The sequence below is a fragment of the Dipteris shenzhenensis genome, chromosome 1 (genome assembly GCF_047967505.1).
Source record: "Dipteris shenzhenensis isolate YYH24624 ecotype China chromosome 1, Dip_SZ_1.0, whole genome shotgun sequence".
In the NCBI taxonomy this organism is placed as follows: Eukaryota; Viridiplantae; Streptophyta; class Polypodiopsida; order Gleicheniales; family Dipteridaceae; genus Dipteris; species Dipteris shenzhenensis.
Window position 1 is genome coordinate 32,857,636 of NC_141596.1, and position 144,179 is coordinate 33,001,814.

Genomic DNA, 144,179 nt, shown 5'->3' on the forward strand with positions numbered 1-144,179 from the left:
AGTTTAGTACCCAGGCTTCACATTTAATGCGAATATAAGATCCTTTATTTTTTGTTCAGAATTTGATGATTATGACATTGTCGGCGTGTCCAGAGCAGGCCAAAACCTCAAATCGAGCCCGGAGACACCAAAAACCGACGCCCAGAGGCTCAAAAAAGGGTAAAAATGTATGGAATGGAAGATTTGCAATAAAATGCGATTTGGCCAGTTGGCACTGCGACCTCGAACACACTGAAAATCGATGCTCGAAGGCCTAAAAAAGGGTTAAAATGCTTGGAATGGAAGATTTGCAATAGAATGCGATTTGGCCAGTTGGTACTATTTCAAATCGTCCATTACGAGCCTTTTAACCCTTTTATGAGCCTCTGGGCATCGGTTTTTGGTGTCTTCAGGGTCAATTTGGGGGTTTTTGCCCGCTCCGAATGCATCGATGATGTCAAAATCATCAAATTCTACACAAAAAAACATCTCTGAAGGTCACGTATGTCAAACCTAATAAAAGAGAGAGATTTTGAATATGACTTCTTTTATCTTTTTACGTTATTTTTTATATTTTTCCAATGCTATGTTGGACCTCTACTGATTGGTTGAGAGCCTATTTTTATAAACCCTAAAAGGCCTTAAAATGAGCTCCCTTTTTTCCTAATGTATAATGAAGTATAAGTTGGTAGCTAAGGATAGACAAAGAGGATATCATGATGTTACATGCGGATGTTCACTTATTATCGGCTACGTGGGAGGTGGATAGTCATATAAATTGCCTGTTCACAAAAAGGTTGAGAAGTAAAACTTTATGGATGCAGCTTTATGCTACAAGAGAGAGCTTTGCACAGGGAAGCAATGTTAGGATAACACAGATTTCACACCCAAGCATAGAAGCAAACATGGGAAGCTTCTTTGAGTGCTCCATAGTTTAGACAAAGGTTAACCCTATTCAACAGACAACCACAACCATGCAATCTTAATCTAGAGTCTCGAATCGAACTAAAGAAAATATCTAAACACCTTCCTCAATATGAAACAAGAAAGAAGTATTGTACTACATTAGTTAATACAAAAATTAGGGAAAGCCTTTATCAAACATGCTTACTAGAAGACTGGAATAATAAGAGTCATGGTACTAATTGAAATGACAAAATACCTCACTAGTCGTGATACTAATTGAAATGACAAAATACATCATTAGAGTTGTGTATCCAACGAAGAAGAAGATTGAGTATATGTGAAGAAAATATTTATGGTACCAGAAGTGCTGGCATAGGACCAACACGTAAGGAGAATGCAAGCACATATGAGACAATACCTAGTACAACAAGAGTGCCTGAATAAGCAGAAAGTGCTCACCAAGAAAGGCCAAGAGAAAGCACTATCATTAAGAGAGCCATCCTGTGTAGTCAGCATTTCTTCCACCCCTTCTTACCACAAACATTTGTAGCTCCCATGAGAGTACCTTGCTACTGCAACATTTGGCATAATGCTAGCACTTTGAAAGACTTCTGTTGAATAATAGACAACCAAATTTGTGAAAAAAAATTGTTGAAAGAAGAAGACTGGAGCCCCAACACTCACCACTTTCAAATAGCAACTACTAAAAAGCTCCCCCATAGCTTCTTTACCACAAGTTTTGTTTCAACCACTTTCCCAACATGGACTCTCATTTGAAAATACCATACCTAATTCAAATAAAATGGCTAGAAGAAGAGCAAGAAAAAACATTGTATGCCATAAAGAAGGGTTACTAGCAAGGGTCAGCCTAGCTACCAATGCAATCAAGATGCCAAAACAGATAAAAAGTTGCCTTGAGCTTCTAGAGTCTTCTTTATATTTTTGCTTTTGCTAGGAGAGATAAGCCTGAAGGGTTGCCAAATTAGCATTTGTCTTTTTTTATCCTCTCCTTGTAGAATTCTTTGACGTGGTTATAGCTCATAGGTTATTTTTATCAATTTTCAAAACTTTTGGTATCACCCATCAACTTTTGCTCTCTTGGAGACACCTAATCTCATGATACTAGTGGGGTGGATGGTGCAAACACGGTTCAAAATCTTCGTTCAATGTTTTAGGTTCATATATTTCTAACATTTTCTCAAATCTTTGTTTAATCATGCACTCGCTCTGTCTCTCTCTCACACATACTTTTCTTGATGATAATTGGCACTATAGAATTTTAAATCTCTACTTAAAGCATAACACACACACACACACTCTCTCTCTCTCAGCACACTCCCACTCACTCCTACTCTCTCTCTCTCTCTCTCTCTCTCTCTCTCATGTAGACTCTTGCTTACTCATATGTTCTTGCACTCTCTCCCTTTCTCTCTCATTCAACTTGTCTCAGTGACTTTGTCAGTTAGTCATTCTCTCTCTCTCTCTCTCTCTCTCTATCTACCTACCTATCTATCTATCTCCCCTTGCTTGTGTTTTCTTTGTGTTCTATCCACTCCAGCTTTAGCATTTCTCACTTTGCCTCTCTCTGTCTCTCTCTATTCTTCCACTGGTTTGTATTGCAGGACATGGAGCTTTCATTGCCATTAGAAGGAAGAAACCAAGGATAGTGTATAGTTGCAATACAAGAATGCAACGATATTTGTACATGTTGTATGCTTGGCTACCCACATGAATCTAAGCTCTGTGCCAAGATTAGAAGTAATGTAATAAAGGATTATCATGTAGAGAGAAAGCGGAAGCAACGTTATAATGCTAGTGTCAAGGTGATAAAATCACACAATGAGAATTCACGTGAAGGAGCCAATGAAGAGAAGCGCAATGAGGTCGTTCATTTTTTTAGTGTGATGTATGTCATGTCTAGACATGGATACAAGGGCTTGTATATTTCATCAGATTGTCCAACATCCTATGATGAGGGAATTCCTTACTGGATTGCGACATAGATCCGAGGATGCTCATGGAGCTTTAGTAGAAAACCTACACAATACACTCACTACAGTGAAAGTGCCTAGAAGCTCTCAAGAGTTGTTTTTCAATAGAAATAGTATTATGATGCTAATCAATGGTATCACATCAAAAACATCTCAAACCAAAAAAAAATATGCATCGAGAATGTTAAACATACACAGGAGAAACTTTTATTTAGCTAAATCTCGTTTGGAACAGGCCAAATATGGTGTATTGCCATTGTCAACATGTGAATAATAACCTTGTCTAGTTGGGTCAATTAGTGATGAGGTTAAGGAGGTGGTATTCTTATTTTGGGCAGCTCATACGTGTGTGTCACCCAACAAAAAAGATGTTTGTCAAAAGCGATTTCGAAGAAAATCTTGGATCAAGCACTCTGTGCACCTCCTTGACCACCCTCAAGTGCTCACAATCATCATGATTCTTTCATTCTTTGGGAGGTTGCTATACCCCAACTATATATTACTTTGATACTAATATTATCATGGTGTGGATCACGTAGGTGGTAGCTTGCAATGTATCACATTTCTTTGAATCATTCATTATGAAGAAAATACTTACTTACCAATGTCGAGATGGTAGTACTAGAAAACTGGTATCATTGTATGACTATGTGGTAGTATGCACAAGTTTTACACTAGATATGATAGATATGATATCTTATGGAGGAAATTACTTTTCTGTCACTACTACACTACCAAGATACCTGTGTAGTAGAAAGCAATGTGACATATTGCTTGTAGGTGGTTGTAGTAAGTTCCTTGGAAGAAATCGGTTCCATAGTGAGGTGGCACTAGTAGTGCAACAATACCAGTAAAAGTAAGGATATGTGTACTCATAATAGTGGTAGCACAAGATACTATCGATTCATAGTAAGGTTTTGTGCTGTCATGGAAATGTACTTTACTTGAAACCAATGGTAGCACAACAATACCAGATTCATAGTAAGGTTCTGTGCTATCATAGTAAGTTGGTAACATACTTTACTTCCCATTATTGTACCAATATCATGCATTTTTCATACCAACACTTTCTTAAAGAAAGATTGGTTCCATACAAAAGTTACAATGGTTCCACAAGACTACCGGTATAATTTTACCAAGAATGTTGGTGTATACCAATTTTACCAATGGGAACGAAATACCATTTTATACTGGTATCATGTGAGTAATCTATCTATTTAATTGATGTTGCAGGTGGAGATTTATCTCTTGTTTAAAGAAATGCCCCTAGAGATCAAGATTCAACAATGGGCATTTGAGAACTTGAAGCCTTATTTCATGCGTAAGCTCAAGGATCGCTACACTTGTTGTTGTATTGCACATGTTCAGATGTCCTTTTTAAAGGATGCCTTGAATCACGTGAGGAGCCTTGCTTTTGGATTGCATGGATGTGCATGTCAATGTGTTTGTGATATTTGTATGGTGGATGGCCATTCAAAAGGATGCAAGTCTATGAATAAGTCCTACAAGGTTGTCACGTTAGTTTGGGAGTCTATTTTGTGTGCAAAACCAACAACTTCTGCATCCATGCTTTGAAGTGTGTCATGGGAGAATGCACTAATTGGGGACCTCGGAAGTTGCCAGTATGTCTAGTTAAGAAACCATTCAGTCGAACACCCTATAGCTATGAAGGCTTTTGAAGACAAAGAAGCAAGATTTACTACTACTGATTGGAAGAAGAAGAAAAGGAAGGTTCAAACACACAAGGACATGTCTACTAGGGAATTTATTGATCGGTTCAATGCTCACCTGGTGGATTTTATCAAACACAATTTTGTGTACAGATGGCAAGAAGAGCAATATAAAGAATGCTTGACAAGGTTCCCCGAAAATGTGGTTGTATCATGCATAGATTTCACTAAAAACTATAGCTTCGAGGAGAAAAATGAGATACAGTCCATGCACTGGTATTCCAGCTAAGTAACAATCTTTGTTCACATTTCCCATGTTTTTATTGCAGGTGACATCCAAAAACCCATCAATTCTACATATCTAATGATAAGAAGCGTGACACTCTTTTGTGCAGCATTGTTTCATGCTTCATCATGAATGGTTGAAGGGTTTTGGTGTACTGCTTAAATGACATTGGTTATGGTCTGATGGAGAAACCTCCCAATTCAAAGCTAAAATTCCTTTCTACTTTGTAGCTCGGTACACCTCGAGACTGGATTGCAAATGATGTGGAACTTCTTTGGCTTTGGTCACAAGAAGGGTGATCATGATGGTGTAGGAGCTATTGTTAAAAGATTGTTGACTCATGAGCAACTGAAGGTGGATGGTGTAACCCTACAAAGTGCTACTGATGTAGTGGGATTTTTGAAGGAAAACCTCTCTTGTGGAGCTGAATGCTCACATAATTCCCAGGATCATAAGGTGACCAGAGTGTTCTAGGAAATAAAAGCTGGTGATGTGAATAGAGAAGAAATGGGATTGCAAAGCTATACCACAGTCACAATCACTGCATTCAGTTTTGGGTTTTCAGATCGTGATGACACAGCTTTAAGAACTAGGAAATTATGATTTTCAATGCTTGTATGCAACAACTTTGGAGGAGATGCACCAACCAATCACATGTATCCAGTTGGAATTACATTAATATTGAACCATTGATAAATAATAGTCTTGAGAATGGTTTTGACATGAATGTCATTGATGATGTGACATATTCGAGGCATTATAACACACTCAGTGATGCCTTGCTGGTGGCTGAAGATAATTTTGCAGTTAGTGCAAAAAAGGACAACACAAAAAATGCTGACTTTTACATTATCAAGTGCACAAAAGAGAAGGAAATTGCCATGAGAGTTGTTAAAGAGGCATGGGGAAACAACATTGCATGAGGCTCCTTCAAGTGAAAGGACTCTTCAATGCAAGGAAGGATAGAAAACCTATGAATTGTTGCATATCAAGCCTCTAGTTTAGGCCATCAAGTTACCAATGGTCCATGAAAAAAGAAACAACAGCTTATTCAGCTTCTCACTTGAGGTACACAAATGTGTGTATAACAACATGCCTCATGAAGTTTAGAGCATTGTCTCCATCCTTTCCTGACTCAGGGATTCACAGCCACATTGACATGAAGTAAAGATTGTGAACCATATTGACATAATTAAAGTACCATGAGCTACTGTAGACTGCAAGCTATAGAATCATACTATATAATTGGAAAATGTCCATCAAATTATTAAGTCCAACTTGGTGAAGCAGTCATAAAACTATTGAGTGACACATTTTCAGATTATAAAGTCCAACTAAGTGAAGCAATCATAAGAAATGAGAACCTTTGAATCCAATTGAATGAAACATTTTCAAATTATAAAGTTCAATTGAGTGAAGTAGTCCGATATCCAAGGATGGGTAAATGCAAAGGCAAATTATTACTTTAAAATTGAAGTTGTATAGAAAAGCCAAATAATATATAATCATCCCCTAAAGTTAGCCAAATATATAGGTAGCCCCTAAAGTTATATAAAAAATACAAATATATAGTCAGCCCCTAAAGTTATATAGAAAAGCCAAATATATAGTCAGCCCCTAAAGTTATATACCTGGGTAGTATACAACCAACTTTTACTCTTCTCTGTTTTGACAAGAGACCACCATCGTATCTAAGGATAGATAAATGCAAAGACAATTTGCTACTTAAAACTCAAGTTCTATTGAAAAACCGACTGTATTAGAGTTGTGGTTAGCTTTTAAAAATGACTCGGGTAATATTTATCCAACATTTACTTTTATGCAAAAAAACAGCGTAGCTGAGGTTCCAAGAGATCAAGTTCAAGATCTCTAAAGAACTTGTGATGTGCGCAAGGCTTCCAGGACATGCACTCAACACAAAGCACAGTGGGAGCCTTGAGCAACATACTTTGCAAACTGTGGGTCCTCGTAATATCAAAGGCCTTCCCACAATTCCTCCTGCAATTGATCCATCTCCCAAATGGCAATCTCGGGTCAATGTTGTGGAACAATAAGTTCCTGTTCCAAGTGATCAATCCCATGTATGACAATCTCGGGTTGCCAAAGGACCCATTGCAAAATGGCTTCATCTTCGCACGACAACAAGTTGAAGAAATGTTGTTGCTTCTATGGCTTTCCATCTCTATTCCTTTGTTGTTCCTTCATTGGTTTGTATTGAAGAGCATGCACTTTTAGCGAGCTTTGTACAATGTCACTTTGATCACTTTGGAAATATTTACAATATTGGAATATATAGACATATATATATTCAAAATATTTCATCTGACATTACAGTGTCAAAGGACATTTGACACTCTCTAGACTCAGAGTATTCTCCTATCATACTAAGTCCTAGTTTAATCGAAATCTTTCGTCTCACATTATTGTCCTTGGCTTGTCAAAGAACACCATCTAGTCACATAGCTAACAAAACATCAATTCAATCACTTTGGAAATATTTTAATATTGGATACACACACACACACACACACACACACACACACACACACACACACATACACACACACACACACACACACACACACACATATATATGTATATATCTTAACAACTACAGTTACATTGAGAAATATAAAAAAAAAAAGAAGAAAAAGAAAGATACGTGGGGAAATGTAAAGAATGAATTTACATTGAGAAATGTTGTTCAATGACAATCCTCTCTAAAGAGATGGCCGGTGGAGACTAGTCAGGAAGTACGTATACCAAAATTTTCACCGAATTCCCTTTCGAAATTGAATGGGGTAGGGGGTGGTCTCCACACTCATGGAGGGGGTACCCAATCAGGAGGGACATCAACTAGGCGATATCATCAATGCAATATTCTTTTAATAGCTCCACATCCAGTTCAGAGTATCGTGGAAGCTACACAAAATGAAAACAAAAAGAAAGAGCTTATAGAATAAGAAATGAAAGTTATATACATCATTTAAAACACTTGATACATTAGATTTACTTGGGCAAATCAAAAATTGTGTGCAACAACAATTTGGCATTCAGGGCTATTCTCTAGGCAGTTGAAGCCATCTTGTTGAAGTGGACATTCAACTCTTATTGTTGTGATGTTCTCAAAAAAATTTGTCTCTTGGGGTGATGCACTCTAAAGCACTTACGAGTTTTCTTATCAATATGTATGCCAATTTATAGTCATCAATCTCTCTCTCTCTCTCTCTCTCTCTCTCTCTCTCTCTCTCTCTCTCTCTCTCTCTCTCTGTGTCTCTCTCTCTCATATCCCACAACACATTATTTGAACTTACAGTGATATGTTGCCATGATCACCTTGCACCAAGTTTTCTAGGTAACAACACCTACTTTTGATATCCAATGCAACCAAACTCCAGTGCCCACTACAAAAAAGAATCTTTGACATTGAGAATTGGAAAACACAGTATATGCATATAGTTGTGATCAGTCACAATACTTACTCCTCATGGTAGGCCAACAAAATTATTCGGAGGACTTCCAAGTCATAGTTAAATTGCTCAAGCCATGGAGCTACATCAAGGAATGTAGTATTATCTGGCCCAGGAAAACTAGGAAATAATAGTGTCCAAAACATAAACCCTCTCTTGAATCTCCACTGGAAGTCTTGACACTACTAGGCTACACAGGAAAATTACATCACATCATTTATTTTGATAATTTTGGAATGACAAAACAAACCTAAGAAAAGGGTTGATGACTGTACCTTGAATGTCTCTATGTACATTTGAGAGAACTTAAATGTCATCTTCAGTGAAAGGCATATAATATGGCTTGCCTCGCAACCTTATATGTACATGGAAAGAAGGACCAATTGAGGATAAGGTGGAATTATTTGATTTTTGCATTGCCCTTATGGTGTCTTTCTTGTGCATTATGCACAACCGCTCAAATCTTCTTGCTCGGAGACAGTTGTGGCATGCTTAATTGTGGCTTGTTCAATTGTGGCTTCCATCTCTCCTGCGGCTTCCCCATGTGACCTTTCAACCACTGTGGCTAACTCATGAACTGCCACCCTTGGTGCCTTAAACCATGTTTTGTGAGAATGCACAATGTTCGGAAGCAGTTTAGTGATTCTAACTTGGCTACGCCTCAAAGGACGCAATGCGAGCATACCTTGCATCTTCGGATCCAGTAAAGCCACAGGTCACAAGTTTTGTCAAATCTGTATCTAAGTACTTAGAGCAAGTGCATATCTCTATCCATGATTGTGACTATGTGTACATTTGCCGCAAGGATGAAGCTATCAGAGAAGAAAAGCATCATGTAATCTTCTGTGCTTTGGTGCAAAGCCCAAGGGATGATGCCTATGATTTGTACCCGAGTTGGTATCTCTCATAAATTAATCTCATGAGCCTCTGGAATGGGCGATTTGGAATAGCCAGTTGCATGTACTTCTCAACTTTAGTAAGTTCCCACAGAAAATATGCATGCTGAGAGTACCTCCTCTATCGGGAACTTTTCACTTGTGCTTTGGGGGGCTTTCTTCCTCTCTTTCGAGAGGATGCCTTGGAACTTACTTTCGAATGACCCTTTACTGGGGTAGTCTTTTGGGTACTTGCCATCTAATTAAAATTTTGATAAGAAACCGAGAAGATACAGTAAATGAAATAGGTATAGTGACATAATTTGGACTTCTAAATAGCAAATCATTACAATGCGATGTGGGTGGCCATGTGAGGTCATAAATTCTATGATCTCAAAATCCAATGAAGCAGATTGCACGCATAAGCTACGATTTTATGAGAAACCAAGAGAATACAATGAATGAAATAGATACGATGATAGAAATTGGACTTTCGAAGAGCAAATCATCACAACGCGATGTGGGTGGCCACGTGAGTTCACAATTTCCATATCACGTTGTAGTGATTTGAAAATGCTATGAAGCATATTGCACGCATAAGCTAGAATTTGATGAGGAACCAAGATGAAATAGTCAATGAAATAAATACAATGACATGAAATAGACTTATGAAGCACAAATCATCACAACGCGACATGGGTGGCCACATGAGGTGCCATATCGCATTGTAGTGATTTGCATGCATAAGCTACAATTTGATGAGAAACCAAGATGACACCAGTGAATGAAGTAGATACAATAATAGTAATTGTATTTTTGAAGAGCAAATCATTGATGTGGATAGCCTCTTTGAGAAGATTGCAAATGTTGGAGATGTTCATTGAAGATTTATTGCAAAGAAAGAGTGTTGGAGATGTCCATTTAAGATTCTCAAATGACAAATAGAACAACTTTACAGAAATAAATACAAGTTCTCAAACCAAATCATCGCAACGCGGTGTGGATAGCCACTTGGAAGTGCTATGAAGTAGAGGGAAGGCAAGATTACACAATTTGTAGAGAGACCAAGACAATACAGCAAATGAAGAAGATTGCACGAATAAGCTAGAAGATATTGTGAATGAGTTAGAAAGAATGATTGATACAACAAACCAAAATTAATGGAATAGATCTTACCGTAGCTATGTATTCTCAACCCTCGAGCCTAGGAAGCAAGAAAATGAGAGCCCAGGAGGAAGCGGGAGACAACTCGAAAGTGAGGAAGTGAGAGCCTAGGAGGAAGCGGGAGACAACTTGGAAGCTAGGAAGTGAGGGGACTAGAGCTGAGGAAGCAAGATAGTGGGAGACCACTCGAAAGCGAGAAAGCGAGAGGCCGAAGCCGAGTAAGCGAGATAAAGGTGCAAGGAAAACAATAGAAAAAGCCTAGCATATGTTGTAGTGATGTTCTTTGAATGTGCTTTAGAAAAGCGAGGGAAGCGGCCTTAAATTCCCCATAAATCGGCGGCCAGAATAAATGGTAGCATTGCAAACATTCCTTTGCAAATGAACACGCATGTACGAGAACTAAAGTTGCATGTACGAGAATTGATGTTGCATGACGAGAACTGATGTTGCATGTATGAGAGCACAGCTTTGGGAAGCAATGAGTACATCTTTAGAAATTGATCTCGAGTTCTCTCACATAGCTTTGGAAAGAGAGTGAACTGGTTTTCCCTCTTCGAGAAAGACAATCTTTGTAATAGCCATCTTCAGTTGCATGACTGCATCTCATCTCAAAACAAAGTACAAATTAACTGCTTCTTCAAAGTTGCATCATAAAATCTCGTTATTTTCATTGTCTTGCATTGTTCTAAAGGTTTTCTCACCTGAATCTCCATGCAAGTTGCTCTGATAGACCCTGATTTGAGTTGAAAACTAAAAACATTCTAAAACTACGTGAATAAACAATACCTGATTCTTGGAGCAAGGTTCTTTGAAAGAAAAATGTGATCAAAATTGTCCCTCCCAGTGGTCCCAAATGTGTTCCAGGATTAATGAAGTTGATGGTTCTTGATTCAAAACAAATTATATGCTCCCAAACATCTCGAAATCTCAAGCAATATTCTGTAGAAAACCATTGATAGTAAGAGTGAAAAATACTCATTTCTCATGGAATTTCTTACAAAACAAACAAAATTTTCAATGTTTTCAAACCATGAAATAAAACAAAACAATACAACTACACAAAATGTACTATGAACTAACTATTTCTTTAAAGTTACATCATTAACAAACAAATCTCATCATAATCACTGTGTTGTATTGTTCCAAAGATTATCTCACCTGAACCTCCATACAAGCTGTCTGGATGGACTCTAAACCTTCACAAATAGTTCAAAATCATGCACCCTTAGAGATTGCAGTAGGAAAAGTAACTAGTATTGAGAGATAGGCAAAAGAAAGATTGATTCTCATGCATCAGCAACTGCAATTCCTGAAAGTTAATCTTCTTTGATCTTTTCTTAAAGAATCTCATCTAGTAGCTCCTTCTAAGCTCCAAACACCTTGCATCATTCATGGCTCGCTCAAAACATTGATTGCCTTGTCTTCCTAAATGAAATGATTTCAGATCGTGGGAGAATCTCAGATGAGAGAGGAAGTGCCGAGAATTGAAGGAGAAGCACCCAAAATAGAGAAAGAAGAAGGTAGGTTAAATCTCATTCAAAAATCTTGAACGTTTTGAAAGAATGAGAGTGAAATGGGAGGGAAATGCAGGTAGAGAAGAGAAGTGACGAGATTTTGGTGTGAGAGTCCATCCCATGAGAGGGAGAATAGAGAAAAAAGCTTCCCACTCGAGAGCTAGTAGAAAATTTGAAAAGAGAGCTGGAACAAAGAAAATTTCAAAACAGTGCTCAGAAATGAGGGGGAAGCAAGAGGAATGAGAGAGAATGAAAGGAGTGTGGTAGTTGGATGGGAGGATTTGAAATGGTACAAGTTTGGTTGAGAAACTAGGTTTATCAGTTTGGTTACAGTTAAAAAACATGATGGGAGAGTTGAGGTAGCAAGTGGGTGCTCCACTCATTGTTTGGGCCATTGAATAAAGAAATAGAGAAGTCAAGCCACTTCCAATATTCTATTGCCCTCCACCAGCCAATATTTTATTGGGTTTTATCACCTTATTCTTCCATTTCACCAGCCCAAGGGCTCCCTTACAGGGCCCTTTTTGAGTCCAAATTTTTTGTAATGCAGGGGACATAACCAAAACAATCCATTTCTTCATATCAGATGACAGGTGCATTTCTCTGTTCTTTTTTTTAAAGATGACAGGTGTTGAGATATCGAGCTCCACTCGCGATATGCCAGGGTGACTGTTGTGCATTTATGTCACCGACTTGTTAGCTAGAGATGCGGTTGGTACACCGCCCACAAATAATAGCTGGATGACAGCTATCCTTATCTACTCTAGTTTGTGGCTCAGTTAGTATGCCACCTTAGTTAGTTGAGTTTGGTTTGAGACCCACATATAGGGTTCTTCTATTTCTTACAACTAAGAAGAGGAAAACTGTTTTCAGCCTCCACCTTTGTGTGTATTCCCCCATTGTGCATGTGAGAAAGCCGCAAGTGAGACTCCTTCCCTCTCTCCCACTATCTTCACATGGTATCAGAGCCTTGTTCGTGGTAAGGAGCTCAAGAAAGCAAGCCAAGTTCGTGGTGTCCTGGTAAGAGGACCAGTGTTGCTTTCCTATTTCGAGTTTGGGAGCAAATCTCTGCAGGTAGCACAGCCAGAAGCGTAGGAGTGCACTGTTTCAGATTGAGATGCCCTTCGCGGTGTGGCGAGAGTGCAGTATATGCTTTTCGGGCCCGTTTTGAAGGCGGAAGTTCTTCGCAGGCACTCAGAAAAAGGCCCTATTTTTTACTGTGCGACCACTGCGCGGCTAGTCGGTGGAAAGGTGCCGCAGAAATTGCATCGTATGCCTGTGTGCAGAGATATTGGGAGTTGCAGATTCATGCCTATTGCCTGTTGATGCAAAATCGTCACTAGGAAGTGACTGTGTGGTGAAATACTACTTTTGTCAGTTTTGCAGATCTGCCCGTGTGAGGCAAAAGTTGTGTTTTTTGCAGTGACAGAATATTTTGCAGTGTTCTGTAATGGCATCTGATTCTCTTTCACAGATTGTCACTGAAAAGCTTGACAAGAACAACTTCCAGGCATGGAAGTTTAGAATGACGAATTTCTTGATGGGAAAATGTTATTGGGAATTCATTACAGGAAATGAAGAAGGACCTGTTCTTCCTAATGTTCCCAGTCAACAGGAAATGCAGGCATTCAAAGGATGGCATGAGAGAGCCAGGAAAGTTATGTACTGGCTGTCTATCAGTATTTCGGACTCCATGATTGTGCATATTCAGGATGCAAATACGCCAAAGGAGGCATGGGATACTTTGGCAAAAATGTACAGCACAAATACGCAAGCCAGGAAAATGCAACTCAAACAGGAGTTGCACAATGTGCAGAGAGAAAATTTGAGCATAAATGACTACCACATGAAAGTGAAGAAAATTGCAGATGCACTTGCTTCCATTGGGTCGCCAGTGGATGATGATGATTTGGTTTCTCTGACCTTGAATGGTCTAGGAAAGGATTATGCACAGTTCCGGACATCCATTACCATCCGTGAAAAATTTCCTGATTTTGAGGAGCTGATTGCTCTTCTAATTTTTGAAGAGCAGAGAAATGGTGGTGCATCTTCTTCAGCAGGAACTTCAAAAGAAACTGTCTTCTACTCAAATGCTGGCAGAGGTAGAGGCAGAGGTAGAGGAGGCCGATCTGCAGCCGTGGTAGAAATCAAAATATGCAGCAAATGCAAGAAAACCAGTCCTATGCAAGAGGACGTGGTAACTCTAGAGGCAGGGGGAGCCAAAGAGGCCGTGGTGGATGGCAGAGAAGCCAAAATGCAAACAGCAATATTGAATGCTACTATTGTGGCAAAATGGGTCATATGGCTAAGGACTGCTACAAAAAGCAGAATGACATTATGAATGGAAAATTGCAGCAAGGCAATTATGCATCTTCTAGCAGGCAGGGTGATGACAGAAATGAGCATCTATTTATGGTGCAGCATATGACCAATTCTGTGACAAGTGCAGAAGAACAAAATGATGTGTGGTATGTTGACTCAGGTGCATCAAACCACATGACAGGTCACGTTGAATGGATGCAGGATGCAAGAAAAATGGAAAAACCAGGATTTGTGGAGACTGGTGATGATACTACACATCCTATTGTGCAGATTGGCGAAATTCCTTTGTCTATGCAGGATGGGAAAAAGAAATACTTGTCTGATGTATTTCATGTCCCGAACATCACCAAGAACCTGGTTTCTATTGGTCAAATGGTTGAGCAGGGCTTGTAGGTTAGATTTAATCCTCAGACAGGTCAAATGGTTGAGCAGGGCTTGTAGGGCTTGTAGGAAAGAAGAAGGGTAGGATGTTTACGTTGGATGCAGACATGCCTGAATTGAGTGCAGCAATGTTTGCACATGGGATCGGTGTAGTTGCAGATATTGATATCTGGCACAAACGCATTGGTCATGTTAATATACAGGGACTTAAATCAATGCAAGCCCAAAATATTGTTGCAGGATTGCCTAAATTCAAGGTTGCAGAAATGCACAAGGCTTGTGAAGCCTGTCAATTTGGGAAACAGGCAAGGAAACCTTTTCCTAGGCATGTTCAATAGAGTAAAAAGCCATTGGAATTAATCCACTCTGATGTGTGGACTACAAAAGCTGCATCTATTGGAGGCTGTCACTATTTTCTCACATTTATTGATGACTTCAGCAGAAAACTGTGGGTGTATTTTATGAAAAAGAAAAGTGAAGTGTTTGGGCACTTCAAAGCTTTCAAAGCTATGGTGGAAAAAGAAACAGGCCTGCAAATAAAATGCCTAAGGTCAGATGGAGGGGGAGAGTACCTCTCAAATGAGTTTGCAAGGTTCTTGCAGGAGCATGGTATAAAGCAGCAATATTCATGCAGTCATACCCCACAGCAAATTGGAATTGCAGAAAGAAAAAACAGGCATATTGGAGAGGTATCTCGGGCTATGCTAAATGAAAAAGATCTACCAGATTATTATTAGGCTGAAGCAGTTGCTACAGCAGTCTATATAATGAACAAGACTCCCACTGTAGCAATACATGGCATGACACCAGAGGAGATGTATACTGGTAGGAAACCAGATATTTCTCATTTGAAAATTTTTGGTTGCATTGCCTATGTCCATGTGCCAGATGAGTTGAGGTCCAAGTTGGATCCAAAAGCTGAGAAGTGCATCTTTATTGGTTATTCTCTGCAGCAGAAAGGGTATAGATGCTATAACCCTTCTACACGTAAGTTCACAGTGAGCAGAGATGTTGTTTTTGATGAGATGAGCAGCTGGTATAAACCAGTAAATGTGATGATTGATGTAGATGCACAAAATGGTAATGCTGCATAGAATGCACAGCAGCAATCAAAAAATATCACTGGACCTGGAGTGTCCTCTACCAGTAGTTCACATACGTCGCCATGGACAGGCAGATTGAGATCAGGAGAATCCCCTCAAAGCAATGCAGAGAGTGGTACGCAGGTATCACGAAAAGGAAAAGAGAAGGTAGATCAGCCCATGTTTGATGTGAATGCAGGTCACTCTTGTGTGGATGGTGAATCCAATGGCTCAGAACAGAGCATTGATGATGAGTTGGGTATTCCTTCTGTTGTTACACCTGGAGTAAGGAAGACCAGGGATGTTTTGAGAGCACCTGGAAGTGAGCCTATTTTGCGCAGGTCTACCAGGGTTAGGTATCTTGTGGATAGGCTGAAATATGATGGATTTACAGCCATTCACTATGCCTATATGGTCAAAGTGATACAGGAACCAGAACCCACTTCTTTTGAGCAAGCCATGGGAAATGAAAAATGGGAGAAAGCCATGGATGAAGAAATGGATGCCTTGGATGCTAATGCTACATGGGAATTGGTGCCTTTGCCTAAAGGCAAGAATGCAATTGGCTGTAAATGGGTTTATAAGATCAAGCACAATGCAAATGGTTCTGTGAATAGATACAAGGCAAGATTAGTTGTCAAGGGGTATGCACAGACATATGGCATTGATTATGAAGAAACTTTCAGCCCGGTTGCAAGGATGGCAACCGTAAGAGCAGCCATTGCTATGGCTGCATCAAAGGGATGGTCTTTACATCAGATGGATGTAAAGAATGCCTTCTTGCATGGTGATTTGCAAGAAGAGGTCTTTATGGAGCAGCCAGCAGGTTATGTTCATGCTATTCATCCTGAGTTTGTTTGCAGGTTGAAGAAAGCCTTGTATGGCTTGAAGCAAGCACCTAGAGCATGGTCTGACAAGATAGGACAGTATCTTGTCACTATTGGCTTTCAGATTTCCAAGGCAGATTTCTCACTCTATGTGAGAAAAACAGAGAAAGGGATTATGCTGCTGGTCATTTATGTTGATGATTTGATCATCACAGGTGATAGTGATGAAGATATCCTTCATGTGAAAATGCTATTGAGGCAAAAGTTTGAGATGAAGGATTTGGGAGAGCTGCGTTATTTCTTGGGCATTGAGGTGATTATATCACCAAGTGGGATACAGCTCTTGCAGAGGCAGTATGGATTGGACATGCTATCCAAATATGGGATGACAGGCTGTAAGCCTATTTCAGTTCCTTTGGAGCAGAATGTGAAGCTGAGCGCAGATGCAGGTGAGCTTCTGGAGGACCCTACTATGTACAGATGCATAGTAGGAAGTTTGATTTACATGACTATTACCAGGCCAAATTTGAGCTATGTTGTTGGGTTGGTAAGTCAGTTTATGCAGGCTCCAAGGAAACCGCATTTGGATGCGGCTAGACGCATACTCAGGTATGTGAAGTCCACATTGCAGTATGGACTATTTTATGAGGCTGGGGTTCAGATACAGTTGAGTTTATGCAGGCTCCAAGGAAACCGCATTTGGATGCGGCTAGACGCATACTCAGGTATGTGAAGTCCACATTGCAGTATGGACTATTTTATGAGGCTGGGGTTCAGATACAGTTGCATGGATACACTGATGCTGATTGGGCTGGTAGCATTTCAGATAGACGATCTACCAGTGGATATGTGTTCTCTTTTGGGAGTGCGGCAGTCAGGGGTGCTTTTATCGAAGCTATGCTTATATATTAGTATAAAATCTTGGCGAAAGTTTTCAAGATTGTTTTTTTAGTTTCATAATTTTATTAAAATGTAGTACATCTTTATATATGTTCTTTTGAATTTCGAAGGAAAAAATGTAAATCCTAGCGAAACTTTGAATTTTTTTGCATATAAGTGTCAAATCTTGGCGAATGTTTCAAACATTTATTTTTATTAGGGCATACAAACTTTCGATGCTAATATAAAAGTTTAGCTTCTTAATGAAACTAACTTGAAAAAATCATCCATGGCGGCAGTCACTTGGAGCAGCAAGAAATAGCCTACAGTTGCCTTGTCGAGCACAGAGGCTGAGTACAGGGGTGCAACAATGGCTGCATGTGAGGTAGCTTGGTTGCATAAGCTACTTTATGATATGCATCAGTCTACAGATGGGCCGGTTGTCATTTATTGTGACAACATGTGCAGTATACATTTGGCAAAGAACCCAGTCTTTCATGCTAGAACAAAGCACATTGAGGTGCATTATCACTATGTGTGGGAGAAGGTTTTACTAGGTCTCATTGATCTAGTTTATGTCAGCACAGAGGATCAGGTAGCTGATATATTCATGAAAGCATTGGGCGCAGAGAAGCTGCGCAAGTTCAGAGACCTGCTTGGTGTGCAGGATTTGGGATTGAGCTCGAGGGGGAGTGTTGAGATATCGAGCTCCACTCGCGATATGCCACGGTGACTGTTGTGCATTTATGTCACCAACTTGTTAGCTAGAGATGCGGTTGGTACACCACCCATGAATAATAGCTGGATGACAGCTATCCTTATCTACTCTAGTTTGTGGCTCAGTTAGTATGCCACCTTAGTTAGTTGAGTTTGGTTTGAGACCCACATATAGGGTTCTTCTATTTCTTTGTATTTGAGTTCTTTTGGCTTTTACAACTAAGAAGAGGAAAACTGTTTTCAGCCTCCACCTTTGTGTGTACACATTCCCCCATTGTGCATGTGAGAAAGCCGCAAGTGAGACTCCTTCCCTCTCTCCCACTATCTTCACAACAGGTGCATGATGCATTGTTTGTCTAGCATTGCTTTATGTTGCATTGTGATTGTCTACGAAAATAGGGTGTTGCTTCGAAAAGACATTGGGTTTGGTCAGATGGTGTAGCCTCATAGTTTAAGGCTTCCAAGCCATTCTATTTTGTTGCAAGATATGCCGGATTGACAGGAATGGAGAGGATTTGGTTCTTTGTTGGATCAGGACGTGGCAAGGAAGAGCATGATGGTGCTAGAGCCATGGTATCACCAAACTTAGGATGCCTATTTGAGTGCATTGTGGCACAAGATGTATGGTCACCTCAACTTCAAAAGCCTTGTAGCCCTCAAAAAGACAAACATGGTACAAGGGCTTCCACTGTTGTACTTTCAAAAAGATATATGTGAGGCTTGTTGCATGGGTAAGCAACAGAGACAGCCCTTTCCAACATCTTTAACTGGAAGTACTGATGTTATTAGATCATTCATTCACATCTATGGGGTCTAACTTCTAAACCATCTCTTGGCAAGGCTTTGTATTTCATGGCCTTCATCGATGATTACTCACAGAAGACTTGGATCTACTTCTTGAAACAGAATTCTGATGCATTTAACACTTTCAAAGACTTCAAAGCCTTGGTAGAAAAGTAGACCGGCAAGTACCTAAAGATCATCCATTGTGACAATGGAGGTGAATACAAATCCAAAGAGTTCCATGCCTTTTGTAGACAGCATAGCATCACACATCAATTCACATGCAGGTATACCCCTCAGCAAAATGGGGTTGGTGAACAAAAGAATAGGGTGATTGCAAAGTCATCTAGATGCATGTTTGATGAGAAGAATGTTCCAAGACAGTATTGGGCCAAGACATGTGACACAGTTGTGTACTTGATGAATAAGAGTCCCACTGCTTCATTGCAAGATATAACACCAGAAGAGGCATTCACAGGAACTAAGCCCTCTATTGGTCACTTGAGAGTATTTGGCTCTCTTTCTTATGCTCATGTTCCTCCCGCACTTAGGACTAAACTTGATGTCAAATCAATCAAGTGTGTTTTTCTTGGATATATTGCAGAGTCGAAGGGATACCAACTCTATGATTCGGTCAAGCAAAAGTTGATTATAACAAGGGATGTTATCATTGACGAGGCTTCATCATACTTTAACAGTCTGACTACAGTTTCTACTCCGCCTCAGCCAACAATGCCAGTGATACATCAGATTTCTTTGCATGCAGAGTCAGATAGTATGCAATCCACAGTGACCACTCAGAGTAAAGGCAAAGAAAAGGTTCTTGACATAATGGATACAACAACTACCATGGTCATCACTGAGATTCCTGAAAGTTCCACTTCCAATCTCAGAAGATCTGCTTGTGATCGAAAGACACGTGAGAGCTGGACCTACAAATGCATTCATGGCCAAAGAGATGGAGTTTGATGAACCAGCCTCCTTCAAAGATGCACTGCAAGTCCCTAAGTGGCAACATGCAATGGATGAAGAGTACAATGCTCTTCTCAAGAACCATATTTGAACCTTGACAGTAGAGAAGAAGCCCATAGGATGCAAATGGGTTTAAAAAGTCAAACTCAACTCAATTGGTGAGGTTGGCATATACAAGGCTAGGTTGGTAGCCAAGGGATATGTTCAAGAGTATGGCATAGATTATGAGGAAACCTTTGCACCAATTGCAAAGATGACTACCGTTAGGATAGCCATAGCTCTTGCAGCTCACTTTGATTGGCCCATCCACCAGATGGATGTGAATAATGCCTTGCTTAATGGTATTCTAGATGAGGAAATCTACATGATATAGCCTCCAAGATATGCTATTACTGGGATGGAACAAAAAGTCTGCAAGTTGCAGAAATCACTTTATGGTTTGAAACAGGCTCCTCGTGCATGGAATGCAAGGATTCGTCGTCACTTTCTGACATCCGGTTTTCAACCATCAATTCAGATCCATCTCTTTACATCAGAAAGACTACAAAAGACATCCTTCTTGTAATGCTCTATGTTGATGACTTGATCATTAGCGGCTCCCATGGACATCTCATCTTAGAAACAAAGAGTCGGCTCACCTCAGAGTTTGACATGAAATATGTGAGAACTCCAAGATTTTCTTGGTACAGAAATATGGAGAGATTACACAAGGATCACGCTTTCTCAAGGAAAGTACACTCAAAAGGTACTTGAGCAATTTCATCTACATGACTGCAAGCCACTCCCTACTCCTATGGAATGCAATATCAAGTTGTTACCACTTGACACTTCTCCAGCTTCAGATCCTCTACAATACAGACAACTCATTGGCAACTTGATCTATTTGACTATCACCAGCCAGACATATCCTCCTATGCAATTGGTGTGCTCAACTAGTTCATGCAGAATCCCAAGAAGACTACCTCCTTGTAGCAAAGAGAGTACTCAGATACCTTCACGGTACATGGGATCATGGACTACATTATACCAGGTCATCCGACTTACACTTCCATGGTTAAACAGATGTTGATTGGGCATGTTGATTGGGCAGGAAGTGTAAATGACAGAAGATCCACTAGTGGATACTACTTTAGTCTTGGCTCCACAGCTTTGTCATGGCAAAGCAACAAGCAACCAATAGTGGTATTGTCTTCCACCGAAGTAGAGTATAGAGGATCCACCAATGCAACGTGTGAAGCAATTTGGTCCAAAAGGCTTCTTTCAGAGATTGAGATACTTTTGGAGACCCTACTGTGCTCTATTCAGATAATATGAGTAGCATTCAACTGGCAAAGAACCCAGTATTTCATGCCAGAACAAAACACATTGAATTGCATTATCACTTCGTTCGTGAGAAAGTTCTTAATGAAGAGATCGACTTGCTACATTGTTCGACACAAGAACAAGTTGCAGACATCTTCACGAAGCCACTTTCCCTTAATAAGTTTGCACACTTTCGACATCAGCGTGGTCTTCACCAATTGCAACTTAAGAGGGGGAAGTGAAGGTTAAGTCATACACCTTTGTACATACTTTTTCCGTTGTGCTCTTTTTGCACTCTTGTGCATCTTTTCTGATCTTTATTTCTATTGTCGTTGTGCAACATTCAGAAAATCCAAAATTTATGGTTTGTAAAGCACCCTCTTCTTATGTAGTGCAATTTAAGAGGGGGTGTTGAGAATAGTGTGTGTAAATTGCACCATAAGGGTTATGGGACAAACCCTAACCCTAACCCTAAGGGGTCCATGTATATATTCCTATTTTGCTTAGAATATAGTTAGTGTGCAACTAGTATCTTGTGTGCACTCCTCTCTCTCCCTCTCCCATTTCCGTTAACAATCATATAGGATTCCCCAGTGCTTTCTCTTAAAGAAATGGTAACTACTACTCCTTAACATATAGGATTCACGAATGCTTTCTACATCATATAGGATTCACCAATGCTTTCTCCTAAGGAAATGGAAATTGCTACTCCCAAAAAATTGAATTCAATGCTCTCTTTAGAGCTTAGTCTCAAGGGCTATCCAAGGACTTTCCCCACTTGTTTGATAGTAGTTACCATCAACTGATGGAGCATGTGATTGAGCTAAAGGGTGGATGCCAAGATAGTAGTGCAAAAGCTAGCGTTGCTAATAGTGCAATGTTGGTTGTACAAAAAAAATCTTGCAAAGATCAAGTGATGATTTTGGTTGAAGCATGTTCTTTAATTCTAGTGCACAATTATGGTGCACAATGGCCATGGCCATTCAAGCGACTAATGGTAAGGTCATGATTTAGATCGAATATGCACTCATTTTAATGCTCCCATGGAGATTTTTCTATATTGAAATCATGGTTCCCATTTCCTTAATGTCAATGTTGTATAATTATTGAACATAGTGTATCAAGAATTGTACTTAAAGCATTTACTATTCTACCAGTAATGGACAAGTAAAGAGAACTAATGGAATCATATGCAAGTCCATTGAGAAGTGATAGGTCAATGCATTTGAAGGGGTCCAAGGTAGTATGGGCTTACAATATCACACATAAAATTACCATTACTCATACACCATTTGAACTTATGTATGCCATCGAGGTGGTCCTACAGATGGATATTGTGATCTCAACATTGAGGCTTGCATCAAGCATTGATTGATAGAACTATAGAAGATAGAGGCCAAGATTCCTATAGATAGAGAGGAAGTACAAGATTAAGAGGCCTAATGCTTCTTTGATAGAGTGTGTATCCATGTCATCCAACTAAATTCATCGATGAATGTAAGGAAGTACATAGATCTAACAAGGGATCTCAAACGTTGGCCCATAGATGCTTGAGTGAACCAGTTGGATTGGTTTCATGGCCTGAGTCATGGCCACTATTAAGAACAAACCCAATATTGCTTGCCTTCCATGCAAGCTTGACAAACTATGTGATTGATGATGAATGGTGAGAGCTCATCCACCATTTGAGATCTTTTCACTACATCCAAGAGTGAATGTCCGAGATGGCCAAAACTCTTACCACAACCTTAAGGCACCCTTGTTGGCTTGGACCAACATAGTACTAAACTTGTAGAGGTCTTCCTACTCTGCCCCTATGTGGCAGCCACCATTCCTATGCCTTTGGATTGAATGACCACAACCTCTTCATCAAAGTCCCGTTTCCTGCAACCTAGTTAACAAAAGACAGGTTATTGAACATAAACTCCTTGAGAACTTTCTCCTCTTCAGTGGTGGTCTTGAATGGCATGCTTTTGATTCCATGAATGGGACAACTATGATTTACCCCCATAGTGGCATTGGATCCAAAACCCAATTCAATGAGTGTCTTGAATTACTCTCAAGATGCACCACTATGTACATACCAATCTTCAACAATCGGGGTTACCAAGACTACGAATTATCTTTCCACTACCCAAGCAACAAATAGATCCTCCTTGATGATTTTTGCCAGCTCCATCTTTGTTGGATTCATTTTGGCACTTTTTAATCCCCTTCATTATGGATTCATTATCTTACTTTGGTTTTCTATGGCATGATGTCCCAGTTTGCCACAATTGAAGCACTTCTTCAACATCTTTCAGCTTCAATCTTTTTCAACTATAACTTCTCATGTAATTGGCTCATGTCAGGTTTGCCTTTGTCATTTCTTTTTACAAGAAAGGTCTTCATCAATACTAGCTATCCAAAAATAACCAATGTTGACCTCTGTCCTGCAATCATTGTCCTCATGAACCCTTTGCCCAAACCCTATTTTTCTTTAAAGGACAACACGCAATGAAATCCTCTCTCTGTACTATGTCACTTGCACTAAGCGGCAACAAAATGAAGCAAAACACACGATTATACTATGAAACATTCATGACCGAAGATCACACCAAATTCATTACCAAATACCATAACAGTTCGCTCCTTGGTTGCAATGCTGCAGCTTCCAAATTTCTAGTGACTTTAGGCTAAAGCAAGGAAATTTTGTGGTAAGTTTTAGTTTTACTTGGTTTACCTAATTCACTTATAAATTACTTCAAATCTATCTTATAAGCTCTAATATTGAAATAGTCTCCAAGTAAAATGAGTGACTTTTTTATGCACTTGCTTTTTTAAAGGCCTAATTGTCACTTAATTAAACAATAGTAATCAAAATCTTATTATTGCTTATTAAGGTCAACACCCCAAATTAATTGCTTCGCTAAGAAAAGTAATCATAAATCATGAGTTTATACCTTTAGTGATTCCTTTATAGCTTTTCTTTTTTCACAAATATTTGATATACTAGTCTTGAGCCAAGCCTTTTTTCTTGAAGATCCAGTTTCTTCCCCATGCACACTAAGAAGTGTCACGATTGTGCCATGGACAAAAACTTCTATGTAAATCGTCGTCGTTACATTCTACAGATGTGTCTATAGGATGTGAATTAAGGACTACATGCACAATGCTTTGATCTATTAGTTATACAGGTCACCTTAATCTCTCCTTGCAACCTTCAAAGTTAACACCAAACCACTAGCTACATGGGTCACCTTAATCTCCTCTTGAAACCATCATAGAGACCAAAACTTTGTAGCAAATTATTAAGATGAGTTGTGAATTTTAAAATCAGGGAAATTAAGCACTACATGCATTAATACTTTTCAAGGTATAAATACCCATTATATTAAATTTAGTGTCCTGGAAGTAAAAGTAGAACACTTCGCAAAATATCCTTGCCAAGAAATCATTTCAGAGTTTTCACAAAATAGTCGATCCCTGGATTCACAAAAACCCTTTTCAAGATATAAATACCCATTATGTTAAATTTAGTGTCGTGGAAGTAAAGGTAAAACACTTCACAAGATGTCATTGCCAAGCAACCATTCTAGAGCTTTCACAAATAAGTCGATCCCTTGATTCACAAAAACCATGTTGCATGACAAAGCAAATAATGAGTTATAATGAACACAATTAGGTTTCTAAAGACCCACGGAGTCTCTTGGGCAAACCCCCTGCTTACTAAAACACGTCAAATAGACAAAAAAGAGAAAGAAAAGAAGGAAGAAGGTAAATAAACAAATAAACCAAAAAACAGGAATAAAATCTCTCTCTCTCTCTCTCTCTCTCTCATGTAGGAATGAAAGAAAGAATTTACCCAATAAACTATTTAAAACATAAGAAACTAAATCAATGTCTTACAATTATGTACCGCTTCCTACAAAGATACAAAATTCGAAACACTCTTACCCAAAGGGATTCCTATAATTTGTTGAAAGAAAGAATCACCTATTGTGATGTAAAGATTATCTAAAAGAAAAACTTTCCAAGAGCAAACATCTTCAACACGACCTTTGTGTATCTTTTCTTTTTAGAATCAATTTCATGATATTAATTATTCAGCCACAAAAAGTCAACATAAAGCTGTTTCCTCAACTTTTAGCACTTTGCATCTATCCCAGAGCTACCTAAAAAATGTTAACCTGCATGTACCACTGCTTACAGGGAACATAGCAAACATGTACAGGGAACATTGCAAAAAAGTTAACCTGCATATACCACTGCTTGCAGGGAACGTAGCAAACATGTACAGCCTTCATGCTACATGTAGAGAGCATTTGAATTCTAGATTGAACAGACAACATGCCAGTGCTGATTGGCCATGCAACAATTATTTGATCCTTGCATGAGCCTACATGTAGACTACATTTGAATTGTGTATTTAACACAAAAAACCATATGCCTGCTGATTGGTCATGCAACAATTTGATGCCTGTCAACTTAAGACCTTGAAGACCCACGCTCAAGAGCTCATGCAAACTACAGAGAATAAAAATCTTGAAAGTGGCTAGAGAGCTTAAAATGCCAAGGAAAAGCCTGATCCAGCTCTAACTCAACATTGCAGCCTGCTGATATTTTGTTTAGCGTGTAGGAAACGCAATGAATTATGGCTCTTATCTCAATGGATCAGGTTTGTTTGAGCCAGCACACAAACAAAGATTATTTGAACATGGAACATTCCCTGCACTCATTTATTTCTCTTCACAGGAAAAAAGACCCTTCCATTTTTAAGATAACTACCCAAGACAATTCACGAACCTCATGTCAAAGAACTGGCCATGAATTGAACCTACATTAAAAAAACATTTCTGCTGATATCCAATTTAAGGAGTCAAGCCACAACCTTTTGCTGGTTGGTCCACTACAAATATATACCATCATAGGACTAGAGTATAACCAATCTTACAGATTAAAACAAGCAAAAGAACAAAGGAGAATGGAATTTGTATGCTGGTTTGTCCACTATAGGGATGAAACCAATGGCTTCTAAAGTATTAGCTCTTCCATGACTCAGGATTTGACAATTTTTGGTCTCCAAAGGTTTTGTCTGTACTTTTCAGTGAAGCGCAAGATCAGTTTCCTCTGCAAAAAAATGGGCAAGATCAGTCAGTAAGAGGAAAAACAGAGATGCCGTAATCAGCAGAAGTGACTGTCAAAACCCTTATATGGCAAACATCCAGAGACAGCTGATAATTATTTCCTTTCGAGGGAAAATTCATATTGAGTAAATAAGCAACAGTAGTGCACAAACATGGACCTTGAGACATTAGCAAACGTAGGGACTTTCTTCCCCCTAATAGCTTGCTTTGAATAAGGAAAGCAAACTACAACATCTTCACGTCCATTTTACTACAAGCTTTATTGGTTCTGTTTTAGACATTTTTCACATAAAATTGAAAGCCTTATATCAGACAACAGATATACATGACCTTGGCATTCGATCTTGGCCCACAAGGCTGGAGAGCTTCTGCAAGCCACGGCCTGCAGGCATCTTTTACCTTCTCACAGATCAAGGAATCCCCTGGTCGAATAGCCCTCCCTCCTGGCTGTTGGTGCCCACTTCCAGGATACCTTAGGCGATGAGTTGGGATTCTAAGAGGCAAGCCACACAAACCGCCAGCACTTTCTTTTGATCAGCACCTCACGGATAGATGATTTTTGTATTGGTTTTTAGGTTTCTAATAGATGGTCCTGTTCTCTGGAAAGCATAGGGAGACACTTGAGGCAGCCACATGATTAAAAGCAGACCCTTAGGGCTGCCACAAGACAGCAACAGCAACACTTGGGACTGTCATGCAGGGAGCCATTTGGCCAATAGTAGCAGGTGTAGGCACACAGAGCTGCCATGAGTCGGCCACACAGGCAAACCAGCAAGTCTGTCATGTGAAACAGCAACAGCAACAGCAAACAGCCAGCCATGTAGCACAGCAGCCATCGAGCACAAGGAGAAGGCAGGGCCCACAGTCAATGTCACCAAGTTATAAATATTCCAGGTCAAAGTTCCACTTGACCATTTATTTGATCACAATTGAAGGGTTCTTCATTTATTTAATTATGTTCAAAGAGTTATAACTAAGCCTAACTCCGATTACGGAGACTTGGCTTAGGCCAAGAGGGTTAACTACTGTTAACCAGAGCATTACAGAGCTGACTTCGGTCAAAGAGTGTTGGCTTCGGTCAACGAGATTTGGCTTACGCCAAGAGGTTTAACTCAGTTAACCAAGATGTGCCAACTTCAGTTGGAGAGATTTGGCCATAATTAAGGTGCCTCAACTGTCGGTGAAGCCCCTTAATTATTATCAAGAGTATTGACCGTGGTCAACCAGAGAAACTGTTCTCTATTATGTGCACATGTTTGGACACCCACAGTGACTAGGATTAGTCCACAAATTATTATTTGCATGCAAAGCGCTAACCATTAACGGGTGCCATGGTTGTGCACTTTAGATAATTGTTGCAAGTACCAAGAGGAGTTGAAAACCCAAGCAATATGGAGCTTAGCAAGCATTTAGGAGATCACGCGCGTGACCAAGTGCTACGAAGACTCCAGAGTTTTGCCCTTTGAGGCATGAAACTAAAATTTAGTCTAGGATTGCGACAAGTGGCAAGAAAGAGAGCTGAATGTTCTTTTGTAAAAATAATTCATGATGGATTTTTGTAAGCAGCCTGTGTGCTGAGCTGAATTTTGTATTCAGAATTTTCAGAAGCAATAAAAACCTTCGGGGGGGCCCAGCCCGACGATTGAGTTGCTCTGTGTGTGTGTGTGTGTGTGTGTGTGTGTGTGTGTGTGTGAGAGAGAGAGAGAGAGAGAGAGAGAGAGAGAATTATTCTGCAAATGATTGTATGTTTTGACGACACTGCTTAAAAGGTTTCAGTCAACCAGCATCAGGTATGTAGGGGCACACTCACAGGTCAGCCCTATAACCTGAAAGTTGGCCCAGGCAGCCAAGCCCCCTCTTTTACCATCCCCAGATAACAACAGTCAGCTCCTAGACCCAGCAGCATTCAGTCCCTATAGCAACAGCCTAGCATGCAGCACTGAGCCTTCCCCTTGGGCTCAATCTCCAAGGTGATGAGGGGAAGCACAGTGCATCTCAGAGATGTGGCAGCATAGTACTTTTCCATGAATCAGGGATATGGGATGGCTAGTCTCCACTCTGCTACCCTCTCCTACTCTAGCCCCCCCACTCTCCTACACTCTCCTATCCTCTCCACTCTCCTACTCTAGCCTCTCCACTCTCCTACCCTGGCCTCTCAATCCTCCTGCTCCTCATCATTCTCTTGCTGTCCCTCCTCTTTCTCCCCGTACTCGCCCTCATCCTCCCGAGTCCCCATACTCTTCCCCCCTCCTCCTCGTACTCTTCTTCCTCCCCCCCCTCCTCCTCCTCCTCCTCCTCCTCCTCTACATCCTCCTCCATGAGGAGTCCTCCTCATCATACTCTCCCTCCCCCTTCTCCTCATAAATTTATTATTACACATAAGTTGTACCATATTGCCGTTTCTCGTTTCGCCGTTTTGGCACGGTCCGGAAACTCTACTTCCGGCGTTTCTACCGTTTCCATTTCCCCCATTTCCGTTTCGGTGTGCAACTATGATTTGGATCTCAATTGCGTCTAGGGCATGTGGAGTGGGAGCATGTGTTGGGGTAAAGGCACTATGGCCACCCAAGTACAGTTAGTACACTTAAGTACAGTTAGTACTTTTATTTGTTAAGTACACTAAGTACGGTGTACTTAGTGTTGTAACCTTATCCTTTCTTATAAAAGGTTGACTGTGTGCTAGGGGAGGTACACACATGTTTTATCCCCACACTCTTGTGTTTATCCTGCTTGTGTGTCGGTGTGCTCCTTCTCTCCCTCGCCACAAGTGGTATCAGAGCCTGCCTACCTTCTTCTCCCATCTGTCCAGCAACAGTGCCAGCAGCAGCATCGATCTGCTGCTTTCAGCAGAGACTGGCAGCATTCAGCGCTGCCAGCGCCATCAGCCATCGAGGCTATTCGTCGCCAGCAGCAAAGCTACCAGCGACGCCAGCAGCCAAGCCACCGGCGACGCCAGCAGCCAAGCCGCCAGGCGACGCCAGCAGAAGTGGCGCTACCAGCGCCACAGGCGCCAGCAGAAGCGGCGCCAGCAGCGCCACAGGCGCCAGCAGCGGCGCTACCAGCACCACAGGCACCAGCGTCTCCACCGCAGTCTTGTTATGGGCGACTACTGGCGCTTGAACGAGGGCCAGCTTCGTCTCACTTCTTTCCCCGCCCCCGCCAAGCGTCCTCGCCCTGATTTCGGGACAAACTGTTGATTAATGCCTTTGGTATTCCTTAAAATCTTTGGAGAGCTTTGGCTTACAAAATGATGCAGACTACACTCCCGTGAGTACCTAGTCGGTGTTGAGAATTTCAAGTCACAAGGTACAAGTGCAATTTATGAGCTCATCGTGAGCATTGTTGGTCAAATGCACTCTCAGTACGTAGATCTACTGTTTATGCCTACTGTGTGAGAGAAAATCTCAACATTGAACTGCAGAATCAAGGGGCTTTTGTAGCCACAGCCAAGCATTGGCTTGTATACGCATGTGTTTGCATTTATCCTCCTGTTTGGAGTTGATTCTTGCAGGATTTGGATGCATTTTGTGACCTACGGGACAATGGAGGATGCATATAGTACACTAAGTACTACATTGTAGAATTGAGCACTGATTGTGCAAGATAAATTGGGGATTTTGCAATTGGAATGCATATCAGTGGTGGGGAAGCAACTGAATGCCTTACAGTGATCAGTGAAGCGGTACATGCACTAAATTCTCAGAAGTTTGCTTCCAGTCAAGGGGCTTTTGCCTAATTCTTGTTCTACACTGTGTTACACAGTTTTAGGGGCAACTAGAAGCTTGATGTTGACAGTTTTGAGCAGTTAAACAGTCAATTTCTGATTCTGTACTAAAAAGTACAGTCAGGTACTGTTTTGTGTCAACTACTGGACTGAAAACAGTCAATTTACTGAAGTACAGAGTGCACAAACTACTGCGGTTTTTTTTACTGTAATAGCAGGGCAGATGCTGTTGAAAATCAGGGTACTGCTGGATTGTACAACAGAGCATTTATTGATGCATACAGTTCTGCTGTTCTGAATCTGCAGCAAGCAGTAAACAGTCAGAATTCTCTGATTAAGTGGGAGAAAAGTTGCAGGTGCAGGTCCTGTTTTTTTTCCGTTGCAGGAATTTAATTTTTTTGAGCACAGTACAAGTGCCTGTGTGCACTTGGTTTGCAAGGAGTCAGGCACCCAAGTGTGGGTTATATTTCTTGCTGATTGTAATGGCTTCATCCTCGGAATCTTCTCTTCTCAATATTAAAAAGTTGCAGGGTGCTGCTAACTACCCAATGTGGAAAAAGATGCTCCTGAATGTGCTAATTCTCAGGCAGTTTCATGCTCCTATTATACACAAAGGTGTGAAGCCCACTGGCACAACTGATGATGCTTGGGCACTAGCTGATCTGTCAGCAAAGTCCATAATTGAATTGTCACTCCATGAGAGTGTTGTTTGGAATGTGGATGGTGAAAAAACAGCCTGGGGTGTGTGGAAAAAGCTACAGGACACATATGAGCAGCAAAGTGTAGCCACAAAGATATATTGGTTGCGCAAGTTCTTCAATCTGAAGATGAAGGAAGGGACCTCCATGGATGCACATCTCAATGAGTTTAATTCAATTGTCACTCAACTTGCAAATCAAAAGTATGTGGTGGATGAGGAAACCAAGGGTATGGCACTCTTGATCTCTCTTCCTGAAAGTTGGGATACATTCACCACAGCTGTAACAAATGCAAACACTTTCATAAGTTTTTCAGATATCACAGGGCTGATTTTGCAAGAAGAGCAGAAGCTGAAAGCTCAAGATGCAATAAAGCCTAACAATGCCTTGAATGCAAGGGGGAGAAGTCAGCAAAGAGGCAAATCTCAGGAAAGGGGAAAAGGGAGGAGCAAGTCCCGCTCCAACAAAGATGTTGAGTGCTACTACTGTGGCAAAAAGGGACATACCAAAAAGCAGTGCTTTAAACTGAAAAATGATGAGAGAGACAAAGCCAAAAACACTGATGCGTCAGATGCAAAAGCAATTGTACCAGTAAGCAATGGCAAGAGCAGTGTGAAGATTGAAGAGCTTCATTCTACACATGGTTATGACAGTGAGGGAGAGGTTCTATTTCTCTCTACTTTGGATGCTCATTCTCTCCATGCAGGAGATTTTGCAGACATGCACTCTTGGATCATTGACTTAGGTGCCTCATTCCATGTTACACCTTACAAAGAATTGTTTGTAAGGTATGCAGCAGGCAGTAATGGAGTCGTTTTTCTAGGGGATAATCATGCATGCAGTATTGTCGGTGTTGGAGATGTCAGGCTTGTATTTGCTGATGGTACTCAGCTTATGCTTCACATTGTTAGGCATGTACCCGAAGTCAAGAAAAATCTGATTTCTACTGGCATGTTGGATGACGAAGGTTTTGTGACCAGCTTTGGTCATGGTTTCTGGAAGGTCACCAAAGGTGCCTTGGTTGTTGCCAGAGGCTCTAAGGTTGACACAATGTATACTCTTCATGCTAAAGTATGTAATCATGCTGATATTCATGCCACCGAGCTGCCGAGTATTTCTATGTGGCATAGCCGGATGGGACATATGAGCATAAGTGGAATGGAGCAATTGGCTCGCCTTGGCTACTTACCGTCTCTTAAATTTTCTGATTTAAAGTTTTGTGAGCACTGCATATATGGTAGACAGTTACAGTGTCCTCATAAAAGGAGATTAGGACATAAAGATGCTCAACTTGAGCTTGTGTATACAGACGTGTGTGAGATGCCTAGTCCTTCACTTGGAGGTGCACGGTACTTTGTCACATTTATAAATGATTCCACAAGGAAGGTGTGGGTGTATCCTCTTTGATTGAAGAGTGATGTCTTTCCAGTGTTCCAAAAATGGCTTGCTATGGTTGAGAACCAAACAGGCAGAACACTGAAGGCTTTGCGGTCAGATAACGGTGGGGAGTATATGTCTAATGCATTCAATGCATTTTGTGATGCTAGAGGTATTAAAAGAGAACTCACTGCTCCTTACAGTCCAGCGCAAAATGGCACTGCAGAGCGTATGAATAGAACCATACAGGAAAAGTCCCGCTCTATGATGTCACATGCTGTTTTACCTCATGGATTTTGGGCTGAGGCTGTAAAAACAGCAGTACACCTCATCAATAGGTCACCAAATAAAAGACTAGATGGCAGGGTGCCAGAGGAGCTTTGGACAGGAAAACCTCCTTCCTATAAGCACTTGAGGGTCTTTGGCTGCACTGCGTACGTGCATATACGCAGAGAAGATCGCAGAAGCTTGATCCTAAGTCTCTTAAATGCATTTTTCTTGGATATGGTGACAGTGGTGAGATGGGTTACCGCCTATGGGATCCTGTGAATAAGAAGCTAATACGCAGCAATGATGTCTTATTTGATGAGTCATGTATGTTTAAGGCAGCAAATAAGCCTTCTGATGCTTCAGAGGTTGACATTGATGACTCGGGACATCCTGTACAATTCAGGCAGGCTGCGAATCAGCCACAACAGCAGCGTAATCAGCCAATGCATGATGCTGTAGCAGGTCCAAATGGACAGCCCGCAGCGGCGGAAGATGTACTACGGGACATGCCACCTTTGGAAGACCTCCCAGGCATAATTCTGCAGCCTGATCCACTGGAACAGCCACCTATTTTAGGTGAGCAGCAAGTTGGACAGCAAGACCAATGGGTCCAAAGGTCAACTCGACAAATGAAACCGCCAGACAGATTTGTTCCAGGAGCAGATTTTATTATGCTTACAGACTGTGGAGAACCTTCCTGTTACAAGCAAGCCGTGCAAATGCATGATAAAAGGTTATGGGAACTAGCCATGAAGTCTGAAATGGACAGTCTCCATAAAAATGGTACTTGGGAATTGGTGCAGTTGCCTAAGGGCATGAAATTACTGCCATGCAAGTGGGTGTATAGATTGAAAGTCACACTTGGAGCTAAGCCAAGGTATAAAGCCACGTTGGTTGCCAAGGGCTTTAAGCACGAGTATGGTGTTGATTTTGATGAGATCTTTTCTCCAGTGGTTAAGATGACCACACTCAGGATTGTACTTGCTTTGGTTGCATGTGAGAATTTGGAATTATGCCAAATGGATGTGAAGACAGCCTTTCTTCACGGTGATCTTCATGAGGAGATCTACATGCAGCAGCCAGAAGGATTTGCAGTCAAGGGCAAGGAGTCACTTGTATGCAAGCTTAAAAAGAGCCTTTACGGGCTGAAACAGGCACCAAGGGAATGGTATAAGAAATTTGATACCTTCATGAAGTCCCAAGGTTTCAGGAGAAGTGATGACGATCACTGCTTATATACCAAAAGGGCTACAAATGGCAGCTTAATCATTCTCATTTTATATGTGGATGACATGCTTATTGCTGGTAAAGCTCGTAAGGAGCTTGATGACCTTAAGAAAAGATTGCATGAGGCCTTTGATATGAAAGACCTTGGTGATGCAAATCACATACTGGGAATGCGGATACGGAGAGACAGGGGACAGCGTTTGTTGTATTTGTCTCAGACCGAATATATTGGCAAAGTATTGCACAGGTTTCATATGGAGGGGGGGAAGACCCTTAGTTCTCCATTGCCTCCATATGTGAAACTCAGTGCAATGGACAGCCCACACTCAAATGCTGATAGGGCTGAAATGGCCAAGATTCCTTATGCTTCAGCTTGTGGCAGTCTCATGTATGCCATGGTTGCTACCAGACCTGATATTGCGTTTGCAGTGGGAGTGGTTAGCAGGTATATGGCAAATCCAGGCAAGAAGCATTGGAATGCAGTGAAAGGTATCATGAGATACCTGAAGGGCACACAGGAGTTGTGCATATGCTTTGGCAAGCGAGATGCAAAGGTGCATGGTTATGTGGATTCAGATTTTGCTGGTCATCCCGATAACCGGAAGTCTACTACCGGTTATGTTTATACATTCATTGGAGGTGCAGTGTCATGGATGTCAAGGATGCAGCAGTGCATAGCCTTGTCTACCACGGAAGCTGAATATATTGCAGCCACAGAGGCATGCAAGGAGGCCTTATGGTTATCTCGGCTAGTGGGAGACTTGGGCATTACAGGTGATATTCCATTGTTGCATTGTGACAGTCAGAGTGCTATTCAGTTGGCACACAATCCTGTCTTTCATGCAAAGACAAAGCACATTGATGTGAAGTATCACTTCATCAGGGAGGTAATAGATGATAAGCTGATTCAGCTTGTCAAGATTCACACAGAGGATAATCCAGCAGATTTGTTGACAAAAGGCTTGCCTACAGAGCGGTTTGCACATTGCCGACAGTTGATGGGTATAGGTTGAGCCTCATTTATTTTTACTTGAGGGCATATTGCCTTTAAGTGGGAGGTTGTTGGGGTAAAGGCACTATGGCCACCCAAGTACAGTTAGTACACTTAAGTACAGTTAGTACTTTTATTTGTTAAGTACACTAAGTACGGTGTACTTAGTGTTGTAACCTTATCCTTTCTTATAAAAGGTTGACTGTGTGCTAGGGGAGGTACACACATATGTTTTATCCCCACACTCTTGTGTTTATCCTGCTTGTGTGTCGGTGTGCTCCTTCTCTCCCTCGCCACAGCATGTATGGTCCCGTTGGAAGAACTCCGTGATCATGCTCTAAGAAGTCTACTGGGCTATGCTCCTCCTACCTCTATGATCAAAGTGGGCGCTCATAATGTCTGACTGCCTCGTGGATGAACGCGGCCAAGCATCTCTAATCTAGAAAGGAGAGGAACTAGGATAACAATCCAGAGCTATCTCTGAATAGGCAGTAGAAGCACCCTCGGATCTCATAGAAAACTGGGTGTCTAAAAATGAGATGCTCCTCGGAGTCAATCTCCCGTAGACTACATAATGTGAATATATGTCTCTCCCTAGGTACACCCTCTGCTCGACCACTCTCCATACGGAGTCTATGTGAAGAGACCCAAAACTGCCCGATAGAGATCCTCAGCGAATGGGGTAAATGAATCCACGTATATCCTGGTGGGTCAATAAACCCCTCATCTGAGATATGTAGAAAATGATCTCTGTAAAAGATGAGCTTCACTAGAAGCTCACTCGGTTCCAACCAAGTCCGGAATATGTGTAGCTGCATCCTCACATATGACTTGGTTGACCTCCTGATACCGTAGTGGGGAGAACGGCGCATCGATGTGTATTGGAAGGGGAGACATATGTCCATGTGGAGCCCCAATGACTCAAACCACCTCACTGTGTGTGCAAACCAGCACCTCTGGTCACCTGCATCTGATAGAGCCATAGAAGAGGACTATGCTAGCGACAGTAGTTTGCTGTGTCCCGAGGTGTGATCCCCATGCATATGCCCAGGCTCGATATAGGTAGGTAATGACCTGAAATGCTGCGTTGAGCTGCAACAAAGATGAACCAAACTCAGCCTGGATGATCTGGTGAGGAACTGATGGCTTATTGCAAATCATCTATGATAACATGAGTATCTGTAGTTGCTCCACACGAGCCCACTTTGTATCTGAAAAAGCTCACCCCCAACAACGGCTGCCATACATCCCCGTTGGTCAGACCAAGGAGTCAGAAAGTAAGCACTTGGTCCGAGAGTCCTAAAAGTGTGAGTGGAAACACTGCCTCTCTAGTCTGGCCAACGAGGTGTGCCCTCTGCTCAAAGGATCCTACATCAATGGTCTCATGGTGAAAATAGGTCCGGAGAAGATAATCCCTAAATATGTGTATGGTGAGAGAATCTCAACCAGTGACCCATCAAAGGTAAACTGCTCCCGATTCATAGCGACCCAAGATGTATTGAAGGTCATGACCTTGGTTTTGCCAAGGTTGACCTTCAAATCATGCGTCTCACAAAAGACTGTAGCACATGTAAGTGCCTCTCGAGGCCCTCTGTTGAGAATGATCACAGTACCACATCATCTGCATATAGCAAGATCTAAATCAGAGTGCTAGCAAGAAAGCAACCAGCCCCCCCTAGTGTCTGCATAACTGTCTCAAGCTCATCAATGTAGAGGCCAAACAAGGTTGGTGATAGAGGACACCCTTGTTTGACCCCAATAGTACTCAAAATCTCGTCTGTCCATCCACTTTCATCAGTGCCATGACAGCCCAAATAATCTCTTGATCATAACAAAATCCTACAGAACCTGATGAGGCAGGCTCTCGAAATTGTATGAAAGGCTTTGCGAAAGTCCACAAAGCAACAATAAACCTGCAGCTTCCATGCCCTCGCCTCCTCAATAATACATCTGAGTGTGAGAATGGTCCCATGATCATGTCGCAATCCGGCATGTCCATATGCTGTAAGCCCCTACATCTTTGCAAAATCGATTGACCTCGGCATCAAGCACATGTATAAATCTTGGACATGACATGCCCGATCATGATGGTCTTGTAGTTCCCCGGGCTCATGGGATCCCCTGCCTTGTGGATAAGGTGTGTGGGAAGCCAAGACAAGCACCTTCATTGAAGAGCTTTGCTAGGATCGAGGCTAGGATATTGATCCCATATGCAATAAACTCAATGCATAGACACTCGTGATCTTTCACTCGGCCATTATGAAGCTTCATCACAGCATCTTAACACCCGCTTTAGTGAAGAATGTACAAGAAGTGAGACGAGGTGTATGTGAGAGGTCACGAGCTCGCTGATTTGGGATGTCGTATAGTGTGCCTGCATAATCATATCAGATTTTAGTGTCACTGAGACGCGAAGGGGACCGTCGCTCTAAAAATCTCCGCCAAAAGTCCTTGGAGTTGTTGCTAAACAGGGTGTTCCGTAATTCCTCCTCGTTTCGGTGGATAGATCATGTTTCTTCCTATGAACCAACCGACAATACTCACGGATCATTCCCAGTTTGTTAGGAAGGTTGTGTTTGGTTTCGAATCAAAGTTGACAGCGTAAAGCCTTACACTCATCATCATAACTATTACTAGGGACGGTCCCAAGTGGCGGTGGGCGAGTGGAGCGAGTAGTGTGAAGGCAGGCGTGAAGGAAAGCCTTGTAAAGTGAGCGGGTGATCAGAGCAACGAAATCAATATACGTGAGAAGTGTATCAAGGTTTGTTGCATACCTAGGTGAGAGACTATGATCTAAGTGTATGTCATGATAAGTGCTATGGGTGATCAATGAAGTGAAGGGTACTGCAAGGCGAGGTGTGGAGATACGAAAGAGGAGATATGTGTGGTCGGCTCCAAGGGAAAGTGGTGTGATAAAAAAGTCAGTAATCCCAGAGACAGAAGTAAGGGATTTCATGATGTAATCAACAACGTTGGAGCCTCCCTCCATGTGAGAAGCAAGTAAAGCCACCTAAGAAGGCTATCTATCAAAACCATTATAAATAATGAGATCATGCACCCTGCCCAAATCCAACAATGCATGCCTAAAAGATGTAATCAGGGCTCGCCTATCAGCTGAGACTCTCAGCAAACCTACATCCTCTAGGTCAATGTCTGGTAGCAAAATAGAATCATCCCTGAAGAAGTGGTACCTGACATGCCCCTGTCCTCGCGTCGAAGTCCCAAACCAAGAAGGCTTCCCCACAGCTCGAGAAATCAATGATGTCCTGATAGAGAGCTGCATATGGTGATGTCTTAGTCCCTCTCGAATCTCTCGAGCAAAGTGTGAAGTCTCCGAGGGATAGTATAAGAGGGAAGTAGCATATTTGCTATGAACAAATCCTGGTTGCCTGTGTGTCGAATCTGGATCCAGAGAAACTTAAGAGTGTGGGTCTCTCCTCTACTGAGATGGTCCCCAAAAGAGAAGACCTGTAGAGAACTGCTACTCCTCTGGACCCTCGTACTCCTCATGTGTCGAATCCGGATCCAGAGAAACTTAGAGTGTGAGTCTCTCCTCTACTGAGATGGTCCCCAAAAGAGAAGACCTATAGAGAACTGCTACTCCTCCGGACCCTCGTACTCCTCATGTGTCCCTCGTCTCATCTCTGTAAGCAGCCTCCCGAGTATAACCACTGATGATTGGTAGAGGACGCTCTGGACTGGACTCTTATGTCTCTCTATATAGAAGACTATGTTACGACTTGTTTATGATTCCAAGAAGTTCCCTGGTTCCGATCATAAGTTACCATTACATTTCCAAATACCGACAGGGTCTTGAATGTCTGAGACCCATAGACCCCGCCCCCCTATGTGGGGGAGAGGCCATGTCCCCAACAAGGGCATGTAAGGAGTCGCCCATCTCATAACGCTGTCCACTCCCCGTCCTTCCAGGCTTGATCCCGCTACTGCATGAGAGTGCATCTGTCCTCTACCTGCAGAGGGGTAAGATCCTCCTCTATGGAGATCAATGGATGGTCTCATAGAACTGATCTACGCAAGTCGCCCCTATGTATCATGAATTCGTATGATGAGGGGCTGTCTCGATTGGGATCTCTTCCCACCTGCTAGGCCCTCTCAATCCTGTGCTCTGCTACCCCTAGGGTAGTGGCCACAAATGTAGCCGCATCACTCATCGGTGTGCTCTCGGTGCGTGGGATGCCATGAACTCTGATGTTGAGAGCCTTACTGGCTCTCTACTGCTGCTCCATGAGAGTGGCCGAAACAGTTAGACAGCGCAGGTTCCTGTTTGGCCACATACACCCATCTAGATGTCTCCTCAATGACAGTTTGCATGCTTGCAATCTACGCCTCAACAACTAGTGTACTCCCTGGGAGTGTACACATGGTGGTGAAGTCCTCCCGGAGCTGCAAAACGTCTTGTCTGAACCCTTGGATGAGGCCAGTCTGCTCTTGAATAACGCAGGCCTGCTCCTGAGTGTAGTGGGATTGCTCCTATGCGAAACGAGTCAACTCCACCTCTCGTGCTCGTATACTGTGTACCTCTATGAGTAGGGCCTCCCATGTGTCTAGTGGGTCAGCTAGTCCACACCCTAGCTGAAACTAAAAAGGATGGGGTATAAAGTTAGGAGGGTGGGGTAGGATGGTAGGCAGTGACTGGGCGAGCTGGGTAAGATATGATTATGATTGAGGCATGGATGAGATGATCCCAGTACGGTGCGGGAGAGATGGCTAAGGATGAGATGATTCTAGTAGAATATGGGAGAGATGGTTGGCTGAGAGGGAGCGGTGAGAACAAGGTTGAGTAATGTGGACCTGTATGTGTGGCCTCTAGTGATGGTGGCATAATTGATGAATCGGATAGAGAATCTGTAGCAAAAGAGGAAGGAGAGATCGATGACAGGCTAGCTGTCGTGGGTGAAGCTGTAACTAACTGTGGATATAACTGTAGATGTAGCGGTGGTTGATGTCCATCCTATCAGCTGATGCTCAAGTAGATCCTGTCGATGTAGATGTAGATGTAGATGTAGATGTAGCTGTAGCTGTAGCTGTAGCTGAGGCTGGAGTAGATCCCGTCAATGTGGAGCTCTTATGGACCGCCCTACTATCCACTCCAAGACCGCCGCTCCGATTGAAGCGCTTATTGATGCAGCAGCAACCCCCTGCCTGCTGCAGCACTCTGTGCCATAGCACTTCCATCCACCACCCTCTCTACCTTGCAGGCCCTACTGCCACCATCCAGCCAGCTCTCCCTCCTAGGCCGTCATGGGAGGGGTATCTCATTTGGCTTGGCCACATGGGTTGAAGCAAACGACAAGGGATCAGTAGTCACAATGGCAAAAACGGAGAGAGAGAAAGACAATGACAAAGACAAAGATAAAATCAAGAAAGAAGTCAAACCTCAACATGTACAGTTAAAACGCGAGGGATGAAGGAGCAGCAAACACTGAGGGGGGCACGGACAGGCGGGGCAGCAAAGGACGGGCTAGACCGGCACAGCACAGACAGGCTAGGAGGGTGGGGCTGTTTCACACCAATCGTGCTCTCCACCCAGCCTAATAGGCCTCCTGGGGCACGAACATGTCCCTTGACGGACTCATATAGGCTCATCACCCCCCAAGTCTCCTGATCATGCGGGATCGTGGGACAGTATCGAAAGCCTTCCGAAAATCTACAAAGCAGGCATAGACTTTATGACGCCTCGACCTCGCCTCCTCAATAATAGCCCTCAGTGTGAAGATGTGGTCTAGGGTGGAATGCTGTCTCCGAAATCCTGCCTGTCCTAGAGCACGCTGCCCATGTGCCTCTGTGTGACATAGATCTTGGCCAGAGTGTGGCCAATCATGAGAGTGCGGTAGTTCCCAGTGTCCATGGGGTCACCTGCCTTGTGTATTGGGACGATGGTGGTAGTGCTCCAAGAGGGTGGAAAGCCGTGGCATATGGCATGGTTGAACATCTGTGCTAGGATCGGGGCCAAAACCTCGTGCCCGTGTGCGAAATGCTCCGTCCGTAGCCCCTCATGATCCTGTGCTCTCCGGTTATGTAGCCGACGGAGTGCCGCCCGCACATTCTGTGCAGTGAACAAGTGACAAGTGGCAGGTCGAGGCTCTGTCCCATTCGAGAGGGCTGTCAAAGCAGATTCCAAGGCTTGTTTTCCCCAAATGTCCTCCACACACCCTCATGTAGGCATAGTGCAAAGTAGATTTGAAGAAAAACCCTTGTAGAGAAATAGTGATCTTACATGCTTGCACAAGATCCCTCCCCTTTTCCCCTTGATTGTGGACCTTTCTTGATCTTGGTGTGTTTGCAGGTCGCCTGTAGCTGATGCGTAGCTGTGGAGTTAGGCCATGAGGGCCTGTTGGAGCCTCGAGTAGGGCCAATGGGCTGCGGGGGTACCCAGCACTAGCCCAAGGCTAGCAGCAGGCTTGAGGGCTGCTGAGCAGCAGGCGCAGCTGCTCGCCACTGCTGGGACAGCTGGTGCAGCTGCTCAAGGCCTAAGGCAGCAGCTCAGCTGCTGTATGGCCAAGCCTAGAGGCCTGCGACAGGCCTAGAGTCCCACCCACGTGAAGGCAGCAGGCGCAGCAGCAGCAACAGCAAAGATGACGGGCAGGGCAGTAGAGGATGGCGGACGGGGGGGGTTGGAGAGAGAGAGAGAGGAAAACAAAGGGGTTGGTGATGTGATGATGTGATAAAGAAAGAGGTAATTTTAGCATAAGTCTTCGAAAGACTGAAGGCTGTATGAGACTAAAAGAAGCCTGCTGCCTGATACAATGAGCTGAAAGGGTGGAGCCTCTAATCGGGCATCATCACCCACAATGAATACAACATAATCCATCATATCCAATCTAATACATGAGAGAAAACTGGATCCATGTCTAGGATGGAAGCTCAAGGCGGGCCTGATGATGAATGCAGCCATGATGATAGGAAATCTGTGATATTTGACAGTGGTCTTCGTGTGTGACCCAGTGTGGTCTCCTAGCAGCGGCCCTACGTTTGACAAGAGCCAATGTAACACCCGTCGGTCGTGTCCCCGATCTAGTGAACATGGAAGGAAGGTCCCCAAGCATGATCGGTCCGTCAACCCTGTCAAAAACCAGACTTTTCGAGAATGCAAATATGTGCAATGCATGCAGAATTTGAATGCCAATTGGCCCTCCAATGGGGAAGAGCACCCTCGTGAGAGTACTTGTTTCTATTTCGACCTACATGCAAGGTGGGAGAGAGATGGCGGATGAATGCAATGTGGTAGTGAGAATGCTACGTGAGATTCACAATGAAGGCGTGATGCCCCTTCATTAATGTCCCTTGAGATCACTCAAGTTCCATCTTCCCATTTACACCTACCCTTATCCTATGACCCATGCACCTACCATTCAATGCACTCTAACACACCCTTTCCCTTTCCTATTGCCCCTAGGACCTAGACACGTGTGTGCACATCTTTATTACTAATCATTGGCCAATGTTACATAGTTTTGGCGGTACTATTTACACCGCTTGATCGATTATAAATACAAACATATAACCGCACCATCAAATTGGTGCCTAACAATAATAAGGTTCTAATGACTATTAATTAACTAAATAATCATTTCTCTTGTCATGACACTACCTCCTGCTTGAATGAGCAGAAATCCTCTTCTGGATATTGCTTGTCTCTTCCTCTTACGTGCACTCTCTCTTGTTACTTCTGCAATTGCATCGCCTCTTTATAATCTGCGAGTATCTGTGGAAAATCTGTAAAGAACTCTTCTTCCATCCATTGTGCATCACTAGCTGGCTGGTTTTTAAACTTCAGTAAAGACATATATCTCTTCTTACCACGAGTACTCTTCTTTTTATGGTACACGATCTGTTCCGGAGTAAGAACTTCAGTCCCATCTTCAAGTCCAGGTTCTTCTTGATGCTGAGTATCAAAAAACGCAGAAGTATCGCCATGGTATCTCTTCAAATTGCTCACATGAAAGATATTCTTCATACGCTAGTGGGCTGGTAATTTCAGCTCATACGTTCTGGATCCTTCTTCTAGATATAAAGCTGCTGAAATCTGAAATGGACCATAAAACTTCGGTGCTAACTTGACATGTTTTGTAACTTCCTCTCACTGACTTGATTCTTCTTTTATCAATCTTCAATAAAACCCAATCATCCTCCTTGTAATAAAATTCTTTTCTTTTTTTATTGGCTGCCTTGGATTGTTGAACCTGGACCTTCTTAATATGTTCTTTTACCTGCTCCATCACCTGTGACATATCCTCAGCAAACTGGTCAGTCGCAAAAATTCGGTCCCCCAAGTGTGTTATTGGAGTGGGTAAACATTGCCCATAAATGATTTCAAATGGGGCTTTCTTGGTGGAAGTATGTACAGTGTTCTTATAAGCAAACTCTAACATGGGTGAGAACTCTAGCCACCTTCTAGGTTGGTCATGGACATAAGCTCGAAGTAAAGTAGTTATGGTTTGATTGGCATTCTCACTTCGTCCATCTCCTTGAGGATGGAAGGCTGTAGTAAATTTCAGTTTGGTTCCAAGATTCTCTAATAGGGCTGTCCAAAAGTTGCTAATGAAACGGCCATCATTATCGGATACAATAGATTTTGGTAACCCATGTAACCTAAATATTTCCCTAATGAATAACTTTGTTGTTTCAAGAGCAGACAACCCTTTTTTACAGGGAATAAAATGGGCTTGTTTACTCAGCCTATCTATAGCAGTGAAAATTTGCTCAAACTGACCAACCTTGACACAAAATCCATTGTAACGTGTTCCCACCTTTCCGAGGAAATAGGCAGAGGCTGCAAAAGACCAGCAGTCTTACTTGTGTCAGATTTAATGCGCTGACATATGTCACATTATTGAACAAAGGTCGAAACTTCTTTGCGAAGTTTAGGCCAATGGAAGTATCACTCAATATTTTTTGAGCTATACTTTGCCCATCAAGACAAGACCGAGCAAGAGAAGCTTGCTCTTGCCACATTGCATCTGCAGAAGGATGCTCTAATGTGGTGGTCTTTGTAACAAACAGAAAAAGAGCCTATTCATGAATGGGCTAAGTTCGTGGAGCAATTGAAAGCCACTTTCATGCCATCGAGGCATGAAGAGAACCTAACCTTTCGTTGGGAGAGATTTAGGCAGTTCGATAATGAGAGTAATGCAAATTTTAAAGCCAGATTTTGGAAACTCTCTCTAGAGTTACCCGAAAAGAGTGAGGAAGATAGGAGAAAGAAGTATTTAGCAGCCTTAAGCCCAAAAGTAAGGTATGAGGTTGAAATGTTTAACCCGACCATGCTTAAGGACCTCACTAAGCCGGCTGAAATAGCCGAGAGGAAATTGAATCCTCGTAAACCCTTCAATAAGGAGGATGGGTCATCATCTAAGACCAACAATATACCCACTTTTAGGAAACCAAACCGGTTTCAAAATAATAAAGGAAGGGTAAAGCTCTTGTAAGCAATGTGAACAGCCAATCACGTCCTGGATGGGTGCCATTTCCTTCTATGACGGACGAAGAGAAGAGAAAGTTGATTAAGGAAGGAAAATGTTTCGGGTGTAAGAAACATAAGCCAGGGCACATATGGCACAAGTGTCCCGTTCTATTGGCTAAGATTGCCAGGACGAATTCAGTAAAAGGGAAAGCCAAGGCATCCAAGCAGGACGGTGAGGCTTCTACCTTGTCACCCTCAAAATCTACCGTGACTATTGAGCCAATAGTGAATGCTGTCCATTCAGCCAATACCTTTGGGCCTCATGATCTTTTTAAGGTGTATGGATTCGTGATGGACAGAGAATAGTGGTTCTCCTAGACGATGGATGTAATTATGACTTAGTGAGTGATAGATTGGTAAAATTACTCCATCTTAAACCAGAACCTATAAAAAACATGTCGCTCTCAGGAGCTTTTAGGGGACACAATGAAGAAGACACATCCATAGTACGGAATATTCCTTTTCATATACAAAAATATAGAGATCGAAGGGATTTTCTTATAGCTCCTTTACAAGACGTTCACATGATTCTAAGTAAACCATGGCAGTATGATTTTAACCCTACTATTCATCCTCATACTCATCATTGTTGCTTTGTACATACGGATCGTAGGGGATCGAGACATGTATACGATGCCATTGATTACTCCTACCCGAGCGAAAAGATTGGTAAAAAGAGAGATAGATTGTAATCTTGTGTATATACGGGATTCACGAGATCTTCATATCTCAAAAGAAGATCGGAAGAGAAATGAGTTCCTTAGAGCTTATGAGGATCGATTTTCAAGATGACTCATTCGAATTGCCTATGGAGAGAGAAGATGATCATGCCATAGATCTAGAGCCAGGAGCTTCTCCTCCATGTAGAGCCCCATACAAGATGAGCAGGATAGAAATGGAGGAAATCATCCTCTCTTGGAATTAGACACCGGTTCTTAATTGTAAGTTTATTCAAAGCACGGTAATCTATACACATACGATATGATCCATCCTTCTTGACCAATAATATAGGTGCTCCAAATGGAGAACTGCTTGGTCGAATTAGGCCTTTTTGCATTAGATCTTCAATTTGTTTTTCTACCTATTGGATATGCTTAAAGGTGCTAAAGTTTTTACCAAATTGGATTTGAAATCTGGTTATCATCAACTTCGTATGAAAGCTGGGGATGAACATAAGACTGCTTTTCGCACTCTCACTGAACATTATGAGTTTTTGGTCATGCCTTTTGGCCTAACTAATGCTCCAGCCACTTTTAGGAGGCTGATGAGAAGGGTTTTGCAACCCTACTTGGGAAAATTTGTCATAGTCTTCTTTGACGACATTTTAGTTTTCAGCCAGAATGAGAAAGAGCATAAGCATCACCTTGCTAAGGTGATGGAGCTCCTAAGGAAGGATCGATTGTTCCTAAATACCAAGAAGAGTGAGTTCTTCAAGACAGAAATAGAGTATTTGGGACACATTGTGTCTACTGAGGGAATTGGGGTTGACCCTTAAAAGGTTAAGGCCATAATTGAATGGCCAATACCCAAAAATATACATGAGCTGAGATCCTTCCTAGGGATGTGTAGTTATTATCACAGATTCATTAAGAATTTTGCACGTCTTGCTTCTCCACTAACAGATTTGTTGAAGAAGCATTCCTTGTATGAGTGGGGAGAGGTTCACCAAGTAGCTTTTGAGGAGCTTAAGAGAACATTGGTCACTGCACCAGTGTTAACACTTCCGGACATGGACAAAGAGTTCTTTGTTGTATGTACGGATGCGAGTGGTACCTCGATTGGGGCAGTGTTATGCAAGGAGGGCATCCCATTGCTTATGAGAGTAGAAAACTTCAAGCAGCTGAATTGAAATATATCACGTATGAGAAGGAGTTACTCGCAAATCATTCATGCTTTAAAGTTATGGAAGCATTATTTATACGGTTTTGCTTTCAAGATTAAGACTGACCATCAAAGTATCAAGCACTTGTTTTCTCAACCTATTGTTTCTTCAAGGCAAAATCAAATGGGCTGAATATATTCAATCCTTTGGGCAACAAAATATTGAATATCAACCAGGAAAGGAGAATTTAGTAGCTGATGCTTTGAGTAGACGGCCCCAAGTTAATCACATTTCTGTGATTAAGGAGAAATCATTAGGAGCAATGGTTGAAGCTTACCCTTTAGATGAGGACTTCGCTCACATTTATGGGAAGATTCAACGTAATGAGGTCCGGGGTTTACAGGCTTATTCCATCGTGGATGGATACTTATTTTTGGAACGTGCCATATGTGTACCCAAAACATTTCGGTATCTAGTCATGAGTGAGTTACATGCGAGTCCATATTCTGGGCATAGAGGCATTAGAGGGACCATTGACAATATTGAGAGATACTTCCATTGGCCTAAACTTCGCAAAGAAGTTTCGACCTTTGTTCAACAATGTGACGTATGTCAGCGCATTAAATCTGACACAAGTAAGACTGCTGGTCTTTTGCAGCCTTTGCCTATTCCCTTGGAAAGGTGAGAACACATTACAATGGATTTTGTGTTAGGTTTCCCCAAGGTTGGTCAGTTTGAGCAAATTTTCACTATTATAGATAGACTGAGTCAACAAGCTTATTTTATTCCCTGTAAAAAGGAGTTGTCTGCTCCTGAAACAGCAAGGTTATTCATTAGGGAAATCTTTAGGTTACATGGGTTACCAAAATCTATTGTATCCGATAATGATGGCTGTTTCATTAGTAACTTTTGGACAGCCCTATTAGAGAATCTCGGAACCAAACTGAAATTTACTACAGCCTTCCATCCTCAAGGAGATGGACAAAGTGAGAATGCTTATCAAACCCTGATTACTTTACTTCAAGCTTATGTTCATGACCAACCTAGAAGGTGGCCAGAGTTCTTACCCATGTTAGAGTTTGCTTATAATAACACTGTACATAATTCCACCAAGAAAGCCCCATTTGATATCATCTATAGGCAATGTTTACCCACTCCAATAACACACTTGGGGGAGCGAATTTTTGCTGCTGACCAATTTGCTGAGGATATGTCACAGGTTATTAAGCAAGTAAAAGAACATATTAAGAAGGCCCAGGTTCAACAATCCAAGGCAACCAATAAAAAAAGAAAAAAAGTTTATTACAAGAAGGATGATTGGGTTTTACTGAAGATTGATAAAAGAAGAATCAAGTCAATGAGAGGAAGTACAAAACATGTCAAGTTAGCACCGAAGTTTTATGGTCCATTTCAAATTTCAGCAGCTTTGTGTGCACTTGTGTGAAATTTTCCCATTTGTAGTGCTTCATTGGTCTTCATTGGATCCTTTGACATGGAATTGTTGTTGGGAGAGCAATTTGAAGAGATACCATGGCGATACTTCTGCGTTTTTGGATACTCAGCATCAAGAAGAACCTGAACTTGAGATGGGACTGAAGTTCTTACTTTGAACAGATCGTGTACCATAAAGCGAAGAGTACTCGTGGAGAGAAGAGATATATGTATTTACTGAAGTGTAAAAACCAGCCAGCTGGTGATGCACAATAGATGGAAGAAGAGTTCTTTCCAAATTTTCCACAAATACTCGCAGATTATAAAGAGGCGATGCAGTTGCAGAAGTAACAAGAGAAAGCACACGTAAGAGGAAAAGACAAGCAATAATCCAGAAGAGAACTTCTGCTCATTCAAGCAGGAGGGAGTGTCATGCCAAGAGAAATGATTATTTAGTTAATTAATAGTCATTAGAACCTTATTACAGTTAGGCGCCAATTTGATGGTGCGGTTATATGTTTGTAATTATGATCGATCAAGCGACAAATTTTCCACAGATACTCGCAGATTATAAAGAGGCAATGCAATTGCAGAAGTAACAAGAGAAAGTGCCATAAGAGGAAGAGAAAAGCAATAATCCAGAAGAGGACTTCTGTTCATTCAAGCAGGAGGGAGTGTCATGACAAGAAAAATGATTATTTAGTTAATTAATAGTCATTAGAACCTTATTACTGTTAGGCACCAATTTGATGGTGCGGTTATATGTTTGTTATTATGATCGATCAAGTGGTGTAAATAGTACTGCCAAAACTATGTAACATTGGCCAATGATTAGTAATAAAGATGTGCACACATGTGTCTAGGTCCTAGGGGCAATAGGAAAGGGAAAGGGTGCATTAGAGTGCATTAAATGGTAGGTGCATGGGTCATAGGATAAGGGTAGGTGTAAATGGGAAGATGGAACTTGAGTGATCTCAAGGGACATTAATGAAGGGGTATCACCCTTTCATTGTGAATCTCACGTAGCATTCTCTCTACCACATTGCATTCATCCGCCATCTCTCTCCCACCTTGCATGTAGGTCGAAATAGAAACAAGTACTCTCACAACGGTGCTCTTCCCCATTGGAAGCCAATTGGCATTCAAATTATGCATGCATTGCACACATTTGCATTCTCGAAAAGTCTGTTTTTTGCCACCACTATGAGGACACAACAGAAGCTGAGAGGGTGAGAGGGAGCTTGAGAGACACAAGTTTTGGTGGGTGCAGAACACCCTAATCTTCTATTTCATCCATATATATATGGGTTTGAGTATTGTACATAACCGGGGTCAAGGTACAGTGGCCTTTAACCCCCAGAACCTCCCACTTAAAGGCCAATGTGCCTTTAAGGGAGAACAACCAATGAGCATACTATCCAATGCCCATCAATACATGACAATATCTGCAGGGTTATCATCTGTATGAACCTTGACAAGCTCTATGCGCTTGTCCTCAAGTACCTCCCTGATAAAATCGTACCTGACCTCAATGTGTTTGGTCTTTGCATGAAAGACCGGATTCCGTGCTAGTTGAATAGCAACTCATGGAATCACTATGCAATGTCGGTACATCTGTATCATAGTTACCAACCGAAACGGAAACGGAAGAAACGGAAACGGAAGAAACGGAAGAAACGGAGTTTCCGGGCCCCGCCGAAACGGAAACGGAAGAAACGGCAATATGATACAATTTATGTATAAAATTTTATTTTTTATACATAATATAATTATCAATAGAGTGCAATTTGCAAATCATACATAATACAATTATCTATACTTGAAGCTTCAGCCTTCAAGCATCAATGCATCATTCATACTTCTTGGAGCCACTGCCTCCTTTATAACTATCTAGGAGGGAGACATGGACCCAATAAGCATCTCTCGGCATTGAGGAGGATGGAGAGGTGAGAAGGAGGATGGAGAGGTCACAAGTGAGAAAGTATGGAGAGGTAGAAGGAGGATGGAGAGCTCAGAGGTAAAAGAGGATGGAGAGGTGGAAGGAGCCTGGAGGATCAGAGGTAGAAGTGAAGGAGGATGGAGAGGTTACATGTAAGATTAAAGAGAGGATGGAGAGAAGAAGGATGGAGGGATGGAGAGCAGGCTGCCAAGCTGCAGCTTTTGCAGGATGGAGAAGATGGAGCAAAGGATGAAGAGGATGGAGAGAGAAGGATGGAGGTCCGAGGAAAACGGGATGGAGAGTCTAAGAGCAAAGGATGGAGGGATGGAGAGAGCTTAGAGAAGGTGGAGAGAGCAGCAAGGATGCACAGGAGGAGTGCAATCGGCAGGAGGCGGCGAAAAATGGAGCCAGGCGGCGAAATCACGACTTTTGGGATTTAGGGCAAAAACAGGTTTTACGAAACGGCGTTTCTTCAAGAAACGCCGTTTCCGTTTCGCCGTTTCCGTTTCCAGCCACGAAACGGCCGTTTCGTGCAACTATGACCTGAATGAATCCCAACTGCACAAGCCGACTTCTCCAGCTGCTGTTCGAAATCTGCTCCATCTTCACGGAGATCTGCGCCATCTGTTCGACCTCCTGGACTGCGTCCTTTTTTTGCACCTCTACCTCTGCCTCGGATTAAGGTACTGTGCTTTGCCTCTTTCAGTTTGCTGAGCAGTCTCTCTTTTTTTGCTGGTTCCTCCTGCTTCAATGGGCTGTCATATGCTATGGCCTTGACAAAGTGGTGAGAGAACCGGCTTCTTGGATCTCTCCTCTCATCAATTTCTGCAATATTGTAAGGAAATAGACACTGCCCTTGCATCCTAGCAAGAGGTAAGACCTTCCCACATGGCATCTTCCTCTCATTCTCTCATATCTATCGACAAATTCAATGGGTCCAACTTTCATACTTGGCAAATCAAAATCAAGTGCCATCTTATGAAAGAAGGTCTTTGGGACATTGTTCACCGTGCTACTCCCGAAGGTCCCTCTGAGCAAGTTGTCACTGCCAAGAACGACAAAGCCTATGCTATCATATTGCTCGGCCTTGGAGATGATTACATTCATCACATCTCCGACATACAGTCTGCTCCTCAAGCATGGATCACTTTGGATACCCTTTTTGAAGCCCGATCTAAAAACTCTAAGATTGCACTTATGATCTCATTCTTTGATCTACATATGCAGGAAGGAGCTACTATAGCCTCTCATGTCAATTATCTTCGCAGTCTTATGGTTCAGCTTGCGTCAGTTAAGTCTCCCATCTCCGAAGATACTGCTATTGCTGTGCTTCTCAAAAGCTTACCTGACACCTATGCTACTCTTGTCACTACCTTCAAGTATCATAATAATCCTTCTCTTGAGGGTATCATCAATGCTCTCCAAGAGAAAGAAAGAACTCAACAACGAAAGGTAACTGATACTGCATTTTTAGCAAAGAAAGGAAGTTCTAAGGTAAGAAAGCCTTGCACCCATTGTGGCAAAACTAATCATATGGAGAAGGACTGTTTCAAGGCTCATCCATGCACCATTTGTGGCCATGATAATCAGCGGGAGAGGGACTGCTACTCCAAAACCTCTACATCAGCCCCTGCATCTACCTCAGCCCATGTTGCTGCAACATCTCCATCAGCTGATCTTGCTGTTCCTTCCTCACAAGATGAGAAGTGGGCTTTCTAATTACTTCTATGTCTTGTCTACCACCTTGACCACCGATGATGTAGGTCAAGGGGTTGTTGGGGTAAAGGCACATTGCCACCCTTTAAAAGTTATGACCCCTATGACTGTCTTAAGACAGTCATAGGGTGAATCCCTAATCCTAATAAAACCTATGAGTTTGTGGTGTGGCTCAACACATTTTTTTCACACACCCACACTTCTTGTGTCTCCCTCTCTCTGTCTCCATTGTTCCACTCCCTCTCTCTTTCCCTCACAAGTGGTATCAGAGCCTCTACCTCTCCCTCTCATTTCGGTCTACCCCTCCTCTCTACCCCTTCCTCTCCCCTCGGGCCTCATGCCCTCAGCAACGAGCGGGCGCGGCAGCAACAGAGCGCGCGCGCAGCACGCAGGAGCAGCCGCGCGCAGCAGGTCGCGCGCGCGCAGCGCGCAGGAGCAACCGCGCGCAGCAGGTCGCGCGCGAGCAGCTATAGCTACAGCAGCAGCTAGCTGCTGCTAGCTGCTACCCGCCTATCGACGGCTGCAGCCTACCAGGCGGGCGCAGCTAGCGCGCGCAGCACCATCCGCGCGCAACCAGGCTGCACAACAGCCGTGCCGGAGCGACCAGTACAACCAACCGTACCGACTGTACGAAAACCGTACGGCAACCGTACCGGCTGTACGGTCGCGTGACCAGCAACAGCCGGCTGCACACAGGCAGCCGACCTCCATCAGCGGGCGAGGACGTGTGCAAGACCTTCGACATTTTTTTTGGGGGATCCGTGCCCTTACAGGTACAGGGTACAGCAGGTACCCTGCGCAGGTACAGAAGGTACAACAGGCACAGATTTTTTTTTGGGGAAAGAAGGAAAAGAGAGAGCACTCTGCTCTGCATTCCCGGAATTTTTTTTTCAGTTCTAAAACTGTGTGTTTGAGGTACAGCAAGTACACTCGTGTCCCTCGTGCTTGAGGTGACTAGTGCCACAGTGTGTGGTGGTTGCACAGTTATTTTGTTTCGGGAAGGTCAGATGCCTTAATTTGCAGAGGGCTTTTATGCTTTTGCTGAGTGCAAATCTCAGTTTTCGGGTGACAATTTCAAAGGGCTTTTGCCTGGAAGTGTATGCCTTGAGGCAGTGTGGAGCCAGGGTGCCCACATTGGTCTTGTTTCCGCAGTATACTCAGTGACATTTCTTGCAGGTCACATTCTGTGTATGACACTTTGAAAATCTCAATTGAGCCACGCTTGGCCAGGGCGCATCGAGTTTACTCGGTCCCTAACTGTCCATCGTTGACAGTGCTCAAAAGATTTTCTTTTTCGGTGTTTGTACGTTGGGATCTGTGTTGTTACTGTGTACACAGGGCCGTTTATGCATTACTTTGTCAGGTGAAAGTGCCAGGAGAGCGCTGTATTTTGTATGCTACCTCAGTGTTGAGGTGTTTTTCACTTGGTATAGTTGTCAAATCAAGGGGCTTTTGCCCAGATTTTGCTTGTGAGCACTTGAGTTACTGTTTGAGACCTTCAGATGCCTTTTATCCCTTGGCAGAAGGGTGATTACTTGGGATTTGTCCCATACTTTGTTGCAGGTTTGTGACAGGCTGAGGTGTTTGGAGCCTTTTTCAGTGGACAAAACAGTGTATGACAAGCGGTTTATGCATATAAAATCAGTGCAATACCTCATCTGAGGTGGGAGAAGTGTCCAGGACAGCAGTGTTTTGTGCTTCGTCAGATGATGATGCACTGATAAAGCACTTGTGGAACAGCTGCAGCATTCTGAAGTTACTGTTTTATGCCTATTTGAGCACGGAACAGTGTGTCAGAAGGTACAGTGACTGGAGGGAAAATTTTCTGTTTTGCTGCAGATTTTTTGACAGTAAAAAACAGCACTATTGTGAGTGCTCCTGGCTCTTGATAGAGCAGTTTTTCTGAGAAATCAGAATTTTATTTAGTCATTTTTTACTTACAGGGAGTCAGGCACTTTCCTTATCTGATATGGCATCAGGGGGAAGTGAATCTTCAATACTGAACATAAAGAAATTGGAAGGGGCACACAATTATGCATTATGGGCAGAACAGTGTTTGAATGTACTTCTGCTAAAGAAGATTTCTAAGCCCATAAGGGTGAAGGGTGTCAAGCCATCTGGGATGGCAGATGATGAGTGGGAGGAGCTTGATTTGTCCGCAAGGGCTGCTATCATGCTTACTCTCACTGATTCTCTTGTGTTCAATGTTCAGGCTGAAAAGACCTCTTATGGCCTATGGCAAAGGCTAGAAGAGTTGTATGCCCAAACGAGCTCAGCCAGTAAGGTTTATTGGTTGAAGAAGCTTGTCGACCTTCGCATGAAGGAAGGTACAGCTATGACCTCACACTTGAGTGAGTTCAATGCCATCTTTACACAGCTTATTGCACAGGGATTGAACCTTGATGAGGAGTTCAAGGCTACTTTCTTGTTGTGTACCCTCCCTGAGAGTTGGGACACTTTCAAGACCACTCTGTCAAATTCAAATGTCACTCTTATGTATGCTGATGTGGAGAGCTCTCTCCTTATGGAGGAGATGAGCAGGAAGAATAATATGGGCAGCAAGTCTTCCAATGCTTTGCAGGTACAAGAAAGAGGTAGGACTCAGCAGAAGGGGAGATCTGCTGGCAAGTCCAAATCCCGCAGTCAGTCCCGTGGCAAAAAGGACATTGAATGCTTTTACTGTGGCAAGAAGGGACATGTGAAGTCTAAGTGCTTCAAGTTTATACGGGATCAAAAAGCCAAGAAGGTTGAGACAAAGGATGCAGGCAGTGGAAGCAAAGGCAAAGGCAAGGCCAAGGCAGATGACTTGGATGCAGTGAATGTTGCAGCAGAGGACAGTGACAGTGACAGACATGATGTATTATGTTCTTCTGCTGTAATTGCACATACATTGGTTATTGATGGCCATGACATGCACACCTGGCTCTTGGATTCAAGTGCTTCTTTTCATGTTACGCCTCATAGGGAGTGGTTTACTTCCTACACAGGTACTCATGGAGTTGTTCACCTTGGGAACAACTATGCATGTCAGATTGCAGGGATTGGCAGTATACAGATAGTATTCCCTGATGGACGCATATTTATGCTTGATGGTGTACGCCATGTGCCGCAAATCAAGAAAAATCTGATTAGCACTAGTTTGTTGGATGACAGTGGTTACCACACCACATTTGGGGATTCCAAATGGGTGATTACTGATGGCCAGGTTGTAGTGGCTGAGGGTTATAAGAGTGATACCTTGTACCCTCTTTATGTTTCCAGTGTAGGTAATCATGTTGTTGCCATAACCGAGCTGCCAAAGGTTTCATTGTGGCATAGCCGGTTGGGACACATGTCCGTTAAAGGAATGCAAGAACTGTCACGTTTGGGTTATCTGCCGTCTCTTTCATTTTCAGATTTGCCTACTTGTGATCATTGCATATTTGGCAAGCATTCTATGACTCCTCATAAGAGGAGAACTCCCCAGAATAGAGCACCGCTTGATCTAGTGCACACTGATTTGTGTGAGATGCCACAGCTATCACTAGGGGGTGCAAAGTATTTCATTACTTTTATTGATGATGCCACACGCAAAGTGTGGGTCTATTTCTTGAAGCATAAGAGCGATGCCTTAGATGCTTTCAAGAAGTTTGTCGCTCAGGTTGAGAATCGGATAGGACGCAGGCTGAAATGCCTCAGATCCGATAATGGGGGTGAGTATGTGTCACATGCTTTTGTACAGTTTTGCGAAGCTAAGGGCATTAAACAGGAACTCACAGCCCCTCATAATGCATCTCAAAATGGTGTGAGTGAGCGGATGAATCGAACTATTCAGGAGAAAGTTCGATGTATGTTGTCTTATGCTGCATTGCCCCATGGCTTTTGGGCAGAAGCCGTGCAGACAGCAGTTCACCTAATTAACAGGTCGCCAAACAAGGCTTTGGAGCTGAAAGTGCCAGAGGAGGTGTGGTCTGGCAAGCCACCTTCATACAAGCACTTACGTGTGTTTGGCTGCGAGTGCTTTGCTCATGTACGCAAAGAACTGCGCACCAAACTGGAACCAAAGTCTTTCAAATGCATCTTTATGGGTTACGGTGACGAAGGTGAAATGGGGTACAGGTTATGGGATCCCGTCAAACGGAAGATTATACGCAGCAATGACGTCATCTTTAAAGAGGATAGTGTACACAAAGAACCCGTGCAACCTGTGGAATACAGAAGGGTTGTTTATGATGATGTCGGACAGCAAAGAATGCCCATTAATATGCAGCAGCAGGCTGCTGTAAATAACCCTGTTCAAGAGGGTATACAGGCTGAAAATCAGCCAGACAATTTTGCCAATGATGCACCACTGGATATGCCAGCAAATGGTTCTGTAGAACAGCCAAATATGGTGGTACAGCCACCCGTCATGCATGACGAACAGGCTAGACAGCAGCCTAATATGGAACATTTTGTTAGTAGGAGCACCCGTGTACAACGGCCTCCTGACAGGTTTGTTCCAGGAGCCAATAATGTGGCTGATTTGATCATGCTGACAGATTGTGGTGAGCCTTCCAGCTTCAGGGAAGCTATGGGAAGAACAGAGAAAAGGAAGTGGGAGAAAGCCATGCAATCAGAAATGGACTCCCTACTTCAAAATGATACATGGGACTTGGTGCAGCTACTTGCAGGCAGAAAGGTTTTGCCGTGCAAGTGGGTTTACAAAGTCAAAGTGGATTCAAATGCTTTACCGAGGTATAAGGCCAGATTGGTTGCCAAGGGATTTAAGCAGGAGAAGGGCATTGACTTTGATGAAATCTTTTCCCCTGTAGTCAAGATGACTACTTTGAGAGCAGTGTTAGCTCTTGTTGCTCATGAAGACATGGATTTATATCAGATGGATGTGAAGATTGCTTTTCTTCACGGAGATCTCCATGATGAGATCTACATGAGTCAGCCAGAGGGATATGCTGTTAAAGGGAAAGAGCAGCTTGTGTGTAAGCTCAAGAGGAGCTTGTATGGACTCAAGCAGGCGCCAAGGGAATGGTACAAGAAGTTTGATGCCTTCATGCAGTCCCAAGGGTATCATAGGTGTGAGACCGATCACTGCTTGTACACCAAACGGGCAAAGGATGGCAGTTTGATGCTACTCATTCTATATGTGGATGACATGCTGATTGCCAGCAAATCTCAGCAGGAGATTAGTGCTTTGAAGAAACAACTGCATAAGTCTTTTGACATGAAAGACTTGGGTGATGCAAACCATATTCTTGGTATGCGGATTATTCGTGACAGGTCCAAGGGACTTTTGTTTCTGTCACAGAAGGAGTACATTGACAAAGTACTGCAGAGGTTTAAAATGGAGGGGGGGAAGTCTATTAGTACCCCGTTGCCTCCACATTTAAAACTCAGCAGTAAGGACAGCCCCAGATCAAATGATGATAAGGCTGAAATGGCCAAGGTTCCGTATGCATCTGCAGTTGGTTCTTTGATGTATGCCATGGTTGCCACTCGTCCGGATATTGCTTTTGCGGTGGGAGTCATCAGCAGGTATATGGCAAATCCAGGCAAGCGGCACTGGGAAGCAGTGAAAGGTGTCTTGAGGTATCTCAAGGGTACCAAAGACTTGTGCATATGCTATGGTAGGCAGGATGCATTGGTGCATGGTTTTACAGATTCAGACTATGCAGGGAATGCAGATAACCGGAAGTCTACTACCGGTTATATTTTCACATTTGCAGGAGGTGCTATATCATGGGTATCTCGGTTGCAGAAATGCATTGCACTGTCAACCACTGAAGCTGAATATGTTGCAGCCACTGAGGCTTGCAAGGAAGCAATATGGCTTACTCGGCTGGTGGGAGATTTGGGCATTACAGGAGATATGCCAGTTTTGCATTGTGATAGTCAGAGTGCTATCATGTTGGCAAAGAATCCGGTCTTTCATCAGAAGACCAAGCACATAGATGTGAAATACCATTTCATCAGGGAGGTACTGGAAGACAAGCGGCTTGAGCTTGTGAAGGTGCATACTGATGATAATCCTGCAGATTTGCTCACTAAGAGCTTGCCTACAGAGCGGTTTGCACATTGTCGCCACATCATGGGATTAGGATGAGACCATTCTTATTTTATGGTCTTGTATACAGTAACTGTATATTGCTGTAATTTTTATTCTTTTCTCCCCTTTAGGCACATTGGCCTTTAGGTGGGAGGTTGTTGGGGTAAAGGCACATTGCCACCCTTTAAAAGTTATGACCCCTATGACTGTCTTAAGACAGTCATAGGGTGAATCCCTAATCCTAATAAAACCTATGAGTTTGTGGTGTGGCTCAACACATTTTTTTCACACACCCACACTTCTTATGTCTCCCTCTCTCTGTCTCCATTGTTCCACTCCCTCTCTCTTTCCCTCACAGGGGTTCTAGTGTCTTGGTCTTTCTGTTAGTCTACAGTCAATCTTCTGTCTATCTAGTCTTGTCTGTCTGTCTATTTGTCTATCAATCTGATTGTGTTTTGTTTTAGATCCATCTTGTCCCTACCCTTGTGGACCCATATGAGGATATCACTTGAGGAGGGGTGTCTCACGATCTTTGTCTGTCATGACTTCTATCTTGTCTCTCAGTCTATCAGTCTTTATGTCTGTCTTCTAGTCTTGTCTTTCTGTCTTACTCCTAGTGTCCACTTAAGGAGGGTGTTGGAGATAAGTGCACACTAAGTGTACTATTTCCTAGTCTACATTTGTCTAAGTCTAGTCTAGTCTTTATGTCTTGAGTGTGTGTCATGTGGCACTTCTACAATTATCCCATAAGCACTCTTGCTTTATGTTTTGTACTTTGGCCCATATATTCATGGGTCACATCATTGTAATCTAACTGTCTAGCTTGTGTCTTGTCTACACTCTTCTCAAGGTATTTCTTGTCTTTCAATCTTGTTATTTCATTTCCAGTTTCTAGTTCTAGTTCTTGCTTCCATATTCCAACAAGTAGGACATGTCATCAGCATATAAGAGGATTTGATTCAAAGTGCCAATGAGAGAGCAACCAGTCCCCCCTATTGCCTCCTTGAAAGTCTCAAGCTCATCAATGTAAAGGACAAACAAGGTAGGTAACAACAAACAACCTTGTTTGACTCAAAACTGTGTCGGTACAGACCTTGTCTGAAACCCTCTCGTAGAGTGCCATAACGGCCCAAGCGATCTCCTAATCATAACCCGAATCCTGCAAGTGTCTAATAAGGGGGCTCTCTACATTGTATTAAAAGCTTTGCGAAAGTCTATAAAGCACCAATATACCACCTGTCTTCATGCCCTAGCCTCCTCAATGACACCCCTGAGTGTGGGTATGTGATCTAGAGTCCTATGATCACGCCGAAATCCAACCTATCCCTAAGCCTTGCATCTCTACAAATTAGATAACCTCTGTATTGGGACTGATGCATAAATCATGGACATGACATGCCCAATCATAGTGGTTCTGTAGTTTCCGAGCTCATGGGGTCCCTTGTCTTGTGAATGGGAGTGAGTAAAGAGTCTTAAGTGTGAGAAAAGCCTAAGCAAACCACTTCACTAAAAAGCTTTGCTGAGATCAGGTCCATTCTATATGCAATAAATTCAATGCATAAGTGCTCATGATCTTTCGCTAAACCATTAAGAAGCTTCAGGGTTGTGTGCTTGACACCACTAGCTATGAAAAGAGTGCAAGAGGTAGGACAAGGTAAGTGTGAGATGTAAAGGGATGGCTAGTGGGGAATGTCATACAATGTGCATACATAGGAGTACCATGTCTGGGTGTCTGTGAGAGGGGACAAAGCTCGCCGCTCGAGGAACTTTTACCAAAAGTCTTTGGAGTTGTTGCTAAACAAAATGTTTGTTGACTCTTCCTCATTCTGACAGACGAAAGCTTGCTTCTTCCTACAGACAAGACGCTGATATTCACACATGTCTCTGACTCACTTTGAAAGGTTATGCTTGGTCTCAAATATGCATTGGCAGTGAAGAGCCTTGCATTCATAATCATATCAGCTATTGCAAGGTACAAAGCCAAGAAGTGAAGGACGGTTGGAATGAGTGGTATATGTGAAGGCATGAAGGGTAGCCTCGTGAAGCGAGTGGGTGATTAGAGTAGCTCAATCCTCTAGGAGCAATATAAAGTCAATATAGGTAAGTAGTGTGTAAAGTCATGTAGAGTATTTGAAAGAGAGACTACACTCAAAGTGAATATTGTGATAAGTGGGGTGATTGGGTGGTGTGGTGGGCTGTGTTGTGAGACCAGGAATGGATATACTGCAAAAGAGGTAACAGTGATCTGCCCCCAGAGGGGTACTGAAATGGAGAAATCAGTGATATGAGAGGTGAGGGCAGGGGATCCCATGAGGTAGTCAACTACGCCGGAGAAAGCCTGATTGCAGACTTCACATCAATTTTTATGAAACGAATGGGGTTGTACTTATAAACGCTTCCATCAGCTCTCCTAATACAAGAAGACATGGGCACGCATCAGGTATAGTAGCAGGAAATCTAATGCATGTGGCATCATAAATGCCATACCATGCCTTCTCTACAAAAGGCAGCCATCTGCTGCAGTTCCATGTCTATATTTATGTGTTTTGCTTCTAGAATATCATCCTTACCAGTCAAATTTATATGTTTGATATTTCCTTGGATGCATATGTGAACTTCGACAATGATCATACAACAGCAGAGGAAGATGCAGACACGTACTTGCAAGAAGATGGAAAAGCATGGCATAGTAAATATGTCATCAATCTCCAATATGAAAGCACGACTGCCCATTTATGTCCACAGTTCTGCAACTGTGACAACTATCATGCAATAGCAAGCTTTTTAAATCAGTCAGATCTTGGAAATATAAAACTGTCATTTTATGGTGAACCATGCAACAGCTCAATGTGCCATCGGCATTCTCAAGAATGCCAATGAAATACAGAACAGTAACAAACTCGACACTGATCAAGACATTTGGAACTCAAGCAATAATGAGACAACTAATGATCGAATCAGGCAACATAGAGCAGAGATACAAAGGCAAATACAATGTAAAAGGCAAAAGGCCAACTAGATCAATTAGCATGCAGACAAAGACATGCATACATCCCCAAATCTTTCCAAAGACTATCCTAGGCAATCAGCATTCTCAAGAATGCCAATGAAATACAGATATTGACAGTAACAAACAACTGATCAAGACATATGGACTCAAGCAATACTGAGACGACTAATGATCAAATCAGGCTACATAGAGCAGAGATACAAATGCAAAGACAATGTAAAAGGCAAAAGGCCAACTATCAATTAGCAAAGTACTACTGCAGACGAAGACATGCATACATCCCCAAATCTTTCCAAAGACTATTCTAGGCTCTGCTTAACATAGTCATACGTGACTAATGAGCGAGAAAGCAAGAGAAAGAAAGAAAGAAAGAAAGAAAGAAAGATAGAGAGAGAGAGAGAGAGAGGGGGGGGGGGGGGGATGGACAATGATGATGTGAGAGAGAAGGGAGAAAGCCTGATTGCAGACTTCACACCAAATTTAATTAACCAATGGGGTTGAACGTATACATGCTCCCATCGTCTCTCCCAGTAGAAGAAGACATGGGCACGCATCAGGCATAGTAGCAGGAGATCTAATGCATGTCGCCTCATAAATGCCATACCATGCCTAGCCATCTGTTGCAGCTCCATGTCTATATTTATGTGTTTTGCTTCTAGAATATCATCATGATGGACAATGATGATATGGGAGAGACGGGAGAAAGCCTGATTGCAGACTTCGCATCAAATTTAATGAGCAAATGGGGTTGAAGTTATATGCTCTCCCACCCGCTCTCCTTTCAAGACCCAACAATCCCTAGTTTACTCCGCTGACTTGACTAATATAAGAAGTAGCTTTGGTGTAGTGCGACGCTGCTCTCAGGATATTTAAACAATCTAGTTCAGTTCAAATCAGTTCATAAAACGATCCCTGTGCGCATTCACAACCCGAACGCAAGTGGGGTCGACGCTTTTAAAGGCTTAAAGATAAAGGGCCAGGAAAAGTTTCGGTGTTGAGCATAGCAAACACAACGTCCAGTCCCTGAGTATGTTATTCTTCCAAATCAGCGACGGCCGCGGACTACAGAATCCCATGACCCGCCATTGTGAAGAACAATGAGAGCTTAAATTGTCCAGAAGAAAATAAACTGCTCTAAGCTTCAAAAAGATTACATGTTTGCATGGTACTCCGATCTTCTTGAGTTTCATTCTTCTGATGAGAAGCAGCTGATCCAACAAAGGCACTTCCTTTACAATTTTGTCAACGTGGGCCTCGACGCCCTCGCCGATGCTCTTAAGGAAATCAGCCACTCCGACTTCTGAGCAGTAAAAGAAGCGACCGGAGGCATGTGAGGAGGGAACAAATGCGAGAAAAAAGGGATTTTGGAATCTGTGAAAGAAGGCAGAGTTACCAGGAGGAGCATTGGGTGGTGCCATTTGTTGGGTAGATAAGGGAGAAGCTACGTCGGTGGAAGTGCAGAAACGAGCCGAGGGAGGGCGCAGAAGCCGAAGCCAAGAACGGGCAGCCATAGCCAAATGCTAAGGGCTACTCCTGCTACAGCTCACATTTCAAAATACAAAATTTCTCGCAAATTAAGAATGCTTCTCTCATATACTCCTCAACATCACCACAAGACCTTTCCCATCTCCCCTCTCCTACTCTTCCATCCCATGGACCAGTAATAAATAGAATTGGAGCATGGCCGTCCCTTGTCCCCTTTCACTCCACCCTCCCACCCATGGAGAAGGAAATAGAATTAGAGCATTACGGTCGGCGCATGTCGCTTTTATCGTGCTAATCTATGTCACCAATAGACGAGTTGGAGACGATGGAAAGGGCCAATCATGTAGCAGTTGAAAGAGTTGGCCATGGAGTTGGCGGGGCCGAGCACAAATCTTTTATGTGAGTGTCAAAGCCCCTCTCCTTCTATATTGGGCCAATTAGAACAAGTGAGTACAAGTACTTATGAGCACTGCCTTCAAATTGGTTCTCTCAAAGGAAAACAATTGTCAAGATGAATAAATGATTAATTTGCAACACTTGTGATGGAAGCCTGTGTATAGGAAAGTTTGAATGATTTGCAAACTCCGTGTGTGTGTGTGTGTGTGTGTGTGTGTGTGTGTGTGTGTGTGAGAGAGAGAGAGAGAGAGAGTTCTTAAAAAAAGAAAGTGTGTGTGTGAGTGTGTGAGAGAGAAAGAACCAAAATAGAAGGGGGGCCACGTGGCAACAAAGTGTGAGTGAGTGTGTGTGTGTGAGAGAGAAAGAACCAAAATAGAAAGTGTGTGTGAGTGAGTGTGTGAGAAAAAGAAAGTGTGTGTGAGTGAGTGTGTGAGAGAGAAAGAACCAGAATAGAAGGGGGGCCACGTGGCAACAAAGTGTGTGGGAAACTTTTTAACAAAAGTGTACCTAGAGCGCTGCGTGGAAGGAAGTGCTAACAACACCTTTCCCACCACCTTTTCCACGATGGTAGGCGGGTGGTGTGAACCCAGCTTTAGTAATCGTTTAGCTCAGAAAGAGAAAATTAGGGAATTTCTAAATCTTTGTTTTGTCAAAGCTTTGCATTCGGCCATGTGTACATATCTCCGCTGCTCCTGTTGGCCCTACACCTTCTGCATTCAATACCAATCCATGCGCAGTTTCAACCATGCACTTTCATAACGCCCACTTTTCCCTCTCCTCTAGATTCGCTATTCATCTTGCCCACCACATTCCAAAGTCACAATTCTAGCTATTTCGTTTGCCCTCCATAGCTTTTTTGTCTTCAACCTTTGGGCGGACCCTATGAATGTGTATTCATCTTGTTTCCTAATTTTGCAAACATAGGGTTCAAACAGTAGGGATTCGTAAGCATTGTGCTTTGATAGATTGTGGTTGTATGAGCTTGATGGGATTGTTTCCTTGCAAAGTTTGATGTTGTGTCTTATTAGATGAAAGGTTGTTTACCTTCTCATTAGGAAGTCATTGAATCTCTTATTTCTTACACGCACTTATTGCACCTCCACTTTGATGCTTATTTAGAATAGATTGGTTAAAGACTTTTGTGCTTTGAGCATTGTATTTTTGCAACATTTCTTGTAAGCTTACTTCTTGCAGTAGTTCTTGTAACCCTTCTTCTTATATTCTATAGCTGTAGTTCAAAATTTGCAAAATATGTATATTCATCTAGCCTTATTCTACATTTCTTAGTGAAAATTTATAAAGGGTGCCTGTGCATAGCTAAATATCATTTGTATGATATCCATTTAAATGAGATGAGCATGTTTGTCGGGGACTCCGTAAATTGTGGTGGCTTTTGAGTGCATTAACTTATAGTATAAATACAAGCCTGGGTATCTAAGAGGAGCGTGGTTTTGATTCAATTGTTATAACCTTTTTCTTACAGTAGTTCTTGTAACATTTCTCCTTTTCTTACATGTGTTGATAACGGGTGCCTCTCCACAGTTGAATATCATGTGTATAACAACCATTTAAATGAGATGAGCATGTTTGCTAGGGACTCGGTAAAATGGGGCAGCATTTGGTTGCATTAAGTTGCAATATAAATACTAAAGCTAGTATTTAGAAAGAGTGTGGTTTTAATGCTACTATATTAATAATCTTACCTGGATACATTATGAAAATATATGTATCTGGAAATTTTCAGCAGATGTATCTGGCAATTTTCAGCAGATTTATGTAGACTTACGAGATAGTTTCATAATTAAGTACTTGCTTGGATTTATTAGAATTATACTCAACAATTGTTTATAATATGAACAATACTTGTTGTGAATTTTTATATAGCACTTGTTTTATAATATGAAGAGTACTTGCTGGGATTTCTAAGGAACATAATATTGATTTTTTTTGTTTATGTTGCTTTTTTGGAGGAAGTAACCCCATCCTTTGCATTTGATGAAAGATTAGAGTAGATAAGAAGTGTATTCAGCTGATTGGATGTATTGACATCCTATTTTGCACATGCTCAAGTACTAGAATAATCTGAAATGAAAAAATTCATTAAAGTTTGTATTATTTATGTGCTCAATCAAACTCATTTTTATGTACGTTTTCTAATATAATTCCTATTTATATTTAATAGATTGAAATTTTGATGAGCATAAAGGCAAGATAGTTTTGTCAAAAGATTCGTCTCACAAGAGTATCCATAATAACAGTCCTAGACTTTAAAATGCAGTTGCTTCTCTTTTGAATACTATCTTCTCCTCCTAACTTCAAGGGTTCACATACAAATAGAGGGTCCATAAAAAGATGTTGACATGGTAGCTATATTTTAGGGGAGGATGTTGCTACTCCTCGTAAAATTTGCATTGAATCAAGACATTGACTTAGCTATAAAACATGGTGTTGGACGGGGGGGGGAGGGGGGCAAGGGGGTTATTGTGCTGTTTTGGAGCAAAGTAGTATGAATAAGATGTTCTAGTTGCTATTCTAGTGGTGTATTAGTTGTGTTCTAGTGTGAAATGGGTTTAAGTCTTATGTGAGCTTGAAGTGTCAAGTGAACTTTAGGATTAGATATGATTTGGTGTGATGTAAATCATCTGTGATCTTAGTGATCTTCTCTTCACTAACATCATCAATCATGTATAGTGTGTGAAAGATAAGGCACCCTCATCCCATGAAAGAGGTACCATATACTTGCAATGTATGAATCACATTAGCACTATTGCCTCATTCTTGTATCCTCACACACACTCTCTCCCTATATTGCTACATTTCTCTCTCACCTTGTGATTCTCAACAATTATTAAATTGAATATCACATTATATATATATATATATATATAATTCATTCCATGTGCCAACTTTGATGAGAAACTCAATGGTGAACATTTTGATGTGAGAACCTTTCTATTGCTTATTTTGCATGGGTTGAGTTCATATTAAAGTGATGAAAATAAAAAGATGTTAAAGTGGAGAATGGAGAGAAGAGTGCACAACCACAATGGGTTAAGTAAGCACTAGATTTCAAATTAAGGAAAATGAAAATATATACACCTTACCCGTTAGGGTTAAGGTCAAGGTTTTCCCATGTCCCCTTTTAGGCTCCTCTCTAGACCTTAGTATATGGTGTATTTTACTCTATTATCAACACTCCCTCTTAAGTTTCACTATATAAGTAGAAGGTGCATCACGAAAATTTTTTGGATTTTTTGTCAAAAGTCTAAAAACTTCTCAAGGGAAAGTGGATATCTAGGACTTGTTCTTGTGTTAGACAATGGAAAATTCTTATTGATGATTTTGTCTCTAATGAAGCAATAATGTACTTCACTATGCTTTGTTCTAGCATGAAAGATTGCATTCCTCTCAAGTTGAATGCTGCTCATATTGTTGGAATAGATCATGGTCGGTTCTTCAGAAGAATTTTAATTTCTAAAAGATGCATTTTGAACTAGATTTTTAATATTCCACTTTGATGATGAAAAGGCCACTATGGGTTGTTTCTTGTTTTGCCAAGGTAACTTTGCTAATCCAAGATTGATATTATATCCAATTGTACATCTTTTATCATCTATACTTCCTACCCAATTAGAATTATTATAACCTTGAAATTTTAGATTTGTTAACTTGTCATATTTTAAATCATTATCCCATGTACCTTTCAAGTATCTAAGGACTCATTTAGTTGTAAGAAAATGAATCTTTTTGGGATTTTGCATAAATTGATTAAGAACACCAAAGGAATAAGAGATGCTTTGCATATATTCTTTACAAGGTCATGTAATAGACTTCATCTATGTGAAGAGTTATGCTACCAAGACCTCTTTTATTTGCCAAGTATACCTTCAAACTCTTAGCATATGACACATTTTGCATCATAAATGTGCCATAGTTGTTGAAGAACAATCATTTTAGGGGGACTACCTGGGGGGGGGGGGGGGGATCATTCATTTTATGAAAAGCAAAAGCAAGGAATTGGTAGTTGGCCCCTACACATCCATTGCACATGTGTGCATGCTCTTGCTCTTCAATGTTGTTGGTGAAGCACTTGCCAAGAATGCCTCAAAACATAATGTCGATGTAGCCTAGTGGAGCAACTGTGTAGGCTATTCAACCCAAGACTCCCAAAACTATGGGTTTAGAGTCTTCAATGTCAACTTGAAAAAGTCAAATTGCAAAAAAGACCATAATTTGTGGGCTATACCAGCTTCAATTTGCTTTTGGAAGCTTCAATTATGGCCAATTTCACCCAAATTTGTAAATTTCCCAAACTAATAAATTTCCCTAATTTTTGGGTATGTAAGAGATTTGATGTGATAAATTTTTTGCAAAAATTCAAAAAAAAACACAATTTAAAGTTGAAAAGAATGGATACTCAAAAGAACCACCTCAACTACAAGCAAAAGCCATAAATAAAAGTTTTTGGGCTAGACCTTGAACTATAGGTAGTGAAAGTGTGTATTGCCATCTCCTCCTCCCAAAGTTAAAACAAGAGGTGTGACTAGATCAAAGAATGGAAAGTTCCTTGATCATGGCATTAGACTCATCTTTAGACAAAGACTACCAGCTAGAAAAGATGATCCATGCCTTGGTGCAGATCAGTGACAGAGGAGGAAATACAAACTCCCATGATGTACCAAAGGCATCTTGTTAGGGCAGCAAGCAACAATAGCAACCAATGTTGGATAGTAAACCCAACAAGCAATGGAGCTAGCAAATCTAATAATGGGAGTGCAACTGCATACAATCATCCAAGGTAGAAAGATGCAAGAAACAATGCCTTTGTTGAGGAAATAATCAAAGAGATACTCAAACCAAGCAGTGATTCAAAAATCAAAATGAATGGAACCTCTAAAATTGGTAAAAACAACCAATTAGTCATGGCTAAGGGCAAGACCAAGAACTTCCTTAAAAATGGTGATGGTAGGAGTTACAATAATATGGCATCCAAAATCATGTAGAATCAGGTGTTGGGTAGATATTGAATAGGCAACGGTGTATTGGAGCAAAATGTCACATGCTTTTTTAGCAATCCAAATTATGAGTTTGGCTGAGTAGGTCTAGAGCCGCAAGTGTTGGGCTGAGAGGAGTAGAACATGGGACCTAAGTGGTGTAGATCGATATGACTAGTAGCAAAACAATCATCCATGACAACACAAGAAGAATCGCCAATGGCTTGCACAACTCTCCTTCAAAATGGTGGTGCGGAGTCCACCTGGATCATCACCCATGCTCTGATAAAATGTTGAGAATCACATCATGAGAGAGAAATGCAGCAATGATAGGGAGAGAGTGTGTGAGGGAGTCAAAGTGATGTCAATAGAAATGAGGCAGCTATACTAATATGATTCATGCATGCAAGTACATGATACCTCTTTTATAGGAAGAGGGTGGCTTATCTTCCACACACTATGCATCATAGATGATGTCAGTGAAGAGAATCTCACTGACATCACACCAAATCATATCTAATCCCATAGGTCACTTGACCCTTCTAGCTCACAAGGCTGAAAACCCCTTTCACAATAAAATCTTATGTAGAACACCACTAGCCCACCAACTAGAACCCTATTCACACTACTTAGCTCCAAAATGACCCAACAATAATCTCATTAACTCTGACAAAGTGTATGATAGTTAAAGCTAGTGACTCACTATTGGGTACATCAAATATTTTTATACTACCTGGTTTTATTTCTTGAGAAATGTTTATTAGCCAACCTCTAGATTGTACATTGTACTTTCATGGTGACACACTCATATGTGTCAAGCTTTAGAAGTCCCATATGCTAACACTTTAGTCATGTTACTAGTACGGATGTAAAATCATGTCCAAGTCCTAGAGACATCCCAATTTCATGGATGTTACTAGCCATGGATGCAAAAATATTTTACTAGTTATGTTAATAGTCATGGATACAAAATCATGTCCAAGTCATAAAGACATTCCAATTTCAATTCAAAACAAATCAACCACTACTTCTCAATCGAATGCAAGTATTTTAAATCATCCACGAGGACAACAACAACAAAATCAACTTTCGATAGATTACCACCATGTTTCTTATGGTCTAGCATTAGTATTTGTTAATTAAGGCACATTCTACATGTTTCTTACTCCATTGAAGGTTCATACATAAAGAAGAAGGATAATCAATTACGAGCATCTCTACAAAACCACTTTCCTCGACTTTCTTTGACACCCTTTTCCTAATTTTGTGAACCCCCCCTCCCTGGGCCTCTCTCTCTCTCTTTGTGTATATGACTATGGTGGACATGTACGGTGATATCACTGAGTATGTCTACATAGTTTTCTCTAATGGGTTAGGATGCTCGTTTAGTAGCTCCATTCTTGTCTTCTATCAACCTCATAGACCCATAAGTCTTTAGCAGACTTTAATAAACTCTCTCTCTCTCTCTCTCTCTCTCACACACACACACACACACACACACGTGTGTGCATGCTCACGTGCACGTGCACACACACACACACACACACACATATGCATGCATGTCATACTGCTATTAAGACTATACTTTTGGACATGATTGTATGTCTTTTGATCAATATATGATATAAACACCTTTTTTACCCCAAAAAAAAAAAAATGACATTCACATCATTATTAATCTATCTCAAATCCAATGCTTACTTGGAATTTGCAGGGGCAACTGTCATTCTATGCCAATTCCCAATGTTTGATCCATATTTCCAGGATGTGAGGTTTCTAATACCTCCATAGTAGCCTATCTCCATCCCTTGGCCTCCTTGTAAACCTTGACGGAAGGTAGGGGCATGCCCCTAATTTTTCTATGAGCATACTTCCTCACATGTTCAGGTAAGGGATGGGGGAACCATCCATCACTCACAAACCATGAGATGACTAGTGGGTTTCTAAACACATGGATACTAAAATTATAGCCTAGGTGGAGCAGTGACCGCTAAAGTGGTTTGGGTGTACATCCAACTGAACGGCTACTCATGTGTCGATTCCTCTTAGGGGGAGCATACTTACTGCCTATTAACATAGGCCACCAGTGGTGTGCTTCATGTGTGTTTGTGTTTTCTTTTTTTTGGGGGAAGGGAGGGGGGGTGGGGGAGGGGGGAATAAGGAAAACAAGGTGGAAAAAACACTACGGCCCTACTATTGAATTATAGTTTTCTCTCTCTTTACTAGCTATATGTATATCTATGTGATTGAGTGGTCTGTCCAATCTACAAGAGTAGTTCCTGCAATAGCATTTTCTTTTGGAATGTTATTCCATATGTGGTCTCATTTGAGAAGCTGAACGCAATCATCTCCATCGGAGAAATGGAGGTGGAAATGCGTGTTCTGTCGCATTGGGACATCGATGGCAACGAGCAATTCATGGTGGAGTCCTCTCTCGTGAGTTTTTATAAGATTGTACACATGTTCATCGGTGCTTCGGATGACATAGTTGATGTTGAATCCCTCGAGAATGTGGATGTACCAGATACCACCGACGCTTCGATGGTGAACGTGGAACATTGTCCGTAGCCTTCGGCTTGTGACGATGACTGTGTGCTCCTTCGTGAGGGGGACAACAGCTATTGATCAATCCATGTACATGATTCGGATGAGGAGACAAGTGAACACACCACCAAAACCCCAAAGAGTGTGTTGCCCTTAATATTTAGCAGCAAGGGTGCCAATGGCCTAAAGAAAAGAATAAGGAACCTCAATAATAACGTCCACATTGCAGAAATCCCTAGGTAGTACGATGGCAATGTCGTTTTTGAGTTGCCTCCCACTTTGGGGGAATGCAGCAAGATGAATGGGATATATGGAGCAAAAGTTTGATGGACATATATGGACACGAGCAGTGACAACCAATATGTCCATTGATTGCATAGTCAAGGTAAGTTACTGTGTTGGCTTGCTTGAGTGTCGGAGCAACACATGTCCTTATCATCGTCCTTATCATCGCAACAATAAGAGAACAAACACCACATTCTTCAAAGGGTGCGCGGAAAAGAAAGTTGCCGCGGGACTTCGGGTGGACATGCCAAACACTATCTCATGCGACTACTATCGCAAGCCAGTTTACTGCATCGATGCTTGCAGTTGTATCGTATATTATGTCATGCCAAACAATGATTCCATGACTCAATTGCTAGTGCATGTGGGGGAACACCGACACAACGTGCAACTTGGCACATCTCGACAAATGATATAGAAAGTGCAACAGCTGGTGTCAAATGTTGTTTCAGTGGACAGAAATCCTAGGCCATGCAAAATCCAAATGAGCATTGCGAGAGAGCTGGTGATGTCGTCCCTGATAGAACCCAATTCTGGAAGCACACTAAAGACAATTGGAGAGTTTGAGCTCACCAACTTGTTGGACGAGTTGGGTCCACTTGTTGAGAATCACAAGTAACATTCTGGACCAAAACAAAAGTTTTATTGGCCTTCCTGATAACTGTATTTTAAAATTAGTATTGATTTGTCTCTTAGGTTCAAACGTATAGTTTCATATGTTAAGAAGACCACCGTCCTCGTGGAGATGGTTATGATGCAATCTTGTCCTTGAAGAGACACTCCACCTTTCCATTCTTTCACGAGAGTCATTTCCCTGGCCAGGGAGGCCCAAACAATAGATGTTTTGTCTTCAAGATGTCTATGAAGGGGCCTAGCTCATGATTGGAATTGGTCAATAGGATGTGACGAACTAGTTCTGGTGATCTCAACAAAGCTTGGTGCCAATTTGATCACACCCACAAGGTTGTTGGATGGGTTACCATGGCTTGCCATGTGTATGATCCCAAGTAAGGTATTTGATACTGTTGTTCCCATGATTGTGTTTGTAGTTGTGGACCATTCGTCACTATTTTCACATTTGCAGTGCTCAAGAGTTGATGACAATTGCTATGTGCGAGATGGAGGAGGAGGATAGCACCACCCAGTTGCAGAAGATTTCCACGGTTTCATGGTAGATGAGGTAGGAGCAAACTAGATTGCAATTCAAATAGTTTTTAATGGAGGTCTTGACAGGCCGATGCGAGATCATGAGAGGTTGTGTCTCTTCCATTGGGAGAAAAGTCTCCACAAGCATGCAAGGGATTTGGCAAGATCAGGGAGAGCAATCAACTCAATACCCCTTCCATTTTGGTACCAATCAGATAAGTGCACATATCAATGTCGTTGCCCGATGCATATTTTTCCTTCACATACCTACCATGCACATGAAAAATCAGGCATTTTGCTTTTTTAACCACACATATGGGGTCTGATCCACTCTATACTTGGAAACCTCATGTAAAACACCCAATGTAAGACCCTTGCCAATTTTGGTACCAATCGGATAAGTGCACATAGCAATGTCATTGGCTGATGCATAATTTTTTGTTCACGTACGCACCATGCACACAGAAAATTAGGCATTTGGCCTTCCTGATTGCACATATGGGGTCCAATGCACTTGATACATGGAAAGATCATGAAAACAAATCAACTTAAGACCCTTGCCAAGTTTAATACCAATCGGATAATTTCACATATCAATGTCATTCGCCAATGCGTATTTTTCCTTAACATACGTACCATGCACACGAAAAATCGGGCATTTGGCTTTCCTGACTGCAAATATGGGGTCTGATGCACTTGATACTTGGCAAGATCATGGAAACTACTCAATTTAATACCCCTTCCAAGTTTGGTACTAATTGGATAAGTGCACATATAGATGTCGTTGGCTAATATGCATTTTTGCTTCACGTACGTACCATGCACACGGAAAATCGGGCATTTGGCCTTTCCAACCGCACATACTGGTCAAGAATTTTCTTGATTTGTGCAATAGGTTGGATTGAGCAACAAGTTGGGGGATATATCCAACCTGTTACACAAATCAAGAAAATTCTTGACTTGTGGAACAGGTTGGATACATTAACAGGTTGGGGGCTATATCAATCTGTTGCACAAATCAAGAAAATTCTTGACTTGTAGAACAAGTTGTATATATCCCCCAACCTGTTGCTTGAGCAATAGGTTGGGGAATATATCCAATTTGTTGCACAAATCAAGAAAATTATTGATTTGTGCAACATGTTGGATATCCCCCAACCTGTTGAGCAACAGGTTGGGGGTGCACTCCCAACCTCTTACAACAAGTTGGGAGGTATATCCAATTTGTTGCACAAAGTCTTAAGTTGAGTGGTTTCCATGACCTTGCCAAGTATCAAGTGAATCGGACATGGCATGTACGGTTGGGAAGGCCAAAAGCCAAATTTTCCGTGTGCATGGTAAGTACGTGAAGGAAAAATACATATCGGCAAATGACATTGATATGTGCACTTGTTTGAATGGTACCAAACTTGACACCACTCTTAAGTCAATTGGTTTCCATGATCTCGCCAAGTATCAAGTGCATCGGACCTCGTATGTGCGGTCGGGAAGGCCAAATGCTTGATTTTCCATGTGCATGGTATGCACGTGAAGGAAAAATACGCATTGACCATTGACATTTATATGTGCACTTATACGATTGGTACAAAAATTGGAAGGGGTCTTAAATTGAGTGGTTTCCATGATCTTTCCAAGTATCAAGTGCATCAGTTCGTGTATTTGTAGTCAGAAAGGCCAAATGCCCAATTTTCTGTGCGCATGGTACGTATGTGAAGGAAAAATACGCATCCAACGACATTGATATGTGCACTTATCTGATTGGTATCAACTTAGAAGGGGTCTTAAACTGAGTTATTTCCATGATCTTGCAAAATATCAAGCGTATGTACGTGAAGGAAAAATACACATTAGTCAATGACATTGATATGTGCTCTTATCTAATTGGTGCCAAACTTGGCATGGGGCTTAAGGTGAGTGGTTTCCATGATCTTGCCAAGTATCAAGTGCATCAGACCCTGTATGTACGGTCAGGAAGGACAAATGCCCAATTTTTTGTGTGCATGGTATGTACATGAAGGAAAAATATGCATCAGCCACCAACGACATTTATATGTGCAGTGATCTGATTGGTACCAAACTTGGTAAGGGTCTTAAGTTGAGTGGCTGACTATTTCCCAAGCAAGGAAAGCTCCTCGACTAGTTTCGTGCATAGCACCGACGTGCAAGAAGCTATCATGGAACTTGGAACACTCACCGCTTTGACACCTGCTGCTATCTTGCTGCATGCTACTGTTAGGAGACAACTCGCCGCAGGCCTCTATGTAGCAGACAAAAGATCTTCTGCTCGACCACATTGTCATCAGTCACTTCCACCACTTGCTTGTGGGAAGCTTGACTAACGTTGGATCTTCAAACGTTATTTCTGTGCAGGCATGCGCAACATTAACACTGACTCTGGGTTGTTTGTTCTAGTGTCATGTGCGTCGAGTCTTCGTCTGCAAGGTCTGTGTTAACGTGACCTTATTGACCTCACTCTCTCGGCCGGAGATTCTGGCTTCCCTTTTAAATTTTGCGCCTATTATTTGCGATAACACAGGCTTGGCAAACAAACTCGTTTCAGGAGGCCAACAGGGAACTATAGGACTTGAATAGACCAAATAAGGTATGCGATAATGCATACCTTTTTCCACCTCACTCTCTCAGCCGCAGATTCTCGCTTTCCTTTTAGAATGTGCGCCTATTATTTGTGACTGGGAAATGACTGATGGGGACATTGCCAGACATTTTAGGTTTGCGTTAACGCAGACCATTCTCTACTTCATTCTCTAGTGGATCATCTGAAACCCATTTCAGGAGGCCAATGGGAACTTTAGAATTTGAAGAAACTTTGAATCAAAAGATTTCTGTATTTCGCACTTGCATGTCTCGATTGCTTCTTCTTTGAGTTTTTACATTTCTGTTTCAGCTTCTTCAAAGTATCGAAAGTGTTAGAGGTTGTAGCACCCCCATTAGATTTGGCAATCCTCAACACCGAATGACTCAGAACTCCGCCAAGCTGTTACTACGACTCAACATCAAGGCCATTCAAAGATTCACACACAACCACAATCGATACCAAATCCAAAGCACTGCGGAGTGCCAAGATGACAAATACTGCTACATGAATCCAAAGCACCATGGACAAGCCGCAAACAGTTGCGAAGGTGTTCAAGGAGGGATTGAGCATATATCTCTAGCTCAACATCAAACTTTCAAAGGATCACAAATGGTTTATCGACACAGTCTGTCTACTGTTTCAAAGGGATACCAAAATTCTCAAGGAGAGAGTTCTTTTGGCTTTCACAACTAAGAAGAGGAAAACTATCTCAAAAGCCTGAGTACTGCTCGAGATACAAAAGAGTTCTCCCAAAAACTTCTCTATCTAACCTCTCAAATCTGTGAGAGTTACAAAATAACTTGCTCATAACAGTTGATAGTTACACTGATAGATTTCAGTTACATTAGGACTCCATCAATACTATAAAATAGTCCCTATTTGTCTAAATACTGAGTACTCTTCTGAAGACATTTGACTCACTTAGTAACATGTCTATTGCTTATACTAAGGGGTTATCTTCGGCCAAAAGCACCTCTCAACAGGAAGGCCAAATGTGGTATTTACCATGTGCATGGTATGCAGCATGAAGGAAAAATATGCATTGGCCGAAGGCCTAAGGCCCCAATTTCCATGTGCATGGTATGCGTGTGAATAAAAAATATGAATAGGCCGATGACATTGGTATGTCCACTTGTTCGATGGGTGCCAAACTTGATGGGGACCTTAAGGTAAGTGGTTTCCATGGTCTTTCCAAGTATCATGAGCATTCGATACGGTATGTCCAGTCGAGAAGTCCTAAAGCCTGAACTTCCATGTGCTTGGTATGCACGTGAAAAAAAATACGCATCGGCCGATGGCATTTGTATGTCCACTTGTTACATGGGTACCAAACTTGACGGGGGCCTTAAGGAAAGTTGTTTCCATGATTGTGCCAAGTATCACGAGCATCCGACACCATATGTCTGGTCGGGAAGGCCTAAAGCCCCAATTTCCATGTGCATGGTACGCACGTGAATGAAAAATGCGCATAGGCTGATGACATTGGTAAGTCAACTTGTCCGATGGATACCAAAATTGATGGGAGCCTTAATGCAAGTGGTTTCCATGATATTGCCAAGTATCATGAGCATACGACACCGTATGTATAGTCGGGAAGGCCTAAAGCCCCAATTTCCATGTGCATGGTTTGCATGTGAAGGAAAAAATATGCATCGGCCGATGACATGTGTATGTCCCTTGTTAGATGGGTACCAAACTTGATGCGAACCTAAAGTCAAGTGGTTTCCATGATCTTTCCAAGTATCATGGGCATCCGACACCAGATGTTTGGTCGGGAAGGCCTAAAGCCCCAAATTCCATGTGCATGGTACGCACATGAAGGAAAAAATATGCATCGGCCGATGACATTGGTATGTAAACTTGTCCGATGGATACCAAACTTGACAGGGGGCTCAAGGAAAGTGGTTTCCATGATCTTTCCAAGTGTCATGTGCATCCAAGACCGTATGTTTGGTCGAGAAGGCCTAAAGCCCCAATTTTCCATGTGCATGCTACGCATGTGAAGGAGAAATTTGCATCGACCAGTGACATTGGTATTTGAACTTGTTCGATGGGTACAAAACTTAACGGGGGCCTTAAGGAAAGTGGTTCCCTTGATCTTGCCAAGTGTCATGTGCATTGAAGGCCGTATGTCTGGTCGGGAAGGCCTAAAGCCCCAATTTTCCATGTGCATGCTATGCACGTGAAGGAAAAATATGCATCGACCCACGACATTGGTATGTTAACTTGTCTGATGGATACAAAACTTGACCAATACGCATCGGCAAGTGGTTCCCATGATCTTGCCAAGTGTCACATGCATTCGACACCATATGTTTGGTCAGGATGTCCTAAAGCCACCATTTTCATGGTACGCACGTGAGGGGAAAATACGCATCGGCAATGAGATTGGTATGTGAACTTATTCGAAGGCCAAATGCCCTAGTTTTCTATGTGCATGGTGTGTATGTGAATGAAAAATGCGCGTCTGACAATGAGATTGATATTTCTACAAACAATGACCTTAAAAATCATTGACTTGGAAAAAATTTTGATTGACTTTCATTACTTTTCAATGTTATGCATGTGTCAGTGCAATTTCAAAAGATTGATTGGTCTTTAACATTGCAAGTGTATCTCTAACAATGATCCCTACATGTATCTTTTAAAATGGAATGATCGGCACACAAAATGGCCAAAGTGCCTAAAAAAGATGTACACAATGAACTGCCAAGTGTGCTAACCCAACTACTCTGGGTTTAGCCTAAAGACAATACATGTCTACAAAGAAACTCCATACAACTATGATCATGTAGAGCCCCACTCTGAATTCGATGAAGCGGTGTCATAATCCATAATAGTAGCACATCTCTCCGGTCGACACTCGATTTGCTATTGTGGAAGCATGTGAATCAGGATGTGAACATGTTGCCCCATCCTCATGCAATAGACGTGTTGCCCAACGTACCTCATGATCTCGTGCCCTATGCAACAACACCTGCCAGTTGCACCACAACCGAAAGTCGGCCAAGCACGGTGCCTCAAACTCACTGCGGCTCCTCTGCTCAGCATTTGCGTATCGTTAGTCCTACGCTTGCGCCTCTACACCCTTTGCATGCAATAAGGCATCTCGATGGCTCTCCCTCAAAACACAGGCCACTAGCTCTACCTCCTGAAAATCAGCATCCATCCACGCTTGAGGGGCTGGCTCCTCAATACGAACGAGAAGGTCCGCATAACCCTCCTCTCGTGCAATCCTGACAAGATCCTCCCAACTGGTATGTGAAATCTGCTATGCAAGCAAATCTGAAGCAGCCAAGATGGTAGCCATGGCCTTTAGCCAGTAGAGGCCGTTATATCCCGAAAGTAGTCATGCAATAGCCTTCCTCTTTGGAGGTTGTTTTGTAACTTCCTTCCTTACCCCTCTTTCTTTCTTTATATATATAATATGAAGTACCTTTTGCAGCAAACTTTTTTTTTTGGCTACACTTACATCAAAGAAGGCAGCTAATGTTGAGAAGCCAATATTGGAAGCCCAAATTCCATATAAAAATGCATATCATCAAGCTTGGATCATGACTAGATCTATCGAGGTGGAGAAGCCAATTATTATGGGAAGCAGAGGGTTCTTTGCATCTTGATTGGGGATTGGGGAGCGTAAGTGATCGGTGGTATGATACCTTGAGGAGGGACAAGAGTGCGATGAACCAGGAACCTTGGAGGAACTTCTTGGAGAGGAAATAGAAAGAGAAGAGGATCTCATGATGTAGTTGTGGATGAAAAGGAAATGTAGTTTGAGGTGGCAAAGGAAGGTGGCACTATGGGCTTGGAGAAGGCCCCATTGGTAGCTTAGAAAGAGTTGGTTTGGTAGCTTTGAATTGGACAATTTCGTAGGGACCATCAGAGATGGATCGAAAGGATCCATTACTGTACGTTGATCCTAAATTCTAATGTTTGTTGTGGAGAGAGAGAGAGAGAGAGCACACGATTAAGATACATTCACCTGAGCTGTCATGGCGTACTTTTTTTTAAATTTTTGGGTGAAACTAGCTGTCACGCATGCACCACAATATAAGTATAGCACATGCACAAATTTTGAAAGGATAGCCTTTACGGTACCACTTGAGTAGTGAACAGTAGCGAAATGGAATCCAGAGCGCTTGCAGTTCAAGGCACTCCTGCGAGTACTTAATGATTCACAGCCTCCGCTCTTGCAATCTGCAGCTGATTTCCACTTCGTGGCTTTCATAGCAGCTCTTGTGCTGCACAACTTTTTCTTCTTCATTTTCACAGGTGCATGGTTGCTTCTTCTAGTCCAGCTCCTTGCTCTTTCTTCCATGTAGTGGACTGCATTGCTTTCACATAATTTATACAGTTGCGTGGTTTGTGTGATCATCTGCTTCTAATTTGTACGTAACCTGGTGTGGCGAATTGATTCGTGGATGGCTTGCTGATGTCAAATTATGGCAGATCAGATACAGAAGGGTGCTATGGACTCTCAAAAAGGCGCCGTCTCCCTGATGCAGGCTGTGGATATCGTTGCTAGTGACTGGAATAACCGGATTCGAGACGCCGTTATGAAGATCGCATCCAAAATCCCAGAAGTGGGTGCTGTTGTAAGCATTCTCATCGGCTTCTTCTGGCCCGTAAACAAGATCGACATTTTTCAGGCCCTCAAGGCGGACTTGATCAAGCTCGTCAAGAAGGAGATTCTTGACTACGAGCTGAACCTACATCAGTCTGAGCTCGATGCGCTGAAAATTATCATTGAGAGATACGAGGCGGTAACTCCCTGCGGCCAGCATTTGTCATTGTTGATCAGACAAAAGCTTATTCGGATTGCCCTTAACTTTCTTGTTCTAATGTGCTGCAGGCTCAGACTAATGAGAAGGCTTATTTTCTAAACAACTGGATCACTGAGGCTGACAAATTGAGTGTCATCTTTCGACAGTCGACCAACAACATCCACCTCATCCTTCCCGTTATCACCCTGGCTCTGCTTCATCTCACAGGCCTGCGGGAGAGACTGGACTTTGGCAAGTGAGTCGGCATGGAGTCTTGCGTGTTAATGAATTGTGACAGAGATCTGAAATTGTGCATATTGTGAATCCTTTTAGGCTGTGATTCTAACTGAGGTTTGATTCCCTTACATTCTTAAGAATAAATGAACATATTCACGATGTGGCTTCATGGTGTCTGCACCGTGCAGGGAACTCTATCATGAGGACAACACAAAACAGTGGAAGGAGGATCTTGAGGACATGTATAAGACATACATTGTGGATTTTCTCCCAGATATCTTCAAAAAGTGGAAAGTCTGGAGGGCAGACCAGGTGGAGATTAAAGCATGGACTGAACCGCATCCAACAGCAATTCCCCCCTTCTTTCGGATCGAGTCTCATGCAACAGTTGTGGATACTATCACAGGTACTGCAGCTCAAGAAAGTTGGATTTCAATTTAAAGTTGATACATTGCATACTTGGGATCATATCCTGCTTTGTGCAATTCATAAAATTTTGGAAAATTAGTCTGATTTAGTCTTCAGTTTTCCTAATTCTTCAGACAAGTCATGCTTTGCAAAATGTGTTGGATAGGTGAGAGGAGGCATTTCTCCGTGGATCTGACAGAGTCAACGACAATTTTTGCGAGAATCTGCGAAGACCATAAGACTCGGATATGCAACGATGCTGCTGCTGACATGGCCGGCTGCATATCAACCACGTTCGTGTTTGACAAGCACTTACCTGACAACGATAAGAATTTCCCCAAGTATGACAAGGAGGTGTTCGGTCGGATGTTCAGAGGTCCATATTCCGAAGATCTTTTCGGGACGGATCGGAATTTTGGATTGGGCTACCCAGTTCCAATTTTCAGAACGCGTCCAGATCAGGACGACTACTCACCCAACTTGAGCCCAATCACCAAGGTACGTAAGCCAGTCTCGAGATGTCTGTAATCGATATCCTCGATGGCAAAACTGTGATCGATATCCTTGATGGCAAAACACCTCAGCTGTTTCTTCATGATTGTGTGATCGATATCCTTGACGGCAAAACTCCTCAGCTGTTTCTTCATGATTGTGCAGGTGATCATAAGAGAGTGGAACTCTATTGATGCCATGCAAATTATCTATGCGAACCGTGAAGGGCATCTAGCCGGTAACGCTCAAGGGGGACAGAGGCACGACATTGATGTGACGGGCAAGCCCATAAATGGACTTCGCATGGGGTTCTCTAGTGGAGTGCTCGCTTATGTCCAAATCCTTTATTATGATGGTACATCATCATCTACATATGGGAACCGTAGCGGTTGGAGATGTGATGAAGTATCTGCAAACGGCCCCTCTTCCTACCGGGTCAGTTCATGGAGCTATAAAGTAGATCGTGGCCCTGCAAACTCATATGGCCCTAGTGTAATCCAGTTGGAATACGCCCCGCAGATCATGGAATGATTAGTTGCAGCAGTGTTTGGAAAAACCTAGTTTCGTAAACATACAGAATTCCCTCTACCTTTTGTTTCATTTCTTTGGAAAGACTGTAAAGTGATGATCTATTACTGCAAATAATGTACAAACTGTCTGATCTCTACATAGAGATGGAAATCCACTTGCACACAATGTACATCTTGTCTTACTCGTCTACATATACAAGTCCAAGGGAGTACATCAGGCCAGGTTCCATTAGATTTAAACACTACAGAGTTCCTTATACACCATAAAAACCAAAATTTGAGAGAGTTGAGTACAAAGCATAACCCTGAGGGCCGTTGGGGATCCCACAGGCCAAAGGTTAGCTGTTTCTTAGTCAAATCAACACGTAGGTACTTCTTCAGACCGAGCTGCAGTTGCCTCCACCATCTGACCGAATAAGAGCAAGTCTAGGAGGAATGCCTCACAGTCTCCTGATTGTTGATGCATCTGCTGCATATCCCATTCATACCTCTTTTGGCCCTATGTTGCTGTCCAGTCCAGATATGCTGCAGAATCTTAGTCCATCTGCCAGCAGATATGTTGACCTTCCAAAAATTGTTGAAAGACTGATGCCACTTGTCTTTGAATATCAGGGCATGGTAAAACTGGGAAGTTTTAGCAGACCACCAATCTTGTTGAAAGTTCTGCAACTGCCAGTCTTTTTACCTGTTAGCTTCAAGGATTGGAGGAACGTGCGGGTTATGTGTGTGTACACATAATTGATGCCATGGAATTCTGAGGGAGTTTCCCATCTGCTATCTTCTTCTAGCTACAGAAAAAGGAAGAAATCCCCCCTTAGCATCATTCATTTGTTGGAGTCTAATCAACCCCCTGTTATTGATAGGCTTGCTTTTGATCCCCAATCCATAATGAGCAACCCGTGATGCTGGTCCGCATTGTCGCTACAGGATAGTGCACTGCTGGTGTTCCTCCATGATGAAGGAGATGCTATAAATAGAAATAGATGCAGTAGAGGTGGAAGTGAAGCTACATAGGGGGTGGAGGCCAACAAGAAGTAAGGCACAGAGGGTAACAAAGGAAATGCAGAGGGCACCGGAAGGATTGCAGAGTGCAATAGAGGAAGAAGGAATCGTTGTGAATAGAGTGAAGATGACGATGAAAATCGGCTAAAGGTGGACATCTTGTCACTGTTGCATGATTGCATGATTTTGCCAAACACCCCTATCTTTGGTATCATTAGCCCCAATTAATGGCCTCGTAATCTGCGAACTGCCCTGTATCTGTATGTGATCTTCACCAACTACTGTGACCAACCAACTCTGCATGTGATTTGCCACATCTAATGTCATCAAACAACTCGCTGGTATACAATGTTGAACCAAGCCACCATGGACTGAGTGACCTGTTTCCGAGCCACTTTCTTCTGAGTCACTTGCTGCTTGGTAAGGCTTTACCTTGCTCCCATTGTACAACTCGGAAAATACTCTTCCTTCTAAATCCTCGACCTGTACTGTCCCATTAGGAAAGACTTCAGCTAACCGGTAGGGTCCATTCCATCCGAGTTTGAAATTTGTTTTGATGGGTCCCAACTTAGCAGTATAGAGCAACACCGACATTCCTTTTTGCAAGTGTTTAGGCACAATATGCCTATCATGCCATGCTTTCCTTCTCCTTTGAATCACTTGCTGTGACCACGCTACTGGGGGACACAGTTCATCCAGGTGGGCTAGCTGATACAATCACTCCTTGGTTGCCTCGGTCTCACCTAAGTGATGTTCATATGCCACTCAGAGAGACTTGATACTACAAATTCCAAGGTACCAAAGCCTCAATCCAATTGTCCATTTAATCACGCATGCCAGCCTGGTGGCATCATTCCAATGACTGGGCCTTTAGTCTCGGTGGCTGGAATCAGGTCTCAATGAAGCATTATCAATTAACATCATTCTTAAATTGATGCCATCATTAATTCTTGTGCCTGAATTTTGATTCTTGGTTATTAATCATTTACCGCCCTTTATTCATCTAGAGGCTAGTTTCAGATCCAGCCTCTGAAATAGAATTGTGTACTGCTGTCATGAATAAGCTGCTGCTACGTGGGCATCTGTCCGATTTGATCCATTCTGCAGCTACGGAGGAGATATGAGCAGATCTAAGGGGTGCAAGGGCAGGGCAGCAGAGGAGGAGGAGATGCGCAGCTGCAGGAGAGGTTACTCAGCCAAGGCTGAATGAGACTGAAGGGGGGGAAGAGGGTTCTATATATAGGAAGGGGCCTGGCAGGTAGGGGTTCAGCCAGCCCCTAAATGGGCTGACATCGCTGCCCCTGGTCAGCTAGATCTGGTCAGCCAACTTGGGTGTTTGATTGGCACTTTCTCACTAGGCTTCTGGCCTCCTGTGCCCCTTGCTTGGGCAAACAAGGTAAATGAGAAGATGGCAATAGTCTAATTGGCTACTGTCTCGTTTTCATGCTGTTCCTCTGATGTCTTTTTACCATCGAACCTATCCTAGGTTGACCTACCTAATGCATTGCTCAGATCTTTAGTGGGTAAAAGGGATTGACTGACTCAAACACTAAGGCTCATAGATTGACCTGAGTGTTTCGTGCCTGACATGTCCTTGGACTGGGGCTGGCAACGGCATACAAGAAAATGTTCCTATCTATGATCTACTTTATACATTGGTTGCACTAATGATGAGCCAGTTTGTCACCATGCACCTTACTGCAGAGGTACATGTGATGATGGGGCGGTTTTGCTGATTATTATTCTTTACATGGGTGATCTGCTGTTCATGGGCACCAATGCAAATAAATTTGCAGATTTTAAAGTTGAAGTCAACATTTGAGATGTCAAACATGGGCATGTCGCATTATTAATTGGGGATCCGTTTTATGCAAGCTAATAAGGGCATTGTTCTATCATAGTTAAAGTATGTATAGAGACTGTTGCAGCAGTTCAGGTTACAAGATTGCAAGACCATTTCTACTCCCATGGAACCAGGGTTGAAGCTTTCTATGCATGATGGTACCGAACTGTTTGATGCCACTATCTATTGTCAAGTTGTGGGATGCGTCATATACTTGTGCAACACATAGCTGGATGTTCAGTACGCGGTGTCACATTTGAGCAGATCTATGTGCAGCTCAAGGACACATCATTGGTAGGCTGGCAAGTGTGTTTTTCGATAGTTGCAAGGCGCCAAGTCTTATGGATTGATGTTTCCTAAGGGGGTTTACTTGCAAATGCATGCCACATGGATTCATATGGGGCTGGTGATTATGATACTAGGCACTCAACCAGTGGAAATTGTTTCTTTGGGGCATTCATGCAATTCATGGCTAAATAGGTAGAGCTTGCTTTACATGGCCCTTGCTATTCTCAGCTCATGCTGTCTTGGCCATGTACAAAAGCCCTAATCTAGGTAGAAAATGTGCTAGCCCAAGTGCTTGCTTCGATGCTTTCTAGGTCAAGGTTTCTTGTCCATTTTCCAAAACATAATGCATATTTTGGATTTGATTATTAACCAGCGAGTGTACTTTGACTTGGTTGGGCATAATCATTGTACATCACTTGTAATATAGGAGGACAATCATGTAGGCTTTGGGTTTTGGAGTAGTGTTCAAAAGACGTAGGACTCCTTTAATAGCATGACGTTCACTCGAAAGAACAAGATCTTCAGGTCTCCATCTATCAGCATAGGTACTATCGAGGGGTCGGTCCCCATGTCGATCATGGTGTATTGTTTGTCGCTCAGGAACCAAATATGGCCTCTCATAGCCATCTTCATGAATAGGAGGTCATTGACGATGGATTTTGAGTCGCTCCACAGGAAGAGCTTCATGTCTTAAATATGTTGAAGGTCGGTCAAGCAGTTCGCCTTTAGGGTCCAGTAGACTTTCATACGAAGAGGAACTCGGTCGAATTGCCTTAGTTGCTCCATGTTCACCACTTTTGGTACTTGATGGCATCTCTCCTCCATCAAAAGCACACTTGTCTTCAATTCTGTTGGTTCTTTGACCATTTGTAGTAGCTGGTCTCCTTCGATCATGCCTTTCTCGACAGTGTCCTTCCAGGGTAAAGCAACGCATAAGGAGAGTAGGTGAATAGGGGAGTTCATGCTACATTGTAATTTCACTACGACCAGGTCTTTAGATCTCCGTCAAGGCCATTGGTCGATTGAGATTCAATCTCAACCGTCCAATCACGTCACCTTAAAACATGTGAAACATGTCGGACCAGCCAAGCATGGAAAAAGAACGAGCTAGTTTTGGGCAGGTAGTTGGATTGAGCTAGAATATACTTCAATGAATTACTTTTCATTCCCAAAAAAATTAGTATTAATTAATATTTGCTATTGAGAAAATTGACACGTGGTTCAAGAAGAGGTCAAATTGTCATTTTATGGCACAATTCTATTTGTCCAAAAAGATGATTGAATTTATAAAATGACTTAAGAAGGTAGGTTTGTGTAAAGTTTAAAAAAATAAAAGATGACTAATTACTTCATTGAGTAATAGGATAGCATTGTGTAAATTTTGTTAAATTTGAATTTTGCAAATATGCAATTTGCATTTTACACATAATGACACATTAGTATAGAGGGAGAGTTCCCACCCTTCCTCTTCAAAATTTATAAGATCACATAGTATTTTGTATTTAGCACATAACCACACGTTCTTGTGGGGATAATGTTTGCACAGTTTCTTTCCAAAAGTTATAAGACGAAGGAAGGTGCACTTTTTGAGGCTCATTTAAATCGAATTCAAGACATATGAATTTAAATTTAGTACAGAGGAATTTAAATTTAGCGCATAAGACTTTCCATGTGCCACATAAATTTTTATTTCGCATACAACCATACGTTTGTGTGGGAGGAACTAGCACACTTTCTCTCTTAAATTATAAGACCAAGGAACATCCCTTTCTTTGGGTCCATATAAGTTTGCATTTAGCACATATCATATAGCATGTAGCAAAATGAATTTAACACTTTATATTTCACACATAGAACTTATAACACCTCTACTTTATGTTGATAGCAATTTGAATATAGCATATAGCAATTTGAATGTAGCATATAGCAGGTTGAATATAGCACATGGTAATTAGCTCTTTGCATTTTGCACATAGCACTTTGCATTTTGCACATAATACTTTCATAACCACACGTGTGGGGGGAGAGTTGGCATGCTTCCTCTCCAAAAATTATAAGACCAAGAAACATGCCCTTTCTTGGGTTCATATTAGTTTGTGTTTAGCAGATAACATTTTGCATATATTTGGTAGCAATTTGAATTTGGGATATAGCATTTTTCATTTAGCACATAGTACTTTTAACTTGCACTTAGCACAAAGAAGTTTCAATTTAGCAATTAGCAATTTGAATTTTGCACATAGCACTTTGCATTTTGCACATAATACTTTACATTTATCACATAACCACACGTATACTGTGGGGGGAGAGTTGGCACACTTCCTCTCCAAAAATTATAAGACCAAGGAACGTGCCCTTCCTTGGGTTCATATCATTTTGCATTTAGCACATAGTATTTTGGCATATAGGACTTTTCATTTAGCATAGTACTTTCAACTTGCGCTTAGTACAAAGCAGTTTCAATTTAGCACTTAGCAATAGCACTTTGTATTTTGCACATGGTACTTTCATTTAGCACATAACCACAGATATAGTGTGAGGGGAAAGTTGGCACACTTCTTATCCAAAAATTATAAGACCAAGGAATGTGCCCTTCCTTGGGTTCATATCGTTTTGCATTTTGCACATAATATTTTGCATATAGCATGTAGCAATTTGAATTTAGCATATAGAACTTTGTATTTAGTACATCAAATTCTTCCTTGGGTTCATATCATTTTGCATTTTGCACATCGTATTTTGCATATAGCATGTAGCAATTTGAATTTGGCATATAGAACTTTGCATTTAGTACATAGCACTTTTCATTTAAGTGATAATGTTAAAATATATTTTATTATTAAAGACACAAAATAGGATCTTCATAATGAATTAAGAGATTTTCTACTGATTAATTACCATGAGGAGTTTGTGTTATTTGAATGCTAATATAAGAAGTTGCTTTTTCTTTTCTACTAAGTGATGTTTTCATGTTGGTGAAATTAGTTAAATGCTACCGTAGAAGTACCTATTGTATTTCTATTGTCCCAGATCATAGTCCAATGAACACCTTGCAAATTACCAATTGAATAGGGCTATGAAATACATTTGAAGACATTTTACATAGATAAGAATTCAAAAATGTGATCTTCACTTTAAATTTTACAAATAAGATAACGAATTATTGTATTATATAAGTAGATAGCACTGTGCATTTTATAAATAGCAATATCCTAAAGCTGAAGACATTTTACAAACATTGGAATTGGAAAAATATATTCTTAATTTTGAATTCTAGAAATGAGACAACTGATTATTATATTATGTAATTAAATAGCACTTTGCATTTTTTAAATAACCACATGTTTTGTTTTCAAAAAAATAGATTTAGCAGATTGCAAAAGAAAAATGCAATTACAACTAATGATGATAGCATAGATTAATGCAATGACACGAACAAACATGAGATAGAAGCGTCACAAATATCCTTAAGTAGACCTACATCATCACGACAACTACCGAAGGCTAAGGCAAATTATATTTTTTCATTCTCTCAAACGTGTTTTGTGCATCTTCAAGGACTCCACGTCTCCCATACATATGGATCAAACCATTTCCCACCATAATATCTGGGTCCAATCCGTTCTCTAGAATGCATTCATGGACCCACCTACCTTCAGCTAGAGTTTCTTGGCTAGTACATGCGTTGATAATGCAAAATAAAAGTAACTCTTCTTGGCATTACTCCATTTTGCTGCATCTCATCAAAAACTTCAAGAGCCTACTTGGATTTGCCATTTCGAGCATGCGCTGCCTTACCTTGAACCTCGCAAATGTCAATTGACCAAGACTGTCCTGCCTTCAACCATGCTTGTTCTTTCACTCTCAATGTTTCAACTTTCTTCTCATCCTCTTGCATGTGGAGCAAACAAAACCTTGCTTTCTTCTGTAGAGAATTTGGACAGAGTTAATCATGCAACTTTTTCTGCAGAGGTTGGCAAAACAATCCATCATGATCAAGACATCAATAAAGCCACTAGAAGGTTGTAATTAAGGATGTGCAATAGACCAGATGGTGCAAAATAAAGCATTGCATTTTTAGAGCTCCAAACAGATCTGAGGTGCACATGGAGAGGCACCCATGTACACAAATGGCCAAGGTAAGTCAGGAAGGGGGCTTGACTTCATTTGAAAGTGGTTTCAAATGTCTATTGAAACACATTTATGTTGATTACACATTCCACCTAACTAAGATGTGACAACATTAATTGAAGACCATAGAGAGCACATTTTTTGCATCAAGGGGTTCGGGACCTAGGAGTGTGTACTTAGAACTCACAATATGTGTCCTTCTGATAAAAAAGCTAGACTATGGAGATTTGAAGCACAATAACTCCAAAATCTGTAAATACCTACAAAATCTTGAATTAGCCACCAGGTCTGAACTGAAGAATCAACGGTCGTTGCAAGCAACTACACGATTGAAAGAGGAAGAGGGACAGCACGACGACGGAACAAGAATCTAACCACATCTGAGGATCACTCCGTCTCATGATTGGTAAATGGTTATTTCAGTTTCCTACAATAACTCTGAAGTTGATGCAGACTACAATACTTTGAAAGTTCCCCTGAACAAAAGGGTCTACACCAGTGCCCCTTACTCTAGACATAATGATGAAGCATGCTGTTCAAATCTGCCATTTGTCCAAGGTCCCCTGCAGTCATCATTGCCATAAGGACAAAATAATTGGACTCAATTGTATAGAAGAGGAACCTTCGAGAACCTTACCAATCATTCCAAAGGTGTAGCAAACGTCAGGCCCAGCCTAGGGAGGTGTAGAGAACTGGAATTCGTGAGAAGAATTGCCATCCCCAAGCTTGTAGAAATACTCCCTGTCATACTAGCGATGCCAAAACCACATAGGAGCTCAAGGATCAATCCAACAATTGCAAAAGCTAGAAGCCAGGTTCATGCGTTGTGGAAGAGGATGAGAACGGCAATAAACAAGCCATACCTTAAGTTCCTCCAACGTGCAGTGATGTATGTATCCTGAGGTATAGTTGAAAGCGGTGTACCTTGTTACACTGGAAGAGGTGTTGAGCTCATAGTTTAGGTTGTCTGTCCTATAATATACGCAGAGTGATCCTGGGAGGGAAGGCATATGTATGCAAGCCCCAATCCACATCTATGGTGTTCCTTAGCCTCACACTAGAGCTCTCTTGGTGAGTGGCAAGCTTCCTAGGACGTATTGGCTTCGAAAAGACACATCTCATGGTAAAATATATTTTCCAATAGACATCTCGAGGTAAAATCTTACCCTAACGAAAGATAAACCGTGCATTTCTAGACAAATCTTACAAGTAGATCAAGAGTCAAATCAGAAGAATTCCAAAATCTTGATATTTGCTATAGAAGAGAGCTCTTTACAGTAGATAGCTAACTACTGTTCTGCAGAGACAAGAAACGAAGTTGTGTTCAAGAAAGATGAATCTATGTGTAAGGGAGTCATCTTTAGTTGTTGGGGCGTCTCTCTCAACGCATATAAGCTCTATATTCGCAAATTTCCTCATAATGCATAGAAAGAAATCTTGCCTCTAGGGAAAGATGAATAAACCCGACGATGGACCTAGAAAGATATAAGCTGACCGCCTGTAAATACTGTGCTGTGCATAAAAGAAATCCAAAGGCAAATCAAGGGGACAAAAGCAAAAAGGGTGCTGGGAGGGGAGGAAAGGGAAGGTAGAAGATTACCTTCTGGGGGCCATTGAAGCCCGGAGGGTCATGGAAGATGTCAGAGTCGAGGGGCATGCCGAAGCAGGCATGGAGGGGGTGGAAGAAGGTGCTAAAGCAACGCTCAATGCTGACACGGAAAGGCCAGAGAGCTATGGCAATGGCGAGGGCCACAAGAAAATGGGGAAGAAGAGCAAGAAGTGCCATGGCCGTAATGAAAATGGTGATGAACATGTTGAACTCAAGGGATGGCGAATGGAAAAGAGAGACCAAGCCTCAAGAGATGGTGAATGACACACTCAACGAGAGAGAGAGAGAGAGAGAGAGAGAGAGAGAGAGAGAGAGAGAGACGTAGACGGTTGCAATTTTTTGCCATTCAGAATTCATAAGAGTTGGGGAAAAAATGTGACACGTGGTTCAAGGAGAAGGAAGTATTTCATTTCATGGCACAATGCTAACTGCCTAACCACATCAAGACACATCAGCATTAAAAATAGACAACAACTAACTATAGCCTGACACGTCAGTAATACCATAAACAACAGCTAACCAAAAACTAACTAGTCATCAAATTATAGATAGTACACATACATTTAATCACAACAAACAAATAAAATCTAAACCTGTATCTCTACACTTAATCAAATTATAGACATTGATCAAATTTTAATCGCAACAAACAAATAAAACATAAATGTGTATTGTGTACACTTATTATCTAATGCCGCATCAGAAAAAGATCCCGGATATATTGGCTAGAACTGTACGTGTACTACAGGGTATAAACAATCCTTACAACAAAATTACTCCAAGCAAAAAGTTTCCTGGATATACCAGCTACAAAATTACTCCTTCAAAATGCTTGCACCATCCACATTAAAATTGAAAACACAATCTTTAAAGCTACCACCAGCGAAAATAGAAGAACGCCCTCCAGACTTCTCTCGCACAATCCGATACAACTCCTCCAGCCACTTCACATCACTCATGCGCACAAGAGCATCATCGTCCACCACATCCAAACCATTATCACTGTCACCACAAAAGAATCGTTCATACCGCATGCAAAACCACCACCAAAAACATTAAAAATACCACCAGAATCACTTGCAACTGACATAGCACCATCCTTAATCTTGATGCATCCAGAACCACCAACATTTGCACTCGCACAAACCAAATTAGTGCCACCACCAGCAACATCCACTACATCAACCTTAATTCCAGGAACACCCTCCATCTTCCTCAAAAACAATTCCAAGTTTTGTTTCAAAACCTCATCATAACTCCTAAGACATCCTTGCTCATCATACGGATGAGTAGCCAACTCCAATGCAATATTCACTTTAACAAAATCGCTCCTATCATATTTTACCAAGCTACTATCTCTCTTCTGGCCAATCACCCTCATAACAACCTTTGCAAGAACCCCACACATACAAAACCTTGTAGCAACAGCTGCACAAAGGCTCCTATTACTAAAATTTCCACTCAAACCCAGAGACTCCATCATAGTCTTCACGAATTTACCTAAACCCTTCAAACTGACACGATTTCTGTTACACGGGGGAAATCTTTTGGCGAGCTTTTTAATGTGAGCTTTTTTACCATTTCCTTTGTTTTTGCGAGCTTTTTTTAGAAATCCATACATGTTTTTGTTATAAGAAAGATGGGGAGGTTAGAAAGAGGGGGAGAGAATATAGGATATGTTCATTTTCATAGCATGTGGGAGGGGTGGAAGAGTGTATACTATGCACAAGGGGGGGGCGGATATGAGTGGAAGTAGGAAGCAAAAAATTATGGAAGATATGTCCATATTCAAAGTAGAAGGGAGGAACTATGGGAGATATGTACATTTTAAAAGTGTATAATTTGAAACTTTTGACCTCATATTTGGATTCCTCGTCGAATTCTGGTCATTTTGAGTACCAACATGACCATATTCTGATAAAAATTGAAAAAATGGTATATTTGTCATTTTGGCCTGTTTTGGGCCTGTTTTGAGTCTGCGCTAGCGCAGACTCAAAATACGCCCAAAACAGGTCAAAATGAATTCATGACAAAAACACAAATTTTCCAATTTTTATCGGAATATGGTCATATTGGTACTCAAAATGACCGGAATTTGACGAGGAATCCAAATATGAGGTCAAAAGTTTCAAATTATACACTTTTAAAATGTACATATCTCCCATACTTCCTCCCTTCTACTTTACATTTAGTAGATGAACATAACTTTCACATTCCTCATCCTCTCTCTCCTCCTTGCACTCCTCTTTGCATACCTTATAAGTTCCCCCTCTATGTTCTCCACTATGATAACAAATATATGTTCCAACTCCCCTCCCCTCCCTTCTCCATGCCACCTTACCCATGCGCCCGTCCCTCCCCCTTTTCTTTATCTCCCCTCCCCCCCATCTCTCCTCTTAACTGCAACCACAACCCAAACTTTCAACCCACCCGACTCCATGAACTCCCCCCCCCCTCTCTCTCTCTCTCAGGTGAATGAAAAGCTCGCAATATTCATGAAAATTGAAAAAAAGCTCATGACAAAAAGCTCACCAAAAAATCACACCCCTGTTACACCATACCTACAAAACAAACAACTACTTAAAACCAGTACCAACAAAAACACAAAAAACAAAAACAAAACACACAAAAAATACAGTACCACAGTCCGTGGATTGTCAATGTATTGCATGAAAACATGCATCTGAGCATTAGAACCACTCAAAGCATTAGGTAAATGCTTCTCCAATTGATCATACGTCAACAAAACATCAGCCTCTTGCACACGCACAGGAGGCCACAGATCTTCCTCCCTAAAACACATCAAATCCACCTTGTAATTTTTAGAAACCTTCTGGTTGAACCTGCACAACAACAAACATACAAATTACACACAAAACGACCAACAAGAAACAGCTAGAAACAATAAAAATGCAACAAAAAGCTTACTCAATAAATTCACCACCCAAATCCGCACCATGAACGAAATCACCTCGAAGAACCTTATACAACTCGTTCCCACCTAAAACACAATCGTGCAAGATAGTAGTAGACAAACCTACGCTGCAAACCCTTAGGGTGATACACACTATAGTCGATATCAGCCAACAGCTTCACCTCACTACCAAGTCCAACAACATCAGCCTTCTTCCTTGGCTTACAAGTCCCCTCTTGCACAAATCTATTCATTGCAAGAGCAATACATCGATGCGCACCAGAGAACACAGGGTTCTTGCAAATGTCAAACGAAACTTCTGCAATACCAGTCAATGCAACACGAAGCTTCTGCTTATGCCCAAGAATATGCCCAAAAGCTTGGAACACGGCCATTAATGACTTGGCAGGAACTAACTCCCCATTGATTTTCAAAACCTGCATGAAGAACTTCTCGAACATGCCATGAAGCTCCCGCATATCAAGATCCTCCAGCTTCATAGTCAAATCCATACCACAAAGCTTGCACCATGCATCAAATCGATTTCGAGCCCACTGATCCTTCTTTAAGCTCCAATCATCAACAGAATCAGACAACCGCTTCAACTCAACCTCATCAAGCTCAAGAAAAGGAACATCACGCTTACCACCCACACTAGTAGGATCATAAGACACCCTAGAGCTTGCCACCCACTCGAAACATCACAACTCACAACACGAACTACCCAACCCAGTAGAAATACAACCACTACCACTAGGATCCAAGCTCACAGCCCCACTATTGCCGAGATCAAAATTCACAACCCCATTGACAATCACACACTCCTGCGACACTCTTAAACAAAAAGAAGGATCCTCGAAACCTTTCATCCCACTCAAGAACTCGAATCCGCCATGGCGACAGTGACTCTCAGCACCTCCAAGAAGCTCAAGCAAGCATCGCGGCACGTGCAACAACTCCAAGCTCCACCAGCATTGCGGCCAGCCCTCATAAGCTCCACCAGCATGCAACAACTCGAGGCATTGTAAAACACAAGCATGCAAAATCTCTGTCCACTAAATGCACTATTAACTCCACATGCAAAAGGACTACCATGCAAGCAAATTGCCATGCAATCTAACCATGCAAATGTAGCCATGCAAATGCCGTGCAAGCCGCCATATGCAAGCCAAGCCAAGCCACCTAATTGCCATGCAAGCCAAGCTGTCAACTACCATGAAAACCAAAGTGCCATGCAAGCACCCTCCCAGCTAACCTTGACGAAAGGAAAGGGCCATGTGTCGGCCCTTTCCGATCGAAATCCGTCTCCCAGCCTGACGGTAAGTCACTAGCTTCCTCCCGGGAAAGGCCTCCCCATGGCCCTTCCCTACCCCTTAATGGGTCCTTTAATTTCAATATGTTGTGGACCGTCTCCCTTTTGCTTGATTAATACACTCCCTTTGTCGAACAACCATGCCCTTTGAGACCTCTCCCTTTTCCCCTTTGATTGGCTCAGCTTGCTTCTTGCTTAACCTTATATTCTCAACCTACATCATACCTTTGTTTACTCAAGCTTCTCTACAAAGCATCCGTCCATCCTAACCTCTTATGATCCTCGTCATCATTGGTTCTCCGTTGTTTCTATGTATTACTATCTTTTATCAGATTAGCTTACCTTTATATACCCCCCCCCTCTTTTTCTTTCTATTAACTTACCTTATATATTTTTATAATCCCTTCTACCGCCCTTTTTTTGTGTGAGAATAATACACCATACCACGCTAGTCTAGCATATACATTTATGGTAAAATTAACCCTTCTTCCTTTTATAATTTTGAACTTTTGTGTCCTTTTAGCATTGATATATATATGTATATATTCAACCCCCCACCAAACCCCCTTCTTTTTATAAATTTGCAATGATATGGATTGCTTGGGCAAACGTTGGCGTATGTGTTTGCATACATCAAACTGCATACACTTCTTGCTCACATCAGAAAATAGGGTGCTCCACCATAATCCTTCCTACAACACCTTTCAAGCTATCAAATCACCTTAGAAGTTGTCAAGTCGGCTTGTGCATTGGCATACATTACACTGCATACACTTCTTGCTTGCATCAACAAATAAGGTGCTCCACCATAATCTTGCTTGCAACACCTTTCGAGCTGTGAAGTCACCTTGGAAGTGGCTACCCGATGGACCCAAGTGAGCTTCCTACAAGACAACAGCATGTTCATGTGGTAGAACCCAACTGCACATTGATGATAGAGATGTCCACCAATCAAAGTTAAATTTCCAAGCCTTGAAGGCTAATTGCTTGCGTTTGTCTCTTGGCATACTGTCCAAAATGTACCTTGGGACAAATAATCCATCAATTCTGCATGTACACTTTCATAGTGATCAATTGCAAAGAGCTCGACATTTGGAAGCTTGCTAACAACCCCTTGTGTTGCTTTTCGTGCAGGTTGCCGAGACAAGCAATCGGATCCTACATGTGTTTCACCAGGCTTATGTATGGCTTTGAAATTAAACTCTTGCAAAAGAAGCATCCAACGGACAAGGTATCCTTAAATGGTAGTTTTAGAGCAAAGCGCGATGATCCACCTAGAAAACAAATGGATTTCTAAGAAAATACTATCGCAACTTCTGTGCATTGAAGATCATTTTAAGAGCTTCATGCTCGATAGTGCTATGATTAGATTCTATAGATGTGAGCAACTGGTTGGCATAATAGATGGGGTAATCCAATGTACCCTCTAGTTGTGCCAAAATAATCCCTTAGGCATATCTTGAGGCATCAACATGCATATGGAAAATGACATCCCATCTCGGTTCCCTCAAAATTGGAGTAGCTATAGCTCGGCCCATTAGGTTCTGAAACACCTTACACAACTCAGGTGTCCATTCAAACTTGGCATCTTTCTTGGTGAGTTCATACAAAGGAGCTGCAATCTTGGCAAAATCTTTGACAAAACATCTATAAAAACTTATGAAGCTCACAAATGAACGCAATTGAGTATTTTTGGCTCTGGCATTTGTTGAATGGAATGATATTTACCTGGATCGATTTAGATACCATCCTTGGAAAAGACATCCACTTGGATGCAAAAGCCACTCTTTGCTGGGTTCAATGAGATGCCTGCTTGTTTGCAATGCTCAAACACTTTCTCAAATTATCTTTTCCTATATAATACACATAGAAATCATACAAGTATATTGCTATGAACTCAGTCAAATAATCCTGAAAAGTTTCTACCATGAAGTTTTGAAAGGTTGATGGTGCATTCCTCAATCCAAAAGGCATAATTGGAGTTGCATAAACACCCCACTCGGTGATCAATGTAGTCTTGGACTGATCCTCTGGAGCTACAATGATCTAGTTATAACCATGTACCCATATCCATAAATGAATATGTTTCACGTCCTGCAATCGGGATCTAAGTTCCCATCTGTGAATGGTATTGGAAATGGGTTAGGAACAATTTGAGCATTCCACTTTCAGTAAGCCACACATACTCGAAGTTTATCATTTTTTCTTCGGCACGATCACAATGGGAAACAACCAATCACTGTGATCAATAGCATAAATGAATCCTGCTCGATTGAGTTGATCAAATTCATCCTTCACTTGCTTGGCATAATTCGGATTCATTCTATATCTCTATTGATGAATAGGCTTGGTGTCTGGTACCAAAAGAACTCTATGTTGATAGAGCTCGGGTGCAACTCCCCTAAGATCAGTGTAATTCCAAGAAATAACATCTTTATAGTTGTAAAAAGAGCTCTAACAACTCAAAGTTGCTCAAAAGACAAATTGAAACTCACCACAACAATTGTAGGTTTGTCATCCATGCTAAGGTTGAGTTCTTTTGTCGGCTCTAGAACTAATTGTTCACTTTTGAATCGAGTGATTGTGACTAGTGTCTCTGCCAATTCTCTTTCCTCTTCAACATCTTAAGTGAAGTTGCTTGGGAACATACCTATCAGAGCAACAATTCGATCGATCTTCAATTTCTGTTTGATATTTACTGCCACTTAAAAGACCTCAATTTCGCCAATAGGAAGGTACTACAATTCCAACAAGCAAGACTCCACATCCTAAGGAAATGCGTCCGCAACTTCTAACTGCTTAGGCCGGTAATTGCTTGGTACCTTTCGAGGATCGGTAGGAATACATACATCCTTGCCATCAGTTTTGATGACCATTTCCTCGGATCTCCAATCATGCAACACCTTAGCACTCTTGAGCCAAGGACATCCCAACAAAATAGGATAGGCATTTTGCTCCATGGCAATTATAATGAGACTAATAGTTTATTAATAGGATAGGAAATTTTCTCCATGGCGATTACAATGAGACTAGCTCGGCCAACAACATTAATATGTGCACTTGTCCGATTGGTACCAAACTTGGGAGGGGTCTTAAGTTGATTGGTTTTCATGATCTTGCCAAGTATCAAGTGCATCGGACCCCATATGTGCAATCGAGAAGGCCAAATGCATGATTTTCCGTGTGCATGGTATGTACGTGAAGGAATAATACGCATTAGCCAACAACATTGATATGTGCACTTATTCGATTGGTACCAAAAATGTCAAGTTTCTTACATTGATTGGTTTCCATGAAATTGCAAGTATTAAGTGCATCAGATCCCGTATGTGCGGTTGGAAAGGCCATATACCTGATTTTTTATGTGCATGGTACATACGTGAAGGAAAAATATGCATTGGCCAATGACATTGATCTATTAACTTATCTGATTGGTACAAAAATTGTCACGGGTCTTAAGTTGAGTGGTTTCCATTATCTTTTCAAGTATCAAGTGCATCGGACCACGTATGCACGGTCGGGAAGGCCAGATGCCCAATTTTCCATGTGCATTGTACGTAGGTGAAGGCAAAATACGCAAGGGCCAACGACATTGATATGTGCACTTATCTGATGGGTGCCAAACTTGTCAAGGGTCTTAAGGTGAGTTATTTACATGATCTTGCCAAGTATCAAGTGCATTGGACCTCGTATGTATGGTCAGGAAGTCATAATGCCCAATTTTTCATGTGCATGGTATGTACGTGATGAGAGAGAAAAATTCGCATAATCCAATGACACTGATATGTTCACTGATATGATTATTACCAAACTTGAAAGGGGTCTTAAGGTGAGTGGTTTCCATGTTCTTTCAAGTATCAAGTGCATTGGAGACCGTATGTATGGTCGAGAAGCCCAAATGCCCAATTTTCTGTGTGCATGGTACGTACATGAAGGAAAAATACGCATCGGCCAATGACATTGATATGTGCACTTGTTGGATTGGTACCAAACTTTTCACGGGTATTAAGTCAAGTGGTTTCCATGATCTCGCCAATTATCAGGTGCATCGGAACTTGTATGTGCAGTCGGGAAGGCCAAATGCCCGATTTTCCATGTGCATGGTATGTATGTGAAGAAAAAATATGCATCGGCCAATGATATTGATATGTGCACTTATCCGATTGGTACTAAACTTGGCAGGGGTCTTAAGTTGAGTGGTTTCGATGATCTTGCCAAGTATCAAGTGCATCGTATTTTGTATGTGCGATCGTGAAGGCAATGCTCAATTTTCCATGTGCATGGTATGTATGTGAAGGAAAAATACACATTAGCCAACGACATTGATATGCGCAATTATCGGTACCAAACTTGGCAGGGGTATTAAATTGAGTGGTTTTCATGATATTGCCAAGTATCAAGTGCATCGAACCCCGTATGTGTGATCAAGAAGGCAAAATGCCCAATTTTCCTTGTGCATGGTACGTACGTGAAGGAAAAATATGCATCGACCAACGACATTGATATGTGCACTTATCCAATTGGTACCAAAGCTGGCAAGGGTCTTCAATTGAGTGGTTTCAATGAAATTTCCAAGTATTAAGTGCATCAGATCCATTATTTGTGGTCGGGAAGGCCAAATGCTAGATTTTCCTTGTGCATGGTATGTACGTGAAGGAAAAATATGCATTGGCCAACGAGATTGATACGTGAACTTATCTGATTGGTACCAAAATTGGAAGGGGCATTTATTTGAGTGGTTTCCATGATCTTGCCAAGTATCAAGTGCGTCAGGTCCATGTGCGTAGTCCGGAAGGCCAAATGCTCGATTTTTCGTGTGCATGGAACGTACGTGAAGGAAAAATATGCATTGGCTTACGATGTTGATATGTGCACTTATGTGATTAGTACAAAACTTTTAACGAGTCTTAATTTGATTGGTCTCCATGATCTTGCCAAGTATCAAGTATATCCAATCCCATATGTACGGTAAAAAAGGCCAAATGCTTGGTTTTTCGTGTGCATGGTATGTACGCGAAGGAAAAATATGCATTGGCCAATGACATTGGTGATCCGATTGGTATCACACTTGGGAAGGGTCTTAATGTGATTGGTTTCCATGATCTTGATAAGTATCAAGGGAATCGAATAGTGTATGTACAGCCAGGAAGGTGAAATGCCCAAATTTCCATCTGCATGGTCCATACATGAAGGAGAAATACGCATTGCCCAATGCCATGGATATGTGCAATTATCCGATTGGTACCAAACTTGGCAGGGTTCTTAACTTGAGTGGTTTCCATGATCTGAGAAAGTATCAAGTGCATCGGACACTGTATGTACAATCAAGATGGCCAAATGCCTGATTTGTGATGTGCATGGTACGTATCTGAAGGAAAAATATGCATTGCTAAACAACATTTATAAATGCACGGATTCGATTGGTACCAAACTTGGCAAGGGTCTTAAGTTGAGTGGTTTCCATGATCTTGCCAAGTATCAAGTGCATCGGACCCCATATGTGTGGTCGGGAAGAAAAAATGCCCGATTTCTCGTGTGCGTGGTTGGTACATATGTGAAGGAAATATGTGCATCGGCCAATGGCATTGATATGTGCATGTATGTGATAGGTACTAAAATTGGCATCAGTCTTAAGTTGAGTGGTTTCCATGACCTTGCCAAGTATCAAGTGAATCAGACATGGTTTGTATTGGTGGGAAGGCAAAAAGCCCAATTTTTTGTGTGCATGGTAAGTATGTGAAGAAAAAATACACATTGGCCAACGACATTGATATGGGCACTTGTTTGATTGGTACCAAACTTGACACGGGTTTTTAGTCGAGTGGTTTCCATGATCTTTCCAAGTATCAAGTGCATCAGATCCCATATGTGCGATCCGAAAGGCCAAATGCTCGATTTTCCGTGTGCATGGTATGTACGTGAAGGAAAAATATGCATCTGCCAACAACATTTATATGTGCACTAATTCGATTGGTACCAAACTTGGCAAGGGTCTTAAGTTGAGTGGCTTGCATGATCTTGCCAAGTATAAGTGCATTAGACGCCGTATGTGTGGTCAAAAAGGCAAAATGCCAAATTTTTCGTGTGCATGGTACGCATGTGAAGGAAAAATGCGTCGCCCAATGACATTGATATGTGCACTTATTCGATAAGGTCTGCGTTAACACAGACCTTATTCCAGCTCATTCTCTTGTCGGAGATTCTCGCTTCTGTTTGAAACTGTGCACCTATTATTTGCGATAACTCTACCTTCGCAAATGACCTTTGTGGACATTGACAAACATTTCAGGCCTGCGTTAACGCAAAACATTCTATACTTCATTTTCGAGTGGATCGTACCGAACTCATTTGAGGATGCCAACGCGAACTATAGGACTTGAAGGGACCAAATAAGGTCTGCGTTAACGCAGACCATAATCCACCTCGCTATAGACAGGAGGTTTTCCATTTCGACATTATGGGCGATGAATTATGTTACTGACAGACATTTGGGACTTCAAGGGATCGAATAAGGTATGCGTTAAGATCGAATAAGGTCTGCGTTAACGTATACCTTATTCGACGATACTCTCGGCTGGAGGTTATCTCTTCGCTTTTAGAGTGTGCGTCTATTATTTGCGAGAACGCTACCTTCGCAAACGACAGTGGTGGACATTGACAAACTGTGTTAACGGAGACCATTCTCTACTTCATTCTCGAGTAGATCGTCTGAAACTCATTTCAGGAGGCCAACGGGAACTTCAGAATTCGAAGGGACCGATTAAGGTCTGCGTTAACGTAGACCTTATTCCAGCACACTCTCTCGGCCGGAGATTCTTGCTTCCGTTTGATATTGTGCACCTATTATTTGCGATAACTCTACGTTTGCAAACGACCCTTGTGGACATTGACAAACATTTCAAGTCTGCGTTAACGATGAGCATTCTCTACTTCATTCTCGAGTGGATCGTCCCAAACTCATTTGAGGATGCCAACGGGAAGTATAGGACTTGAAGGGACCAAATAAGGTCTGTGTTAATGCTTACCATACTCCACCTCGGTAGAGAAAGGAGGTTTTCCCTTTTTGAGACATTTTGGGCGATGAATTATGTTACTACTGACAGACATTTGGGACTTCATGGGAACGAATAAGGTCTGCATGAACGCAGACCTTATTCGACGATACTCTCAACCAGAGGTTATCTCTTCGCTTTTAGAGTGTGCGTCTATTATTTGCGATAACTCTACCTTCGAGATCAAATTTTGCAGACATTTTACATCTGCGTTAACGCAGACCATGCTTGTCGTCCCCATGGATCGGATATTTGGGATCCATTTGAACGTTCGGAAGTTCTTTCCTGCCCACTAAGATGCATGTTACAAGACTCCGAAACGGTTTAAGGCAGAGAAGTAGGCAGTACACCCCAACAAAGTCATTTGCGTCTCATTTGAGTTCAGAGATGGCATAATCCCACCTTCGTCTGCGTTAACGCAGACCAAAAAGTTGCGAAATTTACCGATTTGAAGCTCTGTTTTCTTCCAAATGACTCTAAAATGGCGTACTTTGGCATGCAGAGTGTTCAATCCGGTCACTATTTCCCTTCCGCAGATCATTTTTGTGGCAAAAATATTTCACGGGTTCGCTGGTAGTCCTATCCGCGTTGGCGCTGACCGGGCGTTTCGATCATTTTGCTTGCGTGGAGTGCATGCACGCAGTTATTAACTCACTATCTGGATCAAAAAGCAACGTTATTTTATTACGTGCATGGGTTTTGCACGTTGTGTAATAACATTTCACGCTCTAGTTTAGTCTGCGTTAACACAGACCACGTGCGAGTATTATGCTAATGTGAAATTTGTTCCTACTTTCCAGGCATGGCAAAAGGCAAGAAATCATGTACTGAAGGTAACTAGTTACTTTGATCCATTTTGGAACGTTGGTACCTACCTTCATTGTAAAGTTTGGTATTATATATTTAATGACATTCGGGTTTTCATGTCCTGAAGGTAACTAGTTACTTTGATCCATTTTCGAACGTTGGTACCTACCTTCATTTTAAAGTTTGGTATAATTATATGTTTAATGACATCCGGGTTTTGCAGCATGTTGAGACTATGAGTTGCGTTCTGGATGCTGGCGCCATGAATCAGATGAGTCAGCAACGTTACACACCATGGGCGTTTTTGATGCGGACACGAGGTGAGAATGGCAAAATGGACGAGTACAATCCCTCCATCAAGTGAAGGAGGAGATCTTCTGCAACAGCAAATGGAACACCATATGGAGGATGTTGCACCCTCCACAAGCGACGATCAAGTAGAGGTAGGTGCACCCAAAGGGCACTAGGTTCTCTAATTGTAAGTTCAAGTCAAAGGTTTGCATCAATGACCTTTTACTATTCTTCTAGAGTCATCTCACATAGTTGATCAAGTACAATTACATTTGTAGGTAGGCTAAGGTCTTCAGTTGTTAAAGATGTAGTATTAGTGGTGGACTCTATAAAAGACTACACTTTTAAGCGATTCAATTCGTGCATTGGTATTGTAACTAATCCCATAAAACTTGATGTTAAAACATGCAAAACAAAAAATTATCTATTCTTGAATAGGTTTTCATCTAAAAGAAAACCTAAACAACCAAAATAATTGGATACATAATCCATTACCATCTATAATACCAGACATGCATCAACAAAACCATTGAAACTACTCTAAGCTACTTTCAAGTATTGATTGTTTTTTCAACACTTTCAAGTGTAGGACCCTCTTTCAAGGGTCCATTGACTTCACTTACACTTGAAATTTTATATCATAGCTCTTTACCATGTTCATGTGCATAGTCATATGGGACTTTATAGTCACCTCAAATGATCATTTATAGCCATTAATATGTGATGTTGGATGTGGTTTGCACCTGAAGGACATAGAATAGCCATTACTATGTGGTTTGCACCCCAAGGATCTATAATATTCCTATAAGTACTTGTGGATATATACACTAAGTGGGCTAGCAAATCAAGTTGGACTGTGGAAAGTCTAGTCTCTATTAGTTTCTTCAATAAAAATATATTGCAAAGTTTTTACTATTATCGGAGATAATTTAGAACCATTATCCTATGGCTCCATCTGACATGCATTTGTCACTTTATCCTCACACATTTTCCATAGGGTAAACACATAGAGTGGACTAATCTTTTGCCTCACTCACATACTACTTTTTGACATAAATAAATGGCACACAAAAATAGTGGTGCCCCACTTCATTTAACCATTCAAAACCTTTTAGTGCTACATCATATTAAACATAAAGCACCAAAAGTTTTATAGGGTAAGTTTAAGATTGGATTAATGATGTTTAGTCTAGTTGAAACTTTGCATGGAAGAGGTCTGATGGATCTTCCATGCATTGAGACCCTTGGAGCAGACTTTCACTCTTACCAATATGCACCTAGTAAACTTTTAAAAATGCCCTAATTGCAGATATATCCATCGATATATAGGCATATGAGATTCAATAATAGCATCTATAATTGCATTGAACTAGCTCCTAAAAGTCCTCTTTGATATAATATAGATGATTTTGAAGCATTTTTGGGAACTTTCCAATGCTATTTTGGATCGTATTCTTTTATTTAACAAAATGAAAGTTTGAAACACGCATGTCTTTTCAAACTTTTAATGCCTACAAGCTCTCCTATGCTCAACTCTCCATCCTTTCCACCATCTCAATCCTAACCATCCTCTCCATCCCTTCCATTACACCATTCTACAAATCTTCTTAACAATCACCAAGGCCTTGCCAATAAGGGCTAGCTAGTAGAGCATGCCAAAGATAGTGTGCTTTCCTACAAGGTAGGATCTTGCTAAGCTATGCTATTAGATAGGGTCAAAGATAGCATGCTTTCCTATGAGGTAGACTCTTGCTAAGCTATGCTATTAGTGAGTAAGATTTTTTTCTCACCCAATAGCCAAAATTAAACATAGTGTTCAACTTTTCCAATTCCAAAAACTAAGCACTACTTGATTATTGCAAACTTAAACATGACTTCTACAAATTTTGGCTCTCATGAGGTATGTTATTTTGGCTCTTCCATCCAGTTTTTTGCTTTTAGACATGTCAGAAAAATGTATAGAGATAGATTTGATTTCTTAGCTAGATCAAATTTGAACAAATGTCATGATTTTTAGGACAGTTCTATCAAAAGGCCTAATTTTAAGTCAGTATTGGTTAGTACACATTATATAAATAATAATGTAAGGATTCTCAACAAGTTAAGATGTCTTAATTTATAGCCCTATACCTCTTAGTCCTATTCATACATCCCATGTAATCTATGTTATTTACATGATTTATAATAGTGGTATGCTTTATGTAGGGTAGACTTATCATGCTGCTTTCATCCATTTTCAAGAGCCTGTTAGGGAAGCTAGGAAAGTTCATAAAAAAGGCCTTTGATTGGAGATTTGAAACCATTATGTATAGCAATGACAAAATTTGGTTTGAATCCTTGTTGTTTTCTTATTGAGCATATAGAAGGAGAATTTGCTATGTCAAAAGAAATTTCAAGGTAGCTAGGACCCAAGAACTAAGTACTTCTAGACTGATGCATCATGTCTCAACTCTCATGAGGTATGTTCATTTGACTCTTCCACCCATTATTTTACATATAAACATGTGAGAAACCCATATAGTGGCAGGCTTGATGTCTTATCTAGATTGATTTTGAGGAAAATTCTATCAAATGGTCTTAGTTTTAAGCCAATGTTGGTTGGAACACATTATACAAATAAAAATATAATTTTTCTAAATGAATCAAGGCAACTTGGGAGTAAACATATTTGCATCCCTCGGCCTCTTGGTCCTATTCATGCCCCACAAGCAATCTATGTTTTTTACAATATTCATAGTAGTAGTATGCTTTAAGTTAGACTTGTCCTATTGCTTTCATCCTCTTCAAGAGCATGTTAGGGAAGCTAGGAAAGTTTATAAAAAAGAGTCTTTGATTACAGATTTGAAACCCTTATATGCAACAATGGCAAAGTTTGGTGTTGAATGTTTTTGTTATTTTACTCTTGACCATATATAAGGATAATTTGCTACCTCAAAATAATTTCTCAAGGTAGCTTGACCATGAGAACTACTTCTAGACTGATGCAACATGCTTTGACTCTCATGAGGCATGTTTGTGGTAGTCTGGTATGATGTGGAGGGTTGTGAGGGATGGCCTGTGTTGTCACTATCTCTCCCATTTCCAGGTTTTGAGAGTGTTGTCACTATCTCTCCCATTTCCAAGTTCTGAGAGTGTTGGTCACCTATAGTAGTGTCATCGCTCATTGTAGCATAGGTGTACACAAGTGTACCATAGGTCCTCGGGTCATATTCTGGGGAGAGGTGTAGGCTAAAGCATGGAAATCAGATCTCATGCATGCATGGGTGAGAAAGCGAGCTTGATAACAATGATGGATGGGGCTCTCGTCTCCACGGGAGTTCAAGGGTTTAGAAGGGGGTTGCATGGTTTGAAAGGGGACAATGTTGAGAGAGCTATTTAGGAGTTCCAAGGTTTAGAGGGGGTTGCAAGGTTTTGGAGGAGTCTAGGGTTGAGGAGTGGAGTGCTAGTCTCCTTCACGACTTCGAGGGGTAAGGGTTGAGGAGGAGGGACAAGGGAGGAGGGAGGAGGGAGGAGGAAGGGGGAGGAGGAGGAGGAGGAAGGAGGAGGAGGAGGAGGAGGAGGAAGGAAGGAAGAGGAGGGAGGAGGAAGGAGGAGGAGGAGGAGGAGGAGGAGGAGGAGGGAGGGGGGAGGAGGAGGAGGAGGAGGAGGAGGAGGAGGGAGTACAAGGATAGGGAGTGCAAGGGTAAGGGCATTCTAGAACATGATAGTGTAAGAGAGAATGGATGCATTGGAGATCAATCACAATAACACAATAATGAGCTTGAACACTAAACCCCAAAGAGGAGGAGGAGAAGGAGGAGGAGGAGGAGGAGGAGGAGGAGGAGGAAGGATGAGGAGGGAGTACAGGGGTAGGGAGTGCAAGGGTAAGGGCATGCTAGAACCCGATAGTGTAAGAAAGAATGGATGCATTAGAGATCTATCACAATAATACAATAATGAGCTTGAACACTGAACCCCAAAGAGTGGGAGCTTCATTCCATTGAGAGATATTTATACATGTTGGTCTTCATTCCATTGAGCAAAATACAAAGTCAATGGTCAGTAGACAATTATTAGGGCTTCTCTATCAGTGGTAGTGTAATTGACCTCTCTGCATCATTTAACTACTTGCTTGCAAAGTAGATTGAGTAATCCTTGTTGTACTTGCCAAGTTAACATAGCACACTCCCTACTACATATTTGAACAATCTTTATGCACGTGAAATTATATGTACCAATTTGGTGCCATTAGGATAGGGACTGTGATTAATCTCCACTTGAGGATTTTGAATGCTTGTTCACATTCTTATGTCCAAATGAAGTTGACTAGGAGCTTATATAGGGGCCTTGCAATCATGGCATACCTAAGTATGAACCTTCTATAGTATCTAGCATGGCCCATGAAAACTTGCACACCCTTTGTATTTAGTTAGCGTAAGTTCCATAATGATCTTTAATTTGTCCATGTCAATTGGAATCCCATGTCAAGAGACTATGTCTCCCAAGGCTACTCCATGTGTGACTATGAATTGGCATTTGAGAGGATTCAAAAACATTCCATACTCCCTACATTTCTTTAGTACATTTCAAGGCATTGCAAGTGATAGTTTTTTGCCTATGAGTATGCACAAGTCGTCGAGAAAGACTTGCAGGAACTTGTTGAGAAATTCCTTGAAGGCAGTGTACATGACCCTTTGAAAAGTGGATGGGGCATGGCATAAGCCAAACGGCATGACTCCGTATGCAAAATGGCCCCATTCTCATGCAAAGTATGTCTTTGCCTGATCTTGAGATGAAAATTTTACTTGGTTGGACCCGCTGAACCCATGGTGACACCCAATCGATATGCTCGATCTCATAAATGAAACCGACCTCTAGTGCTTTTCTAGTTCTTCATAGACATGGGTGCCATACTTAGGATTTGTCCTATAGGGTCAACATACCTTAGGTTTGGGTCCTTCCCTAATTGGTATGTATGTGATGTGACTTTAGGGGGAATCCCTTTCATTTCTTTGTAGGACCAAGCCATATAATCTCCATATTCCACCAGCAATGATTTTAATTCTTTTTCTTCTAGAGTGACTATTCGCTGATGTATATAGCCTTTTCTTCTTCTCCATCAAAGGCAAGATTCTCTTGGCTAGTCGTTCATACACTGGGGTATCCTTAATATTTTCTTTTTCTATGGGGGTATCCTTAATATTTTCTTTTTCTATGAGCTCTGCTTCCTTGACAGCACGCTTGGGCATTGCTATTGTTGCTTCTCCCCTGGTGCAATTTTTTAAGTAATTGGGAACTTCCCTTAGGCCATCATGGCACTTTGAGGTGCTTGCTTGGTTGCTAGCTCTACTAAATGTTGTGGAAGATGTTTGGTTCAATTTAGCCGTGTTCACTTGCTCTTATTTTTTGTGAGAATTCACCATTTTACTGCTCATTCTCACATTGGATTTGAACTTGTGAAGCTTTTTGCTTTATGACACTAGTGATGGATTTTCAATAGGAGTCTCACTCGCAAGAGAGTGGTTCTTCGGCCATACATGGACCATTAAAGTCCTTTAGGATCCCATTCAAAATTTGGGGGCTCAAGTGCTTTTGTGGGCTTTGTCAAATACAATTCCACCACTCTTGTCTGCATTCTTTCAAATTCATTAAAGTGCTCTACCTTGGCTTTTTGGCATTGTAGACCCTCCTTTTTCCTTGACTGATTGCTATTGGCTAGTGCTAGAGGGTCTATCTTGAGGTATTCTATGGCCATGAGTGCCTGCACGATTGCTAAGTCATTGTCAAATGCTTGACCTTCCAATGTGGCATTATCGGCTTCTATTTCTAGGTCCTAGTCAAAGTCAACACCATAACCTTCAATTATGGCCTCTTTAATATCACTGTCCCATTTAACCATTGCTATGAAGAATGGAACTTCCACCTCTTTTGATTTGTCATCCTAGATTGGTGCTTCTAGTTGGATCATTTGGGCATCCACATATGACAACATTAGATGTGTTGTTTTATAGTTAACTATTGTGGCCAATGCATGTATCCAATTGTTGATGTTGCTTTGCATATCCCCTTCTATGGGTTTGACTACATTTGTAGGTAAGAGGGATGCATGAGTGGTGGCTATAGTGGAAGAAGTGCCTTCAATATTTCTAGGAATAGAGGGTTTGATTTCTCTTGTTTCCAAATTGATCTTGACAATGATTTCTTTGTTTTGGATTGTAATTCGATCAGTGCCCCAATCATGGAGTACCAAAGCTTCCCAAAGCAATGGTCTTCCCAATAATATCTAGTATGCTGTGGCTCCCTTGGGAAGATCCAAGATACTAAACTAGAGAGTGAACCTGACTCCAACAATTTTTGTTGGCACATTGTCAACGATGCCCAGTGGCTTCATTTTAGTGTAGTTGGCTAGGTGGATGTTGAATGTAGCCTTCTTCTTTGGAGGTAGGCCCCATTATTCATAAAGATCTCTTGCTAAAATGTTTATACCAGCTCTGTCGTCTGCTATTGTAGGATATTTGCCAAAGGCTTTATGCTCTAGCGGGATGGTTATATTTTTTATGTCATCCCTAGCACCGAATTTTACTAAAATAACCTTTTCCTCTTCTTCAACTAGGGGGAAGCATTGTGAAGATTCTATCCATCCCTTGAAACTCTCCCACATTATAGGGTGATTCCTTAGTAAGGTTCCAATTAGCATCATGATGGGGTCGCTTATCAAGGTGGCTATTGCAGTACTATCCAATTGGGGATGTATTTCCTATTGCTCAATTACCTTTTGGAAGGTGTTGGGATCAATAATTGTGTCAATGCTGGGTGATGAGAATGCTCTAACCTCTATTGCTGCTACCTTGTTTGCCTCAAATTTCTCTTGTTCTTGTTGTACCCATTGGTTCAAGGCTTGATAATGAGATTTTTAAATATCTGTAGTAGGGTGGGCTTCCTTTGCTTCTTGGGTGGCACTATCTGCAGATGTGCTAGGCATGGCCTCACTGAGTTGTGGGATTAGTGAGGCTTGTTTTTCCAGAGGGCTCTTTGCTTTTTGAATGGAAAGGAGATTTTGCCGTGCCACTTCTTTCTGCTACCTTATTATGACTAAGACTAGCTGTGATACCACACTTTGTGTAGCCACACTATGATTTTTCATACTAATCATCCCTAATAGTACAGTAGGTTTTACTTCATTGGTTGGGTGAGGCTATGCTCTGAGGCCATGCATGCATGCCCAACTCCGCATTCTCGTACCGGCATTACCCTTGTGTGGGCATTCTAATATGTGGTGGTTTTCCCCACCATCAAAACACTTGATGGGTAATATTGCAGAGGATTGGGATTTCTCAATAGTTGAGGCACTTGTGTCCTCATCGGAAGGGGGTTGAGCTATGACACTTGTGCATGGGTGCTAGTGCTAGTTGTCTATATACTGGGATTGGTGGCTATTGGTACTATTGGGGTTGGGTTGTGCTACCCTCATTAAGTAGAAACATGTATTTACATAATGGCCTACAACATTGCAAATGGCGCCCCATAACTGTGGGGGTTGAGCCACTTTTGGTGGGTAGAGTCTGCTCCCTAAGATTGGGCACTCATTGGCCATGTGGTTGGCCATAACTAGACATTCTCTCTCTGTGGGTACTATGGTAGTTGAGAGATGCACAACTTTTTCTCTATGGCCTACATTATTTTATGTGCTCTAGAGCTTCTTGTGGGCTTGGGATGCTACAAGTGCCTTTTGTGCCGAGTATTCATATTGTCATGTTAGAATTTGTTGAGCTATCACCACCATGGCAGTAAGAGACTCCATGAACACTTGAGTGGCTTGATTGTCCTCATGCATGAGCTTTGCATAACCCTTGGCGATGGTTTAGAAACTGGAAGTTTAATGCTCCATGGCTTGAAAGGAATTGATGCGGCATGTTGGTGGCTATTGTCCTTGGCCTTGCATTGGTTGCCTGGTTGTACCTCCGTGAGCCTTCCTGAGTTTGACAAGGGGGAGTCTTGCCACCGGGCTCCTAGGTCATATCAATGATTTCTTCTCCTTCTTAAAAAGACCTCTTTAGACATTGTTCTTGGCATAGCTTCTCTCTGCAGCCTTTGCTTCTCTCTTTTGTGTTTCCTCCTCTCTTACTCGCTAGCATTTAGCATGTTGCTACTAGAGGAGGTCAACTTGCCACTTCTTTGTTGCTTCTTATCCCTGTTGTCTTTTGGTAGCTGCTTCATCCTCATCATGTTTGCTCAAATGTTCCTCTATCCTCTTCTTGAGCAAGCTTGGTGGGAGTAGAATCTTTTTGGTTGGAATGATCAATAGTGCACAATCCTTGGCCGCATCACCATACACTTCTAGAATGGCAACATTGGATGGGTGCTAGATAATGGGCATGAGGAACATGGGGCTGCCAATCTTTTACCCATGTGTACACATGTTGACAATTTCTCTATAGAAGTGGTTCACCCAATTATTCTCCTCTGGCTTTTGGAGGCATGCCAATAAATTGGGGAGGATCACACTGTGATGCTCTATAAGCTAAATTTGAGTGAGGAGAGTGATCACTGTCGCTTCCTTCGCTAGTGTCACATTCTTGATCATACTACTAGGGATCCCACCCCTATGGATTTTTTTGTTGTAGTCCACTAGGCCTACTAGTTGCTTGTCCATTTGCATATGGATTGGCAACATGGGGTAGCCCAAAAGATTTCCTGACTATCTCTGCAATGACTTGGTAATGATGATACTCCCCATTTGCATGAATCTAGTTGATGGTGCACGAGGAGTTGCTAAACTTGTCCACAAAGTCAATAACCTACCACAAATTTAAGTGGCAAGGAAACTTGTTAGCAAGCCCATTGCTTGGATGGTACCAACTTTGGGTCCCGTAGAGCATGGTATGCTTTGGCATTATGGTAGCAATAGCTTGTAATATTTTGCATTGCACTTATATTGTCAGTAGATAACCACTTTCCTCCATGTCCATGATTCTTCTCTTCTTAAGGGTCCGCGTGGTGGACTACTAGGTAGATGCTTTAGGCTTATGAGTAGCCTACTGAGATGAAGGATCTAGTTCCATTTGCGAAGGGAGAGGGATAGAAATGGTTTGGGAAGATGAGGAAGTAATTAAAGGTAGGAAGGCTGAAGAGGCTTTGTTTCTTGGATCAAGATTGTCGGTGGAAAATAAATCTTGGGCACTGAGAGAATGTGATGAAAAGGTTGACATGAAGTGGGCACAAGAGTTGTAGTGAATTCGTGGGCTTTTGGATGATTTGAAATTTGGCAAAAAAGTTCGACATGGTACATTTCCAAGTGAGATCCTAAAGAATGAGGTTGCTTGCTTACATAGTGGACTTGGTAATGCATCAAGACAGCGTTATCATTAACATAATGAACTGGCATTATTCACGCAGTGACTAGTGTTAGCATTGGATTACCATAGCAACTCATTGTTATTATAGGAGTGACTCAACGTTAGCCTGAAAGCATGTCGCCAAGTTATGGAACCATCACATTAGCACTAACGTAGCAATTGGAAATATATAACTGTGGGTCAACATTAATAGCAGAGCGGGTCATGTTAGCACCACTAAAGTAGCGACTGGTGATATATAACAGTAGGTCAATGTTAACAACTCAGAAGGTTAGTAGTCATAGCATTAGGCTTATAGCAGTGATGACGGAGGCAATCGTTGTGTTATCAACTCACTACCTTAACCTTAAAGCAATGACTTGACCTCATGGGGCCTATTTTGAAATTTAACTATTTGACCAGCCTCTTGGACTTCACTTAGGTCAGTCAAAGTGCATGTGGATCAGTTACATGAAGGTTGTGATAGTAGCAAATTATTGACTCTTACCATTGTGCTGACTTGGGTTGTGCAATTGTAAGCTAGGTACACTATGATAGGAGTGCATCCAGACACATGGACCCCAATCACTTGTTTGGACTAATGCTAAAATGATATTCACAACAAAACAACAAGTTGATGAAAGGGGACTAGACGTGGCACTTTCCTAATTTCACCTACAATGCCGACAGCCTATTCACCTAGACTAAATGCATGAACAATGGACTCAAGAGTTTGGACTTGGAGTACTTGGCTTCTTTCCAAGTAGTGTACCTGCTTAGAGCACCTATGAAGAGTGTGGAGAGCTACATCTTTGAAGTATGCATGAAGTGTGGCATTAGCTCATTGGTCCTAAACCGCATAGGTTGGGCATAATAGTTTGAAAATCTACACAGACTTGAGGAACTACTCAACTTTTTGTGGTAGCTATGAGAGTGTTGGTGTCCACAGCTATGCTCATGGTGTTGAAGCAATGGTGGGTCCTTGTGGGATTGCTCCACTTTTAGGAATATCTTTTTGTGTGGCTATTGTGTTCAAAGCCGATGTTGAGGCAGAGGTAGATGTTGTTCTTGGTGGGTGACACTTAGGAATCCATTGAGATTTATATTTTCTTTTTGCTACATTAGGTTCTTGTGTTACTACCCCATTTTTAGGGATAGGTTGTTGTGTCATTGCTGCAGCCATTTGTGAATATGTTCCTTGTAACATAATCACTCGAGGATAGAATAGAGTTCCCCGTGGCACTATCTTAGCCATGAGTGACATCGAAGGCTGTTTGGCATGAATAGAAGACTTATAAGGGGGCTAGGTTGTTGTAGATAGACCTTTAGGCATCCATATGTAGTCATTGCCATTGTAGAAGCCTTGAGCCTATAGTAACCATTTAGGTATCCACCTAGAATGGTACTTCTTTTTTCCCTTTGTGGTCTTGCACCTTCTGGATTGAGGTTTCTTCAACTAGCTAGCTTGTACTCCCATTGAGGTACAAGGAGTGGGGAAGTGAGGATGCACAATGACTCTGACTTTCCATAGAATGAGTTGTTGATGTTGGAGTTGTACCTTTTGGAGGACCTTATCTATTGGTCTAACAAAAGTTGGAGGGGTCATTGAAGCTAATGTCAATCCATTGCTCTTTCCATCTAGTGCTACAAGGGAATCATCCTATTGCATGGATATTGCTACTGTTGGCATGTTAGTCAAGGTGGATGAGGAAGCATCCACAGAGTATAAGGGACTCATGGCCCTTTTGCTGGTCTTATGGATCATAGGAAGCATTGGAGCTGAGGTCCCTTGGTCAATTGAGATGAGAGAGGTGTAGCCATCATTTGTTAATGTTGTGGTGCATTCCCACCAATTGACTTAGTAGTTTAGCACCCAACACCAAGTCCTCCCGAGGATTACCTATTCCTCCATAGCACTTGCAAGCATAACATAACATCTACTAGCCATGCTATAGTTATTAACTAATATGGGCAATGCCACACAACCTATTGCGGGCAAGATTTTTTCATTCACAGCATGTACCATGATAGGCATAGGTTCTAGTGTTACCTTACATGCTAGGAGCCAGGTGTACATCTTGTACGATATCAGATTATGGCTTGCACCAAGGTTGACAAAGGCTTTTGTAGGGCCAATAGTTTCCTTGCACAAGTAAAAGTCTACTTGTAACTAGGCTGGGGCAATAGTAAGATTCTCCATGGGGTTTAACCCTTCCATGAATGCCTTGCAAATTATTATCGGCCTTAAGTTTTTGGCTTTAGCTTGCTGAGCCCTAGCCTCCTTTGTCGCTTGTCACTTCATACAAGTGACTTCTTTCTTGAGCTCTTTTTCCCAATGGATGGCCTGTAGCATTTGAAGTGTTAGTGGGCCATAGTAGCATTTAAGCTTGTTGACATTGATGTAGCTATCCATATGAATGCCATCAAGGGTCGTGATTTTGCATGACCCTTGTGGTGTGATTTCACTGTGATTTCCACAACCCGGCATGGAACCATTCCTCGATATTTCAATTCACGTATTGTGTTCCTTATGCTATACAGTTTCCTAAGGTCTCCTTCTTTTAGGTCCTTGTTCTGGAGGTTGTGGGAAAACCAATTTTTGCGGAGTAGTTTTTTGACCTTTATGCAATAAGCTGCTTGCAACCTTGTCTCATCAAGCTTTTTGTTATTGTATAACCATGCGGGTTAGTAGTAGTGACCAAGAGGGGTGTGCGAGGGTAGGTTAGTTGCAAGGGTTGATGGTTCAGATCTCCAAGCAATTGGGGTCTTCAACAACTATTTCCCTAACTGTCAGATGGTTCTGTGCGCATGCTATTACTAGCATTCCGATATCATTTTGTACACAGTTGTTATGCGAGCTATTGCTCTGGAATACAGTGATATTCGGTGTTTTGTCTCTTGCATATCTATATTCTGTTCTCAAAGATGTTACGTGTATCATCTGTCTTTGTTTCCCATAGCGTCTATGCGTATTTATGATGCTACACATTGGCGATCACGATGCGCATTCTTACCATCATGCAAGGAATTTGTGATCTAGCAAGTGATTCCATTTTAGCAAAGTCTTTTGGGGCACGCTCATGTCATCTACTCCTTGCCGTCATTGCGGAGGCACTTCAAATGGAGGTTTGCACATAGTTGCACACACTCCAGAGGAGATTCGGGAAGAGATTGCTGTGGTAAGGAGGCACATATGTGGATTTCAAGATGAACTCCGTCGAATGCGATCTGACCCCTAGCACCCTGCTTATGGTCGAGCGAGTGCGGAAATTCCAGTGAAGAACCTCATATGGTGGTTGTGGCAGTGAATTTTGCACTTGTTATCTTCCCAATAGGCATGCATGCACACACACTCGCAAGGACCTCCTAATCCATTGACACCGATGACACGACTACAACGGCATAATAGCGATCCAGAGCATGGAGACGTCAGTCTGCAAGAAAGGAGGGGTCGATTGGCATCAGACTCCACCTGCTTAGTCAGTTTCACCGCCAAGGCTACGGATACGGGTCTCGCTAGATGCATGCCACATGCTGAGTGCATCTTCATCTCCAACTGTGGTTTCGATAGCTTCTCACAATCTCTTTGGTCAAGCAAGGCCGTCTGGAGGAGCACCAAACATTGGAGGCATTGTGGTGGCTACGACAGGTCACATCAAGTATGCCAAGTTTTCGGGGTGAAAGTCGGACGACCCCGATGCGCATGTCTGACAGTTTGAGAAGATGTATGAAATCAACAATTTAGGAGCTATGGTACTACTCCAATAGGAGGCGATTTTTGAGTCAACTTTATCGGGCAAGGTGGCACGCTAGTTGGCAGAGTATGCAGTGAACCATTTTGCCACATATGATGCAGCTTGCGATGCATTCTTGAGACGGTTTCGTCGAAAAAAAATGATTCCACAAACTGTGGATAGATTGCACCGCTTGGAGCAAGGATATCAAGATGTGGAAGGTTATGCGTCCAAATTCAACTTACTCTTGCAACGTGTGCCTGCAACTCAATGGCCTGCTCAGGAGATACTCAATGACTACTTCATTGGCCATAGTCGATCGGACACATACAATGCTCATGGCACAAGCAGTGCGAGCGGGGGAGTCACTACATGGGAGGACATCCAAGAACTGCAAATTTGCAAAGAGTAAAACCAAGAAGAAAATGCCAAAATCTAAGAGGTCGGATGACAGTGATGAAGATTCAGATGTGACCAGTTTGGATGGAAGCTTTGAAGGTACCAGCTCGGAGGAATCTGACTCGAAAGCAGAGACGAAGACCCAGAGAGCCTCTAAAGGAGGTAAGGGCATGCCAGTGGCTTTCGGAGAAGGATCCGTACCTAAAGTCTTGAAGGGTATATAGTGCACTCACTACTGCAATCCTAGTCACTCCGCAATCTAGTGTGCTCTTAACATGAATTGGTGTGCAATTTGCTTGACTAATACACACAACATGGTGGGATGCCACTACAATGGGTACGGCCAGAGAGCGATTGGTTAGTAGCAAGATGCGGCTGTGTCTTTTGTGCAAGAAGAGCCACAGCAACAAGCATTTCAGTCTCAGCAACAGATGTTCCAACGAGGTAGAGGCAACGGTGGCCGCGGACGCGAATAGGTAGGCGGGGGTCATGGTCAAAATTGATCGAAAACCTATATGTTTTTCTTGGGCAAAGGCCTTTGGTGGAACGAATGCTTGGAGGATTAGGAATGGGATTGGCAACATGCGGAGCATGCAGCTAGCACAGTTCCAAAGGAGATGACTGAGTCCCAACAAGTAGCAGCGGATTTGGATATATGGGATCTCCTATAACAGGAGAGAGAATTTGAAGAACAGATGAGTTGAGTCATCCGAGTTCAGGAAGATGCTCTGGATATGGTTTTTCTAGGAGAGGATGGAGCATCTAAACTAGTCAAAGTTACCATGTTGTTGACGGCTGAATTCTGTAGTGAGTTGATTACCCTCTTGCGAGAATTTTTCGATGTGTTTGCCTGGGATTATGCGGATATGAAGGGTCTAGATCTGAAATTTTACAAGCATAGGGTCAACCTCAAGCCAGATGTGACATCGACAAAGATACAGAGTTATTGTATGAATCTGCACGTGGCCAAGCAAGTGCATGAAGAATTGTTTCGTCTGCTATAGGTGGGATTCATCGCACTGATCGAGAATCCAGACTGGATTTCCCCGATTGTCATTGTGCCAAAGAAAATTAAGAAATCGTGGATTTGTGTCGACTACCACAAGTTAAATGCGGCCACTGTACCTGATCCATTTCCCTTACCATACATGGATTCTATGTTGGACAAAGTGGTGGGGCATGAGGAGTACTCCTTCTTGGATGGATATAGTGGGTACAACCAAATACGAATGGCTCCGGAGGACCAACCCAAAATAGCATTCATCACATCATGGGGGGTTTATGTCTGCACAATCATGTGGTTTGGATTGTGGAATGCTCCCTTGACTTTTCAGTGGGTAATGCAGAAGATATTCGCTTTCTATTTGACAAATTTCATGCGGATTTTCCTAGATGACCTTATTGTGTTCGGCACATTCAATGAGCACCTGGAGCATTTGCGGAAGTGTTTCCAATGATGCAAGGAAGTCTCCTTCAGTCTGAATCCTATGAAATGTGCGTTCGCAGTCTGTAGCGGCCAACTCCTAGGGCATGTGACCTTGACGGAACGAATTGTGGTGGATTTGGACAAAGTGGCAATAATTATGCAAGCCCTGGCCCCAACACCACCTAAGGAGTGCTTGTGATTCTTGGTCCAAATTCGATGGCATGGCAGACATCTATGGTTCCTAGCTCACATGGCGATTCCCTTAAATGTAGTGGCACATGTGGAACCGAAGGCATTTGTGTGGACTGCCGAGTGCAACCAAGTGTACCGGCAACTAAAGATTCAGCTTTCCAGAGCACCGGTGCTGTTGTCTCTAGATTGGGAGAAAAATTTTCATGTGTTCATGGATGCCTCAGATCCAGCTATTGGGAGTGTCTTAATGCAAGAAGATGCAAATAAATGGTATTGCCCAGTCTACTATGCAAGCTGACGGCTCTTAATTATTATGTCACGGAGCGAGAAGGACTAGGCATGATCTATTCCATCAAAAAATTCCACCATTATTTGTTGGGCCGACCTTTTCTATTCCATGTTGATCATTTCACATTATTGTATTTGGTAAAACAGCAAAGTCTTATGGGCCAATTAGTATGATGGGTGTTGCTCTTGCAGGAATATGATTTTAATGTGATTCATCGCCCAAGCTTGCAACATGCGGTTGCAGATTACCTTTCTCGTATGGAGATTACCTTTCTCGATTGGAGAGCTACCAATGGGAGTAGAGGATGAGTTTCTTGATGTGGAGCTAACGGCGATTTTTGGGGCAGATCTGATCACGGCAGAGGCCGAAGTCATTCCAGAAGAATCTTGGTCATGGTATGATGAGATGCTCTTGTTCCTATCTACCGACATCATGCCCAAGTACATGAATCGAGACCAGAGGAAATGCTTGGCATTGCAGAGCTGATCCTTTGAAGTCTGGGATAGTTGTACCGGTGACACCTGATAGAGGCACTGATGTGGTGTGTTCCACCTCAAGAGTAGGAGCCAACCATGCAGAAGGATGCCCGATGGTTTGCAAAAAGTTGCGAACTTTGCCAACAGTTGGGCCAGCCCACTGATCAAGATCGCATGCCACTTAACCCCATATTGCCTCTAGAGGCATTTCAAAAATGGGGCCTGGATTTCATGGCTCCATTCAAGCCTACAGCTGCCCACACAAGGAATTGCTATACTCTAGTAGCCACGGATTATTGTACCAAATGGGTGGAAGCTTGGGCTTTGTGGGACAATATCGCAAAGTGAGTCACAAAGTGCCTATACCGTGGTGTTCACTCGGTTCGAGTGCCCAATTGAGATTGTCAGCGACAGGGGGACTCACTTTGTCAATAAGGTCATTAAGTAGATGAACTCTTTTTATATGGTGATTCACAAGAAGTCTTCCCCCTATTATCCATAGGCAAATGGATTGGCAGAGTCTACAAATCATACTTTCAAGCAGATTACGTCACTATTGGTGAATGAGCACCACACGAATTGGGAGAAGTTACTGGTAGTATTATGGGCTTACCACACCTCATTCAAGGTGGCCATGTGGTTGACTCCTTTTAAATTGGCATTTGGGCTGGAAGCAATCATGCTGATCGAGCATATTGTTTCGAGTTTGAGGATTGTGATGGAGGATAGGTTTCTTCCACAGGACTCTATGGTATTCTGGTTGGATGTTCTAGATCAATTGGATGATCTGTGGTTGGAAAGCTATTATCTCACCTTGGAGGTTCAAGCACGGTGCAAGTAGAGGGTGGATTTAGCTTTGAAGAATAAATTTCTTGAGTGTGGGCAATTGGTTCTTCTATTCAACACTCACCTTGGAAGGATGCCGGGGAAGTTGAAATTGCGATGGTCGGGTCCATTGTGGGTTTTTCATGATTGCGATCGTTTTATCTTGTGGATTTGCAAGGGCACGTACTTCCACATCCAGTTAATGGTTTTTGGCTTCATCCATACCATCATGACAGCAGTCTTTAGTGCCCATTCCCCATCACTAATGAGGCACAGATTTCTTGGGTTGAGGTGGAGGCGGCAGAGCTATCGCATGAGGACATGTGGCATAAGAGTTTGTGGCATGATAACAGGAGTCCCTAGCTTACCGCTATGCAACTACCTATCGTAAAGGTGGGGTATTGGCAATCTGGATTGTAGCTCTTGAGCATTTGTTTGCATGTACCAGTTGCTTGCTGTTTTCTCTTCATCGCACTTGCAGTTCTCTTGAGTTCATTCGCCTTCTAGCTCTCATCTGTGTTCAACGTTATCTCTTTTCTTCTCCTTCGCATTGCCATGGGAATGGCTCATGCATAGTTTCTTCCTCTTCTCCCATTGGTATATATTGATTCCCACTCGATTGATGCTCACCTTCAGCTATTATGGATTCGAAGTTTTAGCAGCATTGATTGGCAGAGGGTGCTTGTTCATCCATCAGCGTCGGCGCTTTGTCAGCAGTTGGCGGAAAGATCTGTTGTGGAGTTTTTGGATGAGCATCAGGAGCTGACGGTGCAATTGATTTATCAACGTCTCTTTTTGCCTATGGATGGAGGTTGGTCGTGCAACCAATGTGTACAGTGGCAGCGATGGAGGCGAAGTTTGGAGTTCATTCTAGGGGCAAGTACAAGCTAAGTGGGTGTCAAGATGCTCATATGAGGGATCTGTATCACTGGATACTCGAGTCAGTGTTCTTGCAGGCCAAAAATTACTGCATCACTCCTCAGACTCAAGGGATGATCACGGTTGCTAAGGAGCGGGTGGTGCCATGGTCTTGAATCCTGAAGGAGCAGATTCATGTAGAGGCTTAACGAGTGGTGACATCAGTAGACAAGAAGTAGGAAGAAAATTCAAAGATTAGGCAAGTCCTGTAGATACTGTTCCCCCTACATCTAGAGTCTACGATGCCTCGACGGTCGACTACCTTGGTACTCACTCTTGCGCCTAAGGGGCCTGCACAGGATGAAGTTGAGGGATTTGCTGGAGGGGTGGCTATGAAGCAACAGAGGAAAAAACCTCATCTTAGTCAGGGGGTGGTCTATACCCTTGCCCCCTTGACTCCTTCCCATGTAGGTGGCATGGTAGGTGTCTTCACCAGTGGGGAGGTGTCCATGCAGCTTTCAGTGTTTACACCACTGGCATTACTGATCATGGCAAAATGGGTGACGGTGACTCTAGCGACCATTGCAGTGGTACTCCACTGGTGGGCGGCTCCCTTATTGAACAGTGGATGGAGCAGCTTCAGCAGCATTCAGCAATGATGATTGCGGTGTCCCCTACAACAGTAGTGGCGGTATCTGAGGTGGTGTGGGTGTCGGCACCAGAGGTGTCCATAGTGATCTCTGAGTTTGCGGGTGTTTCTCTGGTGTCATCGATTGAGTTTTCTTTTTGAGCGTAGCCTCTAAATGTTCAGCTACAATTTTGCTCACAGTTGCTCGCTCGGTTGACCTCACAGTATGGTGCGGGTGGTGATTCTGTGAGAGTGACCAGCTTAGAGGCAAAAGTCATGTAGCTACGGTTGGAAAATGAGACTATGTGGAGTCAATAGGAGTGGGTGTGGCAATTGAAGCATAGGGTGGCGGTTCTTGAAGCCAGGGTTCAAGTGATGGAAGTGCATTTGGAGGCCACTCAGCAGCTAAATTCGGAGTATGTGTCGAGCATTGAGCATGAGTTGCTATGCCGATGTACTATCGATGCTCTGGTAGAGTACTTAAGGGCATTTTCAGGGAATGTCACTGTTAATATGGAGTAGATAGGATCGCTCTTGGAAGCTCTTTAGGGGGATGTATGGGCGGAATGGGATAGGCAGGTGGCAAGATGGAGTGTGGCTATTGTTCCACAAACATGTTAGGAGCTGGTTCCGCACGAACGCCAACCCAGGATGGATGGAGATGCAGGAGCTGGTGCAAGTTCCAGTCCGCAAAAGGGTCCGCAGGTGCCGACTAGTTCTGGACCAAAGGGGTCTAGTACATCTTCTGGTGGTGGTGGTGCAGATAAGGGGAAAGGAGTGGTTGCGGAGTTAGTGCAGATTGCAGAGGATTGGCAAGCCAAGTATGAAGAGTTGGTAGCAGGCATTGTGGAAGCCATTGTTCACAACATCAAAAGAGTGGATGTGTTGAAGTGGCAGAGGCATTCCTATATAGGGTTGGAATTGTGTGCCCATTCCATCAATCCGGCACTACCTCCTCGTCCTCCTTGGTGGAAAGAAGCGGAAAAGTTTTTGGAAAAGTTTTATAATAAGCACATGCCTTTTCTTCGATTGTCGGATCCTCCTGCCTATGAACTGATGGTGATTCAGAGACTAGCGACAACAAAGGAATGATGGTAGCAATAATTACCACCAGGTGCTTGGATAGATGAGGTACTACCCACGGAGCAATGGACTAAACAGCAGGTGGTGGCAAGCCGCATCCTTTGTAGTGGCTGATGGATCTGGAGTAGGATCATAAACTGAAAATGTGGTTGTGGAAGAGGTAGCTAGAGACTACTACGACTGGTTTGAGTGGAGCGACAGTGTAGTTGCAAACAGAGTTACTTGAGAGTAGTGATGCAGGACTGAGCAAGGTGGGTGTCATTGATGCACATGTTCAGTACATTTCTAGTTCGGATGAAGAGTAGAGCTACAGCGATGGTTGTGGAAGAGCCTCGTAGAATAAAGATAGGAGATGTCCGAAATGCGGGTTAATTTTGGACAGGAAAAATCAAAGATGTTCGAAATGCGGAGATGCTTTTGGACAGGGAGGAGAAACAACAAAGGACATTCAGATAGGCATTTTGACTAATGAGAGTGCATGTTTTTTTGAGTGTTTTCAGAATGAGATGCTTTGTAATCCATGTGTGCTGAGTGAAGGGTGAGAGTTAACTTACCGCACCTGGTCCTTTGCTGAGGCTAGGCCTAAAATGATTGTTGTACATACATTATGCACTATGTAGGCATCTGACTTCAGTTTCGGGGATGTGTATGTGTGGTTCACATAGTCCACCGTGAGTGCCATGTGTTATTGCAAACCATGTGGGTTAACAGCAGTGACCAAGAGGGGTGTGCGAGGGTAGGTTAGCCACAAGGGTTGATGGTTCGGATCTCCAAGCGGTTGGGGTCTTCAACGACTGTTTCCCCAACCGTCAAATGGTTCTGTGCGCATGCTATTACTAGCATTCCAATGTCATTCTGTACATAGTTGTTATGCGAGCTATTGCTCTATAATATAGTGATCTTCAGTTTTTTGTCTCTCTTGCATATCTGTATTCCATTCTCAGAGATGTTACGGGTATTATTTGTCTTTGTTTCTCGTAGCGTATGCATGTATTTATGCTACACTTTTCAAGCTTGATTAGCCTTTTTGGAATTGCCTCATCAGATATTTGGTCCCTAACTACAACTCTCAGGCTTGGGACTATGAATTCCATAGGCATGACTAATTCTACCCCAAACACCAGGCTAAAGGTGTGTAATTGGTAGCTACCTTAAATGCCATTTGGTATGCCCAAAGCACTACGGTGAGTTTATGTTCCCAGTCATTATGACTAGCTTCTACCATGCATGTCATTGTGTGGCACAAGGTCTTGTTTGAGCTCTTGGCTTCTTCATTAGCTCAAAGATAGTAAGGTGTGAATTTTTGGTGAACAATGAGGAACTCACTCATTAGAATATGAATTGTGTCGTTAATGAAGTGTGTTCCTCGATCACTTACAATTTCTAGTGGGAGGCCGAAGTGTGATATTAGGTTCTCATATAGGATCTTAGCAGCTGTCATATATGCATGACTATGAATTCTAGAGGCATGACTACTACCCCAAATGCTAGGCTAAAGGTGTGCAATTGGTAGCTGCCTTATGACAAATCGGGGGATCAAGCTCTCCTAGTCACTGAGACAACATCCTAATACAACACTAATCTAAGGAGGATGCAACCTAAGTGCAAGCATGATGAAGAGAGTGCTCATGACATGTATCTCAAGTCAATTAGGTTCCAAGATAGATTAACTTGGACTCATAAAGAGAATCTTGAGATAGTGCAAAGTGCTTGATTGATATTACTTCAAATGAACCTCCCTTTTATAGGTGAGGGTACTTACATCCATTTGCTTGCTCACATGTGGGATATCTTCTCCATGCCATGTGGCAGCTTTTCCTTTGCTCATACCTTTGCTCTACATGTGCTCATGGCACCACAACTCTCAACACCTCCCCTTGGTGCCATGATCCTTTGGCTACTGCAAGGTGGTCAGATGTGAGTTACAAATCCATCACCTCCCCTTAGTGCATGCATGCTACTTAAGGTGGTCAAGTGTGGCTTCTACATGTCAATACCTCCCCTGGGTGCTTTCATAGCTACTCTCAGGTGGTGAGGTTTGATTACAAAACATAGGCAAGGTTGGCAAGGTTTTTGCTTTTCAATACATTCCATTGATGTCACCTTTTGGCTCATGGCTTGATGATGACTCCACGTAGTTGACTTGTTGATTCTTCAATCTGCAATCTTCTTCCTTGTGTCCGAGCTTCTTGCAATGGTGACACTTTGGTTTGTTCTTCAATCTGCAGTCACTTTGATAGTGACCCATCCTTCCGCAATGGTAGCATTTCACTGATGTTTTACTGAATAGTGCTTGTTCTTCATTATAGCTGTTGTGTGTTGATGTCGATGTTGATGTCGATGCCTTCAACTCTCTTTCTTTTTCGAGAAGAGAGGATACACATTCTTCAAACTTTGGATCTGGCAAATTCTTCAAAGTGGTTGTCAATGCACTATACTCTGCAGGCATGCTTTTAAGGAGAATTGCAAGTGCATCTTTCTCTCCTACTTTTGCATTTATGCCCTCTAGTTGAGTCATAATGCTTTTGATTTTGTTGACAAATTGTGCCATGGATTCATTGAAGCCCATGTGCATACCATAGAATTCAATCTTAAGATGGATTTCTTGGTTTTTGGCTTTTGCACCAAACACTGTGTTCAACTCATCCCATGCATCCTTGGCATGATCCTTAGAGTCTATATGATGAATTATGTTTGGACCCAAGTGCAATCCAATGAGTGATAGTGATGCTTCATCTTTTTCCTTCCAAGCATCATTTTGTGCAGTGGGTATATCTTCTTTTACAATCTTCCAAAGCTTTTGATGCATCAGAAGATATCTCATTTGTGTAGACCATGTGTGAAATCCATCCCCGGTGAACTTCTCAACAGTTGGAGTGCGGATTGCCATTGCAAAGGTCTTACCAGTTTGATAATACTTTCAAATCTGGTAGTGTCTAATTGCATATAGAAAATCTGAGTTGACAAGTGCGTAGAGCTTGAAAAGACGATCACTTTTCCTTTTTGGAGCGTGTGCAAATTCTTCCTGGATTGCAAGTTACGGCTTGTTGAAGCTTTTGTGAAGAAGAGGGGGCCTTGATGATGTGGCACAGGGATTCACATGTTGAATTCCATACTGTGCTCAGTAGGGGCCTCTGTGCTTAGGTGGCACTTAACTAAACCTGAACTTAACCCAAATTGAAAAAACTTGACTAGTGAGTTAACATAACCAGATGTACTCAACCAAGGTTATAGACACTCAACCATGGTTAGTTTCTATCTTGCCATGTGTCAATCCAAGGCAACCTTGAAGGAAACCTTTGAAACAAACTCTGCTGCGAGCGATGGCGCGACGTGAAGTAGCTTGGTGACGGCTTAGATAGCAAAGGAGAGCTTGGCGATGAGGCACTTTGTTGCAATAGGTGGCTCTGAGTGTTGTTGCATGCTAAGAGCTTGCGTAGATGTCGATGAAGCTTGCTGCTCATTGGGGAGATGGCTGTTTGAAGAAGGCGTTGTTTGATGGGAGGCTAGAGCCGCCTTTGAAGCCGAGCGTTGGAGCTTGTTGCAGAGTCACGGGTAGGTAGGCCCTTTGCTAGCACTGCTGGTCGAGCTTTGGAGCTCTGTGGATCTTTCAGGTCTGTAGCTTTCGGATCTGTAGCTAGCCGTAGGTGTCAAGGGAGCACAAAAGCTATGGCTCTGTAGAGCTACTGGACGACGAGGATGCTGGCGGTTGTTGGATACACAGAAGCATTGCTGGAGCGTCAAGGAAGCATTGGGCTAAGGCTTTGAGGCACTACAGGCGTAGAAGCTCGGTTGGCTAGTGCGTTGCTTGCTGGCGTTGCTGGAGGAGTCCAACCAAGTCGAGGGAGCTTTGGGCTGTGCTGCAATAGAGGTTGCTAGGTACCGTAGAGTTGATCTCTCTGGCTTTTTCTTGGTTACAACAGCCTTGAAGAGTTCCTCAGAGAGATGCTCTCCAAACACAATTCTCTCAAAGACTAAGACCTATATCTCTCTCAGAAACATATATCCTCTCAAGATACCTAACAAGAAGAGTCTCTCAATGACTGGAAATGCATGACGGAATTTGTCTAGGTAGAAGAGAACTCTCAATCTAAAAGTAAAGACTAGAGAAGACATGGTCTCCTAAGGCATGTCTACAACTAATCTAGGAATGGAAGCAATCCTAGTGAACTACTAATGAGCTAAACTAGGAAAGCTAAACCTATGCTCTAATACCATGACAAATCGGGGGATCAAGCTCTCCTAGTCACTGAGACAACATCCTAATACAACACTAATCTAAGGAGGATGCAACCTAAGTGCAAGCATGATGAAGAGAGTGCTCATGACATGTATCTCAAGTCAATTAGGTTCCAAGATAGATTAACTTGGACTCATAAAGAGAATCTTGAGATAGTGCAAAGTGCTTGATTGATATTACTTCAAATGAACCTCCCTTTTATAGGTGAGGGTACTTACATCCATTTGCTTGCTCACATGTGGGATATCTTCTCCATGCCATGTGGCAGCTTTTCCTTTGCTCATACCTTTGCTCTACATGTGCTCATGGCACCACAACTCTCAACACCTTATATGCCATTCGGTATGCCAAAAGCATTGCAGTGAATTTATGTTCCTAGTCATTATGACTAGCTTCTACCATGCATGTCATTGTGTGGCACAAGGTCTTGTTTGATTTCTTGGATTCTTCATTAGCTCAAGGATAGTAAGGTGTGGTTTTTTGGTGAACAATGAGGAACTCACTCATTAGTATGTGAATTGTGTCATTAATGAAGTGTGTTCCTCAATCACTTACAATTTCTAGTGGGAGGACGAAGTGTGATATTATGTTCTCATACAAGAACTTAGCGGCTATCCTTGAATTAGCTTTCCTTATGGCCTTGGCTTCTGTCCACTTTGTAAAATAATCTATGACCACTATAATATATCACGCCTGACCTCCAAGCTAATTGGTCCTACAAAATCAATACCCCACTTTTCGAAGGGTTGATCCATAAGGACTACAATCAGAAGCATGTAATCTAGTTGTGGGGTATGAAGACTTGCTAACACGGGTCACATCACTAAACAAACTTGGTAACATTAGCGAAGAGCATGGGCCACCATAATCTAGATTGCAATACCTTGTGGGCCCTAAGATCTATAGTGAACTGACCAATGGCAATGCCCGAATGTGCTTTGTCTAAGACCTTCACAAATTCATCCTCCCAAAAACATTGGTGCATTATGCCCTCTTTCCCAATATGTAGAGAGTTATCAGGCTATTAATTGCTAGGGAGCTGAGTTCTTGATCAGTTTCCTAGCCCTATCCTTATTAAGGGCCTTGTCTTGGAGAAACCCATTGGGTAGGAAGGGTCCAATCTTCTAAGCCCATTTTGGAACTAGGCCAGTCAAGAATAACGAGGTATCTTGAAGATCATCCTCCTCTCCTATCACCATTGGTTCTCCATTGGGAATGTGGGACATGTGATCAGCCATAAAATGCATTGATGGTGAAATAAAACTCTAAAAGTATAAGAATCCACCGCATGATGTGCACAGTCATACATGGCTTATAAACTAGATAGAGGAGATCTTGGTTATCTACAAAGAAGGCAAACTTTTTTTCCAACAATTAATGCCTAAGTGGAGGTTCATAAGGTATCTCTACCTAGCTAGATTCCACTCTCTCCTCACTAGTTTCATGAGGTATAGGCACATTTGACTAGCCACGTCTTAAGCAATAGGTTCTTATACAATGTACACCTTCATGAATATTGCAAAGCAATAGAAGTGCAAAGGAGGCAAACACTAGGGCCATCGGATGGAGTAGTGGTCTATGATGTGGCCATCACATATTGTGTATTTTTCACCTTGTCACATCTCCAGAGGAAAATTTTTAGATTTATGAATGCCAATGTGAGGATCACTATCTGTGTCTCCTCATTGGCAAGCTATCTTTTGATTTGTCCTTCAAAAACTACACTTTTTGTTGGCTATTTCCAAACCATTTCAATTTTCTCTCAAAGCTTTAAGTAGAAATCCTACAAGAGGGTTGCTCTACTCTCCACTTTTACCTTATGGATAGCTTTCCTCTCATCATTATCAATAGCCTCACCAAGCTCTTGCACAGTGGCATAGTATTCAAGTTCCAATTTGTAGTACTTGTCCCTTCAATATGCTACCCTTTCATCTTGCTTGGAGCTACCCTCTACTTGATCTGAATCTTGGGCATTTTGTATGGCTCTCAAGATTTCATGCAAGCCCCCTAACACCACTTTGGTTTCCTTACTATGCTTTCACAACTGGCCTATCATGCCACCTTTTTCAATGATCCATGCATTTTGCATATTGCAAAATTGCTTACAAAGGCCATCCTTTTTCATCTTCTGACTATCAAGAGTTGCTACCATGTACTTGAGCTCTATCTCTACACTCTCTACCTCCATTTCATTGCCCTTTAGTTGTTGCTTTAGGTACTTGATGTGCTCTTTTTCTTGTTGTCTTCTTTGCCTCTACTTCATAACCAATTTTTCAGCTTCCTTTTCCTTTTCCTTGGCTACCTTAGTTTGTAGGATATTATACAGTTGCTATTGCCTCACTATTGTGCTTGTCTATTTGTATCTCTCTCTCTATCTGTCTCCCTGTCTCTCTCTCTCATAGTTGCGCTTGCAATTCCCTTATGTGTGCTGCATCTACCTTAGATTGTGCCCACTCTAGCTTGGCTTTAGCATCTTGCCTGAGATGTCACTTGAATACCACATTTGAGTGTCCTTGAATGCCTATCCTATGTACGTTCAATGCCTATACTATGTACCTTCCTCATCTCGTTATCAATTATGTCCAGCTAAGTTGTTAGGCCCATGCTCAAGAAGTGCAATCTTGTTGGCCTGTGGTGATATTAGAGACATCACTACAACTATCATTTGATCCTTCATCATCACCCATGGGGACAACAATACGATACTCCCAACTTCCTATATATGCCTTATTCTTGCATCGCCTCCATTTTCCTTGCATACATGGATCACAAAACCAAGAGACCTTCCTAATCTCAAGGAATATTTATTTGTAGCTGAGTATCCATTAATAGAATGCATAGACCCTGAGCCTACCACATGCTTGGATTCCCATTGATTATCTCTTTGTACTTCATCCTCTTTGATTTCCCAAAAGACTCTATTCACCTCACGGCCACAAAATTTGGCCCTTCGAAAATTCACGACATTAGTTGCACATTTCAAAGTGGCCAATAGGTTCCCTTGCCATTTGAATTTATAGACAGGTATAATCGAGCCACTAGCACTACAAGCTGGCTACATGCCAATGGAGAGTATAACCACTACCGATATATGGTAGAAACAGTTTAATGAGCCTTCGGCCTCCCTATTGTCTCCTAGCCATTTGCAAAGATATGCACCCTGGAAAAAAGGTTGGCTACATTGGTGAATTACAACACAAAGGTGCATATGGGTGGCATCCCTATTAATCTAATTCAAAATATAGCATTGGCTAAAGCGGCTCAACTGGCATAGATCTAGCAAAATGGAGCATCACAATGTGGTGCTGCCTAATTTTTTGGCCCGACTCCGCGTATCAAAATAAACAAATTGGGCTGATTTCTTCTATAAGAAGTTGGTTGGCATCTACACACATAGGGAGAAGATCGAGGGAACCCAATGTTCCTCATGCACATCACCAATGACCCCATTCTAGAAGGGTATGGTGATGCAAAAGGGGAAGTTAATCTGCTATCAGCTCCTGTAATATGAGAATGAGAGAAGTACAAGAGAGTACAAGGGTAAGCAAGGGGTTAGCCCTCCCTTCAAAAGATGGAATGTGTTTAAGGCCAAAAATTTGACTTTGGTCTTCGTTGTGTACTTGCAACTTTGGAAATAGAAGCTCTCTCTTTCTCTACATTCTCTTGCATTGAGTCTTCTTATTTCATTTTGCTAGTTCCCTTATGATTGCCACTATCCCCCTCCCCCATTCCCTCCCCCCTCTCATTCTCATTCTGTTCTCCCCTTCCCCTTCCTCTTTTCCCCCTCTCAACCCTTCTCTCTCATGGGATCACTTGAATTCGATAGACGCTTGGTTGACAAAAGCATGAGGCTTATCCATACAAAGTTCCCACAAGGAGTTGCATAGAAGCATAGGCTTTGATGGCATTCTTCCAAGATCCCCATGACACGTGAGTCACCACCGAAGACCACATTTTTGAGCTTTTTATTATTGCAAACAGAGATGAATTCAACCTTTCTAATTCAAGAATGTACTTTGAGTCATTGTTAACTAGGATATATGTAACAAATGACCTGTTGAAACTTTTCCATCCATTTAAGCTATGGCAAGTTTCCTCTTCATCCCTAATCAAGGGCAATCTTGCAAGCTTCACAAGAATTCTACTTATCAATGGGCTCAAACTTATCAGGGGAAATCTTGCAAGCTTCACAAGATTTCTACCCATCAATGGGCTCAAAATTGCATCGGGTCCAAGAACCTATTCTTTGCCAGCATATATCTCTTCTTGAAGTCACTCCCATATCTGCTTTGGTACACACCAGCTAAAACAACAAAGTTACTCTTTTTGAAGTCTTCAAGGGCTTGCAGAAACTCTCTATGCTTTTGCAATGTGACATCACACAATAAATAATCATCTTTTCAAAGTCTCTTAAACATCATGGGACAGAGATTGATATTGCTTGCAAATGGTGTTTTAGGTTTTCCTCGTATCTGCATACAATTTGCGTGCAAATGATCATCCAACTTCGTTGCTTTGTGAACAAGGAAGCTCAATCAATCAGCATTGTGGCCACATTGAATTGCAAAATTCCCCAAATTTATCCCTTGTCTCTAGAAGGATGTAATTCTGCCATGCTTATAGAAAAATATGCAAGTGCATGTTCTTCATATGCATCCTCTTCATCACTATCCAACTCCTTGCCTGCTTGTAAATAAGCTGCACTCGAACGATTTTTGTGGAGCTAGAGTTGTTTTGGCTTTCTTTCTCGGAATAGCTGTGCAAGTTGAGCCAGTCCCTGCAGTAATGCCATAGATGGTGTAGTTATAGCCAGAGATTTTGTGGGGGGTACAAGTTTAGAGCAAGATGCTACCAGTGGCACACTGATTGTAGGTACAACAACACTCAGCAATGCATCCCATATGTTTTTAGTGATACCAAGGAATCAAGTACTTCTGGAGATCCTTGCACTGAATATAGTATAGCCTTCAGGAAGTACTTCATGTTGCTAACATGTAACTTATATACCAAATCTTCATCATTCCTACTTTTGCACACAGCTTCCATCAACTTGAATATTTATCCATGAGACTACGCCAACATTTTGTACTGCTTGTAGATCATATTTGGAGCTTGACACATTATCAGAGGTGATCACCAAAAAGCATTTTGAATTTCACTCCAAATAATGCCAACCATGATCAATGTATTTCTCAATGACCTTGGGAGCCTCGAACTTTGCCGTGATTTCTCCCAAACAAGTAAAAATAAATAAATTGAAATTTAATTTCAAACTTCAAACTAGCTATATGGAGTTTTATAAAATTAAAATTAAAACTATATCATACATATGGTTAGTTAAGGTTTAAAATTTAGATTTAAAATTAAAGTTCAAACTTTAACTATATATGGTTTAAACTAATATTGGTTTATTTAAGCGAGTTAGTTTTAAATAAAATAAAACTAAGTTTTTCAAATAAAAATATATTATATTTCAAAATTTAAAAGTAAATTTAAATAAATGTATTAATTTTAAAAAATATATTTAATTATTTTTTAAATATAATAAAAATAATTATTTATTATTAAAATTTTGTATTTAATAATAAATTAAAATTAATGAAAAATAAAAAAAATTCATTTAAAAAATATAAGTTCAATGACTTTCTAAATATATTTTTTTTTTCCGAACGGGGATGTCGAGTGGAGGGCGAGGGAATAGGGATAGAGGCCAGCCAAGAGAGATGAAAGCTAAGGGATGGTGAGATTGAGGTGGGAGGAGGTCGAGGCAGGTGGGAGGAAGCTGGGGCAGGAGGAACGAGAGGACATTGGGGCAGCAGGAGGAGGCCATGGTAGAGGAGAGAGGCCAGGGGCCAACCTCCCTACCTCACTAACCTAGTGCGCACGCAACAAATTGGTGAGGGGTGGGGGTTAATTCCTCCAATGCCTCCCCACCCCCTCTGCCTCCTTGCTATGCCTCTCTCTCTGTCTTCTCTCCTCTGCCTTCAATTGATCCCCCTCCATTGCGCACGAAGTGCCGCTCTACCTCCACCATGAATGAAGTGCCATTCTATCGGCTCCTCGCAAGAGGCAATGCATGCGAGAGGGGAGAGAGAGAGAGAGAGAAGAGGAGAGGCAAACCTAAGAGAGAGAGAAGAGTCAGGAGGGAGAGGGAGAAGGTGGTTGAGGGGGAGAGGGGAAGGAGAGAGAGGGGGAGGAGGGATTACCTAGGAAGAGGAGGAGGCCATGAGTGATGGAGGAGGAGGAGGAACATTTGAAAATAAAAATTGAGAATGAGAGATTGAGAAGGGAGTAGAGATTTTATGGGAGGCGAGATATATTAGGGTTTAGGGCCGCTTTTTAGGTCAATTATAAGTAGCATAACCTTCATTCGACACTTCATTTTTCAATTATCTTGGTTTTCTCTTCATCGCAACCTATTGCATGAATTGATTTTTTTTCAAAATGTTCTAACATGTGAATGCACACAACTTCCAACTATTAATTTTTTTTGCTTTGTTTTTTTTAAATTTTCATATCCCAACCTATTGTGTATGCAACTTTAGAAGCTTGCTTAGCTTGCTTTGGTTTGCACTTTTGAAACTTTTCAAAAAATTCTCCCAACCTATTATGTATGCAACAACTTCAATAAGCTTGGTTTTGTTTGCTCTTTTTGAAACTTTTCAATATTTCTCAAACCTATTGCTTTTTGTTTGCGCTTTTAAATTTTTCTAGATTTCTCATATCAAATTTCTCTCAAACTCAACTCTTTTTTAACAAAAGCTTTGGTTAGCACTTTATTAATATGAACTATGTAAATATCATATTTTTATCGATAATATAATAATATATTAATTAACTATTAATACATAGTATAATCTATAAAATTAGCTAAATATGATATATGTATAGAAAAGTATCTATAAAAATCATTAATATCATTGATATAAAATTAGAAATATTAAAATACATATAATGATAAAATATAATTAATATATTCATTAAAATTATATAAATATAATTATTTTAATTTGAATTATAAAATTATTGATACAAAAAAGGAACCAAGTCCATGGGTGAGTATGAAAAAAAACTTTAAAACCCATTAAAGTAGTAAATTATGTAAATTATTAAACCTATTAATATCATATTTGAATTTTATGAAGTAAAAAAATATGAATAATAATAAGTAAACCTCATGTTTAAAAAAATACAAACTATAACTTAAATTAATTTAAAAATACTAATGTAATATTTATATTTATTATTATTATTTTGCAAAACTAAAAAAATAAATTGGGATCAAAGAATATTCTTCAAACAATAAAGAATATTAGTGAATCATAAACTAAGGAGTATGTACAAAATTGAAAACTAATTTAGAAATTATTCAACAAATTCATAAGCTCGGAGTTAAGAAATATGCATTAGTGTGCTTTTAGCATATGTGCTTATCTTTGATGGCATATTTCCTTGTTTTGTATTATGCATCATGCATGAGTGTTGAAAAATGTGCATCTGTGTGCTTCTAGCCTCTGTGGTTGTCTCAAATGGGCATGATACTTTCTTTGGGCCTTAGACTAATTAAGCTTTAGGCCTTTGCAAAGTATCATACTCATCAGATATCATTTGCATGGTTTGGAATGCATTTTATTGAATTTTTATTTCTTACCATGCATCATACTTGGGTGTTGAAAAATATGCCTCATTGTGCTTCTAGCATATTATATGCTTGTCTCTGATCGGTATGATACTTTTCACAAGATTTGAACTCACCAGTTTAAGGCTAACTGTAAAGTATCATGCCCATTAGATTTTGTTTTTGGTTTAAAAAAAGTAATATTTTATTATATGGAAAATTTACAATGAGAGTTCAGTGAACAACATCAAAACTAAAATACAGACATGTGGCACAAAATTGTAGTAGCCACAGCATATAACAATAGTACTCCTAAGGAGATCAGTGACTGCATACGCTCCAATAGAGAAAGCAGCAAAGAGGACATCAAAGGATCCATTAACAATAGTAACATTATGTTTTAGAAATCAGTAGTAGTAGCCCATATATTTCCATGGTACCGGCAAGTGTTCCTCCACGTTCTTTGATATTGTTCTTCACGGTCATGAAGATCTCCAAATAACAGATCATGATCCCTGTTGAAGACTCCAATGGCCTTTGAGATTCTGCTTCTTTCTTGAGAACCATTCAAGGAAAAGAAATAACTCGCTCTTCACTGGTCGGAATAAAATGAGGCATCTTTGTCAATAGATCCACAATTATCCATAGAGAGTTATGCCCCCTTTGTGCCCTAGGTAATCCAACAATAAAATCCATGGAGATACTTTCCAATTTTCTAGATGGAATCTCCAATCAGTGTAGGAAACCTCCTACCTTAAGGCATTTAACATTATTGACCTCGCATTTTTGGCACTTCAATACATAATCTTGGACATCCTTATCTATTCCAAGACAAGAGAATTGCCTCTTTAGAAGTGCATATGTTTGAGTGTGTAGCACTCGGACTATCTTGACACTCAAAGAGAATTTGGTGCCTAATGTCATTATTATCCGAGAGACACATTCTCTACCTTTGTAGAGTAGGTAGCCATCCTCAATAGTAATTTTCCATTTGATTCCTTTATCATTAGCATGTGGTGTGTCACCATTTCCATGTGACTCCTCAGTTAAAGCTCCTTGATTAGTTAAATCCCTCTTCTTAATTGCTTTCCATATTTCAAAAAAGTGAGGATTAAACTCAAATTTTCCTTTTAAGGACTTAGGAAATCATTTTGGAATTGAGTAAAACTCAAATCATTATGAACAATTGGCATTCAGCTTAGGGAATCTGCTACCACATTGAAGCTCCCTTTAGAGAATCTAATTGAATGTCAAACTCTTGCATTATTTTAGCTGATTTAGCTTTTCTACCTTTAAGCTCTAGCTGATTGCAAATCCACTTAATGCTTTATTGATAAAAAATGATCTCAATTTTGGCACCATACAAAAATAGTGCATCCATTTCTTCAAAGTGTAGACTATAGCATACCATTCCTTCTCATATGCCAAGTAATTTTGTTGGGAAAATCTATCTTTTTGCTTTCAAAAGCCATAGTCGAACTTTTTGTAAAAGTATCACCCCAAAATCAAAATCATTGGCATCTATTTCAACCACAAATGGTTCATTGTGATCCCCTACCTTTAAGACATGAGTAGATGCTACAATCACTTTTAACTTCTCAAAACTATTCTTTTGAGGTTCATCCTATATGAAGGTACTTCCCTTCCCGTTAAGCTGATCCATCATCATAACAAAAACCTTAGCATAGTCTTGGATGAATCTCCTATTAAACCCAGACAAAGCTAAGAAGGTTTGCAATTCTTGTAGGTTTGTAGGATGTGGCCATTCCAATATGGTCCTTACCTTCTCGGGATCCATACCAATAACTTCTTGGGATATAATATGTCCCAAGTAATTCACTTATTTTGCAAAGAATTGACATTTGGATTCTTTTGCAAAAAGAGAATTATTTCTAAGCAATTGGAACACTTTTCTCAAAAAGTTCAAGATGCTTTTTCCTCATTTTACTATAGATGAGGATACCATCTAGGAATACTACACCAAGTTCTCCTAAATATGGCCTCAAAACACTGTTCATAAGTGTCATAAAAGTTGATGGAGCATTAGTTAAACCAAATGGCATTACATTGAACTGATAATGCCCATACCTAGTAAGAAATTCATATGTCTTAAGGACATCGTCTTCTCTAATTTGTACTTGGTGATATCTTGATCTTAAGTCGATTTTCATAAAATATTTTGCCCCTTGGAATTGATCAAAGAGCTCATAAATTCTTAGGCATATGATATCTATTTTTTTAAAGTGATTTTACTTAAGGTTCTATAATCTATGCATAAATACATAGTGCCATATTTTTTCTTTACTAGTAAAACTAGTGATGACCATGGTGAATCACTAGGTTGAATTTGGCCCTTCCAAAGGTATCTGACTAATTGTTTTTTGACCTCATGTTCTTCCATTGGACTTAGTCTATTAGGTCATTTACAAACAAGGGGATATCCAAGAATTATCTATTGTATGATCTACATCTCACACGGGAGGTAAACCATTAGGCAAGTCACTCGGAAAAACATATTTAAGTTCAACCACTAAATCCTTAAATGAAGATTCATAAATTTTTATCACATCAATAGAAAATTTATGCTCTTTAAATGTAGCAAAATCAAAATCACCAATAGAAGAAAGTTCACAGAGATATACCTTGCATTGTTGTTGTTTTAGAAGTTTATTCAATTCCATCAAACAAATAAAGGGAGAGTTGGGTAAATCATGTTCTCCTTGAATTTGGAAGACTCTACCAGACTCTACCATCTTTCTCAAACATTATTGTTTTGGGTTCATCTGGAACCCGCAAAAGTATTTCTAGAATAACAAAAACTCAAAGCACAACGCACAACTCATATATGGAATGCAAGATGTCATTACGAATAATGCAGAGATCACATTGTTGGAATCAAAATCTCAAAATACCATCTGAATAATTTCTCAAAATAGATCAACAGATAAAAGAAGAAGTAATATCCATTTTCCAAAATATAAGATGCTTACAATAGTAGATCCAAAAACTTTCTCCACACTCTCTATCTCGAAACTCATACATATGTCTAATATACTATCTAGATAATATCGGCCTATCACTGGCACACCTGATGGATAAGATTTGGAACAAATTCATGGACCTGAACCCAACGAAATGTTTTCATCAGAATATTGGAGTGCTTTGCATATAAGCTCTCTTCATGATGTAATCATCACATCAACCCAAGACTATGCTGGATATAGAGTAAAGAGCTTGGTGCAGTATCAAGATTTACACACTCCTACACATAGTTGATTACACAGTGTACAAAAAAATATTTTGAACCCAGTCTTATTTTATTTGATAGCAAAAATTGAAACTATATATGAAATATAAACATCACTAGATATATGTTTCTGTATTTGAAAGACACAGTTGGTTGTCATTTGGTAAAAATCTTGATGTGTTAAAAAACATAGTTGGTAATGGTTTTGGAAGAAGAAAATATAGACTAATCTTTAAAACATCAGTTTGGGTGAAATTCTGCGTGCTCAACATGTTTTTGTAGCTCAAGCTATTGGTTTTTCAATTCTCTATTCAAAAGAATTGGCCCATCATCTACATCTCTTTCTAGCCTTCTTTGTATTCCCATTGCTCCTGCCTACGTCCTTTGCTTTGATCTATCATAGATTTTTGTCTACCAATTCTTAGAGTGTCTGTGCTTTAAATGATTGCAGATCCTCCTCTTCTTGCTCATCATTGAAATGAGTATGCATTGTTAGCTCAATTTGCACATCCCCTTCTTTTCAAACTGCAAAGTCTGCCCTACTTTAGTAATTGGTGCACTGACTACCTCCTGTTCTTTAGATGTTCTGAATTCTTCTTCTATGAATTGGGACTCTCCCAACTTAGACATAGAGGCTGCCAATATTATTTGTTTTGACTTCTTCTCTTCATATAACTCTTTCTGCAAGACCTCCAACTACTCCTCTAGTATATTCACTCGGATTGATTCTATAGTTTAAATACGTTCTCCAAATGGTTGCTCAAGTGTAGCTAATAATTTCTATTTTATCTTTATCCACATTTTAGTCATGTAATCATACAATCTTGTCTGCAACTCTTCTACACTCTTTAAGCTCATGAACATGCCTTCTACCTCAAGAGTATCCTCATTATTCATGACCTTGATCTGAGCCTCTACCTCTGTCAATGCATCCACCCAGTTTTACCATCTCTATGATCTAGAAGGGTCTTTCATTGGACGGTGGAGACCCACATGCACCTTCTTTGTGAGTGTCCTATCTCAAAAAAAACTTTGGAATGCTCTAGAGTTTAAGCTATGCAGTTTGCATCTGGATATCAAACAGAAATGGAGATTAGTGCTACTAGGTGACAGAGGCACACTGTTTTTGACTCTTGAGAGCCCTCTTCGGTTCACTAGTCTCATTCTATTGATGCGGCATCTCGTATGGCACTTCCAACAATTCCATCACAGTCTTTTGAGCTAAAAGTGGATATCTCTCCTTCGGATATAGTTATTGATGGTAATGAGGATCTACATGTGGATTTGACACAACAAGATACGCAGGTGGATATTTCTTCTTTCAATATAGTAAATGATGATACAGTGGAACAAATTGTGGATTTGAGAGTGCAAGAACTTGGGGCGCAAAATCCCTTTAGTAAGAAAACTTATTAAAATCTTGAGTATGAGATGAATTTAACAATATGCTATGAGTAAAAATTAGTCAAATTAACATGGTGGTGTTTTGCACTAAAAGAGCTTCAAATATTTCTTTACACCTTGAAATTTGGGTAACACATGACAAAGTTACATTAATTTGAAAGGAGATGGGTTTTCATATTTTAGTGTATTTTTTGTTTACCCCCCCTCATCCAAAAGACCTCCTCTCCTTGGACCTCACATATTATGAAAAATATGTACAAATCTTAAAGTCTTGCATATTTTTGAAGGTATATACCTTATATTTTGTGGCAGGGGGGGCATGAAATTTTCATATTTGTCCCTTGCATATTTGAAAAGTTTAAAGGAAATCCATGCATATTCTATATTATGGACCTTGTTGCCCCATACCCTAGATTTTGGATGAGGGTAGTAACATATTATCTATTGAGTTGGCACCCCAGGATCCCACCCTCGCTTGTAAAATTGTATTTTTAGTGGACAGTTTTGAATTTCCCTCCATCAAGATATTTAAGTGTTCAGTTAGGGTACTTTTGACCTCCACTAGCCACTTCTGTATGTCTTCAACCATACTAGTTTTTGCAATCAACAAACTCTGCAACTTCTTAGTCTTCTCCCTTATCTGTGTATTTTGCTGCTCCACTTCTCCCATCATCAACATATTAGTTGTTTATCTCTCTTGGGCCTCATTTGTTGTTGTAGCAATTGATTTTCTCCTGTTTTAACTTTGCCTTCTCATCTATAAGTTGTTTAACCTGAGTTTGCAATCTTATCACCTTAATATGCATATGTTTTGTAAATTTCTCATGACCTTCTTTGTAGCTCTTATGCATCTATCTTTCTGTTTCTAATTCTTCTAGCAACATTTGTTCATGCTGAGATCTTAGCCTTTGCTGTTGATGAAATGTGGTCAAAACATTAACAAAAGATACAATTTGACTTACTGCCCAATCCACTTGTTGCTCAAAAATTGCTTCAGGTACCCTTGATGCCGAAGGCATACTTTGAACATTCACCTTAGGAAGATTCAAAAATGGAATTTTCTAATGCTGCACTTCTTCCCTTCCTGGTGATGGGATTAAGGTAAACTCTTGGCATTTGATTGGTTCCTCTTGTCCCATTATTCCCATTGAGTTTGGTTTCTCTTCCCTTGGATTGGCATTTTCTTTATCATTGCCTTGCTCTAACAATAAAACATCCTTCTCTTTGGTTAATGACTCCAAAATTTCCAATCCCTTATCCTCCTTGGATTCTAATTCCCCTATTTGAATCTCAACTTCATTAATCTTCTTGTAGGATTAGTACTCCGGGGTGGAGATGGCAACACATCTTCAACAATTTTAACCCTCTTGTAGGACTCATCAATATCCCAGTTTGTGATTCCATTTTCTTGCAATGTGGCCTTTTCCTCTTCTGTGAGTGGAATTCTATTCGGGCTAGTTGTATCATCCCCTTTTTTTAAAGGTCATTATGACCATGTAACTATATCTGCATACTCAAAAAGTCAAGCTAGCATCTATCTGAGCTTTGACTGTGTAACACTTTTGCATTTTTCCTTACCGAGAACTTCTCCCATTATTTTGGCATGCAACTATCCCCACCCAGTTGTACTTACATTCACTTTCTACTGAAAGAAAGAGTGAGTAAATGCATTTTGACATGTAGCCGTAATTTTTAAGAAACATTATGTACTCTAGAAACCGTAAAGTTTTCTTCTATCTTACTGTGTTTTTGCAATTTCTAATCATATAGTAAAATCTGGTGGTCTAAGACATACCGAATTCTACAACCACTTGCTGCTGTGAAGTGCATTTCATTTCTAACTTTGTAGGTGCCTCTGAATACCATGGTAAGTTAAATACTTGCGACACCACTTTCTCAGTCACTCATACTCCTAGTGCTACATAACCCCCCAATTCTTGTAAGTGACCAAACTGCTCATCAGCCTGCATATTAATATGCCACCTCCACCAATGGCAGTTGTGGTAGCATTCTAGCTCCATCTTCTTTAATCATACTAAATTTTTTGATACATCGTCATCCATATAAAATTTAAAATTCACAAATGGAGATGACTCGATGATAGTTACATACGGAACCACTCACTTTGCTCGCTTTAGGTACGACTCTACCACTTGCTCCTCGAGCTCTTTGAACTTCTGGGCTTTGGAACGTAGTGTCTTGGATGGTCCAAAAGACACCTTTCTTTTTCCCATACTTTCAAATTGCATTTGAGAATTGGAGTCTGCTTGGGCTTGCGAGGTGGCGCTTGCAGTGTCTATTGTAGGCAACGGTCTATTTGTGCATAGGAGGCCTCACATATTCAGTTTTGAATTAGTGAAGCCAATTGTACACATGTTCCCACCAATTTGTAGGGCTGAGATGATGGTGAATTGATACAAGGAATCAATTGTATGATATTTAAGCCATCCCTTCAATTTGACCCACACATGCAAGCTGTGACTTTATTGAATATGGGCTGTCACCTCTTTCGTATTATACCAGAATATTGCCTCGACCAGGGATCCACTTTCGGATCATTTGACTGAGCTGTCGATTCTCGTACCCCTATAAATGGCTTCATGCAAAATTTGTTATTTGGTATTGGAAAACCATTGCCATGTAGATCTACGATCCAGAAAGCCCCCTATGTGAGATCCTCCACAATCCGATATGGACTGTGATACCTCAATGTAAGCTTGCCTGGGAACCTTCTCAATCTAGAATTATATACCAATACCAGATCTCCCATTCAAAACAACTTGGACTTAATGTTCCAATTCTAGTAAATCATCCCGGATGCCTTCTAGAGATACCTCACCTGATTCCAACCTACTCAGGTAATCCGCCACCAAGTGCTGGCTTCCTAGTGTATGCACTATCGTGTAGTCAAATTCTTGCAAAAAGATCATCCATCATGCCAATCTCCTGGTTGGTGGTTACACCTTATTTACCAAGTACAACAGTGCTTGATGATCTACATGAAATACAATCTTGTTTCTTAATAGGTAATGACGATATTTTCACAGAGAATAAATCATTCCAAGACCTCTCTTTGTGACTGAATAGTTCCTTTCCACACTAGTGAGACTTGCATAGTACACTGGTTGATACTATCCCTTGCATCATTTCTGCAACAAGACTATGCCGATGGCAATGTTTGATGCATCCACAAACACATGGAAGTCTAGACTCCAATCCGATGACTGTAGTGCCGAGACAACTACCAGGATCTTCTTCAACAACCGAAAAGCTTTCTCCTATTTTGGCCCCCAAATAAATGGAGCATCCTTCTTGGTTAGCTTGGTGAGAGGCTAGCAACATATGACAAATACCAGAGAAACTGATTGTGCCACTTCACTTGACCCACAAATCTCTGTAACTCCTTAACATTCTGCGGGACCTTGGCCTTCTAGATGGCTTCCACTTTCCTGAGATTTATTGCCATTCCCTCTTCTAAAATAATGTTACCTAGTAACATTCCTCTCTTTACTGCAAACACACATTTTGCTAGGTTTAAGATTAGCTTGGTGCTTCTGCACTTCTCAAACCACAACCGCAACTGATCTAGGTGCCCAGCCTTCTTTCTGAACATGTTGAAGTCATCAAGGAACACCTGCATGAATGTGGTTAGATATGGTTCAAAGACCTTCTGGATTTATGACTGGAAGATTGGTGGTGCATTCTTCAATTCAAATGTCATGACGTTGCTGGCATACACTCCCCATTCAATGACAAACATTGTTTTGTCTTTATCTTCCTCAGCCATCTGTATCTGATTATACCCACTAAAGCCATCCCAAAAACTATACATTTCATGCCCTACCATCGCATCTTGTAGCATATCACAAAAAGGTAAAGGAAATGGATCCGTGATCATCGCTGCATTTAGCTTCTTGTAACCCTTGCTGATCTAGAGCTTCCCATTTTTCTTTGGCATGATTACAATTGGCGATAGTCATGCGACTTTATCTATTGGATAAATGAATCCTACCCTCAACAGCTTGTTTATCTCCTTCTTCATGTACTTTGCATAATTTGGGTTCATTCGAAACCGTTGCTGAATTACAAGCTTGGCATCTTTTTTTAGATTAATATGGTGAACACAGAGAGCTGGATCTACTCCCCTCATATATATATACTCCCATGTAAATACATCCTTATATTCTTGCAACAACTTCACCAATTCCTATTTGAATTTTCTAGTAGCAAATACACTCACCTTAATTGGTTTTGGTTCTACCTCTGTCCCTAGGTTGAACTCTTCCAAGTCTTCTTCTTTCACCCTCAATATTCTCTACATTTGATCCTCATACACCGATTTAGCTTTCAAGATTAGTTCCTCTCCATATTTCTAGTATAGTGCAATCTCCCCCTCATTTGGTTCAGCATTTGGGATGGCAGGGTGGTCCTCTTCTAATTCAAATCCCTCATCTGGTGTTGGATCTTCCACTGTAACTATGCACACTGCCGTGACAGGTTGTTTAACCTTGCCGCTTTGCTGGATGATTGCTTCCACGTCTATCTCAAATAGTTTCAAGAATTATGCTCTGATCCACCATGCGAACCTGAAAATGGGGTAGGTTCCAATCCGAAAAGTCCCAACCGCTTGAACATGTATTGTGGTAGAATGTTGACCCTCAGATCTCCCATCTAGCAACACATTTGTCAGATTTTGACCTTGGTATTGAACTTTTACTCCAGTGGCACCATGTAATCCACATCCTCAAGCTCTGCCCAGCATATAATTGGTGCCTCCCTCTCTAATAGACTTGGTGGTATAATTCCTGAGGTTGGAACTCTAGGTGGGGCCACATCAAATTTGCCACTAGCCCTCTCCTTACTTCCGAGACCATCCACAACAGGTGCTCCACTGGAATCTTTACTTCCGCCTTCTTAAGGGCCATCAACAATGCTTTCGAAAATTTCTCCAATCTGGGAGTTTTGTCTTGATTCCGATCTATAGGGTTTACTTTCATGTCCTTCTCTAGCTTTGCACTAGCTATGAGAGAAGAGCATCCGGGTTCCCATTCTGATGTGATTGATTGGTGTTCCACTTATTGTTGCCCATCTACTTGCATTTTCTCAATTTGCTTTAATGTCATCATTTGGACCTCCTCTTGGTCCTTCCACTTCAGAAGTTTCTCCTTCTTTGGTTGCTATTCCTCTACACGTTCTTGAACTGGACCGTTGGATTGTGTTATACACGTTGATCTTTTCTGGCTCCTTATGTGAAAATCCTCCCTGCTTTGTGCATGTTGAGTACTCGCATTGCCACCATTTGAAAACCTGTGTTGTGGATTTGGTTCGACACATGGAGGTATCCCCCAATTCTTCAATCAATACTGCATTTGTTTGTGTTGCTGGTTGGTCCTATGGAGGTGTTGGTGGCAGTGCATGATCTGCAAACCTTGCTTCATTCAATGTGTGCACCATAGTGGGTAGTTCGAGCCTTGTATGTGTTCGTTCTCCAAATAGTACTTGCAGTCTTTATCTATGCTAGAATTTTGTTGGCCCCAAACTGCTTGCGGGTTCCAATTCCCCCTCTGGCTTTAGTTGCCTCTTTGATTCCAATTATTCCTTTTCTGAATTTGGGCCATGTTTTGTGCCGCTGGGAGGGAATGAGGGGGGAAGGAGCCTAAATAAGGTGGGGGAAAATCCAAGCTCACCCCCCAAAACCTTAATCACTCTCCCCTACCCAAGCTTTGAGATTCAGAGTGGAGCTTTAGAGTGGTCTAGGCTTTTTAGGGCCTTGTAGCAAAAGGTGCCTTTGGTTTGGCTTATACTCTTAGAGGGCCTCCTCACATTCCTACCAACGGGAAAAATAGGGAAAGCTATTGCTGGCAATAATGATGAAGATCGAAAGAGTACATGTGGCAACTCCAATAGAGCTTGTTCTCAGCATCTTGTGTACCCTTGTGTAATGTGAAGCTAATCCCAATAAACAATGAATTTAAGGACTGGGCATTGCAACTCTAAGCTAAATCTTCGTTGTTGCCCCTCAATCCAAAGACTCTAACATAGAGATGTAGCTACTTGTCAAGCTAGCTCCTTTACTCCCCCTTTAGAGCTTCATGAGGATAATATACAAGTATCATGTTAGTAGAGGCGGATTGGCTAGTTCTTAGTAGCACCTAAATGACTCTTGAGCTTTCGAATGGAAAGCTTTGTTTGTAAGAGATTTTCATTTTTCTTTTAAAATCTCATATATACTTACTTTGTATGAGGAAATGGAAAATTTTACCATTTAGCCTTTTTCATTTGATTGGAATTCAGTGCGCTTGTAATTAACCAAAAAGCAACCAATGACAATGAAATCGTTGTCAATTTTAGGCCCCAAGCTATAGCCTATCATTTGTCATTGCCATAAGCAAGAACTTAACACTTATGTCAAGCATTCACGAAAAAATGAGGTTTAATGTCAGGTGAATGGCAAATTTTGGAAAGAAAATGTGAAAATATAAGGCTTTAAAACCTTCAAATGTGAAAACAAAAGGCTTTAAAACCTTCAAATGTGAAAACAAAAGGATTTAAAACCCCCCAAATTTCAAGGCAAATTTACTATATTTTTGCTTTGAACTTTAAATATCAATAAAAACTCCTGGGGCGCCAACTTCCTTTAGTAAGAAAACCTATCAAAATCTTGAGTATGAGATGAATTCAAAAATATGCCATGAGTAGAAATTATTCAAATTAACATAGTTATGTTCTACACTAAAAGAGCTTCAAATATGTCTTTACACCTTGAAATTTGGGTAACACATGAAAAAGTTACATTAATTTGAAAGGAGATGGGTTTTCATATTTTAGTGTATTTTTTGTTTTACCCCCCCTCATCCAAAAGAACCCCCCCTTGGGCCTTACATATTATGAAAAATATGTACAAATCTTAAAATCTTGCATATTTTTCAAGGTATATACCTTATATTTTGTAGGTGGGGGGACATGAAATTTTCATATTTTTCCCTTGCATATTTGAAATTTTAAAAGAAAATCCATGCATATTATATATGCAGCTTGCCCCCCCCCAAAGTAAAAACTGTTGAAACTTTTCAGCATAAAAATTGTTCCTATGAATACTACATACTATAGTGTTCACATAAAGCCGAGCTTTAATGTGCAGTGAATGGAAAATTATGAAAATTAATCTTTAAATTTGAAAATAGAAGAGGGCATTTTGGGCTTCTGCAAAAATCCAATAAAAATCTTTAAAACATTCAATAAAAATTTGATAAAAACTTTTAATATTTTCAACTTGAATGTTTTGGTATCTTTGTAAGAAAATGCTTTTTGTGAACACTATACGGAACTATATACAAAACATTTTCATATTCACTTGTAAAAAA

General features: G+C 41.5%; 2 protein-coding genes and 1 pseudogene across 3 annotated transcripts; 2 read left to right on the forward strand and 1 right to left on the reverse strand.

The window, feature by feature from the left end:
* Positions 1 to 4,541: 4,541 nt before the first annotated feature.
* LOC147905721 (uncharacterized) lies at positions 4,542 to 5,306 on the forward strand (annotated as a pseudogene).
* Positions 5,307 to 25,854: 20,548 nt separating this feature from the next.
* On the reverse strand, positions 25,855 to 61,572 carry LOC147905722 (uncharacterized). Its single transcript, XM_087381412.1, has 3 exons — positions 61,351 to 61,572; positions 61,112 to 61,257; positions 25,855 to 26,229 (listed from the first exon to the last, which is right to left on the reverse strand). Exons 1-3 carry the CDS (start codon positions 61,466 to 61,468, stop codon positions 26,158 to 26,160), a joined length of 336 nt encoding a protein of 111 aa, XP_087237538.1. The 5' UTR covers positions 61,469 to 61,572; the 3' UTR covers positions 25,855 to 26,157.
* A 15,907-nt stretch (positions 61,573 to 77,479) lies between these two features.
* On the forward strand, positions 77,480 to 79,991 carry LOC147905723 (uncharacterized). Of its 2 annotated transcripts, none has more exons than XM_087381424.1 (6): positions 77,480 to 77,675; positions 77,853 to 78,166; positions 78,256 to 78,422; positions 78,592 to 78,809; positions 78,978 to 79,309; positions 79,469 to 79,991. In XM_087381424.1, exons 2-6 carry the CDS (start codon positions 77,873 to 77,875, stop codon positions 79,832 to 79,834), a joined length of 1,377 nt encoding a protein of 458 aa, XP_087237550.1. In that variant the 5' UTR covers positions 77,480 to 77,675; positions 77,853 to 77,872; the 3' UTR covers positions 79,835 to 79,991. The 2 variants fall into 2 exon arrangements, with proteins under 2 accessions (XP_087237550.1, XP_087237559.1); XM_087381433.1 differs by having other exon boundaries at positions 77,858 to 78,166.
* Positions 79,992 to 144,179: the final 64,188 nt, after the last annotated feature.

Excerpts from the sequence above, each read along its gene's own strand:
- LOC147905722 (XM_087381412.1), bottom strand. The coding sequence starts at position 61,468 with ATGGCTGCCCGTTCTTGGCTTCGGCTTCTGCGCCCTCCCTCGGCTCGT. Across the intron at positions 61,258-61,350 it reads ACCACCCAATGCTCCTCCTG|AAGTCGGAGTGGCTGATTTC; the intron begins GTAACTCTGCCT and ends TTTACTGCTCAG. Across the intron at positions 26,230-61,111 it reads TCGGAGTACCATGCAAACAT|AGGAAACTGATCTTGCGCTT; the intron begins GTAATCTTTTTG and ends ATTTTTTTGCAG.
- LOC147905723 (XM_087381424.1), top strand. The coding sequence starts at position 77,873 with ATGGACTCTCAAAAAGGCGCCGTCTCCCTGATGCAGGCTGTGGATATC. Across the intron at positions 78,167-78,255 it reads TCATTGAGAGATACGAGGCG|GCTCAGACTAATGAGAAGGC; the intron begins GTAACTCCCTGC and ends AATGTGCTGCAG. Across the intron at positions 78,423-78,591 it reads GAGAGACTGGACTTTGGCAA|GGAACTCTATCATGAGGACA; the intron begins GTGAGTCGGCAT and ends TGCACCGTGCAG.